Genomic DNA, 144,179 nt, shown 5'->3' on the forward strand with positions numbered 1-144,179 from the left:
CTGCATTACATTTGTATTAACAGAAATTTATTTAAATGAGTGACAGATTTGGAACAAAAAATAAGAATTCGACAAAAAGAATCAAAACAGTAAGTTCTATTCGATGTACAATTGTAGGACCAAGTAGTTCTGAAAAAAAACATTATTGATTGACAAATATATTCTAGCTCAAAGATAGTTGAAGTGGAATTAAATTAATCAGTTGTATGTTTATTCAAAAAGTTTTGATCAACCAAAATATCAGGAATTTATAAAAAGATGTGAAAAAATTTAAGATTATCACAATGAAAAATTACTACTTTTTTGAAAATAAAGATGAAATTATTCCATTATATCAGTGTGTAGATGATTCTGTGGTTGTATTTGATGAATTAATTCCTGAAAATTGTGATATAGTTAGAGAATATTTGACTAGAGGTCAGCAATAAGTAATAGACATAGATCATCTTAATTTTTTTACATTTTTCAGGGAAGATGACACAAATTTAAGTGACACTGATATTTATCATGAGTTTGTTGATAGTGATTTAAAATTTGACAATTTGAAAGAAATGTACAGTAAATATTGAAATGATCATTTTGTATATTTTATGATAGATATCACTAGAAAACCGAATGAAAGTAATTTCAGAATTAACATACAGAATTCCATATCAACATAAATGTTAAATGTGAATGTAAATGTTTAAAAATATTTAATAACTTTTTCATCTCTAATAAATGTTTCCAAAACACAACCTAGAATTTGTTGAAAAAGCTCATCGATCTGGGAAGAAAGCTGAAGAAATGAAAGAACAGTTCTAGCTTTGGAGAAAAAACAAAAAATAGAGTATCTAAAAAACTATTATCAATGCTATTGAACCAGTTAAACAAAGAATCGAAGGTTTAGGTGACAATGTTCAGAAACCTACTGAAGGAAATAGAGCAGATGGAAAAACAAATGATGCCATATCATCATAATATAGGAGTTTTTGGAGACATATCAGAAATTAAATCTTATGAAAGTCCGTAACATAAATTTACATTAAGTGAATCAGAAATAGAGGATGAATTGCAGAAGTAGGAAGAAGAGAATAAAAGTAAAAACAAGAGACATACTGTCAAAAAAACCAAATGTATAGTGACACTAAGAAGTTAATGTTGGTGAAACAATGTTACAGTATATTAACCATAGTAGAGATGAAGTTGTAGGACAGATACCCATTGGTATATTTAAATATGTTGCTAATTATCACTAGAAATCAATTAAGAGAAATTAGTTATTGCTGAAAATACATATGAAGGTACAGATGAATTAATGAATCTTTTAACTGAAAAACATTACTATGGACGATATGGGTGAAAAATTTGATGGTGTTGATTTATCTAATTATGCATATGTATTATATCAATCAGAAGCATTATATTCGGAGAGTAGCCCAAATAAAATGAAATCTAGTACACATAATAAATATAAATATTTCATAAAAAGAATTGTTGATGATTATTTCCCAAACATAGGAAGATCAACTATTGATTCTTCATATTATTCAGAAATAAGTTCACTTGACAAAATACGTAAAGTTTTAATAAAGAAATTTACAGAAAACCCATCAGGTATGTTTGGATGAATGATGTTCGAGATTTAATGGATAAATTATCAGTAACTCGTGTAGAAGAGTTAGCTGGAAATAAAAATTATCATAATGATGAAGTTGAATTAACACAGATGTTAACATACGAATTTAAGGCTATTTATTAATAATCCAAAAGGAATTTCACTAAATTTTTTGAATAATTTTCCTCACACATTAGGAAAAGTGAAAAACATGAAACAAGTTCAGTAAACTGGGCTTCAAATAATTTACCTGTGCTGGAGATGCATCTTCCTGGATATTTTTACAGGGGGCCATTTACTAAGCGTGAAGAATGTCTAGCACATTGGGATCCAGGAATTATTCCATTAGATGAAGCTTGTGAAATACATGATATTGCCTATAGAGATAATAAAGATTTAGAAAAAAGACTCAAAGCAGATAAAGAACTTCAATTAGATGTGAAGGAAACAATATAAGCAAGTGACGCTTCATTAGGAGAAAAAATAGCTGCAACTGCCATTAGAGGGAAAACGAAAATTAGTTTTGGGAATATATGTGGATGACAATGGATGTGGAATGAAAAATTGTTAATACTAATAATTTTTCATGTATATAAATGAATAACTTTTACATTAATTACACTTTGCTACGAATTGGCAAAACTAAACAAAGATCAATTAAAATTAAATTACATAATCACACTTACCTAGAATTGAACTATTTAAACTGCTGCACTATAATTCAATGGGATCCGTGGCTGCACTGTTTTCAAGCCAGTCAAGCACTTTTACGTGGTTTTCTCTGAAAAATTTCAGTGAACTTTTGGTTTATGTCATGGAGTTCCAACTTGCATGAATATAAATTGATTTTCGTCAAATGATTCTAGAGTTTTAGGAGTTAACTGGATCTTAATACTTTAATTTCTCGTTCATCTCTCAAAATTGCTTCTACAATAGATATCTGCCTATAACCATATCAAGAAAACACACTCCAGACCATGACTCTATTCTTATGCTTTGCTGTCAGAAAACGAACACTGAATGCAATCTTACAATCCAACATAAAACTCGAAATGAATAAAACTGTTAAAATTACTAACAGGCCACACATGGATGTCTACATCGTTCTGCCGTTAACGTCAACTATAAATCACTCATTCGTCCCATCGTCACCTACACCAAAGTTGTCACAACTTCCATCTCCCGTAAATCCTACAAGTCTCTTGAAATTTTTGAACGACCAGCACTTCGCCTTTCCTTCTACACCCTCCTACTTTTTCCAGCTCTCACCGTGTACCAACTCACCCACTAACCTCACCTTCTCCTCACTATAGAGCGCCTTTGGATACGATATATTAACCGAAAAACCCACTCCCAGCATACGAATTTCGCTTTCACTAATCACCAGTCTAGGTACCTTTTGCGCCAGAGCATCCACATTCCAACTTCTAAGCACCTTCATGCGTTATAGATCCTCTCCCGCTGGAATTCTGACCAACTCCCACTCCGCAGCGATGAAATACGCCCCGAAAGATACCCCTCTCTCCAATCCTTGTCGCTATGCTCCATCTCACACCTTCCTTCCATTTTCCGTAGTCCCACTTCCTCCACATTGCTGGTTTTCAGGCTTCCTGCGGTCCCACAGTGTCCCGTAGCCGGTGCAACTTCCTCACAATAATTGTAAGCTTTCTATAAAAATTTTCTGTATGCGAGAGAAAACAGTGTATGTACACAATTCAAAAATTTTCTTCACTTGGAACATGTACTTCAGGTGTCGCATTCAACTGCTGAGCAAACCTGACTGTTTGTCAGACCTGGGATGCGCACGAGTCGCGAAATAAAACTTTAAACTTCATAAAATGAGAAGTTTGAAATAAATAAAATGAATCTACTTAAGTGCCAAAAGAAAGTAATTGTGTGCTCAGTGAAAAATATAATTAAAGCTCAGTACCATAGTACGATATGAACGTTGCTTGGTATGAAGTCTAAGGTTGGAATATTGACAGAGGTAAATTATTACTCCACTCGGAAAAAATATCTGTTTGAAATTATCAATGCTTTTCGCTGAAAATCAGCCTGCTTCTTAGTACAACACCAGAAAGTCCCAACTACACACTGTATGCTCAAGAATACAAGGTGCGATTTGCCCAGAAATAAAAGTGACTTACATCCTACACATCATGCTGTTTTTGCGTCTGGAGTATTGACGTTTTCGAAAGCAAATGCAAGTCAGCAGATGCAGCAACTAAAAGTAAATAATCTGCCTTTTTTTGCTTGTCAGAAACAATCTGTAGTTGCGTGTTATTTTAGGTGCAATGCACACACGACAGAATTTTAAAACATTACTATGAATCGTGGAGGTGGGTTTTACTTTAAAGAAAATCTTTTGTAAGAAATCAGACTCTGAATATTGATGAAAGGACCGCACAGCGTAAGAAGACTTTAACAATTACAAATTTCTCTCATTACAAAGAAACATGTTTTGAGGCATCAAGGGATCACAAATTTAGCATTGGAGGGCAGCGTGGAGGGTAAATATCGTAGAGGGAGACCAAGAGATAAATACACTAAGCAGATTCAGAAGGATGTAGGTTGCAGTAGGTACTGGGAGATGAAGAAGCTTGCACAGGATAGAGTAGCATGGAGAGCTGCATCAAACCAGTCTCAGGACTGAAGACAACAGCAGCAACAAAGAAACTACGAACATACCTTAAAAACTCCTCCAAAAATCTTCCCCGTCAAGACAGGGTCTTGCCGCAAGAGCGTGCAAAAATGTAACAAGACGTAGAAATTCTTCGCTGAACAATTTGAGGTAGAGAACTTGGGGTCGGAGAAGCCAGATGTGGAAGTAAACCTGCCTACTGCTTTCTTTGTCTAGCATTACTGTGTTCCAGCTTATGTACAACTAACATGCGTACAGGATTACACTTACTCTACATTTTATTTACATGTACTTTCTTTATTTCCTGCAAAGAAATAAGGAGGTCGAGCGTGATCACTAAGAAGTATTTCAAGGGGACTGGGTTAGAATGGGAGATCCTATTCCACGGCCTGTGAGGTCACCTGTTCTGACTCCCCTTGATTATTTCCTATAGAGATATCTAATGTTACTTGTGTATGAAGCGCCGGTGGATACGGAGATGGAATTCGTTGCCAGAAGTGTAGCTGCCTGTGATGTGATTCGAAGCACACCAGGTACATTTTTCAGGGTACGTCAGAATCTTGTTGGCCGATGTCATGCTGAGGCGTGGCGCCTTATACCGCTCCTGTCTAGAGCCTGTGTATCAGGAGAATGACTCATACCTGCACAGTGACAGACGATCTGAAGCGAGTACGTAGTTCTTATTTTCATCTGCTAGAGGACAGGAGTGCACAGAGACATTCAAGAAACACGTCTAGACAATGTTTTCCTGGATTATGTTTATTTCTTGAAGGCTTTTTTGTTTACTTTTGTTTGTACAGTTTTGTATATGCTTTTAGCAGTGTGAATGATGCATGAATGTGGTCTAAAGTAAATATGTAGATCATTGGTCTACTGAGAAAGACAGTGCGAATGCAGACGACGCGGAATTTTGTATCACACTATGTTAAGTAAGTTTATGGTAAAAGGAAATCTAATTCGAGGGCAAATCAAAATAGTTTATAAGGTAAAGTATAAACAAAACATCAGAATGCTAAATATTTATTTCGGTAAAAAGTACAGTTCTAAAGTGTGTTATTTGTTGATTGATTAGTCATGAAAAAAGCGGACTAACGCGGGAGAATAACGTTTTCTTATTGGCCCTAAAGAGAACTGAACAATCAGAACGGAGTCTTCTTCGCGCGTCTTTGCTGTTGGAGATACAGAAGGCTTACAGCTGTCTAGTGAGACGGCGCCGAGCCTTTCTGTGGTGCAATATGAGCGGCGAAGGAAATTGTAATTTGCCGCTTTTAGTTGTGCTACATGTTTCAAAAGTGCTTTAAGGTGAAGGCATATTTATTCCGGTGTGTTCTTTTTAGAAATTATGGATTTTTAAGTAACTTCGTGTATGAGAAAAGACAGTAACGCTGCGTGGCATATTGCGCAGGTTGGTGACTAAAAACTTGAGTGCCTTAGACATTGATAAACTTAACAGTATGGCGAGCATTTTCATTTAAGAACAATCTAGGCTTCGTTGCTGTTCAGATTTCAGGAAATACGTTACCATAAACTTGCTAACGTGAATGAAAGGGCTTGTACGTGACTGTGATAGGATTAGCACGGTATTGGCAATGAACTTGTAATTCTCGACTTCAGAATACACCGATGTTTTTCCAGTATTAAGAGATTTACCCGATTCTTAGAATAGTTACGTTTTGTGCAACATGGTGGGAGTTGCAATACGATAGGTTTCTGTTCGGCTTTCCTACCGGTGATATGTGCTGCAACTAGTTCACAGGTAGCTGCAGGTAACAGGACGAAAGGAACCGCGCCGCCACAATGCTTGCATTGAAGTTCATGGCCGCCAGCTTCAGCACATTTTATTAGATATAGTAGACCTGGTACGCTCATTGCGTCAATGATAGTATTTGCAGTTAACTGTAACTAAAGTAAAAAAAAAATACAGGGTACGATTTCCTTTCAGGCACCATCCATCATGAGCATTTATCTCGCTCTGGTTCATTGGCAATAAGAAATGAAGGACCTATCAACGTGAAGACCACACCACGGATATTTGTTAGGGTGCGTCACAATCTTGCTCTCTGATGTCACGCTTGCATTGAGGTTTCAGGCCGTCAGTTTCAGCATGTTTTGTAAAATACAGTACAAATGTTACGTTCATTGTGTGAGTTATGGTATTTGCAAAAAAGCACACATAATGTGATTTTATTCCTATTATCTGCTTAAGCTGGCTTCTCCGATCCCAGGTTCCCTACTTCAAATTGTTCAGTGAAGCAGTCTCTATGCCCTGTCAAATTTTTGCACGCTCTTACGGAAACAACCTGTATAAAGAACAACAGAGTATTATAAATGAGGATTCATATCCATAATAAAGCTTCCAATAAGTTTCTCCCAGATTCGCCAGTAACAGATCTCTTTCTGTGAAAAACTCAACTGTTCGCTACTATGCCCGAAACAAAATGTCCTAGCGCTGCACAACGGCACTGTCTATCAACTCAACCACAGGTAAAACTAAACAAAGAGGCAATGATCTTATTCATTACTCATGCAGTGCGCTCATTCGTCTTTGCCCCAGTACAGTAAAGGTAAATTCATTACAATAGCAGGTAACATATGAGAACCCGACCGAACGACCATTCTCATGCACACCAGCATCACCAATACACCATAACGTAATACATATTATTTTATTTTAAATGTAGACTACTGGCCGTTAAAATTGCTACACCAAGAAGAAATGCACATGATAAACGAGTATTCATTGGACAAATATATTATACTAGAACTGACATGTGATTGCATTTTCACGTAATTTGGGTGCATAGATCCTGAGAAATTAGTACCCAGAACAACCACCTCTGCCCGTAATAACGGCCTTGATACGCCTGGGCATTGAGTCAAACAGAGCTTGGATGGCGTGTACAGGTACGGCTGCCCATGAAGCTTCAACACGATACCACAGTTCATGAAGAGTAGTGACTGTCGTATTGTGACGAGACAGTTGCACGGCCACCATTGACCAGACGTTTTCAGTTGGTGAGAGAACTGGAGAATGTGATGGCCAGGGCAGCAGTCGAACATTTTCTGTATCCAGAAAGGACCGTACAGAACCTGCAACATGCGGTCGTGCATTATCCTGCTGAAATGTAGGGTTTCGCAGGGATCGAATAAAGGGTAGAGCCACGGGTCGTAACACATCTTAAATGTAACGTCCACTGTTCAAAGTGCCATAAATGCGAACAAGAGGTGACCGAGACGTGTAACCAATGGCACCCCATACCATCACGCCGGATGAGACGCCAATATGACCATGACGAATACACGCTTCCAGTTTGCGTCCACCGCGACATCGTCAAACACGGATGCGACCATCATGATGCTGTAAACAGAACCTGGATTCATCCGAAAAAATGACGTTTTGCCATTCTTGCACGCAGGTTCCTCGTTGAGTACACCATCGCAGGGCTCCTGTCTGTGATGCGTCAAGGTTAACCACAGCCACGCTCTCCGAGCTGATAGACCATGCTGCTGCAAACGTCGTCGAACAGTTCGTGCAGATGGTTGTTGTCTTGCAAACGTGTCATCTGTTGACTCAGGAATCGAGACGTGGCTGCACGATCCGTTACAGCCATGCGGATAAAATGCTTGTCATCTCGACTGCTAGTGATACGAGGCCGTTGGGATCCAGTACGGCGTTCCGTATTAACCTCCTGAACCCACCGATTCCATATTGTGCTAATAGTCATTCGATCTCGACCAACGCGAGCAGCAATCCATTTGTCACAGACCGGCAGGTGGCTTGCGGAGTATGGATGTAGATCTAGAATGTCGCGATACGATAAACCGCAATCGCGATAGGCTACAATCCGACCTTTATCAAAGTCGGAAACGTGATGGTTCCTCCTTACACGAGGCATCACAACAACGTTTCACCAGGCAACGCCGGACAACTGCTGTTTGTGTATAAGAAATCGGTTGGAAACTTTCCTCATGTTAGCACGTTGTAGGTGTCGCCACCGGCGCCAACCTTGTGTGATGCTCAGAGAAGCTAATCATTTGCATATCACAGCATCTTCTTCCTGTCGGTTAATTTTCGTGTCTGTAGCACGTAAACTTCGTGGTGTAGCAATTTTAATAGCCAGAGGTGTAATATGAGATCATTCAGGAGTTTTTAAAATCTTCAGTATAGCCTACCGGAGTTTCTTTTTCTTTTATCTTAATATTGACATACGCTTTACGAAAAAAATCTTAAATACTTTTCTTCATTGTGTATTTGGAAAATCTTCACCTATTTTCCCGTGTTTTTATTTTAAACCATCTTTTCAATTTGTGTAACCTATTTCTGAGAATCAGTTTTATCCCGTGCCAGGCCGGCCACTTCGTGTGCAAGTGAAATAATTGTAAAAGAGAACAATATTACACGACAGCCGGAATTAGTCCCAGAAGACGGAGCAGCCATTGAAAACTGGGTATTTTAACCGAATTTGACGTTGCAATTAAACCGAAAAAGATTAATGCGAGGCGAGGGCTACGTCGCGACGGACTTGGTAGCCACGTTGCCTTTAGGCTGTCCTTCAACTCTGAACGATCTGGTGAGTCGCCACGAACGGCAGTTGTTGTGGATTCCGCGTTAAACTGTTAGGCCCAAACGGCTCTGAGCACTATGGGACTTAACATCTTAGGTCATCAGTCCCCTAGATCTTAGAACTACTTAAACCTAACTAACCTAAGGACATCACACACATCCATGCCCGAGGCAGGATTCGAACCTGCGACAATAGCAGTCCCGCGGTTCCGGACTGCAGCGCCCAGAATAAACTGTTAGATAACAGTGGTATGTTAGGGACACCCAAGTCGCCGAAGTGGCGTCAAACTGGAAGGCCTGACAGGGCCGTTGCGCCACATGAAATCACGATTATTATTATCATCAAAGCAGTGCGTTCTTAGAGTGCCTTACTGCTAGAGATGGTGGGGCTGGCCTTGAGGAGCGCCTGATAAACGGCGAGATACGCGTGCCGCCGGATCAGTTGAGTCGCAAGCGGCGGACACTGCAGACGCAGGCAGCGACATGGAGAGGTACAGGGGACGCGTCGCCATGGTGACGGGCGCCAGCTCAGGAATCGGCGCCGCTATCGTACAGGCCCTGCTGAGAGAAGGGCTCACTGTCGTGGGCGTGGCCAGGAGGATCCACAGAGTTAGGGTGAGTTCTTCATAGCCATACACCCATGTCACTGACGTCGATTTTCAGTAGGACATTGTGTTTCATCGTTATGAAATTCCTTGAAAAAAATTACCTATTGACAGGTAACCACCACGGATCAGAAAAAGTTGTTCATGTGAATCTACACTACTGGCTATTAAATTGCTACACCACAAAGATGACGAGCTACAGACGCGTAATTTAACCGACAGGAAGAAGATGCTGTGCTATACAGATGATCAGCTTTTCAGAGCATTCACACAAGGTTGGCACCGGTGGCGACACCTACACCGTTCTGACACGAGGAAAGTTTCCAACCGATTTCTCATACACAAACAGCAGTTAAACAGCGTTGCCTGGTGAAACGTTGTTGTGATGCCTCGTGTAAGATGAAGAAATGCGTACCATCACGTGTCCGACTTTGATAAAGCTGGGATTGTAGCCTATCGCGATTGCGGTTTATCGCATCGCGACGTTGCTGCTCGCGTTGGTCGGGATCCAATGACTGTTAGCAGAATATGGAATCGGTGGGTTCAGGAGGGTAATACGGATCGCCCTGCTGGATCCCAACGGCCTCGTATCACTAGCAGTCGAGATGACAGGCATCTTATCCGCATGTCTGTGACGGATCGTGCAGCCACGTCTCGATCCCTGAGTCAACAGATGCGGACGTTTGCAAGATAAACATCTGCACCAACAATTCGACGACGTTTGCAGCAGCATGGACTATCAGCTCGGAGACCATGGCTGCGGTTACCCTTGACGCTGCATCACAGACGGGAGCGCCTGTGATGGTGTACTCAACGACGAACCTGGGTGCACGGAGGGCAAAACATCATTTTTTTCGGATGTTTACAGCATCATGATGGTCGCATCCATGTTCGGCGACATCGCGGTGAACGCACATTGGAAGCGTGTATTCGTCATCGCCATACTGGCGTATCACCCGGCGTGATGGTATGGAGTGCCATTGGTTACACGTCACGGTCACCTCTTGTTCGCACTGACGGCACTTTGAACAGTGGACGTTACATTTCAGATGTGTTACGACCCGTGGCTCTACCCTTGGTTCGATCCCTGCGAAACCCTACATTTCAGCAGGATAATGCACGACCGTATGTTGCGTATCCTGCACGGGCCTTTCTGGATACAGAAAATGTTGGACAGCTGCCCTGGCCAACACATTCTCCATATCTCTCACCAATTGAAAACGTCTGGTCAATGGTGGCCGAGCAACTGTCTCGTCACAATACGCCAGTCGCTACTCTTGATGAACTGTGGTATCGTGCTGAAGCTGCATGGGCAGCTGTACCTGTACACGCTATCCAAGCTCTGTTTGACTCAATGCCCTGGCGTATCAAGGCCGTTATTGCGGCCATATTTGGTTGTTCTGGGTGCTGATTTCTCAGGATCTATGCACCCAAATTGCGTGAAAATGTAATCACATGTCAGTTCTAGTATAATATTTTTGTCCAATGAATACCCGTTAATGCTCTGCATTTCTTCTTGGTGTAGCAGTCTTAATGGGTAGTAGTGTATTTTCACACACAGTCTACAGGGTACCTCTAGTGGAATTCATGCTTCTAATAAAATTACACGAGTGCGGAACTGAGCGGGGTAGCGCAGTGGTTAGCACGCTGCACGCGCATTTGGGAGGACGACGATTCAAATCCGTTTCCGGCCTTCCTGTTTTAGATTTCCCTTGATTTCACTAAACCACTTAAGGCAAATGCGAGGATGGATCCTTCGAATGGACACGCCACTTTCCTTCTCCGTCTCTAATGACCTCGTTGTCGACGGGACATAAAACACTAATTTCCTCCTCCCTCCTCGGGTGCGGAATACCGCCTCAGTTGTGCCAGTAGAGTCACAGATTCCTGACAGAAAGAACACATTTTGTTGTAATTGACAGGATGTCGTCTAGTAAAACCGAACTTAAATGTGGGACTCCCCAAAGAATAGTTATGGGGCCCCCTGCTGAACTTAACCTGTATCAACGTTCTAAGAGACGATCTGAACTGTCCTGTCTGACTGTTTGCAGTTGATTATGTCATTTATCGTCTAGATGAAAGTCGTCAGAAGATAAAAACGAATAGCAAAATGATGAGGAATGTGGCAGTTCATCCAAACAATAAAAAGTGTGAGTTCCTTCACATGAGTGCTAAGAAATCATTCGTTAAAGTTTGATTACGATACAAATCACTGAAATCTAAATGTCGTCTTTTGAACTAAATACCTAGGAGTTACAAGTGCGAACAATTTAAATAGAAACGGTTACATACATGATATTATGCAGAAAACGAAAAACGGTTAAGTTTTATTTGCAGAACATTTAGAAGACGCAACAAACCTACTAAAGGGGCTGACTACACTAGACTTGCCCGACTACTTCTGGAGTATTTCTGTTAGCTACTTGTGACATTAATATGTAGGTTTAATGCTTAGTGATGATAACGCACTGCGGGCATACAATTCAAGGGCGTGTGCATATGATCACCAACGAACCATCACGACCAAAACATTACTTATATGGTCGTTGATTGGGTTCGTCGGAGTTTTTTGGGACATAGGAAATCAATACCTCTGTGTTGAACTGTGCTTTCAACTCCGGCTCAAAGTCTCTAACCCATATTTTATCTTCATCTACATCACTACTCTGCAGTTCACGACCAAGTGTTTCGCAGAACACTTCCAGGCTATTTCTCCATCCTTTCACTCTCGAATAGCACGTGGGAAAAATTAACACCTAAATATTACTTTGAGGGCTCATATTTCTCTTATTTTATTTAGATGGTCGTTTTTCCCTATGTAGGCGGGAGCTATCAAAACATTTTCGCATTCTAATGGGGAGAAAGATGGTGACTGATTTTTTTTTTTTTTTTTTTTTAAGAGATGTCGCCGTAAGGAAAGACATATTTATTCTAATGATTCCCAACGCATCTCGCGTACTATATTCGTGACGCTCTTTCCCCTATTTCGCCATAGGAAACGAAGCGTCCTTCTTCGAACTTCTTCTATATCTTCAATCAGTGATGACGATCCCTTACCGGGCAGTAATACTCTAACAGAAGATGGACAAGAGTAGTGTAGGAAATCTCTTTAGCAGGTCTGTTGCATCTTCTAAGCGCTCTGCGAAGAACATTTTGTACGTAATGGTTCTTTAAGTTGTTTGTAACTCTAATTCCTAGATATCTCGTTGAATCGATAGCATTTAAATTTGTATTATTTATCGTGACCATGCCAGAATGATTATCAGTTACATAATGCACTACTTCTTGTATGAAATGAGGACTGTTAAGCCGTTATACCATTTACATCGAGTATTAGTCTTAAATTAAATTTTATTGCAGTACTGTTAACCAGTAAGACTTCTTAATAGCAGATTCCAGCAGAAGATGCAATTCTCATTATTACGTACGTGGCCAGCTGCGAGTTCGAAACGCAGTTTGTCTGCTGACCTGAGCGAGCGAGCGAGTTCAGGCCTACCTTCGTGACGTATGTGCCGCGGCCTGTCTTTCTCGTAGGCCTCGATCCTACGCTGCTGACGTCACAGGCCGTTCCCGTGGAATGCTGCGTGAACTCTGGTCATCTCTCGTCGTAGTCAATCGTCGCACCAAAAGTCGGCCCTCGGCAACCATATACGAACTATTTCCATAAAAAATTACAAAATGGAAATTTTTACTCGACGTTGTCGTCAGGTGAAAAAAAAATAAAAGATTTAAATAATACAAACAAAAATTGCTGCCAGGATGTGGCTTACTGCTTTAGCAGAGCAGAGTATTTCAGTGATAATAACACATGCTAGATTATATTTAGTTGCTTGCGCGCACATTTACGTAAGGATGTTCACTACAGTGAACTTCATGCTAGCTTTCACGGTAATTTGGTAGGTCTATCTTTGCTGCGAAACGTTAATGTATAAGCACGGTTTTAAATGTTTCTGCTACACAGTTCATTCACACGCTACAGTCCATGTACACGATATTTCTTTCCTGAACCAGCATATTAATGCTTGACCAAATTAATCCTTCACGCTTCTTCCTCCTCTTAGTGTTGACTGATTGTCCTCTATTTATTAAACTTCTTGAAATTAGCACATTTATTATCCGCCATTAACGAAATTTCGACTTTCTCCTTCTAGCTTGTTGATCTCCACTAGAAAACACGTCTGTATGCTACTCATTTTGTCGGTTGTACAGTCTGGCTTCCTTTGGCACCTCCACCTTCCTCGTGTACATTGAGTAACCAACAGGTCGATATAACATTCATCAAGCAGCTCCACAACATTACCATTACACCCCTACACCACGACAATTTTCAACACGCAATAGAATATCTTAGATCCGACTTCACCTTCTGCTGTATCGACTAGTACCTCTTTTAACATTCCTTTTTATAAGTCTTAGTTCAGATTACTCCTCCTCCGAGTTTCTTGTTTCGCAACATTCGTAAAAACCGAGAAAACTAGCGTACTTCGATTCCAACCAACCCTCCACTATCATCTGTCTTTGTTCTACTCCTCATTTAAAATCAAAGACTTCAGTTTATTTCACCCAAAGCACAGCAAGTGAAAATTAATTTTCTGTTTTTTTTTTTACATTACATAAATTTTCGTAACAAGTAAATGTTCAAAAGCGATAATTTTACGTACCAAAATGCAGAACTCATGAATAATTCACATCTCTATGAACAGAAATTTGCGAACCACTAAAAGAAGAGTTTGAAGCAAATAACAACTAGCAGAAAATTTCTCCTGTTGAAGCACAGAAAGAACGAATACGTTCCTCTATAAAAGAGTCTGAAGCAAATGTGAGGAACCAGCTCCCTCAATCCTCAGTCCGCCTATCTCAGGAAAAAGTTTTGGCACTAACATATACGCTGTCTTTTAACACAAAACGTGTTAAATCCTTTCAGCCAGTCACTCTTCGTAGTTAAGCTTTAATAGTCGGCATCATCCTCTCACAGCCCGTATCTGTACAGCGTGGTCAGAGACAGTCTGAAAGGCTTGTAAGAGTGTGCTGAGAAATAGTTGTTACGGAAAAAAAAATCTATACGTTGCGCCATTTCCAATCTAATTAGCATGAAGTTAGCTACTCGGTCGTTGTGGGCACAAATACAAGCGGCCCACGAAGGCGGTGTTGGCAAACGTGTATTTCGTTTGGTTTTCTAAAACCGATCAAGAATGCGGTACAACTGTTGGACGTGGGACGCTAGTAAGGATCGATTTCGAGCCAAAGGCAACCATCTACGCTATGAGACAACTGACACTAGTTTATCTGGCTGTCTGCTTGAATTTGCTCGTACGATGACCTGATTGGGTAACTTTAATTTCAAGTAAGTCAGAAACGGCGCAATGTATCGAACTTTTTTCAGCAATACCTACCCTGCAACATTCTTTCAAGCTTTTCAGATTATTTCTGACAACTCTGCATATGTATCTCTCCCACTGCGTCCTTTCTGTCCCATTGGTTTACAATATGTCCCTGTGCTACTATTTCCTCTCTCATTTTCTCTGTCCGCTTTTTCTTTCTTTCCCACTGCCACTGTCTTCACTACACCTCAGAAGTTCAAAAATTCTGGTGGATCCAACTTATCTGGCCCCTAAATGCACGTGTTTAAAATTTCGGTCCAAAATGCGACCTCTTCTAAGCCTACGTATTAAGTTCGCCGGTTTGGGAGGGTATAGATCCCCCCCCCCTCTCTCCCGCCACTCACCTCCACCTTTCCTCAAGCCAATCATCTCTGTTTTTCATTTTCTTTGTCTCGTCTCTCTTTCTTTCCCACTGAGGCTATTCTCTCTCTCTTCCACCACCATCATCTCTCTGCAACTCTCATCAGAAAAAGCGCGAATATGTTCGCAAGAGAAAATTTTTGGTGAGGAAGACGGAATGAGAACTGAAACAGTTCGTTCCCCAGTTTTGTGACAGAGACTTTTCGCAGAGGAACAAAATGGTTCAAATGGCTCTGAGCACTATTGGACTTAACTTCTGAGGTCATCAGTCCTCAGAGGAACATATTCGCCTCTTTCGTGCTCCGTCAGGGTCATGTTTTCGCTGGTTCCATTTTTTTCCCTGCTACAGCAGAAAATTGTGCTGATATAAAACGATGGCCAAGCGGTTCTAGGAGCTTCAGTCTGGAACCGCGTGAGCGCTACTGTCGCAGGTTCGAATCCTGCCTCGGGCATGGATGTGTGTGATGTCCTTAGGTTAGTTAGGTTTAAGTAGTTCTAAGTTCTAGGGGACTGATGACCTCACATGTTAAGCCCCATAGTGCTCAGAGCCCTTTCGACCATATAAAACGATTCTATAGTCCAGTAAGGCTTTGACTATTTATACTCTTAGACACATTTATATCCTTTGGCACATATAAACAACAATTAAGTTCGCATAATATAAGGTTAATAGATATTCGTTTGGTTTATATTTTCTCTGGATTCTTTGCTCACTAATGAATGAAAAAGAAATTGTATTAGCATACTGGAAAGATGTACACAATCTCCTTTGTGTCGGTGTAGAATGTAATATAATGCGTAAAGGGACCAACAGTTCTGAAAGAAACCGTTTCAAAAGGGGTTTAAGAAATCAAAAATCTCGGTTTTTCTTTAATTTATTTTCCTGCAAGAGTTCGTGGGGATATGGAAACCAACTGCCACTGACGCTAAACATTGCAGTTCATTTCCCATAGCAGAACTCCTCGACACAGTGGAGTTCGTAATTCTGGTTGAAATTTGTTGCGAAGTACCTCCTGAAAGGGTCGAGAAGAGCGACCGATTGCAGGCGATATATCGCTTGCAATGAATGGCTGCGATCAGTTGCTCGTGTATGGAACGCTTTATCAGAACAGATTATTATATTCCGTCCGAATCATTCAGTTCTTCGTGAAACTCAATGGTTTTCTCTACAAGGCATAACTTATCACAGTATACAAATCAGTAATGAAAATGACTTCAAATAAGTACAAGTGTTCGACTGCTGTGGAAAAGAAGTGGGCTCTTCAGCCTCTCGAAAGAAGGATGAACAAAAGGTTCCAGGATTCCGTTACCTATGCTGTCAAGAATAAAGCAGGAAGTTAAAAATTTCTGAAAACATATCGCACGGATGGAGAAACTGGTCATGGCGAGGTGAGTCCCCACCTCCTGAAAACTGCTTTGCTGCACCACGAATGGGTAGAGGCATTGATTTTGGGAATTCTTGAAAATTTTTGGCAGCTATGGTAGGAAGGCAGATGTTAAGGTGCCGATTGGACACATCGAGTAGAGGGTGCTGGCAATGTTGTTATTAAGCGAGTGGTTCTGCCAGGCAGGTTTACGACACCGCTCACAGGCGAAGAAGCTCATGCTGCCACGCTCTATAAACACGTGTGGAGATGGGTATGGGGTAATCAGGCACAGCTCAGGGTAGTGACATGCTATGTGTTGTGTACATAGTTCCGCGTAGTCAGCGCATACACAACTTTCCCAATAGAGCGCTCCCCGCTAAGCACAACAGCGCAGGCGCAGCGCTCGTCCAGCTCCGCACTAGGAGATGGCACTGCCATAGAGACGGACCAAATTCTGCTTCCGCCGATCCGCGTATTAATATGTAACGCAACCAATGAGATTGCTGCTAACGTAGGACCTTTTCTCCTTGCGGTTCACACTCGCACAGTGATACCTGAACGCGCGAGGTATTATAACGAGTGTACACACGTCCGATTAGTCAGTCTGCATTAGTCTGCATTTGTCTCTACCAGTCTATAGTCAGGTTTCAGTCTGCGCCTAATAAGATTACCATATTCCTGTACATAGCCATGAAGATAAATGTATAGACACTTTGTCAAGTATCAGAGATGTGTGAGAATAAGATTGTCAATTGTAAACAGCATCCAGAATCAAGTTACGTAATATCTATGATTTTTATTATTTTAATAAATGTGTGTGAAAATTAATCAAGTTCTGTTTAAAGTTGGTCACTGTCAATCTGCTACTCTAAGCGTGCAAGTGCCATTTCTATTGTCTGACCTAACGGCAGAAGATAAACACGCCACGATAAGACCACGAGACATATTGCTGACACTCGCCTACTTTGTTAGAGCGACAAGTCAAATAATCGGATGGTGTGTGTACCGAAGGTCTTACAGTACGCACACCACACAATGAAAAACCCGTACGTGGCAGTTACAACAGCGCCTACGAACCTGTATGTGGCGGCCAAAGCGAGCAGGAGAAAACTGACGAAGTTATGAAGGAACACTCCACTCATCCGCTACAGAGGGAGTGCATCACATACGTAAGAGAAGCAGTATACCGGGTGATCAAAAACTATGTATAAATTTGAAAACTTAATAAACCATGGAATAATGTAGAGAGAGAGGTAAAAATTGACACATATGCTTGGAATGAGATGGGGTTTTATTAGAACAAAAAGAAAAAAGTTCACAAAATGTCCGACAGATCTCTTGCGGGCGTCGTTTGGTGATGATCGTGTGCTCAGCCGCCACTTTCGTCATGCTTGGCCTCCCAGGTCCCCAGACTTCAGTCCGTACGATTATTGGCTTTGGGGTTACCTGAAGTCGCAAGTGTATCGTGATCGACTGACATCTCTAGGGATGCTGAAAGACAACATCCGACGCCAATGCCTCACCATAACTCCGGACATGCTTTACAGTGCTGTTCACAATATTATTCCTCGACTACAGCTATTGTTGAGGAATGATGGTGGACATATTGAGCATTTCCTGTAAATAACATCATATTTGCTTTGTCTTACTTTGTTATGCTAATTATTACTATTCTGATCAGATGAAGCGCCATCTGTCGGACATTTTTTGAACTTTACTACTTTTTGGTTCTAATAAAACCTCATGTCATTCCAAGCATGTGTGTCAATTTGTACCTCTCTATCTAGATTATTCCGTGATTTATTTAATTTTCAAATCTATACTGAGTTTTTGATCACCCGGTACATACGGGAGCCCAGAGGCTAATGGCAAGCAGCCATGTGTCCATTCTGTCGGCGTCTTGAGCCGGAGAGAATGACGATTGTTTAAGTTGCGGGCCAGCCACGACGATGGTGATGAATTTCAGCGACCAACTTGTCCACTGAATCAACCGTCCAGCCCTGCTGCGGCGGGTTAGAAACTAGGCATTGCACAGGCACATCAAGAGAAGGACGGCTAGCTCCACTCTCTGGGTGACGTCGTGCAATGGACTGCAAGTTACCATCTGTAAATGTGGAGCAGGGATGCGATCTCGCGGCCTCCCGGGTCCGAGGCTGTCCTTAATCACTGGCAGAACCGCCCAGGCTGGGCTACGGGAGATGCCTAGGCTGCTGGCTGTTAGCCTTTTGCACCATACATGGTGACCACGAGTAGTGCTTGGGGGAACAGCCAGCTGCGCTCCGGAGGGTAGGCGCGGGGCTGCGAGCTCTGCCGACCACACTGCCGAACCGAGGAGAGGAGCCGTTACATCAAGGGGACAGAGGGACCAGTTGCCATGGCAGCAGATTCCGGCGCTCGTGTTTGCAGTGGCACACTACACACCCCGCGCCCTCGTCGTCTGGATCAGCAGAGGCACTGTGTATTGTTTGGTGGAATAAAAGTCAGAGCCAAACTTGTCAGTGTATCTGTGACACCCCAGCGTTATTCATCCCTCTGTCCCAAACCAATCTCTCTGTCATCTTGGCGCATTTCGCCCCCACGGGTCTAGTTGGTCGTAACAATTTGGTGTCGGAGTGGTCATGTGGTGCAGTGAGTGTAGTTTTATTTTTATTAGCTTTGGTGTTTGCTCTCGGAGTCAAGAGTTAATTGCATGAGCAAGAGTACGCAATGTTTAGAGTTACTTTTGTAAAGCCACAGGAACCCGTGCACTTATGCCAGCCGCAGTGGTCTCGTGGTTCTAGACGCGCAGTCCGGAACCGTGCAACTGCTACGGTTGCAGGTTCGAATCCTACTGTGGGGCGGCGTGTTTTGAGGAAAATTATTGTTTGCTGTCTAAAAGTTTGAAGATGTATGTAAAATCAGTTCCTGGCATTTAGAAATGTTATTTATGCTGTCTTTCGCCGTTCTCAACACTGGTTCTCTAATTAGACTTTAGCAACTAGAAAGTGATTTAACAAAACGTGAAGCCTTTAATTAGAATTCCTAGTGCCCACTTCATCTGAGAATATACTTATAGCTGCAGCTTATAGCTCTGAGGAATTAGGAGATTGTCCGGGATTTATAATCAAAAACGATATTCCAAAATAGTTGAGTATATTCTGAAAGTCACTGATGAAAAACACAAGTATCCATACAACCTAACTAACAGAGCAGTTCAGAGTCTAATGCGCTGATGCAACTATAAATGTCCGAATTAAATGTTAAAATGAATGCTCGCCATAATTTGATGAAAATATTTCATCAAACGCCACGCTATATAATGGTAGAATGTTTGTCCCGCGACGGCACGTGAAAATACGACAATACGCAAACTGAAGCTAGATAATGAGAGTCATCCCAGAATTAACACTTCACTTGAAAATGATTTCCTGGTTACGCGCATCTCGAGTAACTTAATACGGCATCCGAGGCTGTTTGTAGCAGTGATACCGACGCGATGCGACTCCCGACACAGATGGCGTGTTATTCAGCGTCTGGAGAGAACTGGGGCCTTGCTTCCTTGCGCAGCGTTCTTATATATAAAGCCGCGGTGCGGACGGCTAAGGGAACGCCTGATCAAATCGGCTCTCCCGACTAGCCGCTGGGCTAGTAATGCACCACTTTAAGTTACCGAATAAATCATAGCTTCTCTTGCTGATGGCCGATGAAGCTCTTAATTTAAATGTGCATTTAGCACGCAGGTAAGTATTGATAATAAAATTTTGACGTGGCTAAGTTAAATATTTTGGGCGAGAGAATTAATTTAATTACACTGCACGCAGTAGACGAGCTCTGAACTGGCCCTTTGGAGATACGCTATCGCTATAATTTTATAGGTATTCAAATGAAACTTTTCACATCTTCATAGTTATAGCGGATCTCCAACCTATTTGAATCTAAACATCCTAGCCTTATTTATTAGCCTACTTAATCCATCTTGCTTCCTTAAGTTTTGAGACGAAAACCAGAAAATCATGATTTTCCGCTAAAATTTTAATTTGTGAAATCCAAAGTACTGTTTTTATTAAATTATTATGAAAGATGAATTTAAATATAAATTTTGAAGTCTGTAGCTCTTTTCTGTTGCGCCAATGATTTTTACAGAAAAACGTCCAAATTTCGAAAATGGCTTAAGTTATCAAACTGATATTCAACACACATTAATTTAGTATTACTCCTGACATGATAGAAACATTTTAGGTTATTTGCTTGATTTTTAAAGTATTGCGCAACATTTATGACGTCAGAGCTAGTTTCAACGGACTGGCTGGCACACAACAGAAAGACTGATGTGAATTTACTACAGCGTGAGTAGGCTGCTTCCCTACACTACCTCGGGCATGGATGTGTGTGATGTCGTCAGGTTAGTTAGGTTTAAGTAGTTCTAAGTTCTAGGGGACTGATGACCACAGCTGTTAAATCCCATAGTGCTCAGAGCCATTTGAACCATTTGAACCATGCACTTATCTTTGTTAAGAGATATTGGTGGACACGATATTTAGTGCAAGTGTGGTGCCAGTTTGTAATTACTCTGGGCACGATTCTTCGTGTACCATGGCTTTAGCAGCTACTGTTTCTGTGTGTAGGCGAATTGTTCATCTGCTTGGTGGTTGTACTGAGTGTAGGTGGGCGATGATTCACTGGAAGAATTAATTTGCAGTTACGTTTTTGTGTCTGAGAATTGGAGCATGAGAGGCAGAGGAGTCCCGAATTTAATCGTGAATTAGACACTGGAAAAGCGAGGTACATTCAGCCGGAATTGTAGTCAGGGAAAGTAAGTCTGGATTGAGAGTGCCTTATGCTCCATATCACCCGGTAGTGGTCGCATTAATTAATATCTTCTCGGGCAAGGCAACAGAGGACATGACAGTTTTTATTAAGGACGTTAGGGACGCTGTGGGAACGCATGGATGACCAGACGAAACACAACCCTGCATGTTGCCAATATGCACTTGGCAGGGGACTCCAAAGCATACGTTGTATACCAGGACAGACGTTTCAGGTGTGGCGGGGTCAGGGATTTTCTCTGCCTCGTGATGGCTGGGTGTTGTGTGCTGTTCTTAGGTTAGTTGGGTTTAAGTAGTTCTAAGTTCTAGGGGACTGATGACCATAGATGTTAAGTCCCATAGTGCTCAGAGCCATTTTGTTTCAGGTGTGGGCCGCTGGACTTTGATAGCAGTACCGAAAGCAAAATAATGTGCGGTTTTTTCAGGCTTCTCAGAGTCTAGAAATGTCATTATGTCTGAACACAAAATATGTTCCATGATTCTACAACAAATCGATGTCAGTCAAATTGGCCGGTAATTACGTGCGTCCGATTTTCTACCCTTTTTATAGATTGCTATGACCTGGGCCTTCTTCCAGTACCGTGGAACTTTCCGCCGTTCCTACGACCTCTGATCTGGCGCAACACAAAGCAGTGAAGTTCTATGAAAAATCCGTACATGGCAGTTACAGCAGCTCCTACCAATGTGTGTGTGTGTGGAGGCCGAAATAGTCTAGGAAAGCTGATATTATAATTATTAAGGAAACCTCTACTCATCCGCTCCAGAGGGATTACATCAAATGGGGCGGAGAGGTTCAAGGCAAGCAGTTGTATCGAAATTCTGTCTACATCTGGAACCAGAGAGATCAACGATTGTCAAAATATGACCACAATCTCATGATGAATTTCAGTTGGAATCAGCCAGCTGAATCACTCGCCAAGTTCTGCTGTATGGATAAGCCACAGCCGTGGCGACGCACAGATGTAGGGAGCAGCGGGGCAGCCAGCCTCCGCTCTTTGGATGACGTCGTCCGACGGACTGTAAGCTGCCATCCGTAAGGGTGGAGCAGGGACGCGATCCCAAGGCCTCCCGGATCCGAGGCTGTCCTTAATCACCGTCCGATTCGCCCTGGATGGGCAACTGGAGCTGCTGAGACTCTTCTACGACGACCGCTGCTGGCTGTTATTATTCGGCGCTCTACGTGGTGAGCACGAGTAGCTCTTACTGGAGTAGCCAACTGCGCTCCGGAGGGGAGGCGCGGGGATTTCAGCTTGCCTGAAAGACGCCTTCGTCCACGCCGCAGGGACGAGGACAGAGAGCCGTTACGTCACGGGGACAGAGTGGCCGGTTGCCGTAGCAGCAGATTCCGGCGATGACGTTCGCGCTGACACACTTCCATACGCTGTGTCGCCGTCTTCTGGATCAGAAGAGACACTGTGTATTCTTCAACGGAAAAAAAGTCGATGCCAATTCGTCTGTGCAGCACTGGACGCTCTGGCGAGAGTGCCCCCCTCTCTCCCAAACCAAAACTCTGAGTCATCCTGGTGCGCTACTACCCCTGCGGCCGGGGAGCCCTACAGCTTATTGAAATACCATTCTCCATGCAGAGGAAAAAAAAAAAAAACATTCGCTGCGCATTGAAGGGTTCATCATTCGCTTCAAGCAAGAACTGGTTCACGGTGTTTAAAGAGATGTAATTTCGCTTTTAAAATTAAAATATGAATGGAGATGACACAGTTTGTTGAGCAATCAACAAGGTATGAAAGTGAAGTTTTCTAATGTTTTATCAGAAATATGTGTGCGCCTTTCGTTTCAAATTTTAAAATAAATAAAAAGTAACAATTTCGGTAAAAAATAAACCTTATTTAGTAACATATATTACTTTTTGCTTCCCTTTGTGCAGAAATCGGTATGTTATTGATACTGCAATACCATTTTTTAGCTTACTTTTTCCTGACTTCACCCTGGCCGTTCAAATCTCGCATTACAATGAACTCTCAATTATTCGAGATTTTTATAGGTTTCTTGAACTTCATTTAGTTTAGAGGACAGCCCCTACTCGTTATTACCGATTTCATTCGAAACTTTTTGTACATGCAGGTCTTGATCACAAATGAAAGGGTCGGAAGTGGGATCTTCACATGGCCAAATGTTCAGAAAAAATACAGCATTTTTCCGTGGTTCGGTCAGGGTATGAGACATTTACATTAACCTAGTCTCCAGACTGCATGGCTCAGTATTTATGCGGGGAACTTTCAACGGCTTACTGAGTTCATGCCATGTCGACATCTACACTCCTGGAAATGGAAAAAAGAACACATTGACACCGGTGTGTCAGACCCACCATACTTGCTCCGGACACTGCGAGAGGGCTGTACAAGAATGATCACACGCACGGCACAGCGGACACACCAGGAACCGCGGTGTTGGCCGTCGAATGGCGCTAGCTGCGCAGCATTTGTGCACCGCCGCCGTCAGTGTCAGCCAGTTTGCCGTGGCATACGGAGCTCCATCGCAGTCTTTAACACTGGTAGCATGCCGCGACAGCGTGGACGTGAACCGTATGTGCAGTTGACGGACTTTGAGCGAGGGCGTATAGTGGGCATGCGGGAGGCCGGGTGGACGTACCGCCGAATTGCTCAACACGTGGGGCGTGAGGTCTCCACAGTACATCGATGTTGTCGCCAGTGGTCGGCGGAAGGTGCACGTGCCCGTCGACCTGGGACCGGACCGTAGCGACGCACGGATGCACGCCAAGACCGTAGGATCCTACGCAGTGCCCTGGGACCGGACCGCAGCGACGCACGGATGCACGCCAAGACCGTAGGATCCTACGCAGTGCCGTAGGGGACCGCACCGCCACTTCCCAGCAAATTAGGGACACTGTTGCTCCTGGGGTATCGGCGAGGACCATTCGCAACCGTCTCCATGAAGCTGGGCTACGGTTCCGCACACCGTTAGGCCGTCTTCCGCTCACGCCCCAACATCGTGCAACACGCCTCCAGTGGTGTCGCGACAGGCATGAATGGAGGGACGAATGGAGACGTGTCGTCTTCAGCGATGAGAGTCGCTTCTGCCTTGGTGCCAATGATGGTCGTATGCGTGTTTGGCGCCGTGCAGGTGAGCGCCACAATCAGGACTGCATACGACCGAGGCACACAGGGCCAACACCCGGCATCATGGTGTGGGGAGCGATCTGCTACACTGGCCGTACACCACTGGTGATCGTCGAGGGGACACTGAATAGTGCACGGTACATCCAAACCGTCATCGAACCCATCGTTCTACCATTCCTAGACCGGCAAGGGAACTTGCTGTTCCAACAGGACAATGCACGTCCGCATGTATCCCGTGCCACCCAACGTGCTCTAGAAGGTGTAAGTCAACTACCCTGGCCAGCAAGATCTCCGGATCTGTCCCCCATTGAGCATGTTTGGGACTGGATGAAGCATCGTCTCACGCGGTCTGCACGTCCAGCACGAACGCTGGTCCAACTGAGGCGCCAGGTGGAAATGGCATGGCAAGCCGTTCCACAGGACTACATCCAGCATCTCTACGATCGTCTCCATGGGAGAATAGCAGCCTGCATTGCTGCGAAAGGTGGATATACACTGTACTAGTGCCGACATTGTGCATGCTCTGTTGCCTGTGTCTATGTGCCTGTGGTTCTGTCAGTGTGATCATGTGATGTATCTGACCCCAGGAATGTGTCAATAAAGTTTCCCCTTCCTGGGACAATGAATTCACGGTGTTCTTATTTCAATTTCCAGGAGTGTATAAGGTGAACAGAAGGAGGTGACGTTTAAAACCTCAGTGGATTCGTGGTACAGTTGATTTTTTGTACATGCTGGAGTAACATTCAACATAAAAATAGTGGAAGCAGTAATTTCCTCGGAATCTTACACACATTGTAAGCGCAGCATCTTTTGTTTTCTAAATTACAACGTTTTTTGTAGTTTCTGTAAAAAAACAAAAGTGGTTTACATTCGTAAATGCTTGTGTCTCATCGCACATTTTGGTAGTAAACTGCCCATATCGCATCATTTCGTCATATAGGCGCGCGGATAGCGGTTGATATACATTAGAAGTATTTTAGAAGCCGGCCCTGTGGCCGTGCGGTTCTAGGCGCTTCAGTCCGGAACCGCGCTGCTGCTACGGTCGCAAGTTCGAATCCTGCCTCGGGCATGGATGTGTGTGATGTCCTTAGGTTATTTAGGTTTCAGTACTTCTAAGTCTAGGGGACTGATGACCTCGGATTTTAAGTCCCATAGTGCTTAGAGCCATTTGAACCATTTTCTTGTATTTTAGAACGGTCGTCTCGGGATGTTATTTCACCTTGTCTCTCGACAAGATAAATGCGGTTTTGATCAAATTCCTTAGCTGGAGATAAGAGTGGATGTCGCAGAGTTGCAAATAGCGAAGTGTATCTGGGGGAGGTTGGTTGGGTGGAATCACTGTAACTGCTAGATGGGAATCGTTCTTCTCCTTGAAATATGTCGTCGTGTGTTTATGGATTCGTTTCTCCTGCCAACGAGTCAAATATTTATTTTTCATTGTTTATTGAGATTTTCCTCCATATAAAGGCATACAACACACAATGCTACACAACATAACAAATACCCGGAAATTATTACATCTGTTATATAAGATCTTAATTTATGTTCACAGGATGTCCCTCCTGGTGTTACGATCTTGTATATATTCCCATTGTTAACTGTACATTTTGGAGCCATATGGTCATAGGGGGTCCTCTTCTCTTCCTTCCCTCTGGTTCCCATTTCAGGAACATTTTCGGTATCCTGGCTTCCTTCTCTCTTCTTACATGCTCCTACCACTGCAACTTCCTTCTGTCTATCGCTTCAGGTATTCTTTCTTCTACTTCCACTCTCTTTATTATTTCGTCGTTTCTTATTTTCTGTTTTCTGGAAATTTTTGCTGATTCTCCGGAAGTTCATTTCTACTGCTAGCAGTTCTGTTAGGTGTTTCGGATTAGTGGTCAACGTATATACGTAACTAGGTTCTCTAGCATCGATTTATATTCGGTTTATTATATTTCTGATGCATAAGATTGAGTTGAGTATCCCAGTGACCTTCCACTGCTAATTCCTTTATTAATTTCTACTTCTGATTTTCCCTCCATCTCTAAAATGGATCTCAAATAACAGAAATTATTGACCTTCTTCATTCTCTTTCCCTCTATGTACAAGTCATCTGCATCATTAGTGAGGTATTATGTTTTCTGATGAGTAATCTTCAATTCCCAGTTTCCGTATTCCATTGCTAACTGATTACACATATAATTTGCATCCTCCCCGTCTTGCGCTGTAACTACTTGATCATCAGCCAATAGTACGTGACGTAAATACGCTCATCTTTAATATCTAGCCCCATTCCATTGCTTTTACGAGACCTTCTCATATGATTTGTGTCTATGTAGATTTTAAGTAATGTTTTGAAATGGGGCAGCCTTGTAACACACCCTTGCTTGTTCTAAACTTCTGTGAAAGTATATTACCAAAATTTCATTTGACATATCTTATCTTCGTATTTTTGTTGTATTATTTTAATTAATGGGCCTCTTATGATCGCCATAAGTAATGTTCTCCAAAGTAGTTTTCGCAGGACAGTAACATATGCTTTTTCTAAATCTATGAAAATTAATATAAAGTTTCTTGATTTTTCACTATGTTTCTCTAAGATCTGTCGTAATGTGAAAATATGGTCTACGCATGTCCAGCAGCTGTGAAGTTACATTTTTCTTACTGGATTTTAAAATTTATTTCTAGCATATATTTAATTATTTCCTCAAAAATTCTCAGTAATGTGTTTATAACACAAATTCATCAATAGTTCGAGCAGCTATTGCAATCCACTTTCCTAAATACGGTACTAACATATCCTAGCTTTATTTCCTTGGGTAATGAAACTCCATGTAACATTTTATTGAATAACCGCTTTATTAGTTTCACGATTTAGTCAGTTAACAGAAGTAAACATTTTTCCTGCATACACCACTTCAAATAAAACATATTCAGTGTTATCACTGTTTATCTGCAGTGTAACAAACGTAAAAATTGAAAACAAAAATATGTTTTCGGATAGGGACTCGATTCCACGACCGTCAGATTATCGTTCTGTATTCTTTCCGGTGCAGGATTTTATGCACGAACTGATCTCTCGATTATGTCCCATAAATGTTTGATGAAATTCATGTTCGGCTATCTGGGTGGCCAAATGATTCCCTCGAATCGTCCAGACAGTGGCCAACACTTGTGGCCCAATGACATGACGCACTGTCATCCATAAAATATTGAGAACATGAAGTCCATGAATGGCTGCAGATGGTCTCCAAGTAACCGAACTATTTTCAGTCAATGATTGGTTCAGATGAACCAGAGTACCCAGTGCATTTCATGTAAATATATCTAATACCATTATGGAGCTACCATCAGCTTGCACAGTGCCTTGTTGACATCTTGGTCCACGACTTCGTAGGGTCGAGCCACACTCTAACCCCACCATTAGCTCTTAGCAACCGATATCGAGACTCATATGATCAGGCCACAGTTTTCCAGTCGTCTACGGCCAACTGATAAAGTCAGGAGCCCAGAAGAGGTGCTGCAGGCGATGTCGTGCTGTTAGCAAAGGCCGTGACGTTGGTCATCTACTACCGTAGTCCATTAACGCCACATTTCACCGAATTATTTTAACGGATAAGTTCGTCGTACGAGCCACATTGATTTCTGCGGTTATTTTACGCTATTACGCTTATCTATCTGTTAGCACAGACAACTCTATCCGAATGCCGATGCTCTCAGTCGTTAAGTGATGGTCGTCGGCCATTCCGGTGTCTACGGTGAGAGGTAATGTCAGAAATTGGGCATTCTCAGCACACTCTTGACTCTGTGGATCTCGAAATATTCAGAACCCCAATTATTTCCGAAATGGAATGCCCCATGCGTCTAGCTCCAATTACCACTGCGCGTTCAGAGTCTGTTAATTCCCATCGTGCGGTCATAATCATCACAAAGACCTTTTCACATGAATCACCTGAGTACAAACGGTAGCCCCACCATTGCACTGCCCTTTTATACGTTGTATACATGATACTAGAGCCATCTGTATAAGTGTATACCACTATCACATGACTTGTAACTTCCCTGTATAAGGCAGGTTAGGAGGCAAGTAATCACTTGTTCTGCGCCGCCTGAAGTGCTCAGTGTTTCTGCACTGTTTCGGCCACTATGTCGGCGATTGCTGCGCAAACACTGTCTCCACATACGCTTGCACCATAATTACTCTACCACGCAACATTTGCGGTTACACTCGTCTGTTGTCAGACGTTCCCGGAGGGGGGGGGGGGGGGGGAGGGGGGGGGGGGCTGTCCACTGGGGACCGAACGGCACAGTAACCCTGGGTTCGGTGTGGGGTGGCGGTGGGGTGAGTGGACTGCTGTCGCGTGTTGTGGGGTTGTGCTACGGTGGGGATGGAGCCTCTCCATCGTTTCTAGGTCCCCGGTTCAAGATAACTATTTTTGTTTTGGCGATGTAGTTGAATGCGAATTGCTGCAGAATACGCTCAAGCGTTCACCGATCCTTTGCAAAGTATAATCAAATGTAGACACAAAAATTCTCGTGCGTTAATGGAAGTTATCAAGATATATTCGTAAACTCTCACATAATGTATTAAACTCGCCAGACACACTGGAACACTTGCAACTTTCCTTAGAATGAATAAATCGACTTTTAGAAACGTATGTCCCTCCAGTATCAAATCGAATAGAAATGCAGTCGCCGGCCGCTGTGGCCGAGCGCTTCTAGGCGCTTCAGTCCGGAACCACGCTGCTGCTACGGTCGCAGGTTCGAATCCTGCCTCGTGCATGGATGTGTGTGATGTCTTTAGGTTAGTTAGGTTAAAGTAGTTCTATGTCCAGAGGACTGATGACCTCAAAATGTTAAGTCCCATAGTGCTTATACCCATTTGAACCATTTTTTGAGCAATGCGGCCGACTCTATTGTTTGTCTGCATGTATAAGAGCTACCGCACAACCTTTCTCTTGCGATTTTAAAGGAATAATTTGGTAAACAGCATTTGTACCTTCACTGTCTAACCTTTTAATATACTATTGTTCCATTGACGCCTATAATCATTAAGTTTCATCAACCTCTGCTTTAGCTTGTTGTCACTGATGACACTTCTGAAGAAAGAAGTTTAAAAGTCAGATGAAAATATATCTCCAATTCTGTTAAAATTCTAGGATAATCGTGTAACCCAGTGTGTCGTTAATAATCAACAGCTGCGAATGAAACTCACCAAATCATTTTATTTGTACACTTCATTTATCTTTGGCATATGAAAAAGTACAGCAACATTTCCATTTATATCTCTGTGCAGAGTGAGAGAGTGAATCTTCTCACTAGAAATATCCCTTGATTCATCAGTGATATTGACGTTGCCGAATATTTGCAAGGTTCTGCAAGTCGTCAATGTGTTTATAGTTTCAAATTTATGAAAGTGTTTTATTGGGTCAGTTCTGCTCCGCACCAAATCTGTACCATCGTTCTAGTAGAAAAAAAATTGATACATGTTTTTTTGTGGATAACAAGGCTGTGAACATATGATAGTCATCACTTTATAAACCATTTGAGACTACTCATTAGGGTTAAAATAAACATACGTAATCTATCTTTAACCATTAAAAGACAATTACATGTGGTGAAGAAGTTCACTGCTTCACTCTAAATGCGGATGCGAACAAAACTAGGATACACTATTTGCTGCAAACTATTTTCGTGTTTCTAAGATGAACAACAGGAACAAAATCCTTCGGTAAGTTTCCATTCCAATCTTTCAATGTTAAAAGTACGAATGGTTGCAGGATTCCGCCAAGACTGCAACACATTTGGCGATATTTTGTCTGAATCATTAACCATTTCTTATTTGAAGAAGCGTCGTCTGTTATGAGTATTGCCTACATTTCTCTTGTTGACTGGTTTAATTGTGTGTCTACTGCCAAATCACAGTATAAATTCACAAACTCACCTTGCAGTAGCTGTTGTGACAGAATCTTGAAACAGTGTCTTATTAAGCGAGCTAAAGGTGAAGAGAGGGAAAACTTCATCGTGAAGATTTGTTGTAACATAAGAGAAGAAATTTCACGTATATTTTTGTACTAGGGAATTCGCTTTTCACTAGCTATTAGTGAGTGGATAAAAAGTTGTAGCTTTGGCTATACCGCCGTAGATAAGAATATTCCATGTATAAACCACGTTGCAAAATATTTCCTCATAGTATGATGTCATCTGCCAAAATCTCGTTTCGGTATCTTGGACGGTTTGAGAGATACAGAGTATGTAACGAATATTTCATTCTCGGTCGTGTGTGGTCAGAAGTGAACGTGCTACATAAATTCCATTTTCTCGAGACTGGAGACTGCAAAAAGTAAATTAAATTAGCAGCAGCCGGCCTGAGTGGCCGAGCGGTTCTAGGCGCTACAGTCTGGAACCGCGCGATAGCTACGGTCGCAGGTTCGAATCCTGCCTCGGGCATGGATGTGTGTGATGTCCTTAGGTTAGTTAGGTTTAAGTAGTTCTAAGTCCTAGGGAACTCATGACCACAGCAGTTATGTCTCATAGTGCTCAGAGCCATTTGAACCATTTTCAAATTTGCAGCAACATATGGCGTAGTACGTACGAAAGGCAAAATCATAGCGACACATATTTTTATTGCACACTTTTTCGAGTTCCACGCAGCTTCTCACTTAAATGCGAATCTCAAAATACATATGACCATTAGCGAGATGATAGACACTTCACCATGAAGATGACATATAAAGCTATACGAAACGTAAAAATCCAATTTTTTATGGGATAGTTCCTCCAAAATCGTGTGAGAGAGGATGCAGAGCTAATGGAATACGTATCACGTTTTAGTCGTAACGGCACCGCAGAACTCTGCTACACACGACTGAATTCCGGACACTACAGCGTCGGATCATGTTCTGACGTCATCGAGCGTTCTGCCTGTTCGCTGCCATGCTGCACTCAGGCTGTAGTCTAAATCAACGTACAGAGAAGTTACGGTATGGAGCTGTTAGTGGGCACTGATTTACATCAATGGCGAACGATGAAATTTTGTACCTGACTGGGATTCGAACCCAGGTTTCCTGCTTACTAGCCAGATGCTCTGGCCACTGAACCATCCAGACACAGTGGTCATCCCAACAGCACGGACTAACCTAGCACGCCTCCCGTCAGCCCCAAATTCTCAGCTTATCTGCACACTACTAACATAGTGCCCCTGCCTGTTATCCTCATTAATCACAAGAGAACAGGCACCACATATGCAATTAAGGCGAGACCAGTCACTGATCCCTTCAGTGATGATGCAAACCACGCACGAACTCTTACGGGAATCGGCGAAATGCCGCCATTAATGAGAACAGTGAGCAGGGGCAGTGCTTTAATAGTGTGTGGACAAGTCTGAGAATTTGTGTGTGACGGGAGGCGTGCCATAGGTAGCCCGTAGAATTGCGCAGGCTATCGTGATTGGGTGGCTCAGCGATCAGAGCATCCGCCTACTAAGCAGGAGACCCAGGTTCCAGTCCTTGTTCCGAGCAAATTTCCAACTTCCCCTCTGATGTAAACCAGTGCCCACTAACAGCTACGTCTCGTCATTCCTCTGTTTCTTGATTGATAATGGCTGCAGGATCCAAATATGTAAGTAGCATACATCTCTATTTGAAGTGGAGAGTAGCAACAGTTTCTGTAGTGGACTGACAAGGCAGCCAGTCCACAGAGACGGGTAGCCGAAAGGGCACACGTACACACACGCCGACTGGCGCGAAGTCTGGAACAGGATACGTGATGAATGTGATAAAGAAAAGAACGTAGCTTTTAGAACACTTAACTTTTATATCGTCCTTTGGTATACAGAATTCTTGATGATACAAGAGAGACTCTTTAGATTCATGAAGTAACTAATGGCGCCTTGCTAGGTCGTAGCCATGGACTTAGCTGAAGGCTATTCTAACTGTCTCTCGGCAAATGAGAGAAAGGCTTCGTCAGTGTAGTCGCTAGCAAAGTCGTCGTACAACTGGGCGAGTGCTAGTCAGTCTCTCGAGACCTGCCGTGTGGTGGCGCTCGGTCTGCGATCACTGCCAGTGGCGACACGCGGGTCCGACATGTACTAATGGACCGCGGCCGATTTAAGCTACCACCTAGCAAGTGTGGTGTCTAGCGGTGACACCACAGTTTCCTATTTTAAAATGGTGGCCTTACTAAAATACGTCTGCGAGCACTGACTTGTGTTACGTTTGCTTTCCGTTGCACGCCTGTAAAAGCGTAGAGAGCGAGGCCTATCAGACCACAAAAGTGGCTATTGACTAGGCGTTACAAATCGTACTTTACTATTCATACACTGACATCTCAGCTTCAAAAACGATAACAAACTAGCAACATCAGACACACTCATTGTGAATCCACGTCACATTGATCAACTCGGGAAAATACTTGATCGTCGATCTATAGACCTATTCAACTGCAAGACTCAAATACAACATGTAGTACATAACACTAGACAATGACATTCCATTCTTGCAAGGGAACCTACCCATCGCACCCCCCTCAGATTTAGTTATAAGTTGGCACAGTGGATAGGCCTTGATAAACTGAACACAGATCAATTGAGAAAACAGGAAGAAGTTGTGTGGAACTGTGAAAAAATAAGCAAAATATACAAACTGAGTAGTCCATGGGCCACATAGGCAACATCATGGACTATGTGGGCTCAGGAGCGCCGTGGTCCCGTGGTAGCGTGAGCAGCTGCTGAACGAGAGGTCCTTGGTTCAAGTCTTCTCACCAGTGAAAATTTTACTTTCTTTATTTTTGCATAGTTATTATCTGTCCATTCGTTCATTGACGTCTCTGTTCACTGTAATAAGTTTAGTGTCTGTGTTTTGCGACCGCATCGCAAAACCGTGCGATTAGTAGACGAAAGGACGTGCCTCTCCAATGGGAACAGAAAACATTTGATCGCAAGGTCATAGGTCAACCGATTCCTCCACAGGAAAACACATCTGATATATTCTATACGACACTGGTGACGGCATGTGCGTCACATGACAGGAATATGTTGTCGACCCACCTAACTTGTACACTTGGCGAATGGGTAAAAGGATTCTTCTACCTTGCCCAATTTAGGTTTTCTTGTGGATGTGATAATCACTCACAAAAAAGTGATGAAAACATAAGAGTTTGTCACATAAACTGAAAATAAAAAATTAAACTTTTCACTCGATGGAAGATTTGAACCAAGGACCTTTCGTTCCGCAGCTGCTCATGTTACCACGAGACCATTGCGCTCCTGCGTTCCCAGTGTCCTTGATGTTGCATATCTGCCGATGAACTACTCAGTTTGTATATTTTGCTTATTTTTTCACAGTTCCACACAACGTCTTCCTGTTTTCTCAATTGATCTGTGTTCAGTTTTTCAAGGCCTATCCACTGTACCAACTTATAACTGAATCTGAGGGGGGTGCGATGGGGAGGTTCCCTTGTTAGTAAAAAATGCTCCGACACCATAGCCTTATATATCAACAATATCTTTATTAGAGCGATTATGGACTATGCTTCTCCACCACTACCCAAACTGAATCAACTGACAATCAAAAAAACTATTTACGATAGAACTATGTCCATCTAGTAGTATTATCAGACTGGACATCGACTACGACCCAGCAAGTATTACCCAATATAAACCCGACCTGCACCTGATTGCCAGCAGACCAAACAAGAAGAGCATCCCAGCGACAGTTCCAACACTAAATGAAAAACCGCTATGAATCTGCCTCCATGTCCTTGTCAACAAACAAGAATGCCACAGAGTTACACTCTGATATCAGGATTAGAGTAACTTTACAACTAAGTTGAAACAAACCGACACATAACATCTGCTGCAGTTGCTCGAACCAGAAGACACCAACAATTACAGTAGTGAAGAAGGACACAGGTAGGTAGAATAAAATTAATTTTGGTTTACAAAACTGCAAAACTCCTTTCAGATGAAATTCTCTTCAGAGAATGTCAGTCTGTGCCACACTGGAGCACATCGGTTTCAAAAACGTTGAATCAGCCACCTTTAGCAAAGTTAAAAAATAAATTAAAAATAAAAATAAATACGTAAAATTAAGGCATATAGTTTTGCTGGAATTGCTGAATTAACATTTTCTCTTATTTTTCCAGGAGTTGGAATTGAAAGATGCTCCGGGCCAGCTACACGCCGTAGAAGGCGATGTCAGCAGCGAGGAGAGCATTATTTCCGTCTTCAAATGGATTAAAGAAAACCTGGGAGGCGTCGATATTCTCATCAATAACGCTGGCGTTACGGCGGAAGCACCTCCGTCTTGTAAGCGGCGCTTATACGTCTACTGTAGAAAGTGCATACGTTTTAACACAAACACCAAAAGAAGTTTTACATCACCCCGGTTCCCAGAACTCCTGAAGATACACGTTGACTGTGCATATTATACGACAGAGATGTCACTAAATCAGCCCAAATATGTAAACAACCATGCATGAGCAGCGAGCGCCTTTTAGACGCAGAGGGTCCGACAGACGATCAGTTCCAGTCGTTCCACCAGGAACAGGTAGACGGCTCGTGTTGTCTGTGGTTCAACAATTCCTAGAGGGTAAATACCGCGGGTCGAACGCGTCCACATTGTGCCAGGAAGGGCTCTCATCAAGGGAAGTGTCGTCCATACGTCTCGGAGTGAACCAAAACGATGTTGTTCGGACTTGGAGGAGGTACAGAGAGACAGTAACTGTCGATGACATGCCTCGCTCAGACCGACCAAGGGCTACTACTGCTGTCGATGACCGATACCTACGGATTATGGCTCGGAGGAATCCTGACAGCAACGCCAACATGTTGAATAATGCTTTTCGTACAGCCAGAGGACGTCGTAATACGACTCAAACTGTGGGCAATAGGCTGCATGATGTGCAACTTCACTCCAGACGTCCATGGCGAGGTTCATCTTTGCAACCACGACACTATGCAGCGCGGTACATATGGGCTCAACAACATGCCGTATGGACCGGTCAGGATTGGCATCACGTTCTCCTCACCGGTGAGTGTCTCATATGCCTTCAACGAGACAATGGTCGGTGACGTGTTTGGAGGCAACCCTGTCAGGCTGGAAGCCTTACACCCACTGTCCAGCGAGTGCAGCAAAGTGGAGGTTCCCTGCTATTTTGGGGTGGCATTACTTGGGGCCGACGTATGCCGCTGGTGGTCATGGAAGGCGCCGTTACGGCTTTACTACACATGAATGCCGTCGCTCGACTGGTGTGGCCAGCATGTTCTCTAGACATGGACCCTATCTAACATGCCTGGGATAGATTGAAAAGGGTTGTTCATGGACGACGTGATCCACCAACCACTCTGAGGGATCTACGCCGAATCGCCGTTGAAGAGTGCGACAATCTGGATCAACAGTGCCTTGCATAACTTTTGGACAGTATGCCACCACGAATATAGGCATGCATCAATGCAAGAGGACGTGTTTTTTCCGGTGTGTACAGCAATCTGAACCACCACATCTGGAGGTCTCGCTGTATGGTGGTACAAGATGCAATGTGTGGCTTTTATGAGCAATAAAAAGCGCTGAAACGATGTTTATGTTGCTCTCTATTCCAATTTTCTGTACAGGTTTGGGAACTCTCGGAACCGAGGAGATGCTAACTTTTTTTGATGTGTGTAGTTTATTACTCACTGACGTTAGTTATTTATGTGTTGAGTCTTTGATGGTATTGGCCATAGTTACAATTAGTGCGCTCAAATAAAATTAATACACACATATCTGCAGAATGTAACGAAACACAAATTGGTAATATGATTGGTAAAATTACTTGTAAAGTATACTTACGCATTGTTTAAAAAGGATGCAGATGAGAAGTTCTCCTCTTTCTGCTTTGGAGTTGTTTCTTTGTCGAGCCGAATTGACAAGAATTCGACAGGCTTCCTGAGGAATTCCCTCTGCGGTGTCGATTGGTACTCCTCGGATAGCCTGCTCCATAGCGTACACAATCTCGGCGGTTTGCGGTGATGTAGGTATCGGCGCAAAGCCCTTGCTTGTCTCCAGTACTACTGTCACTTCGTCGTCCAGTGGTTGCCACGTAATGTTGATCGCACGTCGCCTATTTCATCTATCTCTACATGGTTAGTCGCAATTCACAATTAAGTGTCCGGCAGAGGGTCCATCTACCGTTCCACTCTCGAAAACCGAGCAGGAAAGATGAACATTTAAATCTTTCCGTGCGTGATCTGATTTCTCTTATTTTATTTTGGTGATCGTGTGTCCATATGCAGGTGGGCGTGAACAAAATATTTCCACACTATGAGGAGAAAGCTGGCGATCGAAATTTCATCAGAAGGTCCTGCTGCAGCGAGTGACGCCTTTGTTTTAATTACTGTAAAGTATCCGTGGAACTCTCTCATTTATTTCGCGATAATACAAAGCAAGCTGCCCCTTTTTGAACTTTTTCGATGTCCTCCGTCCATCCTATGTGATGCGGATCACGCACCGCACAGCAATATTCTAGAAGAGGGCGAACAAGTATAGTGAAAGCAGTCTCTTTAGTAAGCCTGTTACATCTTCTAAGTCTTCTGCCAATAAATCGCAATGTTTGGTTTCCTTTCCTCCCAACATTATCTATGTGATGGTTCCAATTTAGGTTATTCTTCACCGAAATCCCTAAGTATTTAATTGAATGTACAGCCTTTATATTTATGTGATTTTCATGTAGACTAACTGAAATTTAGCCGATTCTTTTTAATGTTCTCGTGGATGACTTCACACTTTTCATGTTTTAGAGTCAATTTACGTTTATTGCCCTATACAGATATCCTGCCTAAATTATTTTGCAACCCATTTTGACCATCTGATGACTTTATATGACGGTAAATGACATCATCTGCAAACAATCTGCTCTGATCAGGAACAACAGAGGGCATGTAACACTTGTTGGTGGGCCTTCAGATATTACTTCTGTTTTACTGACTTTTCGTCAGATATTATGAACTGTAACCTTTCTGACACGAAATCATGAATCCAGTCTCACAACTGAGACGATATTTTATAAGCACAAAATTTAATTAGAAGTCGCTTGTGAGTAGCGGTGTCAACATTCCTCCAGTGATCTAAAATTATAGAATCAGTTTGACGTCCCCTGTCGACAGCACTCATTACTTCGTGACAGTGAAGAGCTAGTTGTGCTTCACAAGAACGATATACTCTGAACCTATGTTGGTTATTTGTCAATGAATCGTTTACTTCGAGGTCATTCGTAAAGCTCGAGCAGCGTGTATGTTCCAAAATCCTACAACGTATCGGGGTCTGTACTTCATGCGACTGCTTAACTGGAAATCGAGGAAAGTAGGCGATTATTCTCTCGGTTGATTTCTTGTGCGTCCCGAACGACTACACCCAGGTGACTCTGTCGACCCATTCCCACGAGTCCGTAGAGAGTGTAGAGGATACAAGCATATGGAGCGCTAAGAGCTTTCGGGCGTTAACGACGGTCGAGTGAAGCCAATCCTTTTCCAGATTAAGGCTACGCTTTTCGTTTGGTTCAGTTAACTGCAGGAGTGCTGATGCGATGCACCACATTGTCGGACGGGTGTATGGTACCTTCATCTGGGTACCTTAGTAAAAATGCGAGGCAGCTTAGCACATGGACTTTCTGGTGTTGAAGCTTATCCAGCATTCTCACAAAGTGGCATACAGTACAGGTTGTGTGACCTGCCAAAGACTCACAATCAAAGCATGTGACAAGTAGTGATCAATACTGAGGTACAAACATAACCACCACTACGCTCGCAGGCTCGAATCCTGCCTCGGGCATGTATGTGTGTGATGTCCTTAGGTTAGTTAGGTTTAAGTAGTTCTAAGTTCTAGGGGACTGATGACCTCAGAAGTTAAGTCCCATAGTGCTCCGAGCCATTTCTGAAGAAACATAGCCCCTTCGTAAGCATCTGGCTTAGCTGTTGGATCCTCACTTCCGCGGGTGTAGACATCACATACTAAACTCAGGTTATTTCATCCACCAGCTAAAAGAGCAAAGGCTGGAAGAGTGCGAAATAATGACCATCTCGAATGTCATCTCGCTTTTCACTCGAACCATTTTGGAAGACTCCACGAAAGTAATCAACGAGAAGTTCTGCCCTGAGCAGACACTAGTTTTTATAAGTGTTTTGACATCGACTTATATTGTTTTCTGTTGTGTGTCCTGCAATTAATAGAAAATTTTATTTCCATTAAGGGAAGAAACAATACCTAACTTCACGTGCTTCTTGTGCCTGCTGAATGCAGATACACTGACAGCTTATTAATACTCGCAGAATACAGGCTAAGTATCGACTTTCTGTTATTCAGTATTGGTGCTCTCGAGATATGTCTTTGCAGTCTTTGTCGGTGTATTCCACTGATGAATACTTCTCGGGTTATCATCCGAGTGGTGGCGTCGTCTTGTCGCAACGTTTCAATGAGTTTCGTACCCATCATCTACTGGCGAAGTCTTCTTCAGTGATTCTCTTTAATTCTGCGGCCGAATTAAGGCAGACCAGCAGTGGGCGGCTGGTTAAATCATCGCTAACGGGGGCCGCTTTCTGGAGGTGTGGCGCTGTCCGCACTTTCCATATTAGCGTGTGGGCACCGCCTTCCTGATGCCATTTCGTGGCGCTGCGCTCGGCGGTGTGCAGTCGATGTTTTAGGACTGCACGTTTTCAGTGGACAATACTCTGAGCAGACCGATGTCGTAGCTATGGGCAGCTCTCTCTCGCCGTGTGTACCAAATCTGTTCATGAAAACAGAGCACTGGAAACCACTGAACTAAAACCTGTTTATTTATTTCTGTATGAAGACGACACTTTTGTTATTTGACCTCATGCACCAGAAAAACTACCAAATTTACCTAGAACATCTCAATTCCATCCATGAAAACACCCAATTTGCCATGAAAGTGGCAAAAGGTCGCAAACATCCTTCTCTTGACATCCTAATACAGCATACAGCCAATGGCTCGCTTGCCCTCAGTGTATACTGTAAGCCAACACGTACATATTTCATGCCTTCAGCTGCCACCATCCATCGCAGGAGAACAGTGTGCTCAACACTCTGGTATTCAGTTTGACTGTATTACTTTCGTAAAATAAGGAAGTACCGCCTTCAGTCACAATCAAGATTTTACTTCAATGCACTATGGATTTCGAGACTTGTTGGCTAATATTCAGCTGCTTCGACAGGCTACATCGTTCATTTGTCCGGATTTAAGTTAATTCAATGGTTAAAATGGCTCTAAGCACTATGGGACTTAACGTATGAGGTCATCAGTCCCCTAGACTTAGAACTACTTAAACCTAACTAACCTAAGGACATCATACACATCCATGCCCGAAGCAGGATTCGAACCTGCGACCGCAGCAACAGCCCGGTTCCGGAATGAAGCGCCTAGAACTGCTCGGCCACAGCGACCCGCGAAGTTAATTCTGGTATATTACAAAGCGGGGACATTTTGAATATAAGTTTACAAAATTAATACAAATCTAAATATAATGAAGAAATATGTTTACGCACATATCTGCATCTTTCATTCTGCAACATGTTTTTTAAACACAAGTCAAAACATATCAAAGTACTTCAAATATAAAGCCGCTGTTTTTCTACAAATATACAGGTGGTATTATTTCAAAGGAGATACAAAGCCATTATTTTGTTAGATACACATGCTGTCATTTACAAAAAGAATATTTGTGAATATGTTAAATGTGGACTATGTTATGAAATGGCTGGCTGCACTTTGTTTAGGAAAAAGTAAACTTTTGAAACTACTAAAAAATGTGGTTGCTAAACTCTATTAATTAATTCAACATTTTTTTCAGAAAATTTTTCTTTGACTGGAAACATGTTGAATGAACTGAGTTTAGTGGTCACAGTTCTTTCAGTAATTTCAAAAGTTTAGTTTTTCCTAAAAAAAAAATTCTTAGTAGACTAACCATTTGATAATATAACTCACATTTGACAAATGCACGAACATTCGTTTTGTAAATGATATTCTGGTTACTAATAACATAATGGCTTTGAATCTCCTTTGAAATAACAACAACTGCGTATTTGCAAAAATGCATCCTCTTTACATCTGAAATTCTTTGACTTGTTTTGACTTTTGCTTACAACATGTGCTGTAGAATGAAACGTGTATATATGTACATAAACAATTTTACTCATGGTGTTCTTCAAACCATGTATCAATCACTGGAAACAGTAAGTTATTTTTCGATTTCTATTAGTTTTGTAAACTTATACTCAAAATGTTCCCGCTTTGTTATTTGCCATTGTAATCCCTCCAGAGCCAAAATTAACCTCTTACATGCAGATAACATCGAACATTGCAGATCATGCTGCTGTTACATGAACGAGAAAGTCCCAGAATTAATTGCAAATTCGGAGATGAAAAAAAGAGAATAAAACAATGCAGCAGGAGGCGAACGAACTTCCTTCGACTCCCCACTTACACGTCTCTCACCGCAGCACCACAACTATCAGTTACAATTTCGAATATTATTAATGTTTGCCTTAAAATCCTAAGGACCTCTACAGCTGATATGTCCTTTTAATTATAACGAATTGTACCTAGAATGAATATGTGGTAAATCTTCATTGTGCCGGTGCCCTGAAACAACATATTTTAATAACAAGCTATAGGAAGAAAACAACCGAAATACGATAAACTCACCAATAAGTAACGAGCGAGCAATGTCATGTGACCGATTTTCAATTTCAGACGAACGCCAGTCGAAAGCGGCGTGGCTTCTTCATTTTAGTCACTCGTCATTTGTGGTTATTTTAAATGTGAAATAGTATGTGTGCGAACTTGCAAGGTACGGAGTTTCCCAATTTCTTTTCGAAATCATGACTAACATTTGCACAGTGTATAGTAATACGGATATCTCTCGTTTCATGTACATACTCCTCAAATATATTATTTATTTGTGGTTTTATTTGTTTGTGTTATATCCCAGCAGTGTTTACGTGAATATGTGATTTTATTACCTCAGGCTACGTTTCGAAATTTCCTTGCTCACTACCGTGTACCATGTCCCTTTATTTTGACTTCCGAAAAGATGGAGGAGGTTTGTCCAATTTGCTTCATTCTGGTCATGGTGTTGACTCTCTATGGTATTCTGTTTCTATGGTGCTGTCAGACAAGCAAAACGGCTTGAAATAACCGCAGAAATCAATGTGGGACCTACGAAGAATCTATTTGTTAGGACAGAGCGGCGATATTTGTCGTTAACGGGCTACGGCAGCAAACGACCGACACGAGTGCCCTTCCTGACAGCACGACATCGCCTGCAGCGCCTCTCCTGGGCTCTTGAGCATGCTGGTTGGATCCTAGACGACTGGTAATCCGTGGTCTGGTCATATGAGGCCGATTCCACTCCGTAAGAGCTGATGGTAGGCTTCGAGCGGGCGGGTTTTCACAAAATATGTGATGGAGTGTGGCCCTCAGCTACGTACCCTCCGACACGAAATATTAAAAGTTTTAGCTGGTTTCGTTGTCTAGGTGCTGGGGTACGTAGTTGCCGCACTACAAGCCAAATACTGCTGAGTCTACAGTATACAATATGAATAGACACATGAATCGAATTGTCGAAGGTTCCTATCACTCGGCAGTTGCGAATTTTGAACGTAACATAGACGATTACAAATGAAAGATTGCAATTAAATACACTACTGGCCATTAAAATGGCTACACCAAGAAGAAATGCAGATGATAAACGGATATTCATTGGACACATATATTATACTAGAACTGACATGTGATTACATTTTCACACAGTTTGGGTGCATAGATCCTGAGAAATCAGTATCCAGAACAACCACCTCTGGCCGTAATAACGGCCTTGATGCGCCTGGGCACTGAGTAAAAGAGAGATTGGATGGCGTGTACAGGTACAGCTGCCCATGCAGCTTCAACACGATACAACAGTTCAAGAGTAATGACTGGCGTATTGTGACGGGCCAGTTGCTCGGCCACCATTTACCAGACGTTTCCAGTTGATGAGAGATCTGGAGAATGTGCTGGCCAGGGCAGCAGCCGAACGTTTTCTGTATCCAGAAAGGCCCATACAGGACCTGCAACATGTGTTCGTGCATTTTCCTGCTGAAATGTAGGGTTTCGCAGGGCTCGAACAAAGGGTAGAGCCACGGGTCGTAACATATCTGAAATGTAACGTCCACTGTTCAAAGTGCCGTCAGTGCGCACAAGAGGTCACCGAGGCGTGTAACCAATGGTACCCCATACCATCAAGTCGGGTGATACGCCAATATGGCGATGACGAATACACACTTCCAATGTGCGTTCACAGCGATGTCGCCAAACACGGATGCGACCATCATGATGCTGTAAACAGAACCTGGATTCATCCGAAAAAATAAAGTTTTGCCATTCGTGCATCCAGGTTCGTCGTTGAGTACACCATCGCAGGCGGTCCTGTCTGCGATGCAGCGTCAAGGGTAACCGCAGCCATGGTCTCCGAGCTGATAGTCCATGCTGCTGCAAACGTCGTCTAACTGTTCGTTCAAACGTCCCCACCTGTTGACTCAGTGATCGAGACGTGGCTGCACGATCCGTTACAGCCATGCGGATAAGATGCCTGTCATCTCGACTGATAGTGATACGAGGCCGTTGGGATCCAGCACGGCGTTCCGTAGTACCCTCCTGAACCCACCGATTCCCAATTCTGCTAACAGTCATTGTATCTCTACTAACGCGAGCAGCAATGTAGCGATACAATAAACCGCAATCGCAGTAGGCTACAATCCGACCTTAATCAAAGTCGGAAACGTGATGGTACGCATTCCCTTCCTTACACGTCACATCACAACAACGTTTCACCAGGCAACGTCGGTCAACTGCTGTTTGTGTATGAGAAATCGGTTGGAAACGTCCCTCATGTCAGCACGTTGTAGGTGTCGCCACCGGCGCCAACCTTGTGTGAATGCTCTGAAAAGCTAATCATTTGCATATCACAGCATCTTCTTCCTGTCGGTTAAATTTCGCGTTTGTAGCACGTCATCTTCGTGGTGTAGCAATTTTAATGGCCAGTAGTGTAAAATCTGCAGGTACTAACTTATCGATTTTAAATGATGAGTACGATAGTAGAAGTACTTTTGAGAATGCGGTATATATCTGCAAAACACTTATTGGTGTCGATGGTCCAGCAATCAAATAAAATATAGGTTGAATAACAGGGAAACATTAGATTCCTACTGCACGTAATTAGTTATGAACGACAACATAGCTCGCGATATTCACTTCTAAACGTATGCTACGTCTTCACTATAGAAACCTCGGAAATCCCACTTGTTCACAAGTCGCCACTCCGAAGTATTTCTGTCTCTCGCGACCAAATGCAATCCACACCACACTGTCCAAGTCTCCCTCGCGACCTTGGGTCGCCCGCGCCCTACTGTCTCGCACTGTGCGTGACCTGTGCGACCGTCCCTCGCGCCGCACTGTTCCGAACTGCATCTCGTGTCCCCTGCCGTTCTCCCCAGAGCTCTTCTAGCGCTTCCATGCAGTCTCCCCATCCACGAGCGCTGTGATTGGCTAGAGCGCTCGCGCCCTGTATTCAAGCCAACGCACCCACACAGACATAATGAAACACACTGGAAATACTGGGTTTACATTTAAATAACTTGAAATTAAATAAATATTCCTACGACTGGACCATAAACACGCTCTAACACATATTATTAGGTACATAAACAAATTAAATAAACTTGTAGCAAAGGAATAGAACAAAAGGTAGGCCACAAGCCCAATGTCTCTGTGCTTTCTAAAACACAGTAAATATTTGACCTATTTCTTCATGAATAACATATGTTGTTGTTGTTGTTCTTGTTGTGGTCTTCAGTCCTGAGACTGGTTTGATGCAGCTCTCCATGCTACTCTATCCTGTGCAAGCTGCTTCATCTCCCAGTACGTATTGCAGCCTACATCCTTCTGAATCTGCTTAGTGTATTCATCTCTTGGTCTCCCTCTACGATTTTTACCCTCCACGCTGCCCTCCAATACTACATTGGTGAGCCCTTGATGCCTCAGAACATGTCCTACCAACCGATCCCTTCTTCTAGTCAAGTTGTGCCACAAACTCCTCTTCTCTCCAATTCTATTCAATACTTTCTCATTAGTTATGTGATCTACCCATCTAATCTTCAGCACTCTTCTGTAGCACCACATTTCGCAAGCTTCTATTCTCTTCTTGTCCGAACTATTTATCGTCCATGTTTCACTTCCATATATGCCTACACTCCATACAAATACTTTCAGAAACGACTTCCTGACACTAAAATCTATACTCGATGTTAACAAATTTCTCCTCTTCAGAAACGCTTTCCTTGCCATTGCCAGTCTACATTTTATATGCTCTCTACTTCGATCATAATCAGTTATTTTGCTCCCCAAATACCAAAACTCATTTGCTACTTTAAGTGTCTCATTTCCTAATCTAATTCCCTCAGCATCACCCGACTTACTTCGACTACATTCCATTATCCTCGTTTTGCTTTTGTTGATGTTCATCTTATATCCTCCTTTCAAGACACTGTCCATTCCGTTCAACTGCTCTTCCAAGTTCTTTGCTGTCTCTGACAGAATTACAATGTCAGAGGCGAAACTCAATGTTTTTATTTCTTCTCCATGGATTTTAATACCTACTCCGAATTTTTCTTTTGTTTCCTTTACTTCTTGCTCAATATACAGATTGAATAACATCGGGGAGAGGCTATAACCCTGTTTCACTCCCTTCCCAACCACTGCGTCCCTTTCACGACCCTCGACTCTTATAACTGCCATCTGGTTTCTGTACAAATTGTAAATAGCCTTTCGCTCCCTGTATTTTACCCCTGCCACCTTCAAAATTAGAAAGAGAGTATTCTACATGTTCATTCCACTCAACATTGTCAAAAGCTTTCTCGAAGTCTACAAATGCTAGAAACGTAGGTTTGCCTTTTCTTAATTTAGCTTCTAAGATAAGTCGTAGGGTCAGTATTGCCTCACGTCTTCCAATATTTCTAGGGAATCCAAACTGATATTCCCCGAGGTCGGCTTCTACCAGTTTTTCCATTCGTCTGTAAAGAATTTGCGTTAGTAATTTGCAGCTGTGACTTATTAAACTGATAGTTCAGTAATTTTCACATCTGTGAACACCTGCTTTCTTTGGGATTGGAATTATTATATTCTTCTTGAGTAACCTATATCGGATATAAACAAAGACATAGTTGAAGAAATATATAATCATTCTGCTACTGTTTTTTCGTGTAAGTGTGGAGTACTTAAGGTCTGATGCAGTCGATAGTAATCGGCCACTTTGACCTCCAAAAACTCATGTACTATTCAAGTGACATGCCTGTTATTCATACCAATTTACGTTTACACTCATAGCTTTCTAAAGACACGTCGATCGAAGGAATCGGATGAGCGGTTTAGATTTTGGAATTGTGTTTCTGGGAGTTACTTGTATAATTTACAGTCGGATACTAAACTTAAAACCAATAAAGGTATTGAAAATCTGATTACACCATGAGAATCGTCGTGCAAATATTGGCAATGTACATGTTTCTTTTTAAGGTGTCATGATTCCTCTGGCTACTATTAATTTCTATAAGAATTGTGAAATGTCTGCTATGATGGTTTCACAAAGTCCGCCATCTTTGGCACTCTCAGCATACAAGTCTCTTTCATCGACACAGCATCACCAAGGAATTCCCAGCGACGTTCTCGACCTGGACCACCCGCTGGGGCAACGCCTCATGTCTGCCTAACATTCGGCACCACGTGTTTGCTGCAGGGCTCTGGCTTGCCTAGTGGCTTGCCGAGTGGGCGTGCGACCACGCCAACTCCGAACTTAGAATATTTCCAGGGCGCCACAACTTGCCCGTTACCTCACAAGTGTGACGCAGAGCCGAAGAAGCTACGGACCCAAATCGTCAACAAGGCACAGTGCAAGTTGGTTGTGGCTATATAATGGTGTGGACAGTGTTCACATGGAATGGACTGGCTCCTCTGGTTCAACTGAACCGGTGATTGACTGGAAATAGTTTGTGGATGACATTGCACCGTGTCACTGGGCCACAACTGTTCGCACTTGCTTTGAAGAACATGCTCGACAGTTCGAGCGCATGAACAGACCACCCAAATCACCCGACATGAATCCAACTGAACATTTATGGCACATAGTCGAGAGCTCAGTTCGTACACAGAATCCTAGACTGGCAACACTTTCGCAGTTAAGGACGGCTTTAGAAACAGCATGACTCAGTATTTCTGCAGGGGACTTCCAACGACTTGTTGAGTCGATGCCACTGTGAGCTGCAGTACTACACTGAGCAAAAGGTAATCCGACACGATATTAGGAGGTATCCCATGACTTTTGCTACCTCAGTGTATATAGGGAATGCTTAGTGGACTCGGCGCTCATAATATAATACATCATAAATCACAAGGTGTCATATCTTTAGGCAGAATTTTTCGTGTCGTCATTCTCACTGGAATGATCCTTTACTGTAGTACCCTACAGGAAATAAATAAACTCTTTTATGGTTATAGCATTTAGTGGCCATTAAACACTCATACAACTTAATTCGCCGGATCCTTGATCCTGGAGGGAAAAATTAAGTTCAAAACATAAATAACCGAAGAAAAAATAACTGTCACATGAATTTCCACAAGTCCAGCATATATCCCAAGATGCAAACACTGACACATCATAACCACGTGAGCTCATTCTGAGCGGTACAAATACTCGAAGGACGTGTTGCAGTGTCTGTCATCGTTGGGTGCAGTTGACAGAGTCCTGTGGCAGTACAGCACGGTGCAAGGCGAATGTGGCAGAGTGCAACGGCAGTGTCAGTGAGAATACCGTGGCGTCGTATAGCTGGCGATAGTGTGCCTGAAGCTGCTCGCTAATGGAAATGCGTCTTCACTCTTCTGCGGCCAGTTACATCGTCATTTTTGTTCATCCCCATGCCATCGACTTGAGTAGCCTATGTTCACATGACAGGAGCTGGTAAACCTACGATGTCCAAGGAGTCTGCCACCGACAAATCTTGCTCCATCGATGGCAGAAACATAAAATTTACCATTTTCACACGTCCTTGATTCGCACTTCCCTGTTTCGCGTTTTCTGATCGCTACAGCTATAGTTTGTGTTGGACACCATGTCAAATGTAAACAATATTTCTGATTCGTTGTTATTCCATGTTCTCTGACACCCTGATACGTTCGCAGCTGGTAGGACGGAAGACTGGAAGCGTGTCCTGGACGTCAACGTGCTGGGTCTGAGCATCTGCACCAGGGAGGCCGTGCAGGACATGCTGAGCAGGGGCGTCGACGACGGCTTCATCATCCACATCAACAGGTTTGTTTTCGTCCCGGCGCACGTACCAACTCACAGTGCCTACTTCTAGACCATCTCATTGCGTATGTTATACGCGCAGCGTTCTACAGAAAGTTGTTATTGCTACTAACTCATAAACAGTTTGAGATACCGAACAGGTTATTTGTGTGTGTGTGTGTGTGTGTGTGTGTGTGTGTCTGCGGGGGAGTACCTCCAGAATTAATGTTTCACTCTTCAGCAGAGTGTACGCTACTGCGAAACTTAAAAATGCATGCTGATGCTGGTCCTGAGTCTGGACACCTGGTGTTTCCAAAATGTTTTTACGTATTGTCAACGCTCACATCTTTTTTTCCCAACGTGGTATTGAAGAAACTACCATTTAAATAAAAAAGATGTGTGCTGTATTGCTTTTGAAGGGCAATCGATTCATCGTTTTGTCGGTTCTTCAGGTTTACGGGCAAGGTAGCCGAAAGAAATGCGGATGATATTCTGAAAGTGAGGGTGAAGGCTGCGGCATAGTACAGTTTCACACTTTCACCCCTGTTACCGTCTACACATCCCATAACAGGACTTCACCGACTTGCGGCAGTGACGTTCTGTCTCATATTTACTACATATCCCGACTCTGCTTACCAAAAATTTCACGTACAAAAATTACTTTCTTCGCAAATAAAGACAGTACAATAATCTTCTCCTAGTTACATATTTCCTGATCATAAATGTTTCAAACTACTTGTCTATCTACAAACGTTTATGGGATTAGACTGAAGGAGAGAAGCAAATAAAAGAACTATCCATATACAATTAAGAAAGTAATTATATTTACTAATTTTACCTTCCGGGTCGCTGGCCATGTACTATACTGTAGTTTCTGTCCTTTCCTCTTTGGAATAAAGGTTTGTATTTTGCAGAGAGTCCAGCCATAAAGATACACGGCAGGTCTCAGGTCGGCGATCTAGCTGTTCTTTCCCTTGGATAAAGCTGTTGCTTGACGTAAGACTAATAGTAATTCTCTGGTGATTATACATTAAGTGCCATGGATCGGTTCGCTGCCTTTTTTCCTCTATTTCACTGGCTGTTTAGCGTTTCATATATGATAGTGCATAAAAATGCAGTAAATGAAGCAGGCAAAAAGGAATACAAACGTCTCAAAAATGAGATCGACAGGAAGTGCAAAATGGCTAAGCAGGGATGGCTAGAGGACAAATGTAAGGATGTAGAGGCTTATCTCACTAGGGGTAAGATAGATACTGCCTACAGGAAAATTAAAGAGACCTTTGGAGAGAAGAGAACCACTTGTATGAACATCAAGAGCTCAGATGGAAACCCAATTCTAAGCAAAGAAGGGAAAGCAGAAAGGTGGAAGGAGTATATAGAGGGTCTATACAAGGGCGATGTACTTGAGGACAATATTATGGAAATGGAAGAGGATGTAGATGAAGATGAAATGGGAAATACGATACTGCGTGAAGAGTTTGACAGAGCACTGAAAGACCTGAGTCGAAACAAGGCCCCTGGAGTAGACAACATTCCATTGGAACTACTGACGGCCTTGGGAGAACCAGTCCTGACAAAACTCTACCATCTGGTGAGCAAGATGTATGAAACAGGCGAAATACCCTCAGACTTCAAGAAGAATATAATAATTCCAATCCCAAAGAAAGCAGGTGTTGACAGATGTGAGAATTACCGAACAATCAGTTTAATAAGCCACAGCTGCAAAATACTAACACGAATTCTTTACAGACGAATGGAAAAACTAGTAGAAGCCGACCTCGGGGAAGATCAGTTTGGATTCCGTAGAAATACTGGAACACGTGAGGCAATACTGACCTTACGACTTATCTTAGAAGAAAGATTAAGGAAAGGCAAACCTACGTTTCTAGCATTTGCAGACTTAGAGAAAGATTTTGACAATGTTGACTGGAATACTCTCTTTCAAATTCTAAAGGTGGCAGGGGTAAAATACAGGGAGCGAAAGGCTATTTACAATTTGTACAGAAACCAGATGGCAGTTATAAGAGTCGAGGGACATGAAAGGGAAGCAGTGGTTGGGAAGGGAGTAAGACAGGGTTGTAGCCTCTCCCCGATGTTATTCAATCTGTATATTGAGCAAGCAATAAAGGAAACAAAAGAAAAATTCGGAGTAGGTATTAAAATCCATGGAGAAGAAATAAAAACTTTGAGGTTCGCCGATGACATTGTAATTCTGTCAGAGACAGCAAAGGACTTGGAAGAGCAGTTGAACGGAATGGGTGGTGTCTTGAAGGGAGGATATAAGATGAACATCAACAAAAGCAAAACGAGGATAACGGAATGTAGTCGAATTAAGTCGGGTGATGCTGAGGGTATTAGACTAGGAAATGAGACACTTAAAGTAGTAAAGGAGTTTTTCTATTTGGGGAACAAAATAACTGATGATGGTCGAAGTAGAGAGGATATAAAATGTAGACTGGCAATGGCAAGAAAAGCGTTTCTGAAGCAGAGAAATTTGTTAACATCGAGTATAGATTTAAGTGTCAGGAAGTCATTTCTGAAAGTATTTGTATGGAGTGTAGCCATGTATGGAAGTGAGACATGGACGGTAAATAGTTTGGACAAGAAGAGAATAGAAGCTTTCGAAATGTGGTGCTACAGAAGAATGCTGAAGATTAGGTGGGTAGATCACATAACTAATGAGGAGGTACTGAATAGGATTGGGGAGAAGAGGAGTTTGTGGCACAACTTGACCAGAAGAAGGGATCGGTTGGTAGGACATGTTCTGAGGCATCAAGGGATCACCAATTTAGTATTGGAGGGCAGCTTGGAGGGTAAAAATCGTAGAGGGAGACCAAGAGATGAATACACTAAGCAGATTCAGAAGGATGTAGGTTGCAGTAGGTACTGGGAGATGAAGAAGCTTGCACAGGATAGAGTAGCATGGAGAGCTGCATCAAACCAGTCTCAGGACGGAAGACCACAACAACAACAACATTTGATAGTGCTATGAGCGCAAAGAAAAATAAGTATAGTGGGCAGTTGTAGGCCTCAACATCCTGTGGCAATCGTAACATACCTGTGCTGCATATTCTCCAGCTGCAAAATAGAGTCCCACTTGTGATGTCCGAAGTACTTCAAGCTGTCTCCATGTCGAACCAGTCAGTTTACGTATAATATTGTTCCTCGCACTTTTTTTTTTCCTTACAGACCTGTGCAGTGTTTTTTAAACACAGTGGACGGTCTTGGTTGACTCCCAAGTATTTTTATTTGATGCAGTGGAGTAGTCTAATCCCCCGCCATCCCATTCCCAATAATCTTGAGGCTTCTCTGTTATGTAGATGGAATATATATACTAGCATTTTTTCTGAGTTAGATAGCAGGTGATTTTCTTCATAGCGGTTACACAAGGTATCCAAAGCCCTGGCCAGGTTTCTTTCAATCACTTCTGCCTTGAGCAGTAATGGCAGTGTCGCCTGTGTATACGGATCCCTTTCTTTCTGGTTGGTGTCGGTGTTCATTAAAAACGATGCAGTAACCAAAAAAAGGCAGTCTCTTTCATAGTGAATATCTTCGAACATCTGTGACATAAACACCTGTTGTAGAGGTGCAGTACAAGTTTAAGAGCTTTTCAAGGTTACTTATAGGATAAAATCCGGTGATAAGGCATCCGAGGTATCAGGTGACATCTGAAGCAATTACCCGATATATATCTAAGGTCATCACCTTCCCTGGAGACCCACCTCTGTACTCACAAACCTGAGACAGTTGTATGTGGTACATTCAAGGTCACCCCAGCACCTCCCCCTATTTTGTCTGCACCAATAGCAGTCAAGCACTTTTCCCCTCCTCCTCTTTTTATTATTGGGGAAAACGTGTGGACATGTCATTCTTGTTCTGTGCACTGTTGTGAGAGCATCACCAGCAACAGAGCTGCACTTTTTGAAAAATGGTGATGGTTATTACCATAATTTACTTTGACATTATAGAGTGTGGTTGAATTGCTGTAATTTTATGACGTGAAGGAATATTCTGCAAAATGACGGAATTTTTTAAAAAAATTAGACTGGTAAGGGCAAGACTCCAACAAACTCATTACAGAGTAAATCATTGTTTTTAAAGTTGGTTCTTGCGAGTTATTAGACGTTTTGCATTTCAGATTCTGTAAACTGACAGAAAATGTTAGTTCTCTAGGCGAACTGTGTGTGACTGTGGGGTATCCTGTTTCAAAATGGTAGCCAAGATTACCATAATTAGTGGTCCAAAATGGCCACCTTCAAGATTTTTAGCTTAAGTAACACAATTATCAGCAAAAATTTGGACATTATCTGCAAGTACTCCGCCTCCCAGTACTACTTACAGTTTTATCCGATTTTTCCAGATATAGAAACGAGACAGAAAAGCTTCTACGGTGTAATAAATAGGCTATTGTCATGAGGAAACACGTCTCTGTATTACTAATGTGAAGTTTGGAAGGTAGGAGACGGGATACTGGCGGAAGTAAATCTGTGAGGACGTGTTGTGATTGGGTAGTGCAGTCGGTAGAGCACTTGCTCGCAAAAGGCAAAGGTCCCGAGTTCGAGTCTCGTTCTAACGCACAGCTATAGTCTGCCTAGAAGTTTCATGTCAATGCACACTCTGCTGCTGAGTGAAAATTTAGTTCTGTCACATAATAGCGACAAAAACAACGTATAAGCACTCAGCCACCCACTACTGTTTACAATTTGGTTATATATTTCTATTTTCTTAGACATCGCCTTTCCATTCTAAGGTGCATGTTAATTCGTGGTTATTAAAATTCAAACAATTTGCGCAGAGCATTATTTGAAACTGCACTCCTACTTGAACCTTCTGCCACCACACCGATTAATGATCACGTCCCCACATTATTATTTACTGGTATCTAGGATGCCTGAAGAGAGACTGCCACAGTCTGAAACACCCTGCCAGATCCCTTCAGCCTCTGAGAATATTCCCCTCCCTCTTTCTCATTGGATCAAAACAATCAAGATTCCCTTCCTTTTGCCGGCCGGGGTGGCCGAGCGGTTCTAGGGACTACAGTCTGGAACCGCGTGACCGCTACGGTCGCAGGTTCGAATCCTGCCTCGGGCATTGGTGTGTGTGATGTCCTTAGGTTAGTTAGGTTTAAGTAGTTCTAAGTTCTAGGGGACTGATGACCTCAGAAGTTAAGTCCCATAGTGCGCAGAGCCATTTGAACCATTATATCCCTTTTATCACTGGAGCAGTTGCGTGGGCCGCGATATTTGAGGTCTCATCAGCACAGTGAAAGAATCATTATGAAGTGCCCTGATACGCAGTTACGAGACGGTATCCTCAAGCAGAATAAAGGTGGATTAGAAGACAGATAAGTCCAATTAACTACCAGAATACGATATTTTAACTACCAGAATACGATATATCATTGCGTTTCCCCTAAGTATTAGAAAGCATTACCACTGCCCAGTTTTTCCAAAACCCATACATAACTCAGAGACACTCAAATGTTTATAAATTCCACAGTGCTTTATTTAATGACAAATACATACTTGCTAACTACAAAGTCTACATTATGTCTGTATTACACTACTTACCATTAAAATTTCTACACCACGAAGATGACGTGCTACAGACGCGAAATTTAACCGACAGTATGATGATGCTGTGATATGCAAATTATTAGCTTTTGAGAGCATTCACACAAGGTTGGCGCCGGTGGCGACACCTACAACGTGCTGTTATGACGAAAGTTTCCAACCGATTTCTCATACACAAACAGCAGTTGACCGGCGTTGCCTAGTGAAACGTTGTTGTGATGTCTCGTGTAAGGAGGAGAAACGCGTACCATCACGTATCCGACTTTGATAAAGGTCGGATTGTAGCCTATCGTGATTGCGGTTTATGGTATCGCGACATTGCTGCTCGCGTTGGTAGAGATCCAATGACTGTTAGCACAATATCGAATCGGTGGATTCAGGAGGGTAATACGTAACGCCGTGCTGGATCCCAACGGCCTCGTATCACTAGCAGTCGATATGATAGGCATCTTATCCGCATGGCTGTAACGGATCATGCAGCCACGTCTCGATGCCTGAGTCAGCAGATGGGGACGTTTGCAAGACAACAACCATCTGCACGAACAGTTCGACGACGTTTGCAGCAGCATGGACTATCAGCTCGGAGACCATGGCTGCGGTTACCCTTGACGCTGCATTACAGATAGGAGCGCCTGCGATGGTGTACCCAACGAAGAACCTGGGTGCACGAATGGCAAAACGTCATTTTTTCGGATGAATCCAGGTTCTGTTTACAGCATCATGCTGGTCGTATCCGTGTTTGGCGTCATCGCGGTGAACGCACATTGGAAGCGTGTATTCGTCATCGCCATATTGGCGTATCACCCGGCGTGATGGTATTGGGTGCCATTGGGTACACGTCTCGGTCACCTCTTGTTCGCATTGACGGCACTTTGAACAGTGAACGTTACATTTCAGATGTGTTACGATCCATGGCTCTGCCCTTCATTCGATCCCTGCGAAACCCTACATTTCAGCAGGATAATGCACGACCGTATGTTGCAGATCCCGCACGGGCCTTTCTGGATACAGAAAATGTTGGACTGCTGCCCTGGCCAACACATTCTCCAAATCTCTCACCAACTGAAAACGTCTGGTCAATGGTGGCCGAGCAACTGACTCTTCACAATACGCAAGTCACTACTCTTGAGGAACTGTGGTATTGTGTTGAAGCTGCAGGGGCAGTTGTACCTGTACACGCCATCCAATCTCTGATTGACTCATTGCCCAGGCGTACCAAGGCTGTTATTACGGCCAGAGGTGGTTGTTCTGGGTACTGATTTCTCAAGATTTATGCACCAAACTTGCGTGAATATGTAATCACATGTCAGTTCTAGTATAATATATTTGTCCAATGAATACCCGTTTATCATCTGCATTTCTTCTTGGTGTAGCAATTTTAATGGCCAGTACTGTATTTACTGGTATCTAGGCTGACTGAGGAGAGACTGCCACAGTCTGAAACCCCCTGCCAGATCCCGGCTGCCTCTGAGAATCCTCCCCTGCCTCTTTCTCTCTGGATCAAAACATTGAAGTTCCCCTTTTCCCTTTTGTTACTGGAGCAGTTATGTGGGTTGTGATATTTGAGGTCTCATCAGCATAATTAAGAATCACCATAAAGTGCCCTGATGAGCTGTTATGAGACGGCACCCTCCGGCAGAGTAAAGTGGGATTACAAGACACTTAAGTACAATTAACCACCAGAATACCATATTTGAATAAATTAACTCTTTCTACATGCCAAATCTGTACCACCCATAAATTTTTACTGTCTGTGGGAAGTCATAGTGTATGTTAAGATGAGTGCGTTATCCTATCGACAGAGTTACTGTAATTTAATGATGTCATTGCGTTTCCCCTAAGTATTAGAGAGCATGACCACTACCCAGTATTCGCAAACACATCCATAAACCCGAGACACTTAAATGTTCACAAATTGCACAGTGCTCAGTGCTTTATTTAATGACAAATACGTACTTGCTAACTACAAAGTCTACATTATGTCTGTATTATTTACATGTGAGATCACTATAAATATTCCTTAGAGCTGTCTGCACGTAAATAACTATGAAAAAATCAGAATGTGTGTACCCCCAACACACTGCTCAATTCTCGCTGTAAGCAATAACTGCTACAGTCATAGGATGGGATTAGGACAGAAAATAAGCACTCCGTCTTCAGGCCACGAGTGGCCTACCGGGACCATCCGACCGCCGTTTCATCCTCGGTTGAGGATGCGGAAAGGCATATAGGAGGGGCGTGGGGTCAGCACACCGCTCTGCCGGTCGTAAGATGGTATTCTTGAACAAAGCCGCCACTATTCGGTCGAGTAGCTCCTCAATTAGCATCACGAGGCTGAGCGCACCCCGAAAAATGGCAACAGCGCATGGCGGCCTGGATGGTCACCCATCCAAGTGCCGACCACGCACGACGGTCCTTAACTTCGGTGATCTCACGGGAACCGGTGTACCCACTGCGGAAGGGCCGTTGCCAGGATTATGATAGAGAATAAAGAAATTATTTGTAATCGTCGCTGGTGTGACGTAACTGGTAGCCGGCGGAGGCCACACTGTTTGCACTAGTCGTTGCACATTGATAACCGCCTCACCATAGCAAGAAGAACTACAGTGGTGACACGCCCCACTGCACATACATCGCACAGGCAACAGTCAACGGAGAAGTAGTAGTTACATGACCGTTGAAAACTAGTGAACAACTGGAGAAGAAGCAGAATATGCACGTGCTGGCAGCACCTGTGATCAAATATCAGATGCTAACCGCCGGAGGCAGGTGTGTGATAAAACAGGCAGGATGCCACCAGTCGAAGTTCCGAGGAGAGGAGAGAGCAGTCTGTATTTACTGCTCTCATAATGGATAAAACGCTATGTCTGTCTAATTTCCAAGTATGTAAATAATGGTGTAGCAATAATCTACAGATACGACACTGATAAATTTACAATCATTTTACCACAACCATAGCCTGACGCAAGGTGTAGTCCCACATGCAACCATATCTGCGCTATTTCTTTTGTTTGGTGTATGGATGTGTCACTGTTTATCAATCCCTCATTTGCCACACATATTGAGTGGATGGTCCATGTCGTTACACACAGTCTTCGGAGGGTATGGAGGTGGAATACCAGAAGCGCTTTGATGTTCATGTATGGTAATATCATGGTTTCTTCAAATTACTGCAGCTACTCGCCTTGTGTTTTGTTCTTCAGTTTCTATTGTCCCGTTACCGGATTCAAACCGCCTAGTGATTCACCATCTGATGGTGTATATTCATTGATTGTCTGCAGCAGTGTGGGAGTCGTGTAGCTGTGGCAAGATGTATAAACGGGAGATGTAAGCACCGAGTGTGGAGAGAATTATTCACATAATGAGATCGATTTTGTTACGTTACTTACAGTTATTAGTGTCCGTTCTTTGGTTGCTGGTGCACACAATATTCTGGGAAATATAATGAATGTTTTCCAGGGACGTTAATTTCACTGCACTTCACACACTTAGTTATAGGTAACACGTTCCACATGCTTTACAAAACATATCTACATCTACATCTACATCCAAACTCCGCAATCCACCTGACGGGTTGTGGCGGAGGGTACCTTGAGTACCTCTGTCGGTTCTCACTTCTATATCAGTCTCGTATTGTTCGTGGAAAGATCGATTTTCGGCATGCCTCTGTGTGTGCTCTAATCTCTCTGATTTTATCCTCACGGTCTCTTCGCGAGATATACGTAGGAGTGACTCCTCGGTGAAGGTATGTTCTCTAAACTTCAACAAAAGCCCGTACCGAGCTACTGAGCGTCTCTCTTGCAGAGTAACCAAGGATTAAATTATGTCAAAGAGTTTGTGTTAGGGCAGAGAGTCACTTTGTTCAGCTCTTGTAATACACACTGGCGACAGTAAGAATGTATCTATTTCTCTATTGCAAAAATAACATGTAGTTATTTGCTGATATTGACATGTGCTATTCATAAAATCAAATAAACAATGACTTTGGAAGTTATTACAGCAAGCTGTTGTTTCGTCTTTAGGTAGTTCAACGCTCACATTTTTTGTTAGTCGCAGTATTTGTACCCGTATGTGTGGCCAGAGGTGTGATTTTTTTAAAAGCATGCATTAATATCGTCTGCTGGTGTTGAACTGGGGATAACTGGAAGTGTTTGTCGGAAATCTCCTGATAGTATGAGTATAGCCCCTCCTATCACTTCGGTTTCCCCGTAAGTCTTTTAATGTTGTGTCCATGGCTTCGAGTAATTTTTCATGCCATCGTGCATTTGTCCCAGAAGACAATTTTAGCTTTCTTTACAAGTTCACTCCGTCCTGATGCTCTTGAAATTTTACACACAGCTAATTGCTCTTCCTCTACAGTCAGCAGTAGTTGTAGTATGGAATGGGCAGTTCGTCCTCCTTTCATATGTGTGGCTGCAATGCCGGTTGATGCCAGTGCAGGAGCGATGTGTTGTTCAGCACGTATTTTCGCCAGCAATAGATTTGTTAGAAACGTTTCTGTAGTGCCGCCTGTTGTATCCAAGTAAATCATTCCGTCGGTGTTGTTGTCGATCCGGTCCATGATAACGTTGTAAATTTGCATTTGGTTGTATCTAAGGAATGGTTTGTCCTGAGCAATGGATTAAAGTAGTTCGTTGATGTTGTAGCTTTTTTCCTTTGTAATTGCGTAGCATACTGTTAGCATTTTTTCGCTGTGCTTGCATTCCAAGTTGTACTAAGGTCTGACTGTTTATTGCGAAACATTTATCTTCTAGCCGAATGAGTGTCTCACTGAAGATGTTGGCGCTGAATTCGATTGTCAGTTCGTGATGAACTTATCGGATATGATACAGTATGTAATCATTCATACTCTCTTTAAAGGAGTCCCATAGCTGCGTTGGATTCGATGGGTTACCTGTTGTTAATTTATGTCAAGTAAGTCTCTCATTTGTTCAGCTGACGCTGTGAGTTAGGCTTCTTGTAGTGTTAATTTTCAGTAGTTTTCGTTTTCCAGCAGTCCTAAACGTTGGCACGCTTCTCTGTACGCCTGTCAAAGGTAACCGTCAACAGTGTTGAAATCTATGAAACTTGTTGGTCCCCTTTTTCGTGTAGAAACATCCAGGGATAGAAAGATTCGATGTTGTTCGGATTTACAGCGTTTACTCGGCGTAGTACGCCAATTTTCATGATTTCTGGTTGACTTTCTACTGGAATTCCTTGTTTTCTTCTCTGAAGGATATTTCATGTTGTGTTCCACGTGTAATAGGTAGCGACGTCGGCATATAGTAATGTTTTCGCGAATTGATCTATTTGGAACAGTTGATAAAAAGCTGATAATGTTGTGTTCTGAGGGTGCTTGCTTGCAGTTTTCTTGGTGGTGTCACTTGTGAAGAAAACTCTTTGTCCCTTCTCCAAATGTACTGCTAGATGCTTCACAGTTGCTTCGCCTTCATGTATGAGAAAATCGAAAATCCGCCACTTGCATCGTTATTGTTGATGTCGTTTCCTGTTTGGTACCTGAGGAACTCATCGTTTCTGTTTTGTTCGCTGTCTTCGGCTATTTGAAATAGTGCCATGTTACTGCCTTTGCTCACATACTTACAGACATATTTGAGGACTTCGCTGAACTGCAGTATTCTACGTATATATGTGCTTGCAACATTTTGGTAAGTAGTATGTTATATGGTACTGCCCATTGACTATCTATTTCCAGTTCGTCGCTGCCACATATTTGTATTTTAGCTGTGAAGCCACCGTTTTCGGGTAATCGTCTTCTGTATTTGGGATAACCATCAACTACAGTTTGGGTGTCGTCCAGATGGCGAATTGGTGTTTCATGCCCCGCATGGTCAGTGACTCATGTTTTTCACTATTATTTCGTAGAGTTCCGGATCTTCTTGTGTACTGGTAAATTCTGCTAGGATGACTTTGTTGACATCCGAGGGATGAATTCCGTCACGTGGTCATATTAAATTGTGTGAGTAATCCAGTCCTCGTTCTTGCCATTCGACTGTGTACATCCAGCATCTGACGGTTCCAAATATGCGGTATTTTGTGATGAGTTCAATAAATCTCATTTGCTTTTGTCGGAAACTTCTGTCTGTGTCTTAGTTGTTCTTTGATTTCTGGCCACGACGAGTTGTATGAGAATGTTAAAATGTTAGAGGTCAGGTCGACTATATTTTCTTATGTAGGTCATTGCATCTCGAGTGTATTCGTGCATGTGTCTCGGGCTGCATGTGTATGATGAGGGTAAGATTACCTTTGTTCCAGTGTCGCTAATGTTTCCGTCATTTATGACTGTGCCTTGAAGGTGGATGTATTCTTCCGTGAGTTGTTTGTTCTGACTCAGTCTTACGTAAATATCCATTCCGCTTCTATTTTTGCATACATGTCTACCTAGAACTGTTGGAATAAACGGAGAGTGTTGAGAATGTGATTGCAGGTTTCATTGTCTCTGACCATTAAACGGTAGGCATAAAACTCTTTGGAAGTGACTCCTTCGTTTGTTTCTACACCTGTTTCAGTTTGGATTTGTTTCACATTAAAATGATATCCTTCCTCTCCGAGCATTAATGGCTGTTGGGGGGGCATCATATGAACGGCGTGTCTCTGCATGCGTTATAGTCTTACTCCTTTTCGTTGTGCAGTTATGTCATGGTTTGTCTTTTCATTGTCAACAATTTCGTCTATCTGAGGTTCATTAAATAGACGTTCGTGTTCTCCAGGAGATCTTTTGTCGGCTCGAATAATAACTTTATAGTCATCAGAAATCATTCGGCCTAATGCTCCTTTGAGTATGTGTAGCAGTTGATTGTACTTGTGTAACAGCATCTGTACGTCTTGGACTAATTTTCGTCTCAGCCCACTGATATTTGTGCATCGTTGATCAGTTTCTGTTTCTTCATTTCTGATGAAATATACGTACAGAAATCTGTAGTCTTTGTTAGATAGTGGAAGTAATGATCACATGTTGTGACATATTTGTCCTTGAACGGAAAATCAATGGATTTCATCTCTTTTTGTGTTGATCGACGTGAAACCGAAGTAAGTCATTTGGAAGCAGGTGTCGTTCGCTTTTATATTTTGAAGAACGTCTTTTGATTCTGGGGTTTACACGGTCACTTACGGTAAAACTTCCTGGAGAACTGCTTCCAGAGGTGGTAATAGAGTTTTTCTAAAGATGGAATAATCAACGAATGGATAACGTTCTACGAGCCGGGGCGTGGAATGTCAGAAGCTTGAATGTGATAGGGAAAGACTCAATCTAGATATAGTAGGAGTCAGTGAAGTGAAATGGAAAGAAGACAAGGATTTCTGGTCAGATGAGAATAGGGTAATATCAACAGCAGCGGAAAATAGTGTAACGGAAGTAGAGTTCGTTATGAATAGGAAGGTAGGGCAGAAAGTGTGTTACTGTGGAAAGTTAAGTGACAAGGTTGTTCTTATCAGAATCGACAGCAAATCAACACCGACAACGAAAATTCAGTATACGTAACGACATCGCAAGCTGAAGATGAAGAGATAGAGAAAGTGTATGAGGATATTAAAAGTGTAATACAGTATGTAAAGGGGGATGAAAATCTAATAGTCATGGGGGACTGGAATGCAGTTTTAGGGGAATGAGTAGAAGGAAAGGTTACAGGAGAATAAGGGCTTGGGACAAGGAATGAGAGAGGAGAAAGACTAACTGAGTTCAGTAACAAGTTTCAGCTAGTAATAGGGAATACTCTTTTCAAGAACCACAAGAGAAGGAAGTTAGTTGGAAAAGGCCAGGTGATAAGGGAAGATTTCGGTCAGATTACATCAGGGCCAGACAGAGATTCCGAAAACAGTTTCTGGATTGTAAGGTGTACCCACCAGCAGATATAGACTCAGATTCCAATATAGTAGTGACGAAGAGTAGGCCGAAGATTAAGACATTAGTCAGGAAGAATCAATATGCAAAGAAGTGGGATACGAAAGTACTAAGCAGTGACGAAATAGGTTAAAGTCCTCTAAGGCTATAGATACAGCAATAAGGAATAGCTCATTAGGCAGTACAGTTGAACTGGAATGGACATTTTTAAAAGGGCCATCACAGAAGTTGGGAAGGAAAAGATAGGTACAAAGAAGGTAACTGCGAGAAAACCATTGGTAACAGAAGAAATGATCGATGAAAGGAGAAAATACAAAAAATTTCTAGGAAACTCAGGTACAGAGAAAAACAAGTCGCTGAGGAATGAAATAAATGAGAAGTGCAGGGAAGCTCAGAGGCAATGGCTGCAGGAAAAATGTGAAGACATCGAAAAAGATATGATTGTCTGAAGGACAGACCCAGCATACAGGAAAGTCAAAACAACCTTCGGTGACATTAAAAGCAAGGGTGATAACATTAAGAGTGCACCGGGAATTCCACTGTTAACTGCAGATGAGAGAACGGATAGGTTGAAAGAATACATCGAAAGCGTCTATGAGGGGGAACGATTGTCTGATGTGAAACAGGAGTCGATTTAGAAGAGATAGCGGATCCAGTATTAGAATCAGAATTTAAAAGAGCTTTGGAGGACTTAAGATCAAAGAAGACAGAAGGGATAGATAACATTCCATCAGAATTTCTAAAATCATTGGGGGAAGTGGCAAAAGAAACGACTACTCACATTGATGTGTAAACTGTATGAGTCTGGCGACATACCATATGACTTTCGGAAAAGCCTCATCCATCCAATTCTGAAGACTGCAAAAGCTGACAAGTGCGAAAATTATCGCACAATCAGCTTAACAGCTCATGCATCCAAGTTTCTTACAAGAATAATATACAGAAGAATGCAAAAGAAAATTGAGGATGCGCTAGATGACGATCAGTTTGGCTTTAGGAAAGGTAAAGGCAGAGAGAGGCCATTCTGACGTTGCGGTTAATAATGGATACAAGACTAAAGATAAATCAAGACACGTTCATAGGATTTGTCGGCCTGGAAAAAGCGTTCGGCAATGTAAAATGGTGCAAGATGTTAGAAATTCTGGAAAAATTTGGGTTAAGCTATAGGGAGAGACGGGTTATACAGGGTGTTACAAAAATGTACGGCCAAACTTTCAGGAATCATTTCTCACACACAAAGAAAGAAAATATGTTTTGTGGACATGTGTCCGGAAACGCTTACTTTCCATGTTAGAGCTCATTTTATTACTTCTACTCAAATCACATTAATCATGGAATGGAAACACACAGCAACAGAACGTACCAGCGTGACTTCAAACACTTTGTTACAGGAAATGTTCAAAATGTCCTCCGTTAGCGAGGATACATGCATCCACCCTCCGTCGCATGGATCCCTGATGCTTTGATGCAGCCCTGGAGAATGGCGTATTGTATCACAGCCGTCCACAATACGAGCACGAAGAGTCTCTATATTTGTTACCGGGGTTGCGTAGACAAGAGCTTTCAAATACCCCCATAAATGAAAGTCAAAAGGGTTGAGGTCAGCAGAGCGTGGAGGCCCTGGAATTGGTCCGCCTCCACCAATCCATCGGTCACCGAATCTGTTGTTGAGAATCGTACGAACACTTCGACTGATATGTGCAGGAGCTCCGTCATGTATAAACCACATGTTGTGTCGTACTTGTAAAGGCACATGTTCTAGCAACACAGGTAGAGTATCCCGTATGAAATCAAGATAACGTGGTCCATTGAGCGTAGGTGGAAGAACATACTGACGAAATTAAAATGAGATCTAACATGGAAATTAAGCGTTTCCGGACACATGTCGACATAACATCTTTTCTTTATTTGTATGTGAGGAATTTTTCCTGAAAGTTTGGCCGTACCTTTTTGTAACACCCTGTATACAATACGTACAACAGTCAAGAGGGAGTAATAAGAGTGAACGACCAACAACGAAGTGCTCGTATTAAAGAGGGCAAGACAAGAATGTGACATTTCGCCCCTACTGTTCAATCTGTACATCGAGGAAGCAATGATGGAAATAAAAGAAATGTTCAGGAGTGGAAGTAAAATTCAAGGTGAAAGGATATCAATGATACGATTCACTGATAAGTCATTGCTATCTTGAGTGAAAGTGAAGAAGAATAACATGATGTGCTGAGCGGAATCAACAGTCTAATGAGTACAGAGTATGTACTGAGAGTAAATCGAAGAAAGACGAAGGTAATGAGAAGTAGTAGAAATGAGAACAACGAGAAACTTAACATCATGATTTATGGTCACGAAGTAGATGAAATGATGGAATTCTGCTACCTAGGTAGTAAAATAACTTATGACGGACGGAGGATGGAGGACATCAAAAGCAGACAAACATTCCTGGTCAATAGAAATCTACTAATATGTAATATTGTCCTTAATTTGAGGAAGAAATTTCTGAGCATGTACGTCTGGAGCACAGCATTGTGTGGTAGTGAAACGTAGACTGTGGGAAAACCAGAACAGAAGAGAATCGAAGCATTTGAGATGTGGTGCTACAGACGAATGTTGAAAGTTAGAAGGATTTATAAGGTAAGGAAGGAGGAGGTTCTGCGCAGAGTCGGAGAGAAAAGGAGCATGTGGAAAACACTGGTCAGGAGAAGGGACAGGATGATACAACATCTGTTAAGACACGAAGGAATGACTTCCATGGTACTAGAGGGAGCTGTAGAGGGCAAAAACTGTAGAGGAAGCCAGAGATTGGAATACATCCAGCAAATAAAAATGGTTCAAATGGCTCTGAGCACTATGGGACTCAACTGCTGAGGTCATTAGTCCCCTAGAACTTAGAACTAGTTAAACCTAACTAACCTAAGGACATCACAAACATCCATGCCCGAGGCAGGATTCGAACCTGCGACCGTAGCGGTCTTGCGGTTCCAGACTGCAGCGCCTTTAACCGCACGGCCACTTCGGCCGGCATCATCCAGCAAATAATTGAGGACGTAGGTTGCAAGTGCTACTCTGAGATGAAGAGGTTAGCACAGGAGTGGAATTCGTGGCGGGCCGCATCAAACCAGTCAGAAGACTGATGACCACAAAAAAAAAAAAAACATGTCATTATAGCAGCAGTAACTGATTTAACAACAGCGAAAGACATTTGTTGTCTTATGTAGGCGCTGCCGACCGCTGCGCCGTGTCCCGCCTGTTTACATATTTGAATACGCATGCTTATACCAATTTCTTCGGCGCTTCAGTGTAACTCAGGCCCACACTGTAATGTCAGTGTGCCTTACCTCCTAAATTATGGTAATATATGCCACAATTTTTGATGTCATACGACTCTGCTGCTGTCGATGATCCTCTCACCACAGTGAATAGGCTTTGAGTGATGTGGCCAAGACGGTTGCTCTAGTAAGAAATTGAAGAGGGGTAAGTGAGAAAGGGGGAGGAGTAGGAGATGGACCGTTACCGACCTTGAAGGGATGGAGAGGGATGGGAGGGAAGAAGAGGAAAGTATCCTCTCTGGTAGGGGGCGGGGTGAGGGATGACTTTGAATGCACCTCACACAATTGCCTCAGGTGTTTCTTATCACGGAAGTATTCCCTTATAAATGGATCGAACCAGTTTTAACCCTCGCAACATCAGCTTAGTAGGGGGTACTTGTTGTTCACGTTCTGAAATTAATGTAATCTAGTCCGTTTCTCTCTATTTTAAATTTTAGAAAGAAATATTTATTTTTTTAATGAATTATTCTACCAGATTCCACACTGTTTTTAAATTTTTCAATTAAAATTAATCCAAAAATTTAAGGTTCAGTGGTAGGTGTCACTTTTCCTAGGGAAGGTTGCAATCAGTATCTCTCTGTTCAGAGCCTTACGTACAAATCAGTGTCTCTTTAAAAAAAAGTACTTTGAGAGTAAAAATGAACACAAGAACGAAATTTGCATTTTTTTATATTCTTTTGTGGAGATCGTAAAGTCTGCAGTACACGTTATTGATAATATGTTGATATTGCTAAGAATGTGTTAAAGGTATTTTCAGGTTTTGGGACCTGATTACACATCAATATCTCTTTAAAAAGCAATTTCTTAAGATAATTCAACAGCACTTAATGAATTTTATCAAAATTGTTTTTAGGTTAGGCACAATATACCCCCCCCCCCCACCCACACCCCCTCCAGCCACACTACTCATCAATACTGAATTGGTCCAGCTTGTCCATCATAAGATGCACGTATCTTGCTTAGCATACAGCCTTGTCCTATTCTTCGAGGACAGCCCTCTTAATCTTATCCATCGTGTGACGAGGGTTCCCGCGATACCGCAGTGCAAACCTGAACTAGAGCAGGCTACTTCATTTGGTGTTCACGAACTGACTGCGGTGACCTGGAAGTAGCCTCTTGAAAAACGAAGCCATAACTGAAATGTTGGTTGCAGGCCTCTACAATAGATGGAAGGATCCTGTTCCGGTATTACACAAACCTCAAATTAAAAATAATTAGTTTCCACTAAAATAAAAGTAATACAATAACCACCTTTCGCTTATTCATTTCTTGCTCAAAGAAGTTTCACACAATCTGCATATCTACGAACATACGCGTACCTAGACTGAAGAAAACAAGCAAAAAAAAATTATTCATGAGATTAGATCAAGACCAGCGTCTTGTTCGCCTAATTTAAAATTTTCAGTGTTCCGGTGCATACCCGGCAACCTCTTACTAGTAACATTTGCAGGCCACATTCAGTGTTTGAATTAATATTGATTTAAGCGTAAGAGAATTTTAATATGTTTTTTTCTTATAGTTTCATTAAAAATCAGTAATCGAATTAATGAAACGAAATGGTTTGTTTTGCAGCACAGTTTTAAAGAAAAAAATAATAAATATGTATATGGGTTTTCGTAGCTAAGCATGCATGTGAAAGCCAGTTAAACAGTTCAGAAAACAAAGCAGCTTACAGAACCTGTGTAGCAATTTTGTACATGTTCTACAGTAGATGGCTTTGTTGTCGACTTATTATGAAGGTTGTGTTCCACATAGCGGTTACCTAAGGACATAGAAGCCAAAAAAGCTTAAGTCTGAGCGAAAACGTTAAACAATATAGATACTTTTAAAATTTTGTTAAAGAAGTAAAAAAAGTAGCGAATGAATACTATTTGCGTTGATAAAAAGAGAATTCTTGAACATGGTGCAAAATCCGTGCGTGACGGACAACTATAATTAAAGCTATTTCTGTGTGGCAGTTTTAATATCAAATGTGAGCATCAGTCTCTTCAAGAAAACCCTGAAGTAGTCGATGAATTCACGAGAAACTCTTAGCAACAACGCCACATTAGCAATCACGACACCCGTACGAAAATAATCTGATTAAAAGTATCTGGGCACCTATTAGTGGAAATTGATGTGGGTGTCTCCACTCTTCGCCTTTATGACGGCTTCTCAACTCTGCTGGATATACATTCAGTGACGTGTCTGTGTGGTGGGGGAATTGCGGCCCGCACTACCTCAATAGCTGAAGCCGGAGAAGGAAACTGTGATGTGTGCACGCTGAGGTCTGGGGTGGAGTCTACATCCTAGCTCATCCAAAAGGTATTCCACAGGGCTGAGGCTGGGACTCTGGACAGGTTGGTCCATTTCAGGAATGTTACTGTCCTCAAACCGTTGCCTCAAAGATGCTTCTTTAGACAGGATGCATTGTCATGCTACACTATGCTCTAAAATGTGTCTATGTCCTCCCACATTTAGCGTTTTCTTAAGGGGGTAGGACGTCAAAAGGGGCGACTTGGAGCAGGAGAGGCATCAGAGGACATTTTAATTTCCAGCGTCTACAATTTTACAAATAAATTCATAAAACTTTGTCAGCAACACCAGGAAGGATTCAGGGTTCACACTCATTGCAGTGGAAGTTCGAAAACATAGCAAAATAAATTTTTTTTACGTGCGAAATTTGATCATTTTTTCACTTACTAATGGATGCATTTGTTGCTATAGGTACACTTTTCTTCATAAGTTAAAGAGATTCTTCGACGAATTTAGCACAGCATACACACCATACTCACAGGTGTGTGAAACTCTAGAATTTATTTAATTTATGAAAAAACGAATGAGCTGTTATATTTTAAACTTCATGTTTAGAAAAAACACAAATTTTATAGTTAATTACCTCAATTTTTACCACAGTTTTTAATAGATTTGGAAAATTCTAGAGTTTCATACACCTTTAAGTATGGTTTGTATGCTGTGCAAAACTAATCGAAGATCTCTCTTACTTATGAAGAAAAGTGTACCTATAGCAACAAATACTGCCATTAGTAAGTGAAAAAATGAAGAAATTTCACATGTACAAAAAGTTATTTCGTCATGTTTTGAACTTCCACTCCTACGAGTGTGAATTCTGAATCCTTCCTGGTCATGCTGACAAAGTTTTATGAATTTATTTGTAAAAGTATAGACAGTGGAAATTAAAATGTCCTGTGGTGCCTCTCCTGCACCATGTCGGCCCGTTTTACGTCCTACCCCATTAAGTGTAGTAATGGGATCACATCCTAACCATGAAAGATACCACAATACTGCAACACCACCACCTCCGTTCTCCACTAATGGTACTACTCATGTTTACAGGCAACGTTCTCCGGGCATTCACCAAAGCCAAATTCTTTCATCTGATTACCTATGCGTTTGGTGTTATTCATCACTTCAAATCACTACTGACCAGTGATGTTTGTCCTTATGAGATCAAGAGTCGCTTGGCATTGCCCACAGAAACATGTGGTGTATGAGGAGCTGCTCGACGACTCTATGCATTCTTTTTAACTCCGTATGCACAGTCATCGTGCTAGCTGGACCCCTGGTAGCACTTCGTAGCTCACGGGCGACTCCTCCTGCTCGTTATTGCGATTTTTTACATTCTCTCCCTCGCAATGCTCGATGGTCCTTGCCCGTCCGTACGTGAGGTATGTGTTGTGGACTGGCAAGACAGCCAATCCACTGTGACGGGTAGCCGAAAGGCACGCGTTTAAGCTCCCGCAGGCTGGCGTGAGGTCTGGAACAGTTAAAGGAATTGAGTCTAGCAAAAAAGGTACATAGCTGCTGGAATACTTAACTTTAATCCATAATTGGTGAACATCGGTCTGACGGTACATGCATCACAAGATAAATAGCAAATGATAATGGCGCCTTGCTAGGTCGTATCAAATGACGTAGCTGAAGGCTATGCTAACTATCGTCTCGGCAAATGAGAGCGTAATTTGTCAGTGAACCATCGCTAGCAAAGTCGGCTGTACAACTGGGGCGAGTGCTAGGACGTCTCTCTAGATCTGCCGTGTGGCGGCGCTCGGTCTGCAATCACTGACAGTGGCGACACGCGGGTCCGACGTATACTAACGGACCGCGGCCGATTTAAAGGCTACCGCCTAGCAAGTGTGGTGTCTGGCGGTGACACCACAGTATGCCCGGTTTTGGGCTGTTTCTTCGCATTTGCGCTTCACAATCGAATCACCATCATCAAAAATCGACCTGGCAGCTTTAGAATGATTGGAATCTCCCTGGCCGATCTGTTATTCAGTGACATCCAATCACTAGTCTACGTTCGAGGCAACTGAGCTCTCATGAGCAACTCATTCTGATGTTAGTGGTTCTCTAGTGAAAACACAACACTCCCCGTCTCTTTTAATACTCCCGGAACCATCTCGCACGGCATTTAGTGGTCAACTCCACTTAGGCCTCTCAACATATATTTGATCATATAGTTTCGATGCAGAAAAAAAGTCTTGGTTGCACAAGATAAGTTTATTTAATATTCATATATGACGCTTTTCGCTGTTCTAGGAATCATCAGACAACCGATTGCTAATAGTGACCGAGGCGTCGAACGTAATTAAAAGTCGCATAGAACCGGGAGGTAATAGCCAGATATCCACAGCGTATGCTTCATTACATCATCGATAACTACTAGTGTCTGGGCGTCAAACATAATGAATAGTCCCAAAGAACTGAGAGGAAACAGTCTACGGGACGTCTGATGACTGTGGCTATCTGGCTGTTACCTCCCAGTTCTATGGGACTTCTAATTACATTCCACGCCTCGGTCACGCGAAACGAGTCACATGTGAAGGTTAAATAAACTTACGTTGCTGTATCAATGCTACCGCGGTAGTGATAGTGTGGAATGATTGTAATACCACCATGTAGCGTAGTTCGGCAGGTCACGTGAGTATATTGTTGGTAGCTGTTCACTTCACTTTAGTGAGCATACCCACACTGGAAGTGGGTGACGTAAGGCAACTTGCAGTACGGGGCATCTGATTAGATATCGTTATCGCTAACAGTTGGAAAATACATGCGCGAACAGCTATCCTGAGCTTGTTCACCTGTCAGTTCCACATCCACAGCATTCCTGGCTGTACGCGAAAATCACATCTGCTGCATTGTGTCGGCCTGCCTACTCAATTGAAAACTGAAAGTTTACTAACAAAGTTTCATTATTAACCAATGTTTATCATAAAACGCTCATTATTGTTCTTAAAATATGGCACCGATTTTACAAACGAATGAAAAATGTTTCTTTTCATGACCGTAACTCTAGTTATGAATCACTGAAGTCCATTTATCGATGATGATAGACGAAGTGACATAGCTCATCAGCACTGCTTGTAAACAAAGCTAATTTTTTTCCCACTCTACTACGTTCCTGCAACGCGGAATTTACTCTCGCAAAGTAGAATAACTTTCTAAATGAATATTAAAACCAAAGACGCAGTGCAAAACTCGCCGCTCTTCCGTAGACTCGCCACTTACACTTCCTAATGTTTATCAAATGCAGCCGTACTTCTCTGCTCCAAAACAATCTGCTTACACGTTCATGAAGACAAGCTATTGAAGACCAACATGTGAAGCTAGGAGCTCTTTGATCGCGAATAGTGTACACACATCATGCTGAAACAAACTTTCCTTTCCAGATATCACGGTATAAGTGTATATGTACGTGTGGGTGGCAACTTTATCGCGGGATAATTGTATATTTTTATTTTTATAATTATATATTTTTATGATTTTGGTTGGGGTGGCTTGAAATACTGTGGGCTAGCATGAGACTTTCAATTAACTTATACTGTGATAACACTCGTACGGACATCGGCTGCCCAGAAGTACGTACGATATAATAATTTTTAAACACATTCGCGACTCACCGCCTTCTAATAAATAGTTTGCGTGAGCGCTGCTATTTAGAAAAGAAAATATGCGTATTCTTACGCAAACTGTAATTATCAATATGGGTCTCAGGGGCTACTGGTTATTTATATACCAAACTACATAAAGATAACTGAGATACTGAGGAATGTAATGATTTTCAATATTTCTTGTTCATTATTTGCAATGCAAAACTGGAGAGAATCTCATCTGCCGTTAGATGGCCAAAATGAAACATACTGAACTCATTTAGTGCTGTAGATTTGAGTAAATGAAATTTATCACTACTGTCTTTAACCTTGGAATTAATGAAAGATCAAAATTGAGAAGTCTCTTCCATTTACGTTTAATATTATGATATGAAATTTCCATTAAATAATACAGTCAGCGTAATGGCCGACTAAATCCTGCTAGGAAGGATGAGCTCCCTGCACTACGAAATCCTGTAAAAACTTTGTTACTTATAATTAATGGTTATGGTCATGGGAGGTGACAACTAAGTCAATAATACACACTTTCTAATAACAATTTCTATTATATTTTTCAAAAATACAGATAAAACTTACGTCAATTATCAGACAGCACTACAATGGCGGCCTACCGCTAGACGAAACAAAACAGGAGAGCTTTCAATAAAGCAATAGTCTCTGGTCATGTTCATTTTCATTACACAGATAAAAAGAATGTTGTTTTATTTTTATATCACATCGCTGTTTGTGATTTTTGGTGGTATTATTTAACTTTTTTAATCTTTCTTATACATCGGGCACACGTACACAGTCTTGAAATAATTTATAATTCACAAGTCGCACAACAAAAGCTTCTTTTTCTTCTCGAAATGTACATTTATGTGTTGTACCGTCGCACAGAGTACTTAATCAAACTTTTCGTTTGTACCGCCTCTCATAGACTCTAACGACGAACTCCAACAAAAGCACTCCCACTCCTCGTGCTTAATGAACAACAACTGGTTAAGCAGGTCAGTCCTACTGACTTGAACGAGCTCTATTCTCTGTATCTAAATATCGTTGGTTTGCTAAAGTAAACCATGAATTTAATCCATATTTATAAATCTAGCAACCCATAATACGCTCTAACACAAACGACGCACTAAGAAGCAATTACCCGAATGGGACGGACGTCGGTAGATACGTACATATACAGACAAATGAATGAATGTTATTTCAGAGAAATGGAATAATTTATTCAAGAGAAAGAGCTTCGCAAACTGAGCAAGTGAGTAACGTGCTGGTCCACCGCTGGCCCTTGTGCACACAGTTACTCAGCTTGGCAACGATTGATAGAGTTGCCGGTCTAAGGCGCTGCAGTCATGGACTGTACGGCTGATCACGGCGGAGGTTCGAGTCCTCCCTCGGGCATGGGTGTGTCCTTAGGATAATTTAGGTTATGTAGTGTGTAAGCTTAGGGACTGATGACCTTAGCAGTTAAGTCCCATAAGATTTCACACACATTTGAAGTTTTTTGATAGAGTTTCTGGACGTGCTCCTGAGGAATATCGTGCCAAATTCTGTCCAACTGGCACGTTAGATCATTAAAATCCCGAGCTGGTTGGACGACCATGCTCAAAATGTTCCGGATGTTCTGAATTGTGGAGAGATCTGGTGACTTGGCTGACCTAGATGGCGTTTCGCATGTACGATGACAAGCAGTAGAAACTCTCGACGTCTGCGGGTGGGTATTATCTTGCTGAAATATAAGTGCATGATGATTCGCCACGAAGGGCAACAATACTGGTCGTAGATTATCGCCGACGTACCGATGTGCTGTAATGGTGACACGGATGACAACCAAAGGGGTCCTTCTATCAAATGAAATGCCACTCTAGACATCACTCTTGGTTGTCAGGCAGTATGGCGCGCGAGAGTCAGATTGGTATCCCTCCGCTATCCGGTGATTCCAGACACGGCTTCAGCCTGGAATCTCATTGACTGGAGTAGAATTGTCTTCAGTGATGAGTCTCGCTTCGAAATGAGCCATGGTGACCAGCGTAGACCCGTCTGGAAACCCCTCAGATAGTAATGGGATACCAACCAGACTCACTCGCCATGCGGCCTGACAACCTAGACTGATGGTCTGCGGTCACATTTGATTTAGTATGAGGACCCGTTGTGTTGCCATCCGTCGCAACCTTACATCACAGTGATACGTCGACGATACTCTACACTCAGTTTTGTTGTCCTTCATGGCAAGCCATTCTGAGCTTACATTTCAGCAAGATAATGCCCGCCCGCACACAGCGGTAGGTTCTACGGCTTGTCTTTGTAAGTGCCAAACACTATCTAGATCAGGAAAGTCGCCAGATCTCTCCACAGTTGAGAACAGTTGGAACATTATGGGAAGGACGCTCCATCTCGGGATTTTGACGATGTAATGCACCAATTGGGCAGAATTTACGACGATATCCCTCAGGAGTACATTCAGTGCACAATAGCTGCCTGCATAAGAGACAGAGGTAGACCAACGCGTTATTGGCCCGCTTAATAACTGAAGCTCTTTCTCTTGAACAAGTCATCAATTTTACTAACGAAATTATAATCATTCGGGTGTCTGTACATGTAGATCATATCTACTGATTTCCATCCCATTCGGATAATTCCTTTGCGGTGCATCGTCCTTTTGTCTCAGAGTGTACGTATAGTACGGACGAAACGTATAGTTAGCATGTGGAAAGATATGAAACGTGCATTTTAATATAACCAACGTAGTAGTTTTGCACGTGTCCATTTTTATAAACAAACAGTGTAATTTTTCGAGCCAGATACAGTTGACAACTACCACCGGAGGAGGCTAGGTAGCAAATCATGAAGACGAACACTTCTTGTGTGATGCAACAGCTGGCTTCTAAGCGTGTAGTAATCACAATGTAACCCCCGTCTATCATTCTTCACGTTGAGAAACACGTCTCATATGAGGATATCTTCTGTGTAAATTGCTATACGTGGCGAAATGTCCAAAGATACGTGCATGTGTGCATGGTCTTCCTCTACGATTTTACCCCTCCCCAGCCTCCCCCCCCCCCCCACTCCCCGCGTCCCCGCACATACACACAAATTCACACACATACACACACACACACACACACACACAGGTTTGACACAAACTTCTTTTCTCTCCATTTCTCTTCAGTACCTCCTTATTAGCTACGTGATCTACCCATCTAATCTTCAGCATTCTTTTGTAGCACCACATTTCAGAAGCTTCGATTCTCTCCTTGTCTAAACTGTTTGTCGTCCATGATTCACTTCCTTGCATGTTACACTACATATACATACTTCCAGAAAAGACTTCCAAACGAATCTATATTATATGTTAACAAATTTCTTTTCTTCAGAAATGCTTTTCTTGCTGTTGCGAGCCTACACTTTATATCTTCTCTCTTTCAGCCATCGTCAGCTATTTTGCTGCCGAAACAGCAAAACTCAACTAGTTCCCTAATCTCATTCCCTCGGTATCACCTGATTTGAATCTACTACGTTCCATTAGCCTAATTTTGCATTTGTTGATGTTCATCCTATATCCTCATTTCAAGACTCTCTCCGTTATGATCAGATGCTCTTCCAAGTCCTTTGCTCCCTCTGACAAAATTACAATGTCATCGGTAAACCTCAAGGTTTTATTTCTTCTCCCTAAACTTTAATTGATTCTCCTAATTTTTATTCGGTTTCTTTTAATGTTTCCTCAACGTATACATTGAATAACAACATCTGTGATAGGCCACAACCCTGTCTCAATCCCTTCTCAACCTGACTGCTTCCCTCTGATTGCACTCGACTCATAACTGCTGTCTGGTTTCTGTACAAGTTTTAAATAGCTTTTCACTTCCTGTATTTTACCCCCTGCTACCTTCAGAATTTCAAAGAGACTGTGCCAGTCAAAAGGTTTCTGTAAGCCTGTAAATGCTGTAAACGTAGGTTTGCCTTAGCTTAAGCTACCGTCTAAGATAAGTTGTAAGGTCAGTATTGTCTCACATGTTCCCCCATTTCACTTCAGTGACGTCGGCTTCTATCAGTTTCTTCATTCGTTTGTCGAGAATTCCTGTTAGCGTTTTGCAACGATTGCTTATTAAAATGATAATTCGGTAATATTCACACCTGTCAGTAACTGCTTTCTTTGGAACTGTAATTATTACAGTCCTCTTGAAGTCTGTGGGTATTTCACCCGTCTCACACATCTTGCACTCCAGATGATAGAGTTTTGCCATGGCTGTCTCTCCCAAGGTTGTCAGTAGCTCTGACAGAACGTCGTCTCCTGCCAGGGTCTTGTTTCGACTAAGGTCTTTCAGCGGTCTGTCAAATTCTTCTCGCACTATCACGTCTTCCATCTCTTCTTCAGCTACGTCCTCTAACATTTCTATAATATTTCTTTGAGTCACTTGTCCTTTGTATAGGCCGCCTATATATTCCTTCCACCTTTCACTTCCTTTCTTTTCTTAGGACTGGTTTTCCATCTGAGCTCTTGACATTCTATAAGCCCCAAATATCCTGTTAAACTTCCGTCTGTTACACACGAGAGACGTCTTCCATATGATACCCAGCTCATATATTACGTCATGATCTGACATATAGTTAAAATCATTAACATTTTCTGATGTGGTATGTAATTAAAATTATTAACATTTTCTACGGTCGTGACGGACCAGTATATTGACCCTGGAGCAGCGTGTATGGAGAACCAAGACGAATAGCATGATAAAAGAGCAGTTCTCAATACAGGAATAAGGAAAGGCGAATAACAATAAAATTTGCATGTAATTTTATATTCTCTAACTCAACTTCTCGCTTGTTAGTATTACGCTCCTCACACATGTAAATACGAGGGGCGTTTGAAAAGTCCGTGCAAAGTCCAAGAGTTGGCATTACCGGCGCGTATCGAGGTCATGTTAAGTTAGTAGCATCTTTGGAAAGAGCGCACACCAAGTTTCAGCCATATTGGTCTATTTCTTTGTGTTTGGCATTCGTGTGAACCAAGGAAGTCGAGTGATGGTAAAAAAAAATGGACGACAAAGAGTTTCGTGTGGTGATTAAACATTACTTTATGAAAGGCAGCACGCCTGAGGAGACTAATGAGAAGCTTGATAAACATTACGGTGACTCTGCACCTCCGACTAGAGCAGTTTATAAGGGAATTCAAAATTTTCGGAGTGGCCATATGGGCACAAGTGAAGCTGAACGTTCTGGACGCCCTGTGCAGGTTACGACTCCAGATCATTGATGTAATCCATGATATGGTGATGGATGACAGAATAGTTAAGTGCGTGAGATTGCTAGTGCTATGGGCATCTCGAATGAATGGGTACGTAATATTTTGCATAAACATTTGGACATATGAAAGCTATCCGCAAGATGGGTTCCGCGATTGCTCACGCTTGACCATAAACGGAATCGTGTGAAGTGTTGCAAGGATGGTTTGCAGCTGTTCAGGACTCTGAGCGTCGTTTCGTCACTGTGGATGAAACATGGATATACTCCTGAGAGCAAACAACAATCTAAACAATGGGTTACCAAGAGAAAATCTGCACCAAAAAAGGCGAAGACCTTTCCTTCGGCCGGAAAGGTTATGGCGACTGTCTTTTGGGATTCGCAAGGGATAATCCTCACCGACTATCTGGAAAAGGGTAAAACTATTACAGGTGCATAATATCCATCGTTATTGGACCGTTTGAAAACCGAGCTGCAAGAAAAACGCCGGCGATTGCACAGCAGAAAATTCTTTTTTCATCACGACAATGCATCAGCACACACCTCAGCAGTTGTGATCGCAAAATTAGCGGGAATAGGATTCCAACTCGTTTCACATCCCCCCTATTCTCCAGACTTGGCTCCCTCGGACTACTATTTGTTCCCCAATTTGAAGAAATGGCTGACGGGACAAAGACTTAATTCAAACGAGAAGGTGATTCGAGGAACTAATAGCGATTTTGCAGACTTGGACAATTCCTATTATTCGGAAGAGATCAACATATTAGAACAGCGTTGGACGAAGTGTATAAATCTAAAAGGAGACTATGTCGAAAAATGAAAAAGGTTTACCCCAAACACGTAAGTAGTTTTTATTTTTGCACGGACTTTTCAAACGCCCCTCGTACAAGACCAAATAAAAAATCAAATCACGTAACTGCAGAAGTACCTTTAAAATCAGTCCAAATCATTATTTCTGTGCAGTGTGCTGGGCCACGTTCCCGCAATCGACGACGTGGTCGTCATATACAGCGCCAGCAAACACGCCGTCAGGGTGCTGCTGGAGGGGCTGCGGCTGGACCTGGTCGCCAAGAAGAGCCGCATCCGTGTCGGGGTGAGTTCTGGCCTGTTGTATACTGCAGCCGGCCGCGGTGGCCGTGCGGTTCTGGCGCTGCAGTCCGGAACCGCGGGACTGCTACGGTCGCAGGTTCGAATCCTGCCTCGGGCATGGGTGTGTGTGATGTCCTTAGGTTAGTTAGGTTTAAGTAGTTCTAAGTTCTAGGGGACTTATGACCTAAGATGTTGAGTCCCATAGTGCTCAGAGCCATTTGAACCATTTGTTGTATACGGCAGCTCTTGCGGTGACGTCATTGCTTTCATCGTAATTGTATTTTGGATTACAGTACGTACCGCCATCTCTGAGTGTTACAGAAATTTTCTGTGTTTTATGTGAAGTTTCAGAATGGCCCTTCAGACATGCTTAGCATAAAACTGTTTCCAGCGTACTGTGTGTTAACAGTTTGACGGATTTGCCCAACGGTTCCTCACTTCTGAGGAAATGCAAGGTTCTACCCAAAATTTACCGAGAGAAAACTCAGAGAACATACCTTACTTCTTAATTCCCGCCATCCCCTTAGATTAGTTTCCTCGTGCTTGAGTGAAACGCTTCCAGCCTGCTGGCTGAAACGTGTTCAAAATTAGTTGTGATTTCGATTGAACCTCTTTATGGAGTCAAAACACCACTCGCTTAAGTTTAGTTTCATTTTGTGCGGGAGCAGTTATTCACGAGGAACTGGTTCAGGTAAGTAGGGTAGGTGGGGGACAGTTGTCATGTTTTTTTGCTAGTAATTCCCTTACAGTGGGAGAGATGTGCACAGTTGCATTGTCATGATGCAGGGACCAGTCCTTGTTCTCCCATTTTCCATGTACTTTGCGTCTAACACCTTTCCCCAGTCTTCTCAAAACATAGCAGTACAGCTCCCCAGTTACGGTGTGTCTATGGTACATGGAAGAAATTATGGGCATTTCAGTGAATGTAAAAAAAAATTCATTAAAGCTGACTTGATGTTGGTGCACACTTGGCGCGCTTTTTGGAACGCGAGGGGATGATGTCTTCCACTGCAAAGACTGTTGTTCTATTTCAGGGTTATATACGTAAAATGCAGTAACGTAGAGGAGTAGGCTCAAGTTTAAGGGATTAGTCAGAAAGAATCATGGCACAAAGAAGGGGAATACGTAAATACCAAACAATCAAGAGATACGTTTCTAGTTCCCCGAGACTGTAGATACTGCAATAATAAATAGCTCAGGAGGCTGTTTAGCTGAAGAGCAATGGACGTCTCTAAAATGCGCAATCACGTAAGCTGGAAACAAAAAACGCGGGTGCAAGGAAGGCGATTGCTATGAAACCCTGGGAAATGGAAGAAATCTTTCAGTTGATACACGGAAGAAGGAAGTACAAAAATGTACACGCATATTCAGGTATACAGAAATACAAACTACTGAGGAATGAAATAAATGGGAAGTACAGAGAATCCAAGCCAAAATGTCTGCATGAAAAGTGTGACAAAATCGAAAAAGATACAATTGTCATAATAACTAGAAAAGTGGAAACAACATTCGGTGAAATTAAAAACAAGGATGGCAGCATAAGGAGTGCAATGTAAATTCCACATTTGAATGTAGAGGAGAGAGCGTATAGCTGGAAAGAGTACATTAAAGGCTTCTAAGAAGGGGAGGACATACCTGACGACGTGATAGAAAAAGAAACACGAGTCGAAAGGGAACAGATAGGGGATCCAGTATTAGGATCAGTATTTACAAAAACTTGGAACGACTTTGTATCAAATAAGGCGGAAGGAATATTTCAGGTTGAGTAACAAATGCTCTGCTTGTGTTGAACTGATTTTTGTCTATTTCTAACTAGTTTCCGGCTTATTATGACGTCTTTAAAAAACAACTTCTATCCGAAAGTATCGGAAGAATCCATAATTAAGCAGGAGGAATCGATCAGATGCCATCGAGATTTCTAAAATCAATGGCAACAATACGACGATTCACATTGATGTGGAGAATGTATAAGACTGGTCATATACCATCAGACTTTCAGAAAAATATCATTCACATTATTCCAAAGCTAGCAAGAGCCGATCAATGCGACAATTACCGCACAATCAGCTGAACAGCTTATGCATCCAAGTTGCTGACAAGAGTAATATATAGAAGGACGGAAAAGAAAAATGAAGATCTGTTAGACGAGGATCAGTTTGGCTTTAGGAAAGGTAAAGGCACCAGAGAGGGGGTTTTGATTTACGATTGACAATGGAACCAAGACTGACGAAAAATTAAGACACTTCCATAGGATTTCTCAGCCTGGAATAAGGCTGTCGGTACCGGTTTAAATTACCGCGATCGATGGTTTAACATCTGCGTGTGCTTGTAGACTGAATAGGAGAAGTAGGCTTGTCTCAGCTTGATGGAATAATTTATTAGCGATACCCTGCGGCTGGAACAGTCAATAATACACTGCAACAAATAACTCGTGCGAAGGCATGAGAAAAGTTCAGTACGATAAAGTATTCCGTATCTAACGCACTTGGTTTCATGCTTTCGTCACGGAGTAAAACGTGGAACTGAAATCAACAATCAAAGAATAAAACACAGAACGTCTCTGTGTATAGCGTCTCTGGCGTCCAGCGGGAAAGTTTCGCAGCACTGTACTTCCAAACACCCGAGCATGTCACGGCGCTGAACGATGACAGAAGACGCCACATCAGCCCCCATGGTAGAAGCGGAGGGTCATTCCAAATAGCGTGCTGGAAAATTGACATGTCGCCCGTATCTTGAGGTGCGTGGTGGTGGGTCAACGGCGGCCCCCAGCTACTTCGACGACGACGTTGACGGAGTGATTGCTGAGTGAGGCGGAAGTTGTGGTAGGTCAGGCGTCGTTGCTTCCGGAAAGACGTACGCCGGTTTCATGCGGTCAATGGAGACTGTAGTCGGTTTCCCATTGATCAAGATGTCCAAGGTCTTCCTTCCTCTGGTTACGACACGATGTGGGCCGGATGTTCGACAACGTAAAACGGTACAATATGTTCGATATCCTGAAAAACATAAGGGTGAGCTATATGTACAGACGGGTAATATACAATATGTACAAGGATCAAGAAGGAACAATAAGAGTGGAAGACCAAGAACGAGGTGCTCAGCTTAAAAAGAGTGTAAGACAAGGATGTTTTCTTTCGCCCCTACTTTTCAATCTATCCGTCGAAGAAACGATGACGGAAATAAAGGTTCAAGAGTGGGACTAAAATTCGGGATGAAAGAATATCAATGATAATATTCACTGATGACATTGCTATCCTCAGTGAAAGTGAAGAAGAATTACAGGATGTAATGAGTACAGAATATGGATGGAGAGCAAATTGAAGAAAGACAAAAGTAATGGGAAGCAACAGAAATGAGGACAGCGGGAAAAGCATCAGAATTGGTGATCACAAAGTAGACGAAATTAAGGAATTCTGCTACCTACGCAGCAACTTAACCCAGGGTGGAAGTAGCAACGAGAACATAAAAAGCAGACAAGGAAAACGGGCAAAAGGATATTCCAGTCCAAGAGAAGTCCACTAGTTTAAAACATAGGCCTTAACTTGAGCAAAAAATTTCTGTGAATGAACGCTGTGAGCATAGCATTGTGTGGTAATGAAACATGGACTGTGGGAAAACCGGAAGAGAAGAGAATCGATCGTTTGAGACGTGATGCTACAGAAGAATTAGATGGACTGCGTAATGAGGTGGTTCTTTGCAGAATCGGTAAGAAAAGGAATACATGGAAAACACTGACAACAAGAAGAGGCAGGATGAGAGGATACCCGTTAAGACGTTAGGGAACAACTGCCATGGTACGAGTACTAGTGGGCGCTGTAGAGGGTACAAACCGTAGAGGAAGAGGAAGACAGAGCCTGGAAGACATCCAACAACTAATTGACGATGGAGGTTGGAAGTGTTAACCTGAGATGAAAATGTTGGCACGGGAAAGAAATTCGTGGTGGACCGCATCAAAGCGTTCAGAAGACTGATAACGCCCCCTCCCTCCCCCCTCCCCCGCCCCTTACACACACACACACACACACACACACACACACACACACAAAAGAATAAAAAGGGAATCCAGCCGATGTGGCCGTACTCCCATAGTTCATCGGCAGTTAAGAAGTTGGACGGAGAATATGGTTCATCTTCAAGTGTTCTTTGCAGCTCAATGCAATCTGAACTTGATGGAATCGTTGGCCGGCCCTCAAATGACGAGGAAAGCACTCTGCTGTAATTCGTCCCGTGTTAAATTCGTCGGCTAGAATGTGTTGGCATGTCCCATGCGAAATTCCAGGGATTTCACAAATAACACTGTCTGCCTTCTGTCCTTGTAGCCGTGTCCTGAGTTGTGCATGATGGCTGGTGGACCGCGTGTTTGTCATCCTCCTGAGACTCCCCTCTATTTTTAAATCGCTTCAATCACTCAAACGTTCTTGCTTGGGTCAAACCATGCTCATCAAAAGCCTCGCTTAGCATGTTCTGGCTTTCAGCTGCAGTTGTGCGGAGCTTGAAACAAAACGTAATGCAGATCCTTGGAAACGGCTCACGTGATAGATCAAAGTTCGTAGACACAGTAGAACACAGTGTAAAGGAATCAGCAATAGTGTTCATACCGACGTACTGGAAAAGAATTCCATATAGCAGACAGCTGACACAGCTAGAGGAGTCTCATCCAATGGCTACAGACCAGTTCTGGCTGACCAACCCTCCTCATACGCCACGTTCATTAAAATTGGGCATTGAGGTTTTGGTCTGCCACTTTGCAGATACAAGGTTTTGGTAAAGATAATTCACTGTCCAATGTGGCAGACTGTTTGGTGCTTCCATCCGTTAGAGCTTGCAAATGTTACATGAAAAACTGAGGTTCTCTTTTAGTATCCCTGCTGTAGACAAACATGGCAGGTTGAGTGTGTACTGTTTATTAGTAAATTAGCTGACATACCCGGAATTTCCTGGGTAGTCATTTTTGCAATTTTAGATTAGAAACGAAATTAAAAAATGAACTGTGTGTGTAGTGTAATACCTAAACAATTTCGTTTACATATATTCGTGCAAACACCTTTGAAATTAATGAGTAGACTCGATGTGAGATAATCCCAGACAGTTTCTGCACGGTGGTCGCAGCTGCTTCACGTGTCTACAACTCGATTTTGTAAATGTCTCTGTGGGAACGCCTCTTCATTGCTCTGCAGACGGCTACTGCTCTCCGCTACAGCCATTTGCGATCCGCAGATGAAAGACGTCTAAAGCTCTGCCAGGTGTCAACGACTTCCTTGAGCCGACTGTAGGAGTATCTTAGTAGTAAAGAGTAAAAATATTAAAACTTTATACATGATGTGGTATATCATTTGAATTATGGGTCGTACAATGATGTTGTCTATTTGTGCCTGCGGCATATGTTGATACTGTCTGTAAAGTGTATTGCCAATGGAATTAGCAACAAAGAAGTAATAAATTTAAACGTCACGCACAACGCGGAAGTTTTTCACGCATTTGAGTGTTTATGGCGTCATTGCTCCTGCACTATATGTGGTACCATGATACAATTTTGTAGGTGCATTTAGCTGTGTGCGAAACTTATTATGAATGGACTTAGTAGCACAGCTGCAATAAATTTAAACGTCATGGATGATGACACTATTTTTCAAGCGTCTCATCATTTATGACATCTTGAACTAAGGTAGGTAGGTGCTTTGAACGATCACAGTGATTGTTGCCCCTAAGTAAGGGATATGTGTACCACATTTAGGCGAAATCAGTCGGGTGGGTTTGGGGGAGATGTGAATCATACATACGTACATACATCTATTTTTGTAATATGTATGAATAACGTCTTACAAACAATTCATTATCCAGTATTAATGCGTGAAATATAGTTTTCAGTGTGATTGAGATATTTCAATTAATTCACTAACATCGATGAATACAATCATCCACTACTTGTCTTTGAGAGACGTATATGTCCATTTAAATGGACTCTAGAAATTAGTGCTAGTAAAACATATCGTCACATTAATTCGCATCGCATCAAGTGTGAGAAGTATTGTAAAGCACTGCAGGTCTTGCTCTACGCTTAGATAAGAGACGTATATCGTTTTGTCAAATAAACGGATGGTAGAATTGCTAAAGAATGGAGAATTTTTTGAGCTGAAGGGATTTAGCGATGACGATGAAGATGATCCTACAGAATATAAATGGTAATCATCGGCAGCAAACAGTTGTAGATGAGAAACATCGAGAACGACAACATGCAGATGATTCATCAAGAGATAACAAATATGACGATGATACTACAGCGTAGCTGATCAGATTCTTGATGAAAACACAGGCAATGCTAGGTGGAAATTATGGGAAAAAAATGTGAGAGATATATTCTACAGAGTATCTCAATACAACTTCAACTCTGGAGGCATGCGCCACATTAACAGAATGATCACAGAATCAATGTCGAACAAAAAAGTGGACTGTAAAAACTATTTTTCACTTTCTTCATTTAGAAGTTACAAACAGTTGGAAGCAATGTAAGGCGGAAAAGGTTAAATGAAATGCATCCAGCAACAATTTCTGCAGCTCATGGCTTTCAAGATAGCTTTGGAAGAGGTAACTTTCGAAAAAGGGGGTTATTCTTCCAGCGACACAGATAACAAAGACGAGGATGGAAGGAAACAGCCGGCCACGATCGCCGAGTGGTTCAGGCGCGGAACCGCGCGACTGCAACGGTCGCAGGTTCGAATCCTGTTCCGGGCATGGATGTGTGTGATGTCCTTAGGTTTAAGTACTTCTAAGTTCTAGGGGACTGATGACCTCATATGTTAAGTCCCATAGTGCCTAGAGCCATTTGAGCCATTTTGGAAGGAAACAGAAGAGAAGTAATGACAGTTGTACACCAAACAGAACGAAAAAGCTTCTCCCAGTCATTGTGAATTTACTTGTATGAACTGTAGGAAGAATGGTTGCACAAAAAAGATAACGATGTGTTCAGCATGTGTGTAGCATGTTTTTGCGTTACTGTGTAGAACAACCGCTTATCAAAGGTGCATGAAAAATTGTATTGGGAAAAAGCTAATGCTCTTTAGTGCAGTGTTCAGCAACATGTTTGTAATACTTGGTTTTTAAAAGTACTTTGTAAATGTTACATTTACTTTACATTTTGTTACTAACGCATTTCATACCTCGGCCGGCCGAAGTGGCCGTGCGGTTAAAGGCGCTGCAGTCTGGAACCGCAAGACCGCTACGGTCGCAGGTTCGAATCCTGCCTCGGGCATGGATGTTTGTGATGTCCTTAGGTTAGTTAGGTTCAACTAGTTCTAAGTTCTAGGGGACTAATGACCTCAGCAGTTGAGTCCCATAGTGCTCAGAGCCATTTGAAGCCATTTCATACCTCGCAGGAGGCAACTTATATTTACAAAAGAAAAGAAAAATGTGAGAAGATAAATATCTTCATAAAATATACAGTCATTTCAGTTTAGAAGATATATGCAAGTTAACTGTAATAAATATTGTTGATAAAAAAGTAAAAATATGCTTTTATGGCAAGGAGGAATTTTTCTCAATCTAGGAATCTTATGTATCCATTCATAACCAATGTCCACTTAAATGACCACTCCATATTTCAGTCCTTTTTAAAAAGTTCCTTTAAAAACCCTCTATAATGTGTTTGTACTGATATAACACAGTTCAGAAAAGTTCGTTATTGGCATGCTGCTAAAACAGCTCTGGATCTAAACCAAAATTCTAAGTTATAGTTCGCAGAGAATGATGACATATTTCAAACTTATGAGAGGTCTCACAGACTGTAGCTAAAAACACTGATAAACTGCAACTTTAAGATTTCCCATGTAAATACCACAACCCAGCACATTTTATTGCAAAGAGAAGGCCCAGTTACTAGACAATTAGATTAAGGTGTTAATGTTCAATCTCTTTTCTGACTTAATTGTTCATGGTAATTGTAGGTCCAATTCTTTTTAACACGAGAGAGAAGAGACTGTAACAACAGTGCACAGTGGACAACAGTCATTGACTTCTTTCACATATGCTGCCGATAGTGGCATTAAAAGTCTGCCTCCGATCGACACAAAGTGGTTGCATGAATATCTTCTGAAAATCCGCAACAGTAATGAAAGTTTATCTTCAAATAGAGATACTATCAGGTCCAATCAAAATGTTCCCAAAGCCCTCTTCTAATTAAGAAGCATGCAAAACTGTGGATAAATGACTCCTCAGAATATTCCTGCGTAATATTTTACTTCACAGAAAATGAAACTGCCAACTTCCTATGGACTTTAGCGTACATTAAAATCGACTTCACTCAAGAACATTTCAACCAGATTACATCAGACAAGATACAACCATTTCTTTAATAGCAAAATCACACAACACCGGTTTTTTTTTTTTTTTTTTTTTTTTTTTTTTACAATTCTCTGAAAGTCCTCGGACAAGACGTGGGCACTTCTCCTAGGAGCAACGGCTGCCTAGCGCATATGCTGCTAGCGGCCAGGTACTAGACGTGGCTCTGACCTCGGAGGCGGCACGAACTCTTCCAGTACTCGCCAGTAACATATAAAGCAACAGAAGAACCTCTTTTGCACATACAAAAGGATAATACTCCTAATTTGAAACATGACAAGTAATGATAAAATTCTTGGCACACACTTTGGGTCGGCGGCTGTGGAGAAACGACTGTCGCAAATGTTTTATTGACACTATAAGGTGTACATCCCCCCCATGAACCATGGACCTTGCCGTTGGTGGGGAGGCTTGCGTGCCTCAACGGTACAGATAGCCGTACCGTAGGTGCAACCACAACTGAGGGGTATCTGTTAAGTGGCCAGACAAACGTGTGGTTCCTGAAGAGGGGCAGCAGCCTTTTCAGTAGTTGCAGGGGCAACAGTCTGGATGATTGACTGATCTGGCCTTGCTGTTCTGGTACTGCGAACGGCTGAAAGCAAGGGGAAACTACAGCCGTAATTTTTCCCGAGGGCATGCAGCTTTACTGTATGGTTAAATGATGATGGCGTCCTCTTGGGTAAAATATTCCGGAGGTAAAATAGTCCCCCATTCGGATCTCCGGGCGGGGACTACTCAAGAGGGCGTCGTTATCAGGAGAAAGAAAACTGGCATTCTACGGATCGGAGCGTGGAATGTCAGATCCCTTAATCGGGCAGGTAGGTTAGAAAATTTAAAAAGGGAAATTGATAGGTTAAAGTAAGATATAGTGGGAATTAGTGAAGTTCGGTAGCAGTAGGAACAAGATTTTTGGTCAGGTGAATACAGGGTTATAAATACAAAATCAAATAGGAGTAATGCAGGTGTAGGTTTAATAATGAATAAAAAATAGCAGTAGAGGTAAGCTACTACAAACAGCACAGTGAACGCATTATTGTGGCCAAGATAGACACGAAGCCCAAGCCTACTACAGCAGTACAAGTTTATATGCCAACTAGCTCTGCAGATGACGAAGAAATTGATGAAATGTATGAAGAGATAAAAGAAATTATTCAGCTAGTGAAGGGAGACGAAAATTTATTAGTCATGGGTGACTGGAATTCGTCAGTAGGAAAAGGGAGAGCAGGAAACATAGTGGGTGAATATGAATTGGGGCTAAGAAATGAAAGAGGAAGCCGCCTGGTAGAATTTTGCGCAAAGCATAACTTAATCATAGCTAACACTAAGTTCAAGAATCATGAAAGAAGGTTGTATACATGGAAGAACCCTGGAGATACTAAAAGGTATCAGATAGATTATATAATGGTAAGACAGAGATTTAGGAACCAGGTTTTAAATTGTAAGACATTTCCAGGGGCAGATGTGGACTCTGACCACAATCTACTGGTTATGAACTGTAGATTAAAACAGAAGAAACTGCAAAAAGGTGGGAATTTAACGAGCTGGGACCTGGATAAACTGAAAGAACCAGAGGTTGTACAGAGCTTCAGGGCGAGCATAAGGAAACAATTGACAGTAATGTGGGAAAGAAATACAGTACAAGAAGAATGGGTAGCTTTGAGGGATGAAATAGCGAAGGCAACAGAGGATCAAATAGGTAAAAAGACGAGGGCTAGTAGAACCCCTTGGGTAACAGAAGAAATACTGAATTTAATTGATGAAAGGAGAAAATATAAAAATGCAGTAAATGAAACAGGCAAAAAGGAATACAAACGTCTCAAAAATGAGATCGACAGGAAGTGCAAAATGATAAGAGGGATGGCTAGAGGACAAATGTAAGGATATTGAGGCTTATGTCACTAGGGGTAAGATAGATACTGCTTACAGTAAAATTAAAGACACCTTTGGAGAAAGGAGAACCACTTGCATGAATATCAAGAGCTTTGATGGAAATCCAGTTCTAAGCAAAGAAGGGAAAGCAGAAAGGTGGAAGGAGTATATAGAGGGTCTATACAAAGGCGACGTACTTGAGGACAATATTATGGAAATGGAAGGGGATGTAGATGAAGATGAAATGGGAGATATGATACTTCGTAAAGAGTTTGACAGAGCACTGAAAGACCTGAGTCGAAACAAGGTCCCCGGAGTAGTCAACATTCCGTTAGAACTACTGACAGCCTTGGGAGAGCCAGTCCTGACAAAACTCTACCATCTGGTGAGCAAGACGTATGAAACAGGCGAAATACCCTCAGATTTCAAGAAGAATATTATTATTCCAATCCCAAAGAAAGCAGGTGTTGACAGATGTGAAAATTACCGAACTTCAAATGGTTCGAATGGCTCTGAGCACTATGGGACTTAACATCTATGGTCATCAGTCCCCTAGAACTTAGAACTACTTAAACCTAACTAACCTAAGGACATCACACAACACCCAGCCATCACGAGGCAGAGAAAATCCCTGACCCCAATTACCGAACTATCAGTTGAATAAGTCACAGCTGAAAAAGACTAACGCGATTTATTTTACAGACGAATGGAGAAACTGATAGATGCCGACCTCGGCGAAGATCAGTTTGGATTCCGTAGAAATGCTGGAACACGTGAGGCAATACTGACCCTACGGCTTATCTTAGAAGAAAGATTAAGGAAAGGCAAACTTACGTTTCTAGCATTTGTAGACTTGGAGAAAGCTTTTGACAATGTTGATTGGAATACTCTATTTCAAATTTTGAAGGTGGTAGGGGTAAAATACAGGGAGCGAAAGGCTATTTACAATTTGTACAGAAACGAGATGGCACTTATAAGAGTCGAGGGGTATGAAAGGGAAGCAGTGGTTGGGAAGGGAGTGAGACAAGGTTGTAGCCTATCCCCGATGTTATTCAATCTGTATATTGAGCAAGCAATAAAGGAAACAAAAGAAAGGTTCGGAGTAGGTATTAAAATCCATGGAGAAGAAATAAAACTTTGAGGTTCGCCGATGACATTGTAATTCTCTCAGAGACAGCAAAGGACTTGGAAGAGCAGCTAAACGGAATGGACAGTGTCTTGAAAGGAGGGTACAAGATGAACATCAACAAAAGCAAAACGAGGATAATGGAATGTAGTCCAATTAAGTCGGGTGATGCTGAGGGAATTAGATTAGGAAATGAGACGCTTGAAGTAGTAAAGGAGTTTTGCTATTTGGGGAGCAAAATAACTGACGATGGTCGAAGTAGAGAGGATATAAAATGTAGACTGGCAATGGCAAGGAAAGCGTTTCTGAAGAAGAGAAATTTGTTAATATCGAGTATTGATTTAAGTGTCAGGAAGTCGTTTCTGAAAGTATTTGTATGGAGTGTAGCCATGTATGGAAGTGAAACGTGGACGATAAATAGTTTGGACAGAAAGAGAATAGAAGCTTTCGAAATGTGGTGCTATAGAAGAATGCTGGAGATTAGATCACATAACTAATGAGGAGGTATTGAATAGAATTGGGGAGAAGAGGAGCATGTGGCACAACTTGACTAGAAGAAGGGATCGGTTGGTAGGACATGTTCTGAGACATCGAGGGATCACTAATTTAGTATTGGAGGGCAGCACGGAGGGTAAAAATCGTAGAGGGAGACCAAGAGATGAATAAACTAAGCAGATTCAGAAGCATGTAGGCTGCAGTAGGTACTGGGAGATGAAGAAGCTTACACAGGATAGAGTAGCATGGAGAGCTGCTTCAAACCAGTCTCAGGACTGAAGACTACAACAACAACAAACGTGTACATAAAGTTTTTTGTCTTGACTGCGATAAATTTTATACATCTCCCTAATCCTAAATTTTATTTAAGGCCCACTGTTGTCCAGCTCTTCGCACACTACTTGTCCCAGACTATTTCTCCACTTTTTCTGTGTTTATTTATTTTGTTGTGATTATCATTGTAATCCAAAGTTCTTATATATTCTGTTTTATTACACGTACATCTTTTCTGCAAAAAGTGTAATTCTTCGAACTTACAGTATAGCTTATGATGTCCTGTTACAATTCTAATTGAGATGATTTACACAGAATCAGTTTTCACTTTGCCCTGATATGAAACTTCCTGGCAGCCTAAAACGGTATGCCAAACCAGGACTCAAACATGGGACCTTTGCCTTTCACAGACAAGTGTTTTAAGGCAGAGCCTTCTAAGCAGGACAGATGAACACCCGCCCCCTACCTCCTATAGTATTTCTTACAACAGAACGTCGACTCCCGCCCTCAGAACCCAAGACAACTTCTTTGAGGTTTGGAAATTAAGGGAAGAGGTATCTTTTTTCTTTTATTTACTTATTTATCATGTTTCTTGAGACAATGCAAGCCAATACTACTTGCTCAAGGAACACTTTAGCACATAGTTTACCAAATGCTGATCAGAAAATTGGTAAACAAAGATTTAAGGAATAAAACAAGAAAAAACACAAAACAACACACCAGAGGAGCACAAAATGCGCGAATATGTTTCTGTTTATTTATAAGACTGACTGAAAAGTGGTGTACCAGCTGCCTCATTCTACCTTCCTCAGCGACTTAAAAAATTTCCCCACAAATTTTGACATGCGAACAAATTCGCGTTTTTTTTTAACATGCAACTCACCGCAAACTATCACGAGCTCCCGCAACTGTTACCCACTCAAAACCCACTAGTCCATCGCTGTAAGTTTTCTCTTACCCATTTCAGTTGCCCTACCTCACTCAATCATTCAACCCAAATCATTGTCACTATCTCTTCGCGTCTGTCATTCTATATCACACCAACCGTCCCCTTCGTTCTGTCCTACTACTACAATCTCCACTCACTGTCTCTGTCACTATTTTGCTCTCTCTTACTGCTAACATCTCATCCATTTCTTCCCATTTCTGCTATATCTTCTTACTGTCACTATCTCTCTCTCCATCACTGTCATTGTCATATACTATGTCTCTCATTATCAGTGGCTCTCACACACTTCCACTTTCTCTTTCTTTATTCCTCCCCTCTTCATTCCTAGCACTGTTCTGTCCTTGTCAACTATGTTCCACTGCCACTGTGTCACTATCTTTATCTCACCTTCTCTCTCTCTCTGACATTGTTTCTCTTGCTCTTTCTATGACAAACACTTTCTACTATTTCCCAGTATTTATTACTTTTATTTCTCATTACCACTGTCGTCGTTTCCTCCTTCTTCTTCTTCGCCTTCTTCTTTTTCTCCCCCTCCTCTTCAGTTGTTAGGGGAAGGTCGTTCTCATGGTCACCTTCATTGCTGGGGTCTTTATCTCTTCTTCCTTTGCATATATAATTTCTAGACTTTAAGTGGAATGTGTAACTCTCCATGCTTCCTAAGATTTCGTTCAATTTTCTCCTACACTACAGAATTTTATTATTTCGTCTAAAAATTTAGTTCTCTAATTTTCCGTCTTCTATTGTGCAATCCTTAACTCGTCTCAGGAATTTTGTTTATTGTGCCTAAATAAGGCTCTCTTGAGTTTTGCTAATCACAGGAAATGGTATTTATGGTATTTGCCAATATACGGTTGAATAATGGTACATCAATCAAACACAAGCACTCCAAAGGCTACATAGTTCTGCACTTTAATATGCTCTAATGTTCTAGCCATGTGGTTCCAGAAATATTAGTCATGTGGAGTGCAATGCTCTTAATACTCTATTGCAATATGAATACGCTTTGTGATCAAAAGTATCCGGACACCTGGCTGAAAGTGACTTACAGGTTCGAGACGCCCTCCATCGGTAATACTGGATTTTAATATGGTGTTGGCCCACCCTTAGCCTTGATTACAGCTTCCACTCTCGCAGGTATACGTTCAGTCAGGTTCTGGAAGGTTTCTTGGGGAATGGCAGCCCATTCTTCACGGAATGCTGCACCGAGGAGAGGAATCGATGTCGGTCGCTGAGGCCTGGTACGAAGTCGGCGTTCCAAAACTTCCCAAAGGTGTTTTATAGGATTCAGGTCCGGACTCTGTGCAGGCCAATCCATTACAGGGATGTTATTGTCATGTAACCACTTCGCCACAGGCCCTGAATTATGAAGAGGTGATCGTGTTGAAAGATGCAATCACCATCTCCGAATTGCTCTTCAACAGTGGGAAGCAAGAAGTTGCTTAAAACATCAGTGTAGGCCTGTACTGTGATAGTGCAACGTAAAACAACAAGGGGTACAAGCCCCCTCCATGAAAAACACGATCACACCATAACACCACCGCCTCCAATTTTACTGTTGGCACTACACACGCTGGCAGATGACGTTCACCGGGGATTCGCCATACCCACACCCTACAATCGGATCGCCATATTGTGTACCGTAATTCGTCACTCCACACAACGTTTTTTCATTGTTCAATCGTCCAATGTTTACACTCCTTACACCAAGCGAGGCGTCGTTTGGCATTTACCAGTGTGATGTGTGGCACATGAGCAGCCGCTCGACCATGAAATCCGAGTTTTCTCACCTCCCGCCTAACTGTCATAGTACTTGCAGTGGATCCTGATGCAATTTGGAATTCCTGTGTGATGATCTGGACAGATGTCTGCCTATTACCTATTACGAAACTCTTCAAATGTCGGTGGTCTCTGTCAGTCAACAGACGAGGTCGGCCTGTACGCTTTTGTGCTGTAGGTGTCACTTCACGTTTCCACTCCACTATCACATCGGAAACAGTGGATCCAGAGATGTTTAGAAGTGTGGAAATCTCGCGTACAGACGTATGACACAAGTGACACCCAGTCACCTGACCATATTCGAAGATCGTGAGTTCCGTGGACCGCCCCATTCTGTTCTCTCACGATTTCTAATATCTACTGAGGTCGCAGTAAGTGGTAACACAATGAACCTAATACGAGAAACGTATGTTTTTGGGGGTGTTCGGATACTTTTGATCACATAGTGTATGTACGTAGACAGGACGACTCTTTTGATGGCTCAAATGACTCTGAGCACTATGGGACTTAACATCTGTGGTCATCAGTCCCCTAGAACTTAGAACTACTTAAACCTAACTAACCTAAGGACATCACACAACACCCAGCCATCACGAGGCAGAGAAAATCCCTGACCCCAATTACCGAACTATCAGTTGAATAAGTCACAGCTGAAAAAGACTAACGCGATTTATTTTACAGACGAATGGAGAAACTGATAGATGCCGACCTCGGCGAAGATCAGTTTGGATTCCGTAGAAATGCTGGAACACGTGAGGCAATACTGACCCTACGGCTTATCTTAGAAGAAAGATTAAGGAAAGGCAAACTTACGTTTCTAGCATTTGTAGACTTGGAGAAAGCTTTTGACAATGTTGATTGGAATACTCTATTTCAAATTTTGAAGGTGGTAGGGGTAAAATACAGGGAGCGAAAGGCTATTTACAATTTGTACAGAAACGAGATGGCACTTATAAGAGTCGAGGGGTATGAAAGGGAAGCAGTGGTTGGGAAGGGAGTGAGACAAGGTTGTAGCCTATCCCCGATGTTATTCAATCTGTATATTGAGCAAGCAATAAAGGAAACAAAAGAAAGGTTCGGAGTAGGTATTAAAATCCATGGAGAAGAAATAAAACTTTGAGGTTCGCCGATGACATTGTAATTCTCTCAGAGACAGCAAAGGACTTGGAAGAGCAGCTAAACGGAATGGACAGTGTCTTGAAAGGAGGGTACAAGATGAACATCAACAAAAGCAAAACGAGGATAATGGAATGTAGTCCAATTAAGTCGGGTGATGCTGAGGGAATTAGATTAGGAAATGAGACGCTTGAAGTAGTAAAGGAGTTTTGCTATTTGGGGAGCAAAATAACTGACGATGGTCGAAGTAGAGAGGATATAAAATGTAGACTGGCAATGGCAAGGAAAGCGTTTCTGAAGAAGAGAAATTTGTTAATATCGAGTATTGATTTAAGTGTCAGGAAGTCGTTTCTGAAAGTATTTGTATGGAGTGTAGCCATGTATGGAAGTGAAACGTGGACGATAAATAGTTTGGACAGAAAGAGAATAGAAGCTTTCGAAATGTGGTGCTATAGAAGAATGCTGGAGATTAGATCACATAACTAATGAGGAGGTATTGAATAGAATTGGGGAGAAGAGGAGCATGTGGCACAACTTGACTAGAAGAAGGGATCGGTTGGTAGGACATGTTCTGAGACATCGAGGGATCACTAATTTAGTATTGGAGGGCAGCACGGAGGGTAAAAATCGTAGAGGGAGACCAAGAGATGAATAAACTAAGCAGATTCAGAAGCATGTAGGCTGCAGTAGGTACTGGGAGATGAAGAAGCTTACACAGGATAGAGTAGCATGGAGAGCTGCTTCAAACCAGTCTCAGGACTGAAGACTACAACAACAACAAACGTGTACATAAAGTTTTTTGTCTTGACTGCGATAAATTTTATACATCTCCCTAATCCTAAATTTTATTTAAGGCCCACTGTTGTCCAGCTCTTCGCACACTACTTGTCCCAGACTATTTCTCCACTTTTTCTGTGTTTATTTATTTTGTTGTGATTATCATTGTAATCCAAAGTTCTTATATATTCTGTTTTATTACACGTACATCTTTTCTGCAAAAAGTGTAATTCTTCGAACTTACAGTATAGCTTATGATGTCCTGTTACAATTCTAATTGAGATGATTTACACAGAATCAGTTTTCACTTTGCCCTGATATGAAACTTCCTGGCAGCCTAAAACGGTATGCCAAACCAGGACTCAAACATGGGACCTTTGCCTTTCACAGACAAGTGTTTTAAGGCAGAGCCTTCTAAGCAGGACAGATGAACACCCGCCCCCTACCTCCTATAGTATTTCTTACAACAGAACGTCGACTCCCGCCCTCAGAACCCAAGACAACTTCTTTGAGGTTTGGAAATTAAGGGAAGAGGTATCTTTTTTCTTTTATTTACTTATTTATCATGTTTCTTGAGACAATGCAAGCCAATACTACTTGCTCAAGGAACACTTTAGCACATAGTTTACCAAATGCTGATCAGAAAATTGGTAAACAAAGATTTAAGGAATAAAACAAGAAAAAACACAAAACAACACACCAGAGGAGCACAAAATGCGCGAATATGTTTCTGTTTATTTATAAGACTGACTGAAAAGTGGTGTACCAGCTGCCTCATTCTACCTTCCTCAGCGACTTAAAAAATTTCCCCACAAATTTTGACATGCGAACAAATTCGCGTTTTTTTTTAACATGCAACTCACCGCAAACTATCACGAGCTCCCGCAACTGTTACCCACTCAAAACCCACTAGTCCATCGCTGTAAGTTTTCTCTTACCCATTTCAGTTGCCCTACCTCACTCAATCATTCAACCCAAATCATTGTCACTATCTCTTCGCGTCTGTCATTCTATATCACACCAACCGTCCCCTTCGTTCTGTCCTACTACTACAATCTCCACTCACTGTCTCTGTCACTATTTTGCTCTCTCTTACTGCTAACATCTCATCCATTTCTTCCCATTTCTGCTATATCTTCTTACTGTCACTATCTCTCTCTCCATCACTGTCATTGTCATATACTATGTCTCTCATTATCAGTGGCTCTCACACACTTCCACTTTCTCTTTCTTTATTCCTCCCCTCTTCATTCCTAGCACTGTTCTGTCCTTGTCAACTATGTTCCACTGCCACTGTGTCACTATCTTTATCTCACCTTCTCTCTCTCTCTGACATTGTTTCTCTTGCTCTTTCTATGACAAACACTTTCTACTATTTCCCAGTATTTATTACTTTTATTTCTCATTACCACTGTCGTCGTTTCCTCCTTCTTCTTCTTCGCCTTCTTCTTTTTCTCCCCCTCCTCTTCAGTTGTTAGGGGAAGGTCGTTCTCATGGTCACCTTCATTGCTGGGGTCTTTATCTCTTCTTCCTTTGCATATATAATTTCTAGACTTTAAGTGGAATGTGTAACTCTCCATGCTTCCTAAGATTTCGTTCAATTTTCTCCTACACTACAGAATTTTATTATTTCGTCTAAAAATTTAGTTCTCTAATTTTCCGTCTTCTATTGTGCAATCCTTAACTCGTCTCAGGAATTTTGTTTATTGTGCCTAAATAAGGCTCTCTTGAGTTTTGCTAATCACAGGAAATGGTATTTATGGTATTTGCCAATATACGGTTGAATAATGGTACATCAATCAAACACAAGCACTCCAAAGGCTACATAGTTCTGCACTTTAATATGCTCTAATGTTCTAGCCATGTGGTTCCAGAAATATTAGTCATGTGGAGTGCAATGCTCTTAATACTCTATTGCAATATGAATACGCTTTGTGATCAAAAGTATCCGGACACCTGGCTGAAAGTGACTTACAGGTTCGAGACGCCCTCCATCGGTAATACTGGATTTTAATATGGTGTTGGCCCACCCTTAGCCTTGATTACAGCTTCCACTCTCGCAGGTATACGTTCAGTCAGGTTCTGGAAGGTTTCTTGGGGAATGGCAGCCCATTCTTCACGGAATGCTGCACCGAGGAGAGGAATCGATGTCGGTCGCTGAGGCCTGGTACGAAGTCGGCGTTCCAAAACTTCCCAAAGGTGTTTTATAGGATTCAGGTCCGGACTCTGTGCAGGCCAATCCATTACAGGGATGTTATTGTCATGTAACCACTTCGCCACAGGCCCTGAATTATGAAGAGGTGATCGTGTTGAAAGATGCAATCACCATCTCCGAATTGCTCTTCAACAGTGGGAAGCAAGAAGTTGCTTAAAACATCAGTGTAGGCCTGTACTGTGATAGTGCAACGTAAAACAACAAGGGGTACAAGCCCCCTCCATGAAAAACACGATCACACCATAACACCACCGCCTCCAATTTTACTGTTGGCACTACACACGCTGGCAGATGACGTTCACCGGGGATTCGCCATACCCACACCCTACAATCGGATCGCCATATTGTGTACCGTAATTCGTCACTCCACACAACGTTTTTTCATTGTTCAATCGTCCAATGTTTACACTCCTTACACCAAGCGAGGCGTCGTTTGGCATTTACCAGTGTGATGTGTGGCACATGAGCAGCCGCTCGACCATGAAATCCGAGTTTTCTCACCTCCCGCCTAACTGTCATAGTACTTGCAGTGGATCCTGATGCAATTTGGAATTCCTGTGTGATGATCTGGACAGATGTCTGCCTATTACCTATTACGAAACTCTTCAAATGTCGGTGGTCTCTGTCAGTCAACAGACGAGGTCGGCCTGTACGCTTTTGTGCTGTAGGTGTCACTTCACGTTTCCACTCCACTATCACATCGGAAACAGTGGATCCAGAGATGTTTAGAAGTGTGGAAATCTCGCGTACAGACGTATGACACAAGTGACACCCAGTCACCTGACCATATTCGAAGATCGTGAGTTCCGTGGACCGCCCCATTCTGTTCTCTCACGATTTCTAATATCTACTGAGGTCGCAGTAAGTGGTAACACAATGAACCTAATACGAGAAACGTATGTTTTTGGGGGTGTTCGGATACTTTTGATCACATAGTGTATGTACGTAGACAGGACGACTCTTTTGATGGCTCAAATGACTCTGAGCACTATGGGACTTAACATCTGTGGTCATCAGTCCCCTAGAACTTAGAACTACTTAAACCTAACTAACCTAAGGACATCACACACATCCATGCCTGAGGCAGGATTCGAACCCGAGACCGTAGCGGACTCTTTTGAATATCTTACTGTAAGCTTCTTCTCACTCAACGTACAAAAGCACGAGTACTATCGCAAGCCTAAATTCTTTTGAAAATTGCTGAGGGAGGTAGAATGAGGGAACTGGTACCTCACTTTTCCGTCAGAGCCTTTTAAATAAAGAGGAACATGGACATAAATGTTTTCTGGGTCTGGTATCGCATCATATTGTCGCCCCGGTTGTAGCGACCATCTTCTGGGTCTACTGCTGACCAGAAGAAGGCCGAAACGTTGGTTTTTTTTTTCTTCCTTCCAGCAGTGGTTTTATACAATATGACGCGATACCATACCCAGAAAACTTTTATGTCGACTGACTCTGACCGCGGAAGCCTACGCAATTATAAAAGAGAAACATATTCGCATTTTTTGTGCTCCGATAGATCCATTTTCCTGCTGGAAAAGATAGAGGGATGTAACTCATTTGAAAATAAATGTATTGTTCAGAAAAAAGTAGAGAATTCACTTACGTGTAACTGAGATAATGCAAAATTATTTTTATACTTACAAATTTTATACAATCAAAAGAATTTTTCATGTACTCAGTACACAACGTAGAATCTCCAGATGATAGCAGAGACACTTTACAGCGTATTTCTCCGTGGCACGTCACTTTAGAAACTACGTATGCGCCTCACTCCGGCCTTGTAAGTGCGCATTTTATGTGTACAAATAGGATAATTCCGAATCTCTGTAACTTATAATCGGATAAGGGTATCAAGAAAATTATCAAAGTGGTTCGAGATGCGAATGTTACGAATATATTGTAAGAAATTTTTCCGTTTTCTGCGTATAATGTCTTAGGATCCTCGCCTGGGGTTTTGGTCCGCTGCTGACGGTGAAAATATAGTAAAAAACCATTTTTGCTGGGTTCTGCGAGGAAACGCCTATTAACTAATGGTGCCTCCATAAGTCCCATCAAGCCTTCCGTGGACCACGTCAAATGCAAAAAGAACCAACCGAGTTATTCCATTAGTCTAAGCAGGAAGAAATGAGCAATATTTGTACTTTGACTCTGTACTGTACGACAGTGGCTCTAAGATGACGCTTCTGTTGGGTATACAAGCGGTGCCTGGCCCAAGGGCATATACATAACGCTTGAATTTACTTTTCTATCACTCAACAGAATCCGAGGTATGTGCCCAGGAGGAAACATCCTCTATAAAAGAATCCGTTAGTTGGCGCATGCTGTCGTATGCGTAAAGGATGCTTCACATACAGGTACATCAGTGGTGCGACGCTGCTGTGACCGATCCGTGGTTCCACCGGCCGTGATTCCGCACTGACGCCTGTTCACAGTGGTCAGTGTCTCTTCCGGCGGGTGGCATGACGGCCAGGATGGCAAAGTTCTCGGACGACGATCTCATGCTGATGGCTGTGATTTGGGATGAAGAAGAGGAAAAATAAGTGGAAAAACGGAATTGGGTTCATCAGATGAGGAGAACAGAGAAACAGAAGGGGAATTTGGCACTCTGTGCAGTGAACTTAAGTACGATGGAGCAAATTTTTGTGCATATTTGAGAATGTCAGAAAAATTCATTCAATTTACTGTCGATCAGTTGGAGGTTCTTCTTATAAAATGAAAGGCCACCTGGAGGACAGTAATCACGTCAAGAGAACGGCTCGCCGTTTGCTTGTTGTTGGTTGGTATACAGATTGCCGCACTTGTCGTATGCGAGTCCTCATCCAGATTCAAACAAAATTTTATGTAGCAAAATCAGATCGGGTGCGTTTTGAAAACCCGTGTATGAAAACGAGAAGCTGGCAACTCACATCGGCAGCACATCGGAATGTACAGAAGAATGTGCATCATCTCCCACTACAGTACCAGTCGTCGTAGCCCACTGAGTGAGCTGCTGGAGTATCAAACCCTCATCCACCATGGAGCAACCGCTCGAATCATTGTCAGGTTCCTTTTTCATTTCGTAGAAGTCCATTCCCTGTTTCTCGCCGGTTATAAGCAAGACATCATTTTGGCAGCTGACAATAGCCTACCACAAGACATGGGATCTATTAGACTGCATGGATATGTCTACTAACCGCGCAGCGTACCACCGTAACTGGTCCTCTTAACTTCATGTAGGCCGGCTCCCCGACGGAGTATACAAAGATGAATACGCCGATATGTTTCTGGTGCTGGATGTATCCGATAACCAAGCTACTGCTGGTCGTGCGTATGCTGCATGGTACCTTGAAAGGGGCCACTCCGATGAGGAAGTTTTCATCGTCTGAAGCAACGCTTTCGGGAAGCCGGTAATCTTCGTCCACAATTAATGGCCAAAGGTCGTCCAATGACTTGATGCACTCCACAAACAGAGGGCACTATTCTTGAAACCATTCACTTGTCACCTTGGTGAAGTACCTGTGATATTTCTTAACCTGTGATATTGCCAGGCAGTTCCAGATATCTCATAGACTTGTTGTTGAAGTGTTACACTGTGAAGAACTGCATCACCATCGTTAACGTTAACTCAGCACCAGCATCTGGAAGACCTCATTCCAGGAGTACAGTATTGTGAATGGCTTTTGTACCAAGTGGATGACAAAGAAATTTTTATAAATAACGTTAGTATTTTCAACCTTCACAACCACCATTATTGGTCGGAATACAACACACTCGTCGTCCGTGAACGTGGTTTTTGCCAAATAACTTCAGTGCGCCTCTGTAGCTTACTTCTCTTTCCAATACTTCGCCTGATCCATTAGAAAACGTTCCACATGGCGTTCGGCGACAGCTATGCTTTTAGCATGATGGTACGACTCCACATTTTGGAACGAACTTGTGCAACTATTTAGATGAAGCGTTTCCAAGAAAATGGATTGGTCGTGGAGGTCCAATATTCTGCCCTCCCGGACCTTAATCCACTAGATTTTTACTGTTCGGGACACTTAAGGAATCAAGTTTATGGTACCCCAGGTATCGATGTCGCGACCTAAAAGCTCGCGTACATGACGCTTGGGCAATGGTGGATGCAGGTGTTATGCGTAGGGCCCAGCAAAGCATGTTTCACCGAGGGGTGAAGTGTTTGCAAATGCAACGTGGTCTCTTTGAACATCTTCTTTAAAGTGAACGTTTCTCATACGTGGTCGTACCGACTGTGTGAAGACAAACCTGGACATCCAACATATAGAATGGAATTTTTGTGCGTAGCATAATGTGCAACGTAGTGTAGCCTATCTTTTGTGTTTGTTGTACCTCATTGGATACAGGCGATTTTACTGTGTCGACATTTATTTTCTGTTGGCTGTATTTGTGTCTTGGGTGGTCACTTAAATCTGTAAGAAATCCATGTTATATCTTAATTTTTAAATAAAGGTAACAGTAATGGAAAGAAATACACAAGATACCGTAAAGTAGAGGAGTAAATTGGATGTAATTGCATACTTTAAATGAAAAAAATTGTATGGCAGGCGTGACTCGAACGTCGGTGATCCGCATATCCTTTTCCCACGGCACTGCAGCGTGTCACTGAGCTAATGGGACACATGCGGTACAGTGCAGAGTTCATTGCTACTTCTTATTGGCCACGCTGCAAACAGTTACGGCATTTCTATTAAACCTACTGATGAGACTAGGTTTTGCTAGATACACTTTCGTCTTGAACCGCGTGCCGAGTGCAAAGTGTGGCATTTTTTCTTCACCCTGTATAAAAGAAGCACTTTGATAGTTTATTGTTAAGTAAATAAATGAAATGAACATTCATCATTATTCGCTTCTGTTGTATAGTGTTGGGTGTTTTCTTCTGTTTCGCGTGATACTGATTCATTACCTCTAATACTACCTACGAAATCTTCGTTCGTTATGACCCTACCGTCTATCCGTTTCACATATTTGGCCACTGGAGATGCGCTAAACACGGTTTCCTTTACGTATTGTGTGGGGCATAGTACGGTTCAGAAGATTATACGAGACACCTGCAAGGTTATAACAGACATACGGTGGACAGATTGATGCCCAGTCCGATACAACAAATGTAGTAGAAGATCGGTAAGGGTGGTATTTTTCCTAACTTCGTAGTAGCTTTGGATGAGAAACAATTTTCTGCTCAGGCTCCTTAGAACACTGGAACACAATTCTTTAATTACACAAAGACTGTCTCCATAACTTGCGTCTTGTAGAGAGTGACAACTGATGTCAGGGCATATGGAAAGAAGATGTTACAACTATAGCAAACAGTCTGAACGAATAAAATTTTACCTAACCGGTTGTATTTATTCAAGTAAAATCAGAAATAGACGCGTAAGTTCAAAATGGTTCAAATGGCTCTGAGCACTATAGAACTTAACATCTGAGGCCATCAGTTCCCTAGAACTTAGAACTACTTAAACCTAACTAACCTAAGGACATCACACACATCCATGCCCGAGGCAGGATTCGAACCTGCGACTGTAGCAGCAGCGTGGTGCTGGACTGAAGCGCCTAGAACCGCTCGGCCACAGCGGCAGGCGACGCGTAAGTACTTAGCTGTTTTTATTTCTGATTCTATTTTTTCCAGAGTGCATTGTTGAGCTGTTTGTCCATGTATTTGGGATTGGAGATATCATACAAAACATGATAGTGGCACACAAATTCAATAACTTTTTCGTCATTCTTCTTTCTGATGATAAACTACAGTACTACGAAATAACAACCTGATCGTGCAGTGGCCATGAAGTGAGAAAATATCGGCTACAAGAAATATGACGACCATGGTAAAGCATCGACGGGGACCACCGTCTGCACTGTTAAGGTCACGCCACGGGCGAGTTTTTCTTTTTTCCTTTATTGTATTTCAATTCCCATATGCATTGCAGTTCAGCGGACAGATGTAGAACAAACAATTGAAGACATTTTAAAATAACAAAGGAGAATACATGGTGAACATAGATATAAAAAGAGGGGGAACATCATGGAAGACAATAGACAAAATAGGGGCGACTGTAAAATGGAGATAAAAAAACCATAAAAAGCTAACGCACACAAAAAACCATACACTGGGACAATTAAAGAACACAAGGCACAGTATGACCGGAGCACAAACGTATCGACGAATGGCATAGCACATAACATAAACTGACAGTAACACTAGGTACAAGGCCAGCACAGAATTAAAATCACACCTTTCAATGCACAGGAGAAACAGCATGAAACACAGCACTGATGTGGCACACTGACGATGATCAAAACGAAGGATCTGCCAGGCGCAAGGAGATGAGGGAGAATGGAAGAAGGGAGGGAGGGGAAAAGAGTGGGTAGATGGGGCGTGCCGAAGAGGGTCAGGTAGGGAGGTATGTGGGAGGGAACAAGGCAAGGATGGGGTGCAGGGTCTCAGGAGGGAAGGAGGCAAATCTGCTCTAGGAGAAGGAGGGGAGAGGAAAAAGGGGGCCCTGGCGAGGGGGGGAACAAGGCCAGGTTATAGTTGGAAGGAAGGGTATATGTCAAGGCGAAGTTCATCATCCAGTCATCCAGGAGGGGGAGGCGCTGGAAATTGCCCTGATGGAGGGTGTGGAGGTGGAGAGAGGGAGGGATACAGCGATAGAGGCACCGCAACGGGTGGGGGGGGGGGGTGAAGAGGAAGGATGAAACCAGAGGGGTCGGGGTGATCAAGCCTGTGGACAATGTAAAGGATGCGGAGATGTTGGAGGAACAGGAGGAGGTGTGGGAAGGGGATCAGTTCATACAGGACCCGTGTGGGGGTCGGATACGGAAGGCAAGGCGGAGCTGTGTAAAAGCGGGTGAGTGTGGAGATTCAGGAAACGCTGGCATAACAGAGGATAGGGCGGATGAGGGATTTGTAGGTGTGGAGGATGGTGGAAGGATGCAATCCCCATGTCCAGCCAGACTGGAGTTTCAGGAGGTGCAAGTGGGAATGGGCTTTCTGCTGGATGGTCTGGAGGTGAGGGGTCCAGGTGAGGTGACGGTCGAGGGTGAGGCCAAGGTATCTCAGGGTGCCATGGGCGAGTGTGAACACCGCCCTTTATATTCCCAGAGCAGTACTTTCACTTACCTCGGTGGTATGATGGGTCGGTCACGACACGAGCGACTCATGTGTATGAAGTGGAATTTAGTGGGAAATGAACATTGCACTTGTGTGACTGCACACAGCGTCGCCACTGATTTGATAGGGGGGTGCAGAAGTATCGTTACAACTTTGTGAAACAGACTGAGGCTGCTCCTTGTGACGTCACAGGGCAGACAGAGTCGGTGTACGCCTGTTCGCTGTTCAGCTTGGAGACTGGCTTTACAGATCCAGGGATTTCATTGGAGCCGGGGATTTCACTGTGCGACAGAACCAGAAAAACGTATCTAAAAACAAAAGGAACCAAAAGTTAATTACGTAACTTCATTTTTTGGGGTGATGGTAACAACTTTATTTGTTCAGTATCACCATTTAATGGATTTCCATACTTGATACCGTTTCTCCCAAAGGCGTCTTCTCCTGCATGAAAAGTGGTCTTGGGATGTTTAACATTCTTAATGTTGACCTCTACGCTGTCATCAGTTCGAGAGCGGGTGACAACCAAGCAGCGGGTGGCTGTAATTATTTGTGAATATATAAGGTTCCCTGTGCAACAGATTAAAAGCGCGGGGAATCATTGGACGTGCCTCATACTATAGCATTTAAGGCCCTCTGGAAATGCTTGTGTTTTTCAGCAAATATCTCCGGGAGCAGTAATGACGGAAATTTGGGACTATCAGACGAAATTTTCGAAAGAAGTAGCCATGGCGATGGCGCACATGCAACCAGAGGACGTGGCAGCGGCCGTGGTGTACATGCTGTCCCAGCACCCACGCGTTCAGGTGAGTTAGCAACCAACGAGTTGTAGTAGTCTTCGTACATTCATATTTAAACTGCATGAAGGTGGGACACAAATGGGATAATTTTTATTAAAAATTAAATTGTGTGTGGCTCAGTCTAGGAGTCCGCGGTGAGACTAACACGTGCTCCACATGGATGGCGGGCAGTAACTAGTAGCACGTGTTGGTCTCACCGCGGACTTCTAGACTGAGCTACGATCAAGTGATTTAATCAGAGTGTACGGGCCTGAAAATGGCGTTGACGCAACGTCGAAACTAGTAGCGAAGTAAATATAAAATCTTAAGTACAGCTGGAGGAATTTCATTTTTAATAAAAATTTGTAGTAGTTGTTGTTTTTTTCAGCGTTTTTCAGCCCTCTTCGTCTTAGGATAGCTCCTGACGATCCCTTGGTGCCTCAGGAAGCATACCAACTGACCTCTTCCTTATAATCAAATTGTGCCATAAAATTCTTTTTTTCACTGAAAAGTTGCAGTACTTTCTCGTTTGTAATCCGATCTACCGAGTAAATCTTCAGCATTCTCCTGTGTCGCAACTTTTCAAAACATTTTTGAACTCAAGCCAGCCAGGTTGACAGAAATTCATGGAAGGACTAGGCCTCAGATTATGAAATCATTCATTATTTGCCAAAAGTTTCACATTTATTAAACATTTAAGAAGACCAACCGTAGTAAAACACAATTGAATAATCTTTCAGAAATCAGTAGTTCTTAAATCAACAGCGCAATGCTTTAAATTCAAAGGAGCACAATGGCTTAACCAATTTAAAAACAATAGCAATATGTTTGAACAAATATGACTTCTTAGATATCCCAAGCTAACACAATGGTTTTAAATTACAGACCCGAGATTTAACACGGTCCTTTGTGAGAGCTGAGAAATGTAAGCAAATACAAGGGTCAGCAAACGGTCCGGCTGACATAGAAAAGCTTGATACAGAGAGGAAACGTCACCACAAGGGATTCAAGCCCAAAGACAAAAAATACGCGAACTCTCGAATAGATTTAGGCACACGCAAACCAGTGAAGACAAGACTTGACTTAAGTAGCAGTCGCCGTGCCGTAGAGCAGCTTTACAAAAGGTAACGGCAAGAGCGAATGCCAAATGCTTCACAAAAGGTAACGGCAAGAGCGAATGCTAAATGCCGGCCCGTGAGCTCACCCTTGTTACGCAGGGCCAGTTGTATTCATAGACTGCAGCAACAGCAGCTGAACCATCATGCAACAGCGTGGCGCTCCTAAAGTAACCTTTATGCGTCAAGAAGATGGCTAGAAACACTAACAGGTCAATTATTACGAAAACACACTTTCAGCAAATAACTGCCTGAACAAGCAATCCACAATAATTTAGAACAACATCTGGCTAACGGCAATTAACAGAATAAATTAAGAATTTCTGCAACAGTACAATTTAAATACTGACGAGGGCCAACGATAAGTATATCAATATAACCAGGCTACAAAAATAGTTTAAGTAGATCTTAAATAAAAATTTCGTCCTTCCCTAGTGGGTTGAAATTCTGGTCCATTAATAATATTACGGTCAGATACTAGTACAAGATGGCCAGCATATCCAATCAACCGCCAAGAACCAGGTAAGAAATCTCGCCTTACAGCAAGCAATGGAGCCAACATAGAAAATTTCACAACCTTCCGGTAGCGCGCCCAGTACACTAAGAGATCTGGCCAGATCAGAATCTAAAACATAATTTAAAAACCACGTCAATCATTTATGTTCATGACAGCACCAGTAGCATCCGCGACCACCGTCACATTCCCCCGCTTGCACAGACGGTAGGAGTGATAATGGTTCAAATGGCTCTGAGCACTATGGGACTCAACTGCTGAGGTCATTAGTCCCCTAGAACTTAGAACTAGTTAAACCTAAGTAACCTAAGGACATCACAAACATCCATGCCCGAGGCAGGAGTCGAACCTGCGACCGTAGTGGTCTTGCGGTTCCAGACTGCAGCGCCTTTAACCGCACGGCCACTTCGGCCGGCGGAGTGATAATGTTAAGGATCATTTGGCAAGGAGAAGCACTATGAATGGTAAACGTTCGCCATGGCGAAAATAAATCCGCTACCGGAGGTATCTTAAAAGCAAACAGTAAAAAACTCTCATCACAATCGACACACCCGGGGATCACAACTAAGTTACTTTTCAGAAAAACAACACAGGGCGCTCAGCGAACACCGAGGTGGACAGGCTCAAACAGTTTCTATAAGCGAGAGAGACCACACTATCAGCGGAATCAAGTTCCCATGAAAACCAAAATTCACAAATCAGGGAAGAAACACATACGACAGGGCAGTAACAACAGAGACTGCTAACGTCGCCAAACTTGATCACACAACACGGCTCGACAACACTAAAGAGGTGCCCTTTCAGCGCTCCGGAATCAGCTAATGATATTCAAAATCGTTCCCACTTCTACGGTTCCCTCAGAGCGAATCGGTCAAGACAGAGACCACCGTCGCGTGACAACACACGTTTTCTCCAGCCGACTTCCATCCTCCTCGCTCCTGGTAACTGTCCGTTCCGCACTCCCTTGCCTCGCAAATCTTTTAAACTGGAAGAGGCAGCGCAAGTGCGCCGCCCCGCGACCAGAGGGAAAATGAACCAGAGATTGGATGTTGAAACCTTAATCGATACGATCCGACACTCTCAACTAAACCCAGAAACCTCTCCCCCTTTTTATTCCAATAACATGGCGCGTAAGGGAGGACAAGGAGCCCTACCTCGCTTCCTTGATCTGGCTGACGTGCACCCTCAAGGTTTTACCTGTGGCAAGACTGTAGATCAAAACGTTAAGTGAACTCAGGATCCTAAGAATTCGACAAGGCCACACAAAATGCTGAGTGTGCTTCCTAGATATACCCGCATCCCTGTCGCAACCGGCTCTGAAGTTAGGGACAAAAACTCTGTCCCCAGCTTTAGCATGAAACGGCTGCCTCCCTTTGGCAGCGGTGAGCAAGTTCTATATTTCGCCTAGCCTTATTTTAATTCCGTTTATGCTCTCGGAAGCTACATTCTGAGGCAAAAGATAAAAAGAGCACAACATCCACAAGTTGCCTAGAGGGAAATACAGGGGGTAGGCAAACATTAAGGTGACGGCGGTTGCCTTCAGCGCTTCGTGCTAAGAATTTAAAGCGGAATTAATCCAAGGGAGAGAGCCGTCCCACTTGGTCAGAGACCTGGCATGCTAGTTGAGGAGAGTGGCCTTGAGGTTTCTGTTCACCCTTTCGGCGAAAAATGGCTGAGGGTAATAGGGGGTAGTAGTGAAATGCTTGATGGCGTAACCAAAGCAAAAACGTTTAAAACCTTCGACACAGAGGTCGCTGCCTTGTCACTCACCAGGTAGTTTTGCGGCCCGAGTATGGGAAAGATCTCTTAGATGGTGGATCATAACGTGAACAGTAACCCCACTACTAGCGACAAACCAAACGAAACGGGACAAGCCGAACAAAACGGAAAAAAAGGCACCTACTACAACCAGTGCATAACGATTTCCACTGAGGAAGAGGCCCCGCGTAATCAATAAACAGTTTATCCACAGGTTGTTGCTCTTGATTGGACTGCAAAAGTTCCTTGCGTGAGTTGCGTTTGCGTTTTCCCATCTTACACAGCTCGCACTCCCCCACTAGTCGGAGGATATTCTTATATAATGACTGCCATCTACATGTCGCCGCACCTTAACGATGGTCTTGTCAAGCTCCAAATGTCCCCCAAGCAAGGAAACATGAAAGTGACAAAAAATGGAAGGAACAAGCTCCACAGTCAAACAAATTCTAACATCAATGGATCTCTCGACCTCCCAACATACTATGCCCTGTTTCAACAGATAACCGAGTACCTGTTCCCCGAAAACAGGCATTCTCTTATGAGTCCCAAAAGCAGATTTTGGCCTTGTTTAGACTTAAAGTAGGTGAAAAACTCCGTTACCTCGGCCAAGACACCAAATGAGGAGTCACGGACGAGGAGTGGCACCGTCCTACTCCCTGAGCGCCTTTCTCAGACATTTGACGGAACAGCCATGGGTTCGCTACTGTCACCAGCCATAGCTAACTTCTTCATGGAGGATTTCGAAGAACGAGCGTTGAACAGTCCTCCCTTATGTCCATCCTGTTTCTTCAGGTATGTTGACGATACATTTTTAATCTGGCCACATGCCACTGAGGCACTGCAGCAGTTTGTTTATCATTTGAATGCTATACACCACAACATAAGATTTACAGTGGAGGTGGAGATGGATGGAAAGTTACTGTTCTTAGATGTGCTGGTGGAGCGAAAATCAGATGGACGTCTTGGAAATTCTGTGTACAGAAAACCGACGCGTACAGATTTATATCTACATGCAAACCCATATAGTTTTCACCACCAAGCTCAGAAGAGAGCTATGCTGAATACCTTTGTACACAGAGCAAGGCCTATTTCGGACGACGGTATTAAAAAAAATGGATACTCTGATCATGATATCAGATCTACTCTGGCGAAGAAACCTAGGAATGACGCTGTTCGAACAGATGAAGAGGACCAACACATCGCGCGGCTACCATTCTGCGGTGCAATGACCAGCAAGATCGGCAGAGTCGCCGATCGGAGTGGCCGAGCGGTTGTAGGCGCTACAGTCTGGAACCGCGAGACCGCTACGGTCGCAGGTTCGAATCCTGCCTCGGGCATGGCTGTGTGTGATGTCCTTAGGTTAGTTAGGTTTAAGTAGTTCTAAGTTCTAGGGGACTTATGACCTCAGCAGTTGAGTCCCATAGTGCTCAGAGCCATTTGAACCATTTTTCCTGTAGAGTCCGGAGCCGGCAGGGAATCAGACCAGTCTTCCGGCCACCCAGGAGGTTTAAGGAAATGTTGCGACCCGGCCTGAGAGTACCAGGAAGTTACAGAATTCCTTGCGAGTATTGGAACTTTGCCATCAGGAAAGCATTTGAAATTAGACTTTGTGAAAATAATTTCAACAGAGACTCCGCTTGTACACTCAGCAATGCATGGAAGCGCGCAGTTGATAAAGAGCACAGAGGGCGACTTCAGACATTCCTCGCAGTTCTCCGCCTCTTGCGATGGATGGCGCTGCAAGCAACGCTGGATAAAGCGCGCAAACAAAATCTATGGACATAGAGGCCGCCAACTCCGCACGCGCTGTTTTCATCCAGCCAATGATAAGCCGTCCATTGCTTATAAAAGCGGAAGCCTCACCGGTCCACGACAGTCAGTTTTGTCCCTGACGAAGATGACAGAGGTAGTCATCGAAAGCTCGGGATTTTATCCAAATTTGACGCGGCAAGTAAACCGAGAACTTTTTATGCTTATGACTAAGTGCGTCGGCCACCTGATTGTCAGACCCCTTAATCAAAAATGGTTCAAATGGCTCTGATCACTATGGGACTTAACATCTTAGGTCATCAGTCCCCTAGAACTTAGAACTACTTAAGCCTAACTAACCTAAGGACATCACAAACATCCATGCCCATGGCAGGATTCGAACCTGCGACCGTAGCAGTTCCGGACTGAAGCGCCTAGAACCGCACGGCCACCGCGGCCGGCAGATCCCTTAATCCGCCGAACTCTGAAGCGGAATGACGATATCAGTACCGTCCATCTGACGATCCTACCGGTCTTTCTAGGTCGCGCTAAGGCCCAGCTTAACTGGGTTGTCCCCCTCCAAACCAAACTCCCTGTTCTCAAGATAAAATTTAAATGTCTCGGGGGAGAAGAGAACGGCAAAGGCCTCACACTGGCAAACGGAATGCTTTAACTCAGAGGCAGTTAGACTCGAGGAGTAAGCGATGGGACGCCTTTCCCCGAAACATTCCTGCAAGAGCGCGCCTGTGATGCCATCTTTAGACGCGTCAGTCTGAACAACGAAGCCTTTCTCAAAGTGTGGTGTGATCAAGATTGCAGGACTAATCAAGGTAGTTTTAATAGCCTCAAAAGCAGCTTGTTGGCCCTCCCCCAAACAAAAGAGTTTCCCTTTTCACGAAAATTATTAAGAGAGACAGAGAGCTGAGCAAAATTAGGAACGAGGTTCCTAAAATAACTGTCCATGCCGATAAATCTAGTTACCCTTTTCTTATTCCTTGGGGTGAAGAAAGCGTCGTAAGGGCGAGGTACAATCCTTATCAATTCTAAACCGATCGCTCGACACGAGATCACCCAAGAAAGAACTTTGCCGCCTAGCTAGTGTAACCTTAGATGTCGTAAAGATTAATCCGGCTGCTCAAAGCCGTAACAACACTGCTTCGAGATGACATAAATGTTTGTCAAATGAACGGCTATACACAAGATCATAATTAAGGTAGGCCTAGCTATAGACGCAGCTGAACTTAAGGTCGCCCAGAACATGGTCCAAAAACCGAGGCAGCTCAGCGGCCCTAATAGAGAAGCCAAATGGAACCCGACTGAACTCATTCCGATTCCAATCGATGCAAAATGCAGTAACATGCTTAGAATCCTCGGTCAACGGTATCTGGTAATACTCTTGGTTAAGAACGAGTACCGTGAACTAACAAGCCCCAGAAAAATTATGCAAGTCGAGAAGCGACACAGATTCCAGAATCAACTTTTCATTAACTGCACTGCAATCGACTACTGGCCTGTAACCCTTTCCTTGCCCCTTAGGGACCAGAAACGTATAGTGACGAGGACGGCCTTCTGTAAGCATCTGATTGACCTCTTGTGACAATATCCTCTTTCGGGAGAGGGGGACAATTGAAACGGAGCTTCTCAATGGAAACCACTTTGTATCCACAACATATGTGGCCTGCAATTGAGAAAGTATGACGATGATCTCTCCAGTAGGAAAAGTTTCCGAAATAGTCACCCATTAAGATCTCCGGGAGCGAATGCCAAGGTGGAGGTGACCGTGAGGAAAAGACTGAATAACCAACGAAAGGATAGCGTCCTACGAGACGAAGCTTGGAATATCAGAAGAGTGAACGTGGTAAGCAAGCTAGAAATTCTCAAAAGAGAAATGCTAAGGCTCAATCTAGATATAATGGGGATCAGTGAAGTGAAATGGAAGGAAGACAAGGATTTCCCGTCAGACGAGTATTAGCTAACAACAACACATGCGGAAAATAATATAACGGAAGTACAATCCGTTATGAATAGGAAGGTAGTGCAGAGAGTGGGTTACTGTGAACAGCTCAATGACAGGGTTGTTCTCATCAGAATCGACAGCAAACCAACACAGATAACAATAGTTCAGGTATACATGTCAACGTCACAAGTCGAAGATGAAGACACAGAGAAATTATATGAGAATATTAAACGGGTATGTAGGGAGATTAAAATCTAATAGTCATGGGGGCTGGAATGCTGCTGTAGGGGTAGGATTCCGGGAGAATAAGGGCTTGCTAGTGGAGCTGAGAGAGCAGAACGACTAACCGAGTTCTCCAGTTAATACCAGTTAGTAATAGCGAATGTATCACAAGAGGAGGAGGTATACTTGGAAACGGCCGGGAGATAATGGAACGTCTAAGTTAGATTACGTTATGGTCAGGCAGAGATTCTGAAATCAGATATTCGATTGTAAGGCGCACCCAGGAGCAGACAGTGACTCAGGTCACAATTTAATTATGATAAAGATTAGGCAGAAGCTTAAGAGATTAGTCAGACAAAATCAGTAAGCAAGGAAGTGTGATAACGAAATTACTAAGAAATGAAGAGATAACATTTGGAGTTCTGAAGGGTATAGGCACTGCGATGAAGAATAACACAGTAGGCAGTACAACTGAAGCGGAATGGCCATCTCTAAAGAGGGCAAGAACAGAAGCTGGAAAGAAAACCGTAGGTACGAGGACAGACTCAGCATATAGGGAAGTCAAAATAACGTTCTGTGAAATTAAAAGCAAGGGTGGTAACATTTAGAGTTCATAGGTAATTCCTAAATGCATAGGACGCAGCGGGTAGGTGGAAAGTGTACACTGAAGACCTCTACGAGGGGAAATACTTGTCTGATGATGTGAGAGGAAGAAACAGTCAACAGGGAAGAAATAGGGCACCAAGTATTAGAATCAGAATTTAAAAGAACTTGGAAAGACTTAAGATCAAATCAGGTAGGAGGCATAGGTAACATTCCGTCGGAGTTTCTAAAGTCACTGGGGGAAGTGGTAACAAAACGACTACTCACGTTGGTGTGTAGAATATATGAGACTGGCGACATACCATCAGACTTACGGAATAACATTATCCACAGAATTCCGAAGATAGCAAGAACTGAGAAGTGCAAGAACTACACACAATCAGCTTAACAGCCCATGCATCCAAGTCGGTGACAAGAATAATTTGCAGGAGAATGAAAAGAAAATTGATGTGTTAGACGACTATCAGTATGGCTTTAGGAAAGGTAAAGGCATCACAGAGGCAGTTCTGTCGATGCGGTTGATGGAAACAACACTCAAGAAAAAGCAAGACACGCTCATATGATTTTACAAACTCGAAAAAGCGTTCGTCAATGTATAATGGTGCAGGATGTTCGAAATTCAGAGAAAAATGGGGATGAACTGTAGGAAAACTCGGGTGGAGTACAATATGTACGAGCCGCAAGAAAGAACAATAGGATTGGAAGACCAAGAACGAAAAGCTCGGATTAAGAAAGGTGTAAGAATCTATCTGCGCCTTTCATTCTTACTGTTGAATCTATACATCGAAGAAGCAATGAGGATAAAAAAAGAAAAGTTAAAAAGTGGGATTGAAATTCAGCGTGAAACATCAGTGATAAGATTCCCCTATGAAATTGCTATCCTCAGTGAAACTGAAGGATTGCAGGGTGTGTTGAACTGAATGAACTGTATAATATGTACAGAATGTGGATTGAGAGTACATCGAAGAAAGTCGAAAGTAATAATAAATAGCGGAAATGAGAAGTGCGAGAAATGTAACGTTAATACTGGGGATCACTAAGTAGAGGAAATTAAGGAATTCTGCTACGTAGGCAGCAAAATAACCTATGACGGACGAAGCAAGGAGGACGTAAAAAGCAGACTAGCTCTGGGGAAAAAGGCATGCCGGCCAAGAGGAGTCTGCTGGTATCAAACATAGGCCTCAACTTGAGGAAGAAATTTATGAGAATGTACGTTTGGAGCACAGCATTTGGTAGTGAGACATGGGCTGTTGGTAAACCACAACAGATGAGATTCGAAGTCTTTGAGGTATGGTGCTACAGAACACAGAACAGTGTTGAAAATTACGTGGACCGATAAGACAATAAATAAGAAGGTTCTCTGCAGAATCGGTGAGCAAAGGAACTTATGTAAGATACTGACAGGAAGGGACAGAATGACAGAACATCTGGTAAGGAAACAGGGTAAGACTTCCATGGTACGAGTTGGAACAGCTGTAGAGAGTAAAAACTGTAGAGGAAAACAGAGATTGGGGTACACCCATTGCCGCTCTGAGATGAAAATGTAGGACCAGCAGAGGAATTTGTTGAAGGTCACATCAAACTAGGCAGAAGATCGATGGCAAAAGAAAAGAAAATTTGTGGCACCGATGGGTATTAAGGGCTTAGTCATACATTATCTCTGTAACTACAGGACTGCTCTACAATTGACAGAAATTCATGGAACCGCTTCCGGACTATCTCTCGACGGCTCCAGTCTCGAGTGGGAAATGGGAAAAATGAGCAACTACATCTTTCCATGCAAGTTCAGATAACTCTTTCCTTTTTACAACAGTCGTTTCCCCATACGTAGATGCTAGCCTACAACTTTTTTACGTCTGGATGAGAAACTTGATGACTGAATGTACATAAAAAGATACTTCCGCAACGCGTCGGGAGTCATGACTTCACGAAAATAAGGAATTACTTGTGTTGCACACTAGCGATATTTTCTGAATCAGCCTTCTTACTTGTCAATAGATCGTTTTCTTCAAGCTATTCCATAGTATTCGAATACAGTATACGTTCCAGATTCCTATTGCTAATTATTGTCAGAAATATGGGTCTGTATTTCAGGAGGTTACTGCTGTTTCCTTTCTTGAACATTGATGTTACCCGTACAACTTTTCAGTCTTTAGGTACGGGCTTTCATTTGGTGAGCGATTGTATAAGGATTGCTAAGAAGGACTGTATTTCATCAGCTTACTCCGACAGGAGCCTAACTGGTGTAGAGTCTTGACAGAAAGACTTTATTAAGTGATTTAGGTTTCTTCGCAACATCGAAACGCTTTCAGTAATTTCCTCGTCCAATTATCAGTTTGTCACATTGTTGCTAATTGGAAAAATCATGAACATAACTGTGTTACCATTTCCCAGCAGCTGAATTCCTTAACATTTACTACTATTAGGATATTGTAGTCGTAAGTAGCGGGGGCCACTGCCCATTCTATGCTCCTCTACTTTCTTTAGGAGTACTCGTAGTTCGGTTCTTACAGTACAGGAATCGGGCCTGATCTAATCTTTTCGTTCCATTTACCCAAGTAAATTTTCTCTGAGGGTTTCTTTTTGTTTATTGCCTTTAACCATTGCCATCTTTCATATTATTCGTAACGTTGTTGGATCCCCATTGCGAATTCCAGCATGCAGATTATGTTAGCACTGCATCCAGCATTGTAACTAGGCGATGCTCGCTCACTACGTGAAAACAGACGCAGCCTAGCGAGTGTACCATTATGCTCGTCAACTCGTAATGAAATATAGTTAGAAATGTCACAATGGTAAGGTGTTTGGTGGGCGGGATCTAGATTTACGAGGAGCAACCGAAAACGTCTAGTCTACAGCACTTGCAGGGCCAGGAATCGTCCTGTGCCTTATTTAACTACCAAATCTGGACTCATACGATTGCGATACCAACTTGATGTGCCACTCTTTTTCTGCCAAAATACAGTGTTTATATTGCCTTTGTCACTTAGGAGCTGAATTTTTTACACATTTTCTTGTGTTGCAGGTTTACGACATCATATTACGGCCTCCTGGATCTGTGTTTTAGCTCACGATGTCACACTTCGGCTGGTTTTTCAGAAGATGGTCATATGCAGAAGTTACTAAGCCTCTATAAGCAACATGTAAGACTAGTTTTTTGTCTAGACGAGATATGAAAAGAATATTCTCTGTTATATGTAACTCGAAGAAGAAATAAAAGACGGAGAGCCAAGGACGTTACAACGAATCACTCCTTACCACTGGTGACTGTATGCTTTGTAAATTACTGAAGGCGCGACGTGTCACTTACAGCTTTCTACTGTGAGATCCGTGGACGACTCGACGGGCTTCGTCATTGTTACTGGAACAGTACCAAGATTCGAAAAAAGGACGAAACTGTGGAAGGATAATAAGTTTGGATATGAAACTAATCTATTGTTGAATTAGCATTGTTTACGCTCCAAGCAGGTGTAAAGGTATTAACAGCATCAAATAGCAATAATTGAAGAAGTCAAGAGTAATAAACTAGAAGCAATATGACACTTGTCTTGCACTCTGTAAGATGTTCAATTTTCCTACTTTTTCTGCTTGTGTAAATTTATGTCGACTTGAATTACTTTTTGGCAAGAAACTAAGTGTTAAATATGCGTCAAACTAATGCCGTGTGGTGGTGTACTGTCATACATCAATGGATACACAAACTCTTTCCTTTCGTTGTTAGAGCTAGTTTATTTGGATGAAGAAATACGTTATTGTTCTGATAAAACTCCCATACATATATATATAATGTGGTGACTGCTTGTGTATACTAATAATATCCTTTTTTATAGGTAATGAAATAGTTTGGTTGAAATTCCTCCGAAGATTCCAGGGTTACAGTCAGTCAGGGTAACTTTTTACGTTAGGGTATCTTTGTACCACTTACCACTTTTGTTTCAAATGGCTGCCGCTCCATGAACTTCCAATGTTTTGCACTAAAAGTAATAGTTTTATTACCTCTTTGGTTTGTAGTTACCATTTCAGTTGTCTTTCCAAGTTCCTACAAGCTCTTAGGCTCATGATTATCCTTTAATTACGTTGACTGTGAAGAAAACTTCTGGCGGCAGTGCTAGACTGATACGAATATCTTGATATTGGAAAGTAAATCTGTTTGCCTTTACTTATTACTAAGACCTGGTTTCTTTGGGATGCGATTTAAATTTCCCCATATCCTTTGATACAGGAAAAATTCTTTGTTTTCTAAGACTAACCTAAAGTCTCTTACGACAGACGACAACTGGGGAATAATAGCAGTCGAGCAAAGATACTACGAAAGGGGATATATCGAAATGCACTACTAACGCCTCTCACGATCAGGCAAAGCAGCAGCTCAGTGACAGTAGTAATTCAAATTAACGTAGTGAGGTTGAAGTACGTTAAAAACAGGGTGTAAAATACATGATGGCGGGAACACGAACCACCCCCGGCTCAACCTCCCCCCCTCCCCCCCCCCTCGCCACTCAAACAAGAACCCGGGGCTGATATGCCGAAATAAACTAACCAGCTTCTAAAAAGGCACATGAGAGTGGCCGAGAAAGACCGCAAGCGAAACACTCGGTCGGAGCCATCCCTGCAGAGGGAACACGCCCACTGGCTACCCGACATCCCTGCCCCGGGAAGAGACCTACCTAATTTCGGCAAGCCAGCAACGAAAACAACTAGATACCCGCTCGTACTTCAACAATTCAGAGGAAACATGCCCCAGGCAACCCGACATCCTCACACAGTAGAAGACACCGAGCTAAGCCTCACAAGATGACCAAAGAGCTACCAGAACTTTAAGACCAGAAGGTATTGTCTGAACGTAACGGATTATCAGTGCCCGCACTCAATCCAGTTGACTGTCACCAGGTTGGGTTCCCTATAGAAGACAAACAGTGTCTTCAAGGCCTTCAATAGCGGTAAAGGAAACCGAATTGCCGCTCCTGTCTCTCCGACCACCGCCGGCGTGACGTCAACCGGCTGCAGCATGGCAGCGTGCGAACCTGCTACCAATGCCGGAGCACTGCCCTGAGTCGGTTGGCGCCTTATTGTCAAACCGGAAAGAAGATGGGCTTCTTAGCAGGTCGATCATCGGACTCTGACTGCCATTATCGTAACACCTGTAACAATAACAAGGCGAACAATACGATGCCACAGACACAATAGAAACAAGGGTGAAACTGACCGCAACTAGGTTGGTAAGCTCGAGAGCAAACCACGCTCTGCTGCCAGTGAAACTTTGTACGAGCATTCGAATTGAAATTTTCCTCCAATAGGGCGTACTAAGTATACATTATCACTTTTACAAGCACTCAGTAACTATACACTGATCAGCCAGAACATTATGACCGCCTACCTAATGGCCGGTGTGTCCAACTTCTGCAGGCATAACAGCAGCGACGCGTCGTGGGATGGAAGCAGTGAGGCTTTAGTAGGCACCACATCAGCACACTCAAGTCACCTGATTCCAGTAAATTCCGGAGGCCCATCGTTAGGAGTGTACGGTCAACTGTGTGTTCAGACACAAATGTACTCTACCCAGCATTAGAAGCTGATGTTTCTTCCACAGTTCGCCTCCTGACCTGTGTTACCAGTCTTCCCAGCCTACGATGTCCGACATCATTAATAAGGGGTGGCCGCCCAACCCTACGACGTCTGAAAGTCGTTTAATGTAAGTCAGTGGTTATTATGTTCTGGCTGATCAGTGTAGGTGTAAAATGATGTTACAATGTCTGTTGTGATATGTAATTTCTTCAGTATTTTTAAAAATTGGTAAAAAGTGGTACAAAGTTACTCCGTTTGATTGTATGTCGAAACATACAAACATACATTCATGTGTGTACACGATCATAGGTAGTACCTTCGGAAATATACGACTGGTTCGAGTAATATTTGACCAAAAGAATCCAGGACGTGTTAATGGACAGCAAGCATTCCACAGAAACTAAAGTACTATCAAATGTACCCTAAGTAAATGTAATAGGATCTCATATGTTTTAATATAGATATACGATTTACCATACAGGATCAGCAGATCTATGATATCGTTCGTTAACGAAGCTGCGTTGTGCAGTAAAGTCTCTAGACGGTCATAAGGCACTGCAGAGTCACTTCGACAAAATTACCACTTGGTGTAATCAACGCCAGATTCCTTTAAATGTCTATAAATGTAAGAAAATGCCTTCAATTAAGAGAAAGCTATGTGGCATATGACGATCAGGTAAAATCACAATTTGGGAACGCACGTAGGAGACGTAGGTTGTTGAACAGGCTAAGGAAACGTGCAGTGCATCTGACATCTGTAACAAATCACATAAAAGACCCGAGTGCGACTAATTCTGTTGTTCCTCTGTTTGGACACCATATCAACGAGATATGGCAACAGACATTGAATTAATTCAGCCAAGAAAATTTGGGATATTAACAGGATACTAGAGCTCATACGAAATGACAACATAAATGCTAGGGGGACTTGGTCGGGAATCATTGGAAGAAAACCGATGCAGTTCCGACGAAACCCTTTTTGGTACATCTGGATGACCAGTATTCGACGAACGAGCCAACAGTGTGCTTCCCCCAGCATATATCTCCTGGAGGAATAAGGTAAGAGGGCTTTCGAGTACATAAAGAGAGATAGCCCTTTTCACCTTCCCCAGTGCGCGAATGCAAAAGGAAAGTAGATCGATAATGTTGCTACGATGTGCCCTCCGCCATACACTGTACTGTGGTTTACAGAGAATAGTCACTGATGAACAGGAACATTGTGATCACTACTCAGCGGGGACCTCATGCGATATGGGAACTACGTAAGCGGGACTGAGAGGAATGTCTAATCATCCTAGCGACAATATGGGCCGCAAGCGTGAAGTCCGAGGACATGTGAGACTTTTTATTTATTTATTGATTTATTTAACCTCGCGAAATTATGCCCTCTGGCATCCAACTATGTATTCTACATCTTTAACACTACTTACAGGGTGATTCCGTTATACTATTACAAACTTTTTATTATGGAGAGGGGCTATTTTATTAGTTTGAGATAAGAGACCCTGGTCCGGAAAAGAGCAAGCTGAAAGTTGTCAGCGAGAATCTTTCCGATACCACAGACAGTGAAACAGATGTACCGCCGCTGATGTGTGGGCAACGTTCAGAGGTGGTACTATGGACCAAAACAAGAAAGAACAATAGGTACGAGCTCTGAAACGCTTAAGAGCTATGGGCGCTTGTTTAGTAGAAGAAATGTGTTTCATAGTAGCGAAGATGAACGAGTTGTTATCGCTCTTAAAGTGTGCATTTATAGCCCCGTATTTACTGGACATTATGGCCATGTTTTGGTCTACACTGTCTCCTCCAAAAATGTAGAAACATTGCTGCTGGTAGTTGAAGAGACGTGTTTCACAGTACCGAACATAAAGCAGTGCTCTTAAGGTAAGCTTTTTAGAGCTATTGTTTAAAAATTGTTTTGGTCTTGGGACTCTGAAAGTTTCCTGCCATACAATCGTATGACCGACAGTACCGGTAAATGTATCCCGCTCTCTGAGGTATCAGAACCATTTTGGCTTGTAACTTTGAATGGGTCGTTTCCTGACGTGAATACCTCACCTTAGATTGATACAGCTGCCATTCTCCTTAATCCCTGAAAGTATGTACCATTATAAAATCCCCACGCTGATTATACAGGATGTCCCATTTATCTTGACCACCCTAAATAACTCTTTGTCCAGATGCAAATTACAAAATGTTTCAAGCAAATGTTCAGTAGGCGTCAGGGTGACATCAATCAGCATGATTGCCTTCGTTGTAGCTCTGTTTCTTACAAAGATATCAACAGAGGTATGACTTTTTTAAATGGCACCCTGTATTTTTTATTCGGAATTTATTTCCTCTCCTAGAGACTTATTCAATAATGTATCTCAGATACCATTCACTGAAACACAACGTTATTAGTTACATAACTGACTTTGAGCCCGGGATCACAAACCCATCCACTTGTTGGAGTTGTCAGAAAACCTATTAAAACCAATTAAAAACAGAACACAAAATTGACTATGACTCTCCTGTACTATTGCCCAGGAGTAGAACATTCAAAGGTGCTCAAAGTGGTGACCCTGGAGACCGACACACTGGTGCACTCGTTGAATGGAATAATTATTTACAGCTTCCAGTGTTGCCTGCATCAGATTAAAGAAGTCTTTGTCTAGATGTGGTTTTTAGGTAGTGTCCCTTACCTACGTGAATATCACGTTGCTACCGAGGTATCACCTCAAGTACACGATTTGTATGCATTTAGACAATGTACACACACTTTCACATCGGAGGACACTGGAAGTGGTGGTACAGAAAGCCAGGAAAAATATGGGTAAAACAACGGAACGGCAAAAGTACAGACCAATAATCGTAACATGGCTTTACTGCATAATTCTTGAACGTAATATCAGTTCGAATATAACAAATTTCCTTGGGTCGGAAACGCTTGCGTTTAGAAATCAGCATGGTCTGGGTAGCATCACTTGTGGGAAACTCAGTTTCCCTTTTCCCACGTGATGCCCTACGAGTCTTAGATGAACGGTAACAAGCACATTTCATACTCACAGATTTTCGAACAACGTTCGATTAAGTGTCCCACTACATACTAGAAGGTAGGTTTGAGCGATGACGTTCCAGATATGTGAGTGGCTGGAAGACTTCTTGAGCAATAGAAGCCAGTACGTTGCCGTCGACGGTAATGACGAGGGCGACTGTTCATCAGGTACAAGGCTGTCGTCTGGGAAATGTGACAGGACCGCTCTTGTGTTCTGTATACGTAAATGATGTGACTAACAGGCTGTGAAGCAACATGTGACTGTTTGCTGATGACCTGTGGTGTACGGAAAAGTGTCGTCTGTGAGAGACTGTAAGCGAATACAAGATGACCTAGACAGAATTTCCAATTGGTGTGCTGGAATGTAGAAAAATGTAAGGTAATGAAGACGAGTAGGAAAAACAGTCCATTAATGTTCGAATACAGGAATAGTGATGTGCTGCTCAACACATCATTACGGTTAAATATGTAGGTGTATAGCTGCGAAGCATAACGGAATGCAGTGAGCATATTAGGGCTGTAGTAGGGAAGGCGTATGGTCGACTTTGATTTGTTAGGAGAATTTTTTGAAAATTAGGCACATTTTCAAACGAGACCATTTACAGAACACTAGTGCAACCCATTCTTGAGTAATGCTCTACTGTTTGGAATCGTTTCTAGGTTGGATTAAAGGGAGACATCGAAGCAGTTCAGAGGTGGGCTGCTACATTTGTTACCAGTAGGTTCGATCAACATAATTTCAGAGATTCTGCTGCCGCCAACGTATTTTTCGCGTAGGGAGCACTCTGTAGTGGCCAACTTCTGACACCGAATATGACAGCAACACCAAATGCAGTGGGAACTAAAACTACAGTGCCACGTTCCCCTCAGTCTGCATCACCAGGTCTCGCAATGCTGAGGACGCCACTTCACTGTCTGTGAAACAGCTTGGCGTGAAATGGCTGCCTCAGCAACCCTTGCAATGAACAGCTGTGTGTCATCCTCGTACAGCTGCGACGTAAGGATGCGTGGACAGTCGACTCAGCGGTCTTCGCCCCTGCCGCCTCAGCGCCGACCACTGCAAGGGGACCCACAGCGCGCTCTCTCCCTGGCGTGGCGAAGAACACGGCGACAACGAGCACCTGCAGCCCTTGCCCTTGATGTCTCTGTTGCATGTCGGTAGCCAAGACTACTGCCCGCAGTAGCCAGCCGTGGAGTGGCCCGTTGCTGGCTGGCTACAGACCCAGCGTCAGCCTCAGAGGGTCGAACCAGTGACCCGCAGTGACCTGGCGCCTCATCTCCCGCTGTGTGTAGCCACTGGTGTGACATGCCTGCCATCTAGGGAGCTGCCACGCTTAAATGCCTTGTTAGAAAACCGGCACCTATTTATATGAGTAGTAAGTGGATACGTTGAGGGCAGTTGCAGATAATTTAATCTCATGAACAGCTAGGCTGACCACACTAGCCACTTATTACAATTTTTTATAAACGGATGCAAGCCAATACACCCATAAAAATAAAAATTTTTAAAAATTTTCAACTAAAATTCTATGCTGTGAATCATACGTGAAATTCTTTTTACCATACATTACTACATACATAAGTATATCTTTCGAAATTTTATCATTAAAATTTGCACACAACTTCATTGTAGTTTTCTGAGTAACTAACACATTTATTCTTCTAGACATATTTATTACATAGATAAGATAATTTTGAATAAAATTGAATGGACTCACATCAACATCACCATTCAATTGTGTAGGTCTCTTAAAATCTAGGAAAGCATTATAAGTGTTTAGATAATTATTGGGCAGATCTAGATTCCACATTTCTTGAGGAAAAACTTCATTTCTCCCCTTTTTCAAGTATATATTCTGTAACTTGTCATGATCGAATAAGGAAGAGTGAACTAACTGACTTTTTTTCCTTTTTGTCTGTAAAACAACGAAGATGAAATAAGGCGTATCAAATTTTGCGAATTATAGAAATTTGTAATATCTAAGTCAAAATTTCTTTTTTCATTTAATCCAACAATCTCTACAGTTTGTGGTTCGAAGAAAGATATGGGACTTTTTAGATTTTTAAGTCTATCTTGTTCTAATTCAAGCGAATATTCTGGTTCATTTTTAACAACACAAACAACAATGTCCATTGATTCTACACCAACTTTACCTTGTTTTAGAAGTGCATCTTTTATTTCAACACCAGCATCATTTGTATCAGACCAATAAAGAATTTCATCTCAGGAACTCGATGACCATTTAAAAATAACTGTTAACTCTCCTTCTCACATTGTTTCTTTATAATCTTTAAAAAAATCCACCAAATAATTCTAATGGATAAAATCATTTTTCTTGCTTTTTGTCTTTCCATTACTAAGAATATAACCTTCCATGGTTAACTCATAGGCTATAGTCGAAGTCAATCGAATAAGAGCTGATGAAGAAATAAATGGAAATTTTATTCTAGACAAAATATTGTTACCATTCTTTATGGTGATAACATCAAACAGTTTTGCTACATAGTTATCAACTAAATTTTTATTGGATTTTCCATCATAAGTTCGATAATCTGTGCTATCAGTTCCAATAATACTGAAATTCATGTACAATTGAGCATGATTTGGATGAATCCAACCATCTGCAATATGTATATTAAACTCCATGTTCTTGTTTGGGAGATTCAAATTATTTTTAGTCTTCTCATTAACAGGGAATGAATAAAACTGATAACTTTTCACTTTGTTCATGACTTATTTAAGAATAAAAAATATTAAGAAATTTCTAAAATAACTGTTACACAAGCACCATTAAAGTCAATTAAATTATCGTTTTCATCAATTACAGTAATTTCTAAGTCTTGAATTGGATCAGAAATAGGAATATTTACAGGATAATTTGGTTCATAAATTAGTGGTCCACCAAATTCTGCATTAGGTTTGAAATGAAGCAATAAAAATGCTCAGTATGCTTTACAAACATTCCGTCGGCAAGATTGAAATTTATATTGATTAATTGAAAAGGAATTGTTTTAGGATCATCTTTAGATACAACTTTATCTTTAGCTTGAACAACTTGATTACTAAAGCCAAGGAAACTTCCAGTACTATCCACTGTATCTATATACAATGTTACATCACTTTCAATAACAATTCTGTTTAAAATTTCGTCTGGTTTAATGTCAATATTTGGTTTCTTCGAATGAATAAATTTTTCCATGTTTTTCAAACTATACTGACCTACAGGAATTTCTATCGCTTCTCCATCACAATAAAGTTTATTATTTTTCGATGTAATATTTGGAGTTAGGGAATTTTGATCAAAAACCAGCTAATGAAACACTACTAAAACTCTCCCATATAGGAACAGTTAACCTTTTTTGCGAACAGATGACCTAACACTTAACTGAAATGACCTACTCATTTACTATTAAAATTTTTATTAATAACTGATCAAAACTGATTGGGAACAAAAAATAAGAATTCCAAAAAAATGCACATGGTAATCTTTTAACAAATTATATTAGATGTGCAATAATTGGACCAAGTGGTTGTGATAAAACAACATTAATGATTGATAATTATATTTTAGCTCCAGGATGGATGAATTGGAATAGAATTAAACATTTGTATGTTTATTTAAAAAGTTTAGATCAACCAAAATAACAAGAATACTTAAAAAAAGATGTGAAGAAATTGAAGGTAAGCATAATGAAAAAATAGCGACATTCATTGGAAATAATGAAGATATTGTCACATTAGATCAATGTCTAGATAATTCAATTGTATTTGATGACTTCATTCTAGAAAATCAAGCTATTTTTAGAGATTATGTTACTAGAGGCAGACAAAAAGGTATAGATTGTTTTTACTCAGCTCCAACTTATTCAAAAATACCAAAACAGTTAGTTAGAGACAATCTAATTTTTTAAAATATATTTAGACAAGATGATACAAATTTAAAGCATATTTACCATGAGTTTGTTGGTGGAGATTTAAGGCTTGATAATTTTAAAGAAACGTGTAGTAAATGTTTGAATGATGAGCTTGGATTTTTCACAATAAATATGTCAAGAAAACCACATGAAAGTAAGTTTAGAAATAAAATACTACATTTCATAACAACACAAATATCTTAATTAATGTATTTTATTCTTAAATAAATGTTTGCAAAATACGATCCAGAAATCGTTAAAAAAGCCAGACAGAACAGCAGAGTAAAAGAACAGTTAAAAGAAGAATTTAAAAAATGGAGAAAACAACCAAGAACAGAGTATGAAAAATTTAAAGAAGAAGATCAACCAGTAATCGATGCCATTGAACAGGTAAAACAAGGAATTGAAGGACTGGGTGACAATGTTTTTAAAGCAAATGAAGAAAACAGAGAAGTCGAAAAACAAATGATTCCATCATCATATAGAAACTTTTGGAGATTTATCACCAATTAAACCTTTATATGATTGGTATGATGATATTCATTGTGAATATGATTACACATTAAGTGAACCCGAAATTAAAGATGCACTGAATGAATATGAAAAAAAGAAAAAAATCTATAAAGGATAGCGATGTAAGAAAATAAATATAAGTGAAAGAATGCTCAAATATGTAAAATCAATTGAAGATACTACTTTTGGATTAAGGGCTGTTGGTACCTTTAAATATATATAGGAAGTTTACTAGTAATATTTGAAGAAGAAAATTGAAAATTGGCGAAAAACATATGAGGGGACAGATGGATTAATGAGTCTTTTAACTCAGGAACAAACTACTATAGATTATATGGGAGAAAAGCTTGATGGAGTAGATTTATCAAATTATGCAGATATATTATACAAATCAGGAGCATTGTATTCTGACAATTATCCGAATAAAATAAGATCAAGTAAAGGTAATAAATATAAATATCTGGGAAAACCAATTGTTGATGACTATTTTCCCAACTTAAGAAGAATAACTATAGGCTCTAGGACACATGAGAAAAAAGGCGAATGCTTAGTTAAAAAATATACACAAAAACCAACTGAATATGTTTGGATGAATGACATTCGTAAATTAATTGATAGATTAGCAGCTATTCATGGTGAAGAACTAGCTGGAAATAAAAATTATCACAATGAAATAATGGGAACAATGCAAATGTTGTCAAATAACTTTAGTGATTTCATTGTAAATAGTCCAAACAGCATTCCACATTCAATAACAATTTTGAATAATCTTCCTCATACATTTTGGTTGGAAGAGCAAAAAACATGGTAAAGGGTTAGTCAACTGGGTTTTAAATAATGTAGCAATGCCAGAGTCGCATCTACCAGGATTTAATTATTGTGGGCCATTTACTAAACTTGAAGGAAGACTAGCACATGGTGATCCTGGAATAAATCCATTAGATGAAGCTTGTAAACAGCATGATATTGCATATTGTGGTCATAAAGATTTAGAAAAATGACTTGTAGCCAATAAAGAACTTCAGTTAGCTGCAAAAGAAAGAGGGCATGCAAGTGATGCTTCATTAAGAGAAAAAGTTGCAGCAACAGCAGTTAGAGGAATAATGTATGGGAAACGAAAATTAGGTATGGGCTATGGCATGGATGACAATAGATGGGGAGTATAAAAATTTCGTCTTATTACATTTTGAATCTATATAAATGAACAATTTTACTATTGATTATACTTTGCTACCTAGTGGCAAAACGGAACCTAAATCAATTAAATTAAAGTTGAATAATGAGAAATTAATGTAATTGAACCATTTTCACAGACATTCAAAAGAGAAAGAAAGAAAACAAAGTTGGTGGAAATTTACTTGTTACATTAGCTCCTCCTGTTGTGAAAAAATTATTGAATATCTAACAAAAAAGAAGGAAGGTAAAGGACTAACACAACACAAAGGTGGATTTCTTCCACTATTATTAGTTGCATTACCACATTTAGCAACAATTGGTCCATTAGCTGGTGGAGCAGCAGCTGTTGCAAATGCAGGTATAAAGAAGAAAAAAGCTGATAAAGAATTAGACAAACAGAAAGACATAATCAAGCAATGGAGAAGAAAGCTGGAACAGGACTGAAGAAAGTAAAACAAATCCAATAAGTAACTGATAAATATCCTGATGTATTAAGTAAATTCGATATAAAGAAACTTGCTAAACAATTGAAAACTAAACACTTTCGTAGTGTATACATGATTGATGAATTACCATATCATCTGAGAGAATATGAATGTGCAATAGTTAATTGAGGTACATCCGATCATGTTGGTACTCATTGGATTTATTATTATAAAAATAATGATAAAAAGTTGTTTTGGTTTCATTTGGTGGAAATATACCTTAACAACTAGTTAACTGTTTAGAAAAAATGATCTGTACTACAATAGCGAGAGAATACAAAATTTCAGTGAAGTAATATGTGGCTATTTGTGTCTGTTTTGAAACTATTCTGTGGTTATTTTGAATTTAATAATATTTTAAGTTTAGTAAATGGACATTTTTGGAAATAAGGTACGTCAAACTGAAGGACTTGTTGTGCATAAAAAAATCAAAAATGAAATTGATCCAAAGATAGCCAATGTAATTAAACAATTTAAGAAAGAATTTAATACTATGTTTTAAGTAACTAAAGGATATATTGGCTTTAAAAGGTAGAAGACTTGCTAATATGAATTATCTAATTGATGCAAAGGATGCTGTTACCAAACAGTACATAGAGAAAGAATATGTTACAAAACCTGAATACACAAGCATTCTAACACAGTTCAGTAATTATGTCAGTAAAGAAGATTTCAACAAGATGCTCTCAGATTTAAAGCAAAGAAATGGTATTATGGATGGTATCATGGAACATTATAATAATGAAATAAGCGAAATGAAAAGATATCTCCTTCACGCATTAGATAAAATTGAATGCAAACTGAAATCATTAGAATCGCAAATTAGCAAAAGATCGTAGGTCAAGATCTAGAAGTATTGAGGTCGTTAGATTAATCTGACCTTTATTAAATGTTTTTATCTATATAAATGGACAATCACGCTTCGCATTTATTGTTTGGAGTGTAAAATATTTACTGATACACATAACCCACAGAGAGTAACAACAAAGAAAGGAAGACAAACAATTGAACATCTTTGTACAAGTTGTGAAAAGAAGAAAACTACATTTGTCAAAAAATAATTGTAGGAGGTGGCAATATTATTTGTGAAGAAATAATTAATGAATTACATAAGCCAATGAGAAAAAATTTTAAAAGAAGACATGTAGTCTCTCTTGGTACATCTCATCTAGTAAAAATGGATTCAGGTAATTTAAAACGAATTTCAAAAATAAACAACGGTTATAAATATTTAATAACAATAATTGATGTTTTTTTCAAAATTTGCATTTGCTGTTCCTATTAAAAAATGAACCGCTAAAAATATAGTAGATGCTTTTCAAAAAAAATTTATAATTAGAAAGCCAAATAACTTACAAACAGATAATGGTAAAGAATTCTATAACAAAGACTTTAAGGATTTAATGAAGAAATGTAACATTAATCGTTGTATAACTTTTTCAGAATTAAAAGCATTTGTAGTTGAACGATTTTACAGAACACTTAAAGACAAAATTTGGAAACAATTTGTTTTACAAGGAAATTATAAATCTTTAAATTTAGTTAAAAATGAAACTGATGAGTACAATATCCCAAAACATTCTACAATAAGAATGAAACCAATAGAAGTTACTGAAAAAAATTTAAAAAGAAGTAACATTGTATCTAGTGAAGAACCTAAATTTAAAAAGTGTGATACAATTAGAATTAGTGAACTTAAAGGTCTTTTTGAAAAAGGATATACAGCTAACTGGTCAATAGAAATATTTGAAATTGAAGATGTTATTCATTATAATCCAATTACATATAAATTAAAAGATATAAATGGAAAATTTTGTGAACAGGAACTACAGAAAACGAAATATCCAGATGTATTCATAGTTGAAGAAGTTTTCAGAAAGAAAGGTAGCCAAGTTTGTGTTAAATGGTTAGGTTTTGATAATCCGCAAACAGTTGGGTAAATAAAGATAAAGTAACAGTTGGCTGACCACAAGTTACAGCAAATCTATTAAAAAAAATTTCTGTATAACTGTACCATATAGAACGAATGAGGAAATTCGCACATTCAGCCTTTCTATCGGTATGTTATCTTAATGATGATATAGTATCTACATTCATAAATCAATTAACAGATGGAAGTGTGAATTAATTATATATCTCAAACGAGATCAAATTTGTATTGTTTATAAATACTATAAAAACAGCACTGACCTACATTATTTCAGTTTGATGAAGAAGATCATCAAGTAATTCTTCTTGAGTATAATTATCCAAAGTATTGAAATAATTTCGATAGCAAACAATTCTCAAATTTTCATTCATTCGTTGATATAAATTTATTGAATTTAGCACATAATCAATTCTTAAAATTTGTTCACTGTTTTGGTGCATATTTCTGATTATATTCATTTGACTTTGTACATTAATAATTGCGCTCAGATGACATACTATTCATAATTAAAATTGTATAATCTTAAAAGAACAAAAGATGGTCTTATATTTTCATTGTTTATTTGAGGAACAACTTGTGGCAATAGTGTATTTTCGATTTGTTTTTTATAAAATTCACGTATTTCAAATAAATATTTTATTTGGTATTTATAAGCATCAATCATCTCTTCTCTAATCTTATGTTTAACATGTTCACGAATTGCTGGTAATACTTCATGTGTAACTCATTTTCTGAATGCTTTTGCTTCTTCTTTTTTTGATTTTAATATTAGGCAATATAATCCTAATTCATTAATAAATATAGTTTTTATATCAATATTTTGGACGCCTTGTTTTATGGTGTCTATAAAATCTTTAAATCTTTGTTTATCTTCAACATCCACATGTTTTTAATAGCATCCCTAGATTTTTTGTAATCTAATACTTCAGCAACATCTTTAACCTTAAACCATAGTTCATTATATGTATCAATAGTTACTAAAATATTTTGGTTGTTAGAAGTGAGCTTATTATTCTTGAGATCAATAAGTGCCTCCATTTATACAGAATTAAAATGCATTAGTAAATTAAAATTCTACAGCAGGGACAGTTAAAATTTAATCATAAATATTTTTTCTCTCTTCATTTACTTCATCAACAATATCGTTGGATTGGTCACATAATTTCTCAACGAAGTAAGATAGACTGTTGAAGTGCATATAGTATATCTCTTTTCTTTTATCTTCAATGTGTACACCAATATAAATATTAAGCATTTGTTCTATTAACTTATAATCAGTTCATTTATATTAATACTTTATCATCTTTAGGTGTTCAACTAAAACAGCATGACAATCTTTTTGAAAGATGATTTTCAGATAATACGCCACCAACTTCAGAATAATTTTTCTTGGCATACTGCTCAGATGTGGCTAAGTATATAATATGTTCTTTCTTCATCTCCACTACATAAGATATTACTTCTTTTGATTGTGGACATTCATTTTCATTTTCTTTTAATTCTATTGCTTGCTGTTCGATAAATTTTTGAGATTGAATTGCTGTATATTCTTTTACATAGTCAGCATAATCACGAAATATTTCTTCAAGAGTAATATTTAGCTACTTTAGTTCTCAAACTCATTACAAGTTTTTGAAAGTTTCTAACTGACAGCAAAATCCACGTTTTTTGAACTAAATTATGATGAGCAAGTGTTTTTAGTCATTTTGGATGTATTCATAATCTAGCATTAATGGATCATCATGTTGTTTTTCTTTGTGTTCGAGATTACAATTTTTCAAGGATATAAGAAAATCTCCTTTTTTCCATTTAGTATTTTAAGGGTACATGCTCAGCAACCATGCAATACTATAATGAACAAAGTGTAAAATGTCGTTTGTTGTCAAAACATCTTTCTTATTAAAAAAAGGAATCCTAATGCCACTGAAAATGTTCATCATAGATGATTCGACAACTGCCATTTATATAGAATGAAAATGTATTAATAAATTAAAATTTCACTGAAGGAAATAGCTGATTTCTCATTACCCCTAAGGGGAACAACTCGTTCCTCTTTAAATCTTTGAACATTTTACTATCAGCAGATGTCATCATCTGTTAACTATTCAGGCATCTGCAATGTCAATAAAAGTGTGTTATTAAAGATAACAATTTCCTTTTTGTGAAATGTGTATTCTACTAAAAACTCATAAATGAAATAAAAAACACATGGTAGAAATACTAGTGACAGAAGGAAAATGAAGAGTGCAAATACTTTATCCACACTGCTATCAAGCCCACAGCATGGAAGAGGGTTCATTTATTAACGAAAAATTTTAATTATTACTGAAAATTTTATCCAAAAAATCGAAAAGTGTAAAAAATGCGAAGTGGAGTCAATCGATAGCTTTCATTTACTTAAAAATACAACGGATCAACATTCAAATATGTGTAAAGAATGTTATAAAATGCTTACAAGAAACACATGTAATAATAAAAAGAACATTTGAACAGCTTATATCAATTATAAGAATCCTTTGGCATTGTTTAAGGATATGAAAGGTTTTCTTTATTTTTACAAACAATGGCAACAGGAGTATTGACTGTCTAGAAATTAAAGATTTTGACTGTTTTTACGTAAGTCGTACATCTAGGGACAAGCTTGCAAGTAGATGCAAGACTTGTCAACCAGAAATAGGCAAAAAGAAAAATAGTGAGGTAGTTAAAAGTGATCTCAAAAACATTTACAGACAAATAGACACATCAAAAATGAAAACTGTCATTTTTTGCAATGCTAATATTTTTTATTACTTAATAAATGGAAGTCTCTCAGAGAGATTTTACAGTTGCTCTACTTCATGATTATTGCAGAAGGAATAATTTACGATGATATAGTGCATTTAGAGAGGATGGCCTTATCAACTTAATTATTTCAAATAATTTGCCTTGAAAAGCCTCATCCACCAAGAGAGGATAAAATAGTAAGGTTATATCAAACTTACCCATTTAGAAGCGAAATTTTTGATAAGGAAAGGAAGCTGAAACATCTGAAAGGCATTTATTTGAGATTAAAGTAATTAGATCTAGATTTAATGAAAAATTTAAAGCATGGTCTGTTGACTATAAAATTGTCTTTAATGTTGCTAACATTGCTAAACACGATACTGTTAATGAGAAAACAGATAACATAACGAAAGCACTCAATTCCATGGTAAATATAGCTAAAATTAGGACTAATTTCAGAAAAGGAGATAAGCTAAATAAAACAGTAAATAACCCAAAAATATTTATCCGATTTCATACTCGAGAATCTGTTAAAGTTTTATGCAATAAAATGAGGGAAATCTTAACATCTGATGAAACTGTTGATATAGCTGAAACATTATTTAATATTCTGATGTTAGCAATTCCTAGAGGTGGTAAGGGAAGAAATAATAAATCTGGCTGAAGACAAAAAGACTGAGAGATGCATTACAAGAATTAAAAATGATGATAATCTGTGCCGTCCTAGAGCAGTTATTGTGGCTTTGACATATCAAACAGATAATATTTTGGGAAGAGAACTAACTACAAACAAGAATAAGAAAATCAGAGAAGGAGATAAATACAAGTTACAGAAAAAGTTAACTGATCATTATGTAATCAGTCGGGTGGATACAATGTAGAATGCTTTAGATGACATTAAAAATGTTGAGGAATTGTTGGATATCCAAATAAATTTTGTATGTGCTGAAAGTTTTAATGCAGTTATCTATAATGGTCCCGAGAAAGAAATCAAGATATATCTGCACAAAGATCACAACGATTTCGATGTAATTAACAGTATTACAAGTTTCTAGGGATCTTTATATTTCTGTGATAAATGCAAGAAGGCTTATCACAACAAGGATGCTCACAAATGTAAAATAGACAGAAAACTGTGTATATTATGCAAAAGTCCAGAACATGGAAGTGAAGAAAATAAGATTTATTGTGAGAAATGCAATAGATACTGTAATAAAGAAGAATGCTTGAACAATCACCAAGATGTCTGTCATACTGCTTACAAGCGTGAAGGATGTAAAAAGAATTGTTTAATATCCAAAGAACATAAATGCAGCATTGAACCTTAGAAGAAATTGTAAACAAGTAGTGGAAATTGGAAATCATAAATGTTATATGCAACCTGTATTACAAAAAGGTGGTATCTGTGAAAGAAAATTTGGTGAGGAATTTATAGCGCAAGGTTACCCAAATTGTAATAAAGAAGGTTGCTATATTAATAGAGAATTCAAAGATTTTTATATTTACCAGTGCTTCAAATATAATAAAATAGTTTTTGGTAAAGAGTTTAAATGTTGTAAAAAGGGCTTTCCAAGGAAAGTAAATAGTACCTATCCTGAAAGATACATGAGGTTTGATTATGAACCAACTCAAGAAACTGGAACACACATTCCAAATCTCATAACTGTTCACAATTTTAAAGGTGATGCTGTTTATAAATTTAAGACAAACGATGAATTCTGTAAGTGAATGATATCTGAGGACAACAGTTATCACACATTCATAGCTCACTATGCAAAAGGTTATGATTCACATTTCATTTTGAAGCACTGTGTTGAAATTGCAGTTAGGACATATACACAACTGGCCATTAAAATTGCTGCACCACGAAGATGACGTGCTACAGATGCGAAATTTAACCGACAGGAAGAAGATTCTGTGATATGCAAATGATATGAAATATCACTAGCAGTCGAGATGACAGGCATCATATCTGCATGGCTGTAATACATCGTGCTGCGACGTCTCGATCCCTCAGTCAACATTTGGGGACTTTTGCAAGACAACAACCTTCTGCACGAACAGTTCGACGACGTTTGCAGCAGCATGGACTATCAGCTAGGAGACTATGGCTGCAGTTACCCTTGACACTGCATCACAGACAGGAATGCCTGCGATGGTGTACTCAACAATGAACCTGTGTGCACGAATGGTAAAACGACATTTTTTCAGATGAATCCAGGTTCTGTTTACAGCATCATGATGGTCGCATCCGTGTTTGGCGACATCGCGGTGAACGCACATTGGAGGAGTGTATTTGTCATTGCCACACTGGCTTATCACCCGGCATGCAGAACTAAACCGATTTTGTTGGAAATCAAGCAGTTTGGTATAAAAAATATAGACAGCAGTAATTCTGTACAAGGTCCACTTGGTGGTTTTCCAAAAACTTTTGATTTGAAAGAATTGAATAAAGTATACTTCCCATGTTTATTCAATAAGCCAGAAAATGGAAATTATGTAGAACCAATTCCTGATACTCAATATTACTGTGTTGACACTATGAAGCAGAAATATTTCTCAAATGGCACAGCTCTAGAGATAAAGACAATTATGTGTTCAATAGGAAAAAAGAAATTAACGAGTACTTTCATTCTGATGTAGATATATTAAGGAGAGTTTGTTTGAATCTAAGAAAACACTTTCTGTAACTTGCTAACATTGATCCATTCTGTTATTTAACAATTGCTGTGGTTTTCATGGCAATTTACAGATCGAAATATTTACTGGAAAATACAATTGCTGTGTTGGATAAAGAACAGAGGGAGAATTACAGTAAACAATCGATAGCTTGATTGATTAGTTTAAACAACAATAATATCTCTCATGTTATTAATGGTTGTGAAGTTAGAATAGCTGGTGCAAAAGTAGATGAATTTGATAAAGAAACTAATACTGTTTACCAATACCATGGTTGTTATTGGTATGGATGCAAAAAATGTTTCAAAAGTGAAACGATTAAAAATAAAAATAACGAAACATTGGATGATCTTTATCAAAAGACTTTTAAAGAAGTACCTAAATACGAAATGCTATATACAATTTAGTGGAAATGTGGGAATGTGATTGGCTGAACTCAGCAGAGTATAAAAGGTAGTTACCACAAGTTATTGAACCATTAAATCCAAGAGATGCATTCTATGGTGGATGAACAAATGTCATAAAATTAAGAGCTAAAGCAGATGGTATTAGCTCAAAAATAAAATATATTGATGTATGTAGTCTTTATCCTATTGTGCAATATTACGATTATTATCCTGAACAACATCCAAGAGAAATATATAGACCAAGATATTATTCTAAAAATTGGTAGTTCAATAAAATGTAAAGTATTGGCTCCTAGATGATTGTATCATCCTGTTTTACCTGTACATATGTAAATCGATAAAAGTGAAGAACTATTGTTTCCTTTGTGTGCCAAATGTGCAGAAGAACAAATAAGTAAATACAATCACAGTGTTGAAGAAAGAAGTTTTATTGGAGCTTGGGTAACAGATGAAGTAAAGAAAGCTATAGAAAAAGGATATAAAGTTTTAGAAATCTATGAATTATGGGATTTTAAAAATAAAAGCAATATGCTGTTTAAAAATTATTGGAAAGACTTAATGAAAATAAAATTAGAGACTAGTTCACATAATTTTGGAAGTGACAAAGAATACATCAAAATAGTTAAAGAGAAATTGGACATTGTCCTAGATCATGTTAGAGTAAAGGAAATTCCTGGAAAATGAGCTGTTGCTAAGATTCTTAATTCATAATGTGGCAAATTTGGACAAAGGCAAAATATGAATCAAACAGAATATGAAACCGATTTACAGCGCTTTTATGAGATACAGTTGGATGACAGATTAGATAATTTTGATGTAAATTTTATTACAGAGCAGATGGTTCAGATGAGGTACAATTTCTAGCATCATTATGTGGAAATCAATGCAGCTACGAATATCTTTATAGCTGCATTCACTACATCAAATGCAAGACTCAGATTATATGATATGCTAGATAAACTAGGAGAATCTGTTGCATATTTTGATACTGATTCTGTAGTAAATTCTGATAATGGTAACAATACTGTGGAAACAGGTTGTTAGTTAGGTGAATGGACTAATGAATTAGGAAATAATTGGATTACATATTGGGCTTCCACAGGTCCCAAAAGTTACTATTATGAGAAAAATGATGAAAAAACAGAAATTAAGGTGAAACGATTCACATTAAATTACAAGAATATTCAAAAGTTGAATGGTGGATCGATGTTAAGTTTAATACAATGTGAAGTTAAAGATAAGATACAGTTAGAATACAATCAGATAACAAGAGATGTTGATACTAAACATCTAGTAAACAAACAACTTAAGAAAGAATTCTTGTTTCAGTATGATAAAAGAATTGTTCTAGATAACTATGATATTATGGTGCCTTATTGTTATTAAAAATTATTTACTACATAACAAATTTTAATCTTGTTAAATTTTTTAATCTATATCTTCTAATGTAAATAAAAAATTCGTACCGCATTCCTTAAACAAATAGAATAAATTGGTTAATTGCATTTTTTTGTATTCTATATTGTCTAACCTTTTGGTTATAGAACGATAAACTTTTAAAACTAGCAAACATGCTTAATCTAATTATGTAATTTTGTAAGGAGATTATTAATTGGTAAATTAGAGTTCACTATTTGCTTTACAGTTATAGAAAAGAGAGAATCAGAGCTTCCTATTTCCTCCCATATTTCTATATCAGTTTCCTCATAGCTCTCAAAGTACTTTTCGTATTCTTCTCCATACATTCTCTTTAATACACTAACACATTTAATATGATCCTGACTTCTCAAGTGTTCTATAACTAATGATCACTTAAAATCTTCTTCCAAATATTACACTCAACTTGTTTCTCTCTTTGATTATTACTTCTTTCGACAAAGATGTCAAATTGAAATTCATCCCGCATATTAGTCATATTTTAAAATTAAAAATTTTAAAGATTATTAAAATTTTGTTCTATATAAATGGACACTCTACTGAAGAAGCTCAATAATGCAAGCAATTCTAATCTGTTTAAAAAGATTAGTGAGCTTGAGGTAAATGGGTGTTGTTACATTACTCATTGTGAACGTTTAAAAACTAGGTAAGGGGAGAAAATTTCTCTCGAGCTTGGTAATAAATTTAAAATTATTTTGCCAGAAAGGTTCAATAAAATAATAGATAACTGGGACTTCCAAATTTTAAAGATGGTGAGATTAAACTAAAATATAAAGGAATGAAAAAAACTAAAAGTAATGATAACGAATTTCATGATCTGGAATATTTTGTGTAGCTGCAGAATTTTAGTTGAATTTTTTTTTTAAATTTTTATTTTTTATGGGTGTATTGGCTTGCATCCGTTTATAAAAATTTTAGTAAGTGGCTAGTGTGCTGAGTCTAGCTGTTTATAAGAAATAAAAAAACACTATTAAATTATCTTCAACTGCGCTCAACATACCTTCTTACTACTTGTATGCAGCTGTGCGCCTCAGTTTTGCTAACATGCCACTCCGAGTCACGTACTCATAAGACCTAGGAAGGCCAGTGGGCCTCTTCTGCCTGTAACTTGCGCCATCCAAATTTCTGCGATTACTCTTTTCAGTGGGTCTATGGCCCTGTGGCCTCCATTCTACTTCGCAACCGCTGGTAGCTTAACTTAATATCCACAGGCCTGTGCCTGGATGTAACTAGCGCGCTCAGAAATATTGCACCAAAACTGACTTTTCCTATCCCAAACGGTGGTGCCGTTACTACGCAAATGAACGAAATTAAGGCTCAGACGGAAGCTTGCTGATAGTCGTTTTTCCCTCACTCTGTTTCCAAACTAAATGGGGGAGTATATGGTTAGTAGTGGTACATGGTATCCTTCGGCACACGCGCTACAGTGGCTTGCAGAGTATGTATGTAGAACAGGCAGTATTTAAGGCTTTAAGTATTCGACTGCATAACCTTTAATCGATGGTTTTTTAGAGGGCAAAGTGATACGAGTTCTTATCAACAATCAGGCTAAACTATTACTGATTTCGCGTTGACTGTGTTATACCGGACTGCCTTTCTTCAGTTCATCCTTCTTAGCGGCCGATATGCTGTAGTGTACCCCGAAACAAGGACGTTTAATGATTGACAACAAAAACATAGCTGGCCTTATCTGTAGTCTGTTTACCCGTCTCAGTCGCAAGGAAATCAGATAGCTCTGTGTTTCGTCAGAAACGTCGTAACCTGTCTTTGTGAGGCAAGGACAATGAAATAGCAAACAGAAGGAAGTCAGTCATATTCCAGGTACGCTGCTCGCCGCTAAAACTGCGTCACTAGGAAGGCGGCATACAACAAACGTCAGACTGTCGTGCGCACTACTGCATTCTTTGATATGCAAAAGGACTGAATGTAAAAGTGACGCCTCCTGCAATGTAATGCCGCGGAATTTCTTACGCGAGAACTCTTAAGGCTTTTTAAATAAACAAACAATATTAACATTCCACATTTATATTATTCATGTCTACTTATCTGCAGCTCTCTACCACCATAGGGCTCCGAAATGTAGCGTCTAACATGGCTGTGCGTAACTTACATATGTCGGTCTGTGAGAATCAGCGTGTTCTTATCGCAGAAAGCTAAAAGCGTAAATTGAAAGACTTCAACTACACACGGAGCATTCTCTCTTCAAGATGACAATGCCAAACCACACACAAGTGATGCGACATCTGCAGCAATCGGACGCCTTGGTTTCATGTCTGATGTTCGTCTGTTTCCGGAAGTTCGAGAACACCTCTGATAATGGAGAAGCGGTACAAGGAGAGGATAAGTTGTAGCTCCATCAAGAAAGTCAAATATCAACAAACTGGTGTGTCATTGAGAGAAGTGTGTCCCTCGTCATGGTGGCTATATTGAAAAATAGATATGTAGACATGAAGAATAAGGATGTAGCATGTTAATAACGTTCGTACGATTTAAAAAGCTTTAAGAGACTTCACATAAAAAAATTCGTAGGCATCACTTTCATCTCGCTTTCGTACGTTCTGCATGTATGCAGTTATTAGGCAGAAGAGGTTTCATTCAGAAATCGCACCGAAGTGTCGGTATTTGTGAGATAATAGTATTATGTTTAGCGTAACATGGAGAAACGTATGCCAGCACTTGTCGCAATTCGGTTGTGGCTGTATTCGTGGCCGATCGTGACTGTGGTATACCGTTCCACGATACCACTGCCCGCCGTGGGTGGAATATCAAAAGTGTCTCAGTGATGTGAATTTGTAGTTCAAGAGAGGCATATTCAACACCATACATGTTCTCGAAGACCCTACTTGGCTAGGGCAAAGGGAACAGACATATTGTTCTCTCAGACATGCGGGATCGTAGAGTCACTTCAAGTTCCTTGGGTCAGGTAATGGAATTGCTTGCAAAAAAATGTAAGTATCCACGCAGCAAGCGCTATGACGTCTGGAATGCCATGGAGTGTCAGCAAGGCTACCATTGTTGCAGCTTCCGTCGACCTAGCAACAGAGAGATATGGTTACAGTGTGTGTACAGTGGTGGGTCCAGTAATAATACTGGACACAGGAGAGGCACCACGCCATCTTTTCATACGAACCCCGGTAGTTTGTGCTCCTGATCTGGCGTGACAGTATGGCGAGCACTTCTGGTTCGCATAACCTGTAATGAGGTGAGCAGCCATCCGCTTCTGACGAATTAAGGCCGGTGGCTGTCCCCCGTATTCAAGGTGTTCCAGACGTTATTTTCCCTGAGAGTCTGGCACGCCACTATCCTGTAGTCGTTATGACGGGTTAAATGTAGCACAGAACTGAAGCAGCACGGAATGACGGATCCATCATCACAGATCGATGTGTATACTGGTTGCAGTCTTTGTTACCAACAGTAGTATATTTCGCCACTCTGTATATTCCCAGATCCCCTTAACGTTTAACGACGTATTCTTCGCTCCATACCATAATTTCTTCCCTTCTGGTCTTACAATTTTAGTCTTCAGGAGCGTAGGATCTCATCGTTCAGTGAGCTCCACTTCTTCAGGGGGTTGCAGCAAAAACATGCGCGCTGTTTGCGCTTTTACCTGTTCCTTAATGATCGAAATGATCACTGTAGTTTTGAGATTCGATATAAGAAGCATTATTATGAATTGTTTTATTTAATTTTTTTTTTTTCATTTGCCATCGTCGTCTTCTCATGGCTTTAAATCCTGGACACCGTCTCGAATCTTCTTACTAGTTTTACTTGACAAATGAACCAGGTGCCAAATTTGTGCCAGTTTAATTAATGTTTCCTACGCTATAAACCGTTAATTAAGGAACTTCTTTTTTTTTAATTTGAATGCTGAATTTCTTTCACTTTATGTTACTTTTGTGACACATTTCTGTATCAACATCTCTGTTACTTCCAACTTTTTTTACTCTCCTGCTTACTGCATGTCAACTCACTGAGCTCAAACATTTCGAATAACAGATCAAAAATTTCCTTCACACTTCTATATTAACGGGCCTTTTTGTTTATAAATTTCTTTATTCTGAAGGCTTGTTCCTCCACGTTTTGCGTGCCAGCATTGCTCGCGCGTACTTGCAGCTTGGCATTCGGTGTAATTATACGTGTCGCGTTCTGTTCGCTTTAAAGTTTCAGTGAGAACCAATTAACGTTGCATATTGACAAGCAGAATATTACTGAAACCGAGTGTCCTTAAAGACAGGTTGGTGGTTCTCTAAAAATAACTACCAACCCGTCGTTATCCGCTTCCTCAAACTATCTGTAAGTGAAATAAATATAATTTTAACTGCTTGGAGTTGAGAGAGGTGGCATCTAAGTAGTACGGCACACTCAGCAGTCGTGCTGCATGCAGCTGTCAGGAACTATGCTTCTCTCATGAAATTATCTTTGTTTGATGGAAAGCCACCGTTCTGAACACCTTTGCGCGTCACGCAAAATGACCAGTAAGTTATCTTTGATTGATAGAGAGCCATCGTTCTGAACAGTTTTGCGCGTCACGCTAAATGACGAGTAAGATTATTCCCATTTATACTCAGTTGTGTAATAAGTTCTAAAGATTTATGTTAGTCAGGTCGTTCATTTGTACCAATCCCCAAGCCGATATACTTCCTCATTTTTGTATCAGTTGAATGAGCTTGAAGAGGTTCCGAATTATTAAGTATTTGGAGACTCGTTACTGCACCACTTTAACTTCATTTCATTATGTTACAAATCCAATTCTTTCATCTCAAGGATGCGAGCATTGCAAGATCTGTTTTTGATGGATGATACTAGATTACATTTCCACTGATCGAAGCTTGTTATCTTTATATGATAGTGTGTCTCTAAGACTACTTTAAAGTCTGAAATCGTTCCTATAGAAGCGAAAAATAGTACCACCCCGGAAGTCATTGACTTTTTTTTAAATTTAGAGTGTGTTATTCGAATTGACGCAGCTTGAAAACCGAGGAGATTTTATTTAGACATGCGGCCGCGAAAGATTCCAAGGACACATACAGCAGAGTTGCCTAATTTGTATGAGGGAGCGTTAGCAACGATTTAGAGGTAATTACATATTTAATTTGGTATGCCACAACAATATCAGGGCTTGATCACATGTAGAACAGTTGAAAATTTTCCACGCACACACAGAATTTTAGTCTATTATAATAGGGACGTTCCAGAATTAAACAAATTATTTTCTCGGTCAATGTCCATTAAAAAAAGCAAAATTTGTTGTGAGGCATCTTGGATAATTCCCACTTCAGCTCCTATAGTTTCATGAAGCTCCAGTGGGTGTCGGCGTTATACGTAGCTTTCAAAACGACGTCAGTAATGGAGGTGCGTTCCAAGCAGAGAGCTGTCACTGAGTTTCTTTTGGCGAAAAACCAGAGCATCGCAGATGTTCATAAGCGTTTGCAGAATGTCTACGGTGACCTGGCAGTGAACAAAAGCTAGGTGAGTCTTAGGAGAGGAAACAACGTCCCTTAAAGACGTCCGGCCTCCCGCGTGCCGACCGGCTGCTCACAAATATGACTCCTGCAAAGTTGGAACGTGCGGACACTCTTACTCGAAGTGATCGACAAATCACAACCAAACAACTCGCTCCTCAACAGGACGTCTCGGTTAGAAGTGCTGACACACCCGTCCACTAGTCGCAGTTCTCAAAAAAGTGTTCCTGCCGGGTTCCCCGCCGCCTCACTGATGGAACATACATAAACAGCAACGAAAAGCAACCTGAACGGAACTCCTTGCACATTACGACGCTGATTGTGACACTTTTTGTAAAACGTCATCACAGACGTTGAAACATGAGTTCATCATTTTGAACCGGAAACAAATCGGCAGTCCATGGAGTGGCGCCACGCCACTTCTCTCGTCTGAAGAAAAACTTCAAAGCCATACCCTCCGCCGGTAAAGTGTTCTGGAACTCTGAAGGAGATATTCTGTTTGATGTTCTCCCTCATGGTGCAGCGATCAGCTCTGAAGTGCGTTTTCTACCCTCCGGAAAATGAAGAAACAACTTCAGCTTGTTAGTTGCCACAAAAACTCAAACTTCTCCACACCCCACACAAGTCTGCGCGCCCCAGAGGAGCTCACAAAACTTCAATGGTCTGTTCTTCCTCCTCCGCTCTGCAGCTCGAAACTCGCGCCTTCCGACTTCCATCTGTTTCGCCCAATGAAGGATGCACTCCGCAGAAATCGTTACTTAGATTTTGGGACGGTCATCGATGGAGCAAAACATTGGCTCCGGCGTAGACCAATAGGATGAAACCATGCGGGCGTACAGGTCACCCAGTACGGTAACATTGAGCCATCGCATTGAATGGGGTTATGTTGAATATTAGGGTTTTTTAGGCAAAAGAGTGGGGGAAATTGCGGTGCATTGCTATCCCGAATAAAACCAATATGCATTCAGAAAAAATGCGTTCCATTACTTATTGAACTAGATTTGTAACAGCGCCTGCCAGGCACCTTTATAAAATTTCTACTAGATGGAAATAGCAAAAATTGCACACGTGGCTCCACACGCGGCGCGGACCGCAGAGGGATTGCCTAGCACAACGTAGGCATAAATATCGGACTCGTTCCACACTGGACTCAGTATCAGACAACACCTGAAGAAGACAGCGAGCCACGCAGTTGAAATATCGTGCAGGAAAGACACGAATAACCGGCAGAAACCAGATTAATCAACATGACAACGCCTCTCCAGGAAGGCCTGAAGAATTACAAGGTATAAAGTGTTTGTCTATTCCTCTTCATAATCTACACAACATTTACTGCAACAGTGGCTGAAGAAATATTTAAATGAACAGATTCTCATGAAGTGAAAAGAATGTATGTGTCAGTGTTTCAGAGCAGAGATTCCTTTGCCTTTCTGGTGTGCCATTTAACTAAAGAATTATTGTGTAAGGAAATAAAGTAAAGTTCCTCTCTTTCTCCAAACGACAGTCAATTTACTATTTTTAGGTCGTAATGTTTAGAGTTCGTAAGTATCATGCAAAGTGTAAATCATTTCATGTTACATCATCAAACATAACCATCTCAGTTAGCTAATAGGAATGAAAACTACATATGGATTTCTTCATTAATGATTTTGAGATTTGTTTAACATTAATGGTTGTTTAAGCTCACTAATTTTTGCTGAGTACCACACTGTTTCAATTTTCCAAGAATTTAATGCATAGCTTATCTTACTACTCAAAAGTAATCTCTTAGTAACCATTTTAAAAATATGGTGACATATTCAACATCATTTAGATTCTCTACAGTCCTATACGCTTATAAAGTTTATACTTAATATTATTCAGCTAGGATTCCAATTTGGATAGTTAACACATTTTGCTTGTTGATATTATCATGTTGATATGCTCTCCAACCCAAGGATCTGGTAAGTTAACTTATTGTGTTCCATGATATTATAATGTTTGTATGGTCTTTAAGTGCATATTCTGAATAGTTAATACGTTTTGCTTATTGATATTATAATGCTGATATGCTCTTCAAGCACAAATTCTGATTAGGTAATATGTTTTGATTATTGATATCATAATTCTGATATGCTCTTTAAGATCTAGTTGAGGAACATGGAAAATAGCTGTGTACAGTCAGTCATTAAGCATTACCATTTTCTACTCTCACTATTCAACTGTTTCTTGTAAAATTAACTTTTAATTGTTTATTTTTGAAATTTTATCTTGTTTCGAAATATATTAGAAAAGCTTGACGAAAATTTGAATTTCTACTGATGGTCTCCTCTAGAGCACATTCCAAATTTTCTTAACTTATTAAGGGTATATGATGAAAGATTCCGCTTTTCTGGTGAAATTACCTTTGTTTGATGTAGATGCAACGTCTTGAATGATCTGTATGCCATGGAAAATGACTGGGGAGATCATTCCAGTTTATATTCAGAAAAGGCTCTGCAGTTTCATGTTAGTCAGGTCATCCATATGTATCAGTTTGCATGCCAATGTACCATAAATTCGTATTTTGTGGAGTATCCTTCAAGAGGTTGTGAACTATCAAGTATTACGAGACTGTTTACTACATCATTTTAACTTCATTTCATTGTGTTACGTCTCCAATTCCTCCATGCTAAAGATACAAAAAAGACTAGATTTTTTTGTGTGGATGATACTGGATGACGTTTCTATTGATAGAAACTTGATTTTGTAGAGTGATGTGGAGAGAATTTTAAATATGTGACTGTAATTTGTGCCCATATATAAGAGGAATAATGCTTTTCTTATCAACAACAAGATTAGATGGGTAGATCATATAACTAATGAGGAGGTATTGAATAGGATTGGGGAGAAGAGAAGTTTGTGGCACAACTTGACTAGAAGAAGGAATCGGTTGGTACGACATGTTCTGAGGCATCAAGGGATCACTAATTTAGTATTGGAGGGCAGTGTGGAGGGTAAAAATCGTAGAAGGAGACCAAGAGGTGAATGCACTAAACAGATTCAGAAGGATGTAGGTTGTAGTAGGTATTGGGAGATGAAGAAGCTTGCACAGGATAGAGCAGCATGGAGAGCTGCATCAAACCAGTCTCAGGACTGAAGACCACAACAACAACAACAACATCAACAACATGTGTTGTACAATGATCAACCAAAAAGATCATTGTTTTTTATTCATGATTTTCTCAAATGTGCCACAGATACATGCCACCAAATGTTTGTCATGAGCTTATTAAGCTTATCTATAGGAATTGAGTAAGGTAAGATGACTTATGATGCTCTGTCACTGGTCGCTAATGTTTTATGTGTGGTACCATCGTTTCAGGGAATTGTTATTATTTCACCTGAGA

The 144,179-nt window shown here is 41.2% G+C and overlaps 1 protein-coding gene across 1 annotated transcript; it reads left to right on the forward strand.

Annotated features, from left to right (window-relative positions):
- Nucleotides 1-9,258: 9,258 nt before the first annotated feature.
- Nucleotides 9,259-114,685, forward strand: LOC126238872 (dehydrogenase/reductase SDR family member 11-like). Its single transcript, XM_049947818.1, has 6 exons — nucleotides 9,259-9,417; nucleotides 34,541-34,703; nucleotides 47,654-47,783; nucleotides 76,582-76,711; nucleotides 103,405-103,551; nucleotides 114,468-114,685. Exons 1-6 carry the CDS (start codon nucleotides 9,286-9,288, stop codon nucleotides 114,507-114,509), a joined length of 744 nt encoding a protein of 247 aa, XP_049803775.1. The 5' UTR covers nucleotides 9,259-9,285; the 3' UTR covers nucleotides 114,510-114,685.
- Nucleotides 114,686-144,179: the final 29,494 nt, after the last annotated feature.

Source organism: Schistocerca nitens, chromosome 1 (genome assembly GCF_023898315.1).
Source record: "Schistocerca nitens isolate TAMUIC-IGC-003100 chromosome 1, iqSchNite1.1, whole genome shotgun sequence".
NCBI classification, from domain to species: Eukaryota; Metazoa; Arthropoda; class Insecta; order Orthoptera; family Acrididae; genus Schistocerca; species Schistocerca nitens.

Coding starts and splice junctions, on each gene's coding strand:
- LOC126238872 (XM_049947818.1), top strand. CDS start 9,286: ATGGAGAGGTACAGGGGACGCGTCGCCATGGTGACGGGCGCCAGCTCA. Junction 34,704..47,653: donor GGCGGAAGCACCTCCGTCTT/GTAAGCGGCGCT, acceptor ATACGTTCGCAG/CTGGTAGGACGGAAGACTGG. Junction 76,712..103,404: donor AGAGCCGCATCCGTGTCGGG/GTGAGTTCTGGC, acceptor TGTGTTTTTCAG/CAAATATCTCCGGGAGCAGT.